At 41.5% G+C, this 116,809-nt stretch overlaps 8 protein-coding genes across 14 annotated transcripts; 5 read left to right on the top strand and 3 right to left on the bottom strand.

The window, feature by feature from the left end:
• The first annotated feature begins 9,903 nt into the window (after nucleotides 1-9,903).
• On the top strand, nucleotides 9,904-19,065 carry LOC125881871 (crystallin J1C-like). Of its 2 annotated transcripts, none has more exons than XM_049565288.1 (10): nucleotides 9,904-10,014; nucleotides 10,412-10,481; nucleotides 11,148-11,327; nucleotides 12,868-12,966; nucleotides 13,513-13,605; nucleotides 13,690-13,846; nucleotides 13,948-14,063; nucleotides 15,766-15,843; nucleotides 16,226-16,365; nucleotides 18,663-19,065. In XM_049565288.1, exons 2-10 carry the CDS (start codon nucleotides 10,415-10,417, stop codon nucleotides 18,765-18,767), a joined length of 1,035 nt encoding a protein of 344 aa, XP_049421245.1. In that variant the 5' UTR covers nucleotides 9,904-10,014; nucleotides 10,412-10,414; the 3' UTR covers nucleotides 18,768-19,065. The 2 variants fall into 2 exon arrangements, with proteins under 2 accessions (XP_049421245.1, XP_049421246.1); XM_049565289.1 differs by having other exon boundaries at nucleotides 9,964-10,014; nucleotides 10,415-10,481.
• Nucleotides 19,066-22,142: 3,077 nt separating this feature from the next.
• sh3glb1a (SH3-domain GRB2-like endophilin B1a) lies at nucleotides 22,143-35,574 on the top strand. The gene is made up of 9 exons (XM_049565286.1): nucleotides 22,143-22,359; nucleotides 22,783-22,924; nucleotides 23,580-23,708; nucleotides 23,986-24,119; nucleotides 27,409-27,501; nucleotides 32,772-32,861; nucleotides 33,114-33,214; nucleotides 33,750-33,984; nucleotides 34,349-35,574. The coding sequence occupies exons 1-9, from the start codon at nucleotides 22,297-22,299 to the stop codon at nucleotides 34,454-34,456; spliced, it is 1,095 nt and encodes a 364-aa protein (XP_049421243.1). The 5' UTR covers nucleotides 22,143-22,296; the 3' UTR covers nucleotides 34,457-35,574.
• A 5,706-nt stretch (nucleotides 35,575-41,280) lies between these two features.
• nrros (negative regulator of reactive oxygen species) lies at nucleotides 41,281-50,116 on the bottom strand. Its single transcript, XM_049565267.1, has 3 exons — nucleotides 49,941-50,116; nucleotides 48,272-48,386; nucleotides 41,281-45,539 (listed from the first exon to the last, which is right to left on the bottom strand). The coding sequence occupies exons 2-3, from the start codon at nucleotides 48,371-48,373 to the stop codon at nucleotides 43,581-43,583; spliced, it is 2,061 nt and encodes a 686-aa protein (XP_049421224.1). The 5' UTR covers nucleotides 48,374-48,386; nucleotides 49,941-50,116; the 3' UTR covers nucleotides 41,281-43,580.
• Nucleotides 50,117-60,420: 10,304 nt separating this feature from the next.
• On the bottom strand, nucleotides 60,421-63,207 carry fbxo45 (F-box protein 45). The gene is made up of 3 exons (XM_049565292.1): nucleotides 62,703-63,207; nucleotides 61,527-61,883; nucleotides 60,421-61,428 (listed from the first exon to the last, which is right to left on the bottom strand). Exons 1-3 carry the CDS (start codon nucleotides 63,027-63,029, stop codon nucleotides 61,243-61,245), a joined length of 870 nt encoding a protein of 289 aa, XP_049421249.1. The 5' UTR covers nucleotides 63,030-63,207; the 3' UTR covers nucleotides 60,421-61,242.
• Nucleotides 63,208-63,772: 565 nt separating this feature from the next.
• fam168b (family with sequence similarity 168 member B) lies at nucleotides 63,773-71,743 on the top strand. The gene is made up of 7 exons (XM_049565294.1): nucleotides 63,773-63,893; nucleotides 66,474-66,565; nucleotides 67,188-67,271; nucleotides 67,522-67,664; nucleotides 67,796-67,994; nucleotides 69,492-69,616; nucleotides 70,264-71,743. The coding sequence occupies exons 2-6, from the start codon at nucleotides 66,496-66,498 to the stop codon at nucleotides 69,602-69,604; spliced, it is 609 nt and encodes a 202-aa protein (XP_049421251.1). The 5' UTR covers nucleotides 63,773-63,893; nucleotides 66,474-66,495; the 3' UTR covers nucleotides 69,605-69,616; nucleotides 70,264-71,743.
• A 984-nt stretch (nucleotides 71,744-72,727) lies between these two features.
• Nucleotides 72,728-83,916, top strand: rbbp8 (retinoblastoma binding protein 8). Of its 5 annotated transcripts, none has more exons than XM_049565272.1 (20): nucleotides 72,728-72,858; nucleotides 73,074-73,149; nucleotides 75,134-75,286; nucleotides 75,392-75,434; nucleotides 75,570-75,665; nucleotides 75,745-75,836; nucleotides 77,097-77,169; nucleotides 77,351-77,532; nucleotides 77,627-77,722; nucleotides 77,946-78,019; nucleotides 78,174-78,241; nucleotides 78,995-79,274; nucleotides 80,290-80,455; nucleotides 80,586-80,671; nucleotides 80,912-81,062; nucleotides 82,433-82,573; nucleotides 82,707-82,752; nucleotides 82,874-82,961; nucleotides 83,042-83,183; nucleotides 83,328-83,916. In XM_049565272.1, the coding sequence occupies exons 3-20, from the start codon at nucleotides 75,187-75,189 to the stop codon at nucleotides 83,429-83,431; spliced, it is 2,028 nt and encodes a 675-aa protein (XP_049421229.1). In that variant the 5' UTR covers nucleotides 72,728-72,858; nucleotides 73,074-73,149; nucleotides 75,134-75,186; the 3' UTR covers nucleotides 83,432-83,916. The 5 variants fall into 5 exon arrangements, with proteins under 5 accessions (XP_049421229.1, XP_049421225.1, XP_049421227.1 ...); XM_049565268.1 differs by having other exon boundaries at nucleotides 80,583-80,671; XM_049565270.1 differs by having other exon boundaries at nucleotides 75,120-75,286; nucleotides 80,583-80,671.
• A 109-nt stretch (nucleotides 83,917-84,025) lies between these two features.
• LOC125881873 (transmembrane protein 241) lies at nucleotides 84,026-94,300 on the bottom strand. 2 transcript variants are annotated; one of them, XM_049565290.1, is made up of 15 exons: nucleotides 94,071-94,297; nucleotides 92,262-92,308; nucleotides 91,797-91,874; nucleotides 91,601-91,682; nucleotides 91,421-91,498; nucleotides 89,772-89,797; nucleotides 89,375-89,426; nucleotides 89,199-89,247; nucleotides 88,982-89,027; nucleotides 88,246-88,281; nucleotides 87,115-87,149; nucleotides 86,917-86,986; nucleotides 85,828-85,921; nucleotides 85,584-85,648; nucleotides 84,026-84,234 (listed from the first exon to the last, which is right to left on the bottom strand). In XM_049565290.1, the coding sequence occupies exons 1-15, from the start codon at nucleotides 94,140-94,142 to the stop codon at nucleotides 84,171-84,173; spliced, it is 894 nt and encodes a 297-aa protein (XP_049421247.1). In that variant the 5' UTR covers nucleotides 94,143-94,297; the 3' UTR covers nucleotides 84,026-84,170. The 2 variants fall into 2 exon arrangements, with proteins under 2 accessions (XP_049421247.1, XP_049421248.1); XM_049565291.1 differs by lacking the exon at nucleotides 84,026-84,234 and adding an exon at nucleotides 84,243-85,052 and having other exon boundaries at nucleotides 94,071-94,300.
• A 1,560-nt stretch (nucleotides 94,301-95,860) lies between these two features.
• Nucleotides 95,861-115,246, top strand: nsmaf (neutral sphingomyelinase (N-SMase) activation associated factor). The gene is made up of 31 exons (XM_049565262.1): nucleotides 95,861-96,018; nucleotides 98,380-98,466; nucleotides 100,533-100,611; nucleotides 101,118-101,179; nucleotides 101,570-101,606; nucleotides 101,795-101,845; nucleotides 103,182-103,253; nucleotides 103,443-103,490; nucleotides 103,697-103,749; nucleotides 103,855-103,984; nucleotides 104,076-104,147; nucleotides 104,251-104,359; nucleotides 104,685-104,861; nucleotides 105,096-105,175; nucleotides 105,718-105,808; nucleotides 106,225-106,288; nucleotides 106,572-106,623; nucleotides 106,917-107,037; nucleotides 107,526-107,657; nucleotides 107,738-107,780; nucleotides 107,864-108,030; nucleotides 108,465-108,576; nucleotides 108,872-108,930; nucleotides 110,560-110,627; nucleotides 110,716-110,783; nucleotides 110,865-110,988; nucleotides 111,183-111,266; nucleotides 111,648-111,801; nucleotides 112,316-112,418; nucleotides 112,827-112,936; nucleotides 114,363-115,246. The coding sequence occupies exons 1-31, from the start codon at nucleotides 95,981-95,983 to the stop codon at nucleotides 114,455-114,457; spliced, it is 2,742 nt and encodes a 913-aa protein (XP_049421219.1). The 5' UTR covers nucleotides 95,861-95,980; the 3' UTR covers nucleotides 114,458-115,246.
• Nucleotides 115,247-116,809: the final 1,563 nt, after the last annotated feature.

Genomic DNA, 116,809 nt, shown 5'->3' with positions numbered 1-116,809 from the left:
TCAAACTGGTTTCTTGAACATGACAATGTCTTCACTGTACTCCAATGGCCTCCACAGTCACCAGATCTCAGTCCAATAGAGTATCTTTGGGATGTGGTGGAACGGGAGATTCATTCATGTGTGATGTCATCATGTCAATATGGACCAAAATCCGTGATGAATGTTTCCAGCACTTTGTTGGATCTGTGACACCAAGAATTAAAAAGAGGGTCCAACCTGGCTCTAGCAAGGTGTGCCTAATAAAGTGGCAGGTGAGTGTATTTGCCTTGTATTTACATATAGTAATGAATGGTTGCATGTTCTTGCTCAGTGATGCATCTCAGATGTCTTAACCAGAAATCTGAACCTGTCGTTTGCATGAGTGCATCTTAAGGTGTGGCAAGAAAATTCTGTGGCTCCTGCAAAAGCAGATGAGTCTCATCTACTGATTTTTTAAATGCTGAACTTTTGGTAGAGCACAGTTTAATAGTGCTGTGGCTGTTTTGTAGAATGTGAGATCCTGTCATCCAGTCCTCTCTTTCTGATTAGTTTCTTTATTTAGTGTTCAAACTCGGCGAAACTGAATTTTGAGAGCACTGTGTTTCCTTATTTTGAGAAAAAGGGAGGCTGGGAAAGTTGTTTTTATTTTAATTAACCGGCTGGATTTTTACAGTTAACCTACACAATGATATTATTTCCTCTTTAACTGCTTCTTATTCCTCCCCTTCATCTGCGTCAGTGTACTACAGACTGTCCTGCTTTATCACCTTCTACAATGAAAGACCGATTAAGTGTGTTTCCTTCATAATAAAGCCGTTTCGAGTTTATTTCTACCATCTGTCAGTGTTTCCTCTGTTACAGAGAAAGTAAACAGAGCTACTTCTGTTTTTAATACTTCCATCATACATTTATAGACGTGACATTTAGATTTCTATCGAACACAAAGGTCTAATAAAGAAGCATACATCACTTTTCTTTCTACTGTAATAATGATAAAGATGCGTTTGCTTTTTTTTTGTTAATGTCAGTATTTTCACACAAATGTGACTGTAATGCCCCATAAAGAGCGTTCAAACATCATTTTTCTATTATGAATTAACATTTTCTACCACAACCATCGTGCCAATGCATAACCCTGCTTATCGTCTCCCTAAGAGCATGATTGCCGTGACTGAGCCAATATATGGTCGGACTGAAGCTGGGTTTATCTCTTATTGCTTCTGTGTGAATAAATGAGGAAACTCTGCTCAGATTCTGCTGCATGCTCACTGCCCTACATGGTGAGGCTTATGAGCATCAAATTAAATGTTTTAAATTGCTCAGTAATGGGAATGAAAAGGATGTCAGGTCATTGCAAGCTGCCTTTGCTGCATCTTTACCAGGTGCCAGAGTGTTACAGTGTGTGCACAAACACACAGAGTCACTGGGAGTATTATGGCCAAGAATGCGAAATAGTAGAAGTCAAGTCTCTCTTAAACCCCGACTGATCCAGTGGAGCTGCAAAGTAAGAGCAACAGACTGCAGTGAGAGTGCACCTGCAATGCAATTATAACTGATACAAGTTTTTATTGATCCCCGTTGGGCTATCAGCACAACACAAAGCAACGGGCTGCACACAGTGTGGAGTAAATGGGATTAAATAAACATCTGAATCAGGATGTGCGAAAAGGGGATTTGAGCATCGCAGCAAAACAACGTAACAGAGAGACACGATAAATTTAGAGCACTCTAAATTTGTTACAAAAATGTATGCATTACATAACAAAGACAGGAATGTGAGAGGATGAGAAATCCAATATGTGAAAACCCAACTCTCTATATAGCACAGGGTGCACTGGTAATCACATTAACAGTGCTACACAAGGCTGCTCTTAACGGTATGTGCAGAAAAGATGGAAGATAAGAAGAGAGGAACTGCGCACCTACTAGATTAATTTCCTTTTACAGATAGAGATGAGATTTGCAGAGATGTCAAGATTTGCAGGGGAAGAGCCCGCACAGAAAATGGTACAATGCAGAAGAAGAAGAAGAATGTATGAATCCTACAGAGTGCATTTACATACACAGGCTGAACACAAGCCTGTGCAAACAATGCTGTGAAGATTAGTCTCCGGCATTTGCAGTTGTAAACACATCTGTGATGTCGAATTCCTCATCACTTCTTCTCTGCATATTTGTGCAGATGATTTGGAACGAATGTCAGAAATGTCAGCGCTCCTATACTCTTTTGTTTGTCTGCATTGTATTCAAATCAAGACAGATCAGGGGTTGGAGGGGGGGGAGTTTGTGTGGCTGAGTTGTGAGCATCCAGCTTTGTCTTCCGCTGGCCTGCACACTGGATGCCATGGCTGGCATAGCGCGGATGACAGGAGAGGTGGCTAGCGGCCGGATGCTGGCATACCTCTCGGCACCCTTCTCCTGTTTCAGCTTCCTCTCCCAGGCAAGAAGGACAGCGATGCAGCCAGGCAATTATCAGCATTCCTCTGATTAATGCTGCACAAGGACTGAGAGGAAGCACACAGACACTGACATATAACACAATCATACATTTGGAAAATTGCGATACACTTACACAAAATTGCCATAACCCAATAACCTGAAAGTTTATGATGTTTTTGTAGCACCATTACATTTGCATCCAAACGTGCTATTATTGCTTTCAATCTCCCATCAAAGCACAGATGAATGATTTGCCTATTTCTGGGTTATTTCACCTGGAATATGACCAGATTTGCGAGGTAATGACTAACCATGTGAGCTTCCAAGGAACAGCATGATTATGTCTGGGCACATATGGCAGATGTGATCTGACTGCCAGGGCTTTTTTCACAGCACATAATTAAAGTGCTTCAATAATCAAATAAGACATGAAATGTTCATTGAGTCCCTGAAGATAAGCAAAGGCAAGAAGATGGCGCACGGAAGAAGGTTAGGTTGTGATAGAGGATACCAAAAAATAAAAGACTTCACAGTATAGTACATGAACTAGATTATAAGGAGTGTGCAGCCAGCTTTGTGCCATCCCTTGAGCCATGCGGCCAACATGGCTAAAAATTTTGAATTGAAGATTTGTGTCCCTGTCAAGTCCAGTTTAATCGTATCTAAACTTTGTAACGTCCCTATATACTGTAGGAGTTTGACCATTTCAGTCCCTGGCTAAACGACGTGTTTATGTCCTACAAGTACTTCCATCCAGAGGGAGCTCGAAAGGAGTTCGTTGAGGTGGTTCGGGCATCTGATCACGATGCCTCCTGGGCTCCTCCTGTTAGAGGTGTTCTGGGCATGTCCCACTGGTAGGAGGCCCCAAGGTGGACCCAGAACATGCTGGAGAGATTACATATCTCATCTGGCCTAGGAACACTTCAGGGTCCCCCAGGAGGAGCTGGAAAGCGTTGCTGGGGAGAGGGACGTCTGGAATACTTTGCTCAGCCTGCTGGCCCCATGACCTAGCTTCGGATAAGCAGTGAAAATGGATGGATGGAAGTACTTCCAAAGAATCTTTTGGTCAAGTTTTACTCCAGTTAAAGCATGTCAGAAACTTTATTAACTTCATGAATAACAACCAGTTGACGTGCCCATATTGTTTGAATCACCATAATATATACGAAGTTAGTTACTCTTTGTTAAGTTCTTGTGCTAGCCTCACTAAAACACAGAGAAAGAACGCTGGTGATCAGCTGGGATTGGTTAAGGACTGGACGGAGGCCATCATCAAAAATGCTCACATGTGCAGCGCACACTTCATATCAGGTTAGGGAAAAAGTATTTCCTGTTGTAGGGATGAATAACGTTATGTGTATGAAGGGTTATCATGTCCATCTCATCAGAAACTGGGGAGGGATTAAAAGGAATATTGGATTTCGCTACCTTTGTAGCGCATTAGCTAACGTTAGCTTCAATAGCAAAACAAACGGGAGGAAACTGTTCAAGTGTGGTCCTCCTTTGTAAGATTGGCTTCCTGTGACATCATCCATCCACTGAGTGAGAGCATACGGGTCGGCCAGTCTGGTCCCGTTGGTCAGTGTTTACTTTTTTAAGTGAAACTCGTGGTCCCAGAGAGTGAGTGACCTGACATGGTGCGTTTGTAAATTCAGTCTGATGTTCTGTTGGTCGAAGAAACGCAGTGTTATATTTCTTTATGAATTAACAAATGGTTAATTTAATCACACGTTGATTCTGTTCGTCACTCTGCTGCTCCGTCTCCCCAGACAGAATGCCTAGAGTGCGCTCTGCCACTCCGAGAGTGCGGTGCTCTGAATAACCGAACGGTACATTCTGACAGTGCTCCAAACTTATGAACAGTCCAGTTTGTGCCAGAGTGCGCTCCAGCACTTGGAATGAGTATTTCCGAGCATACCACTCGCATCATCTTCCTCCACTGTTGACAACAAGCCAACAGAGCTTGCCAGCTAGCGCTAACTAATGTCGGTTGAAGATTGTTTTGCCTCCAGCTAAGCCCCGCCCACCAAAAAACATCATACTGTTTACTAACAGTTAAAGGGTCTATACCTGCTTAGCATTAACATGTTATCATACTGACATTATAATTTATCTCTAAGCACCACTGTGCCTCAGAGCAGCCTCATAGAGCTGCCAACATGGCTGCAGAATCTCAGTCTTGTTAATCTAACATTAAAAGGGAACATAAGAGTATGACAGTACAGGCTCTGAGATTAACCACAGCATTGTGTCCAGGTCAACATACGTGTGTGCCCGCCTTGTTACACTTTGTCACTTTGCAAGTTTTGGCATCAAATAACAGAGTCGTATCCCCTCCACTCCCCAGCGTCCTGCCAGATGATCATAGCCGCCAAAGCTGAGCAGCCCCTCGAACATGCGGGCACTGCCACATTGTCCGCACTCCATCAGTATCTCCTTGCAAATTCTGCCAGGCTGTAATTTACAGAGCTTCACCCTGCTCATTGTGTCACTTGATCCGGTGACAGTGGCTGATCTATTTGTGCAGCTCTTTTATTCCCTCTGTGAAGGGCATGTTATCGCCCTGCCAGAGACGGCAAATGCTCTCTATTTCCTGCTGCATTAAGATTTATCTCTCAGCTGTACCTGAGACTTAATGTATTTACAATACATGCATTTAAATGTAATGTATGTGTTTTTACATTTTACATTTAAGCATAAATACCTTCAGTTTCCACAGCCATAACCAGGACGTAACAATGTAGGCGACCGTAGCAGCTTTTGTGCATTGTTTTCTAACTGCTATTGATTACCTGACCCTACCCGTAGCGCTCTATTTTGCCGGTTTAGGAGGCCAGAAGAGAAATCAATGGCCTGGGATACCCATGAGAGGCTGGGGATAAGTGGAGCCTAGCCAGGCCTTGCAGGGTTTCATCAGAGTTGGAACAGGGGGGGATCAGATGGGGAACTGCCAGAATGGACGCAATGGAGTGAAAGATATACAGAGAGAGCATGACAAATTAAAATGACAAAGAGAGTCTCTGAAAGCTATTTCAACATATAGTAATTTGCCCTCTGGTGCTGCAGTGGAGTTCGTCCGGAGCAAATTAACTGATAAATGAAGTGTTTAACCTTTGAGGAATTTAAAGAAAGCGTTAATTGTTTTATTAAAACCATCTCGAGCTTAGAGATGGGGTCAGACGCAGAAATGGTCCATGAGTGAGGGGAGTGACCCCCAGTGTTTTGTCTGTGGAGGGCCTCAAAACTCCAGCAGGGCAGAACTGCAGCTTCAGACAACATCTCCAAAAGCATTTGGATTGTACAGTCAGTGCAACAGCAAAATAAAACACAAGCTGGGTTAGACTGATAATGTTCTCCTCCTTTTAAAGTTTCCTTCAACGTCTTACTTCCTTTTATTTTTGGTACAGGCTGAAATATCTTCACAATTAATCCTAATGACTGTGATGATCCTTTGACTTTTAGGGTGCTTTTACAACTGCCCTGTTTGGTTTGCGTCAATCAAACTCAAGTTCATCTGCCCCCTCAGTGTGGTTCGTGTGGGCAGGTGTGAACACAGCAATCGCAACCTTCTTGAAGAGGTTGTCTCGGTCTGGTTACAAACGAACTCTGGTGCAGTTCATTTGTGGTGAGAACGTCATGACACATTGTTTGGGTTAAACATGAGCATGTTACAGTCCTGGAGGATTATTAATGTGCACCTCCTCCTGTACTGCCTTAATATGCACATTCAGCACATCCAATGCATCAAAACATTGTTTTCTAGTTGGAGCCGCGCCTCGTTTTCAAACTGTATGGTTTGACTAAAATGAACAATGACAGCAATATAGTCCACGATGAGCAGCGCTAAAATCAACCTGCGTAGTTGTCCCTCCATTGTGACATTAGAAAGTGTCACATTTATCTTGCAAGTGTACTCTTCTTCAACATTTGCTTTACTTCCTGGATTTTTCCCACATGGAAATTCTGACCAATCAAGAGCAGCTTTCTCACAGAAGGCATTTGATCTGGTCCGCTTGTAAATGCTGCCATGAGAACACAAACCAACTCTAGGCAGTTATACAACTTTGGAACAAAATTAGTCCCTGATTCAGACCAAAGCAAGACAACTCTAGGTCTGAAAGCACTGTTAATGTATCTCCACCAGCAGGTCAAACTTTTCTTTAAGCCTAACTAGGTGAAATAACTTAACAGATACTTAATGTATTGTCACAAAATGTGGTAGTCTGCTGACATGCAGGGTTTCAAGGGGATGAATTCAAATTTCTTTAGCGAGCTCCTTACCGTTCTTGTAGTCTCTATACAGACTCTACATTCAGTGAATGTAGAGTCTGTAGGCAAACCCTGGAGATCTTGCCTCCAGAAGAAGAGCAGAAGAGCCCTGGTTTCTGGTTGTAGGCTGTTTGTTGTCCGCGTGATATTGACCAATCACGTTTGAGCCAGCCACAGACGTTGCCAGGTTAAACGGTCCGTGCAGTGAACTAACGAGGCGGAACATAATTGGCATCACTGCAAACTCTGAATCCATCGCAATGGTTTAGCATATTTACTTATATATAAATGGAGATTGGAAACGGAAATTCGCCTCCTCCGCCCAAATCAAACTGGAATGCCAAAAAATCGGGGGTCTGCCCCCAGAGGCTGTATCGCTATCTGCCAGAAGTCAGACGCCGAATACAGCCGATGGGTTCTGAGAATGCCTTTCTTTAGGACCCACCATAAGGCTGACATTTATGGCTCTGACTAAAATATCTCCATCACTGCTTGATGGACTGTCAGGAAATTTTTTCAGACATTCATGGTCCCCTCAGGATGAATTGTGATAGTTTGGCACCAAAGGCTCATTCAGTGCCATCCTCAGGTTGAAAATGTAAGTTGTCAAATTCTTTAGTTTATGACATCAGCTGTAATTTCTGTTTAAGGCTAATTAGCACATTAACGCATTACATGCTACACTAAAATGGTGAACACAGCAGCAAATACTTACCTAGCATGTTAGCATCAGTATATGAACCAATATCGCTCGGTACTCAGATTTCACCAAGCTTCACTTAAATTGAATTAAATTAAATTTAAATTGCTTACATTGTATGATTCACAAATAAAACATGAGGTCAACAGATTCATCTGGTTTCCTCCCAGGCTACTTTCAATGCATAATTTCATTTCATTTAAAAAAAAAAAAAAAAAAAAAAAGCACACAATCCAGCTCAAGTCAAACATCCATTAGCATCTCTTTTTGAAGCTATTTTGGACATGCTTCAAACTCATGGTGGCGGTACTGCAGCAAAATTGGAGTGAGAGATAAGTGACACTTTAGTGTTTAAAACATCTGCTCTGCACTATCCAAAATCATTCCACTCTTACTCCCTGCTAGCTCAGACTCTGCTCACATGCCCTGACTGTAACTGCATATTAGCATACTGATGTAAGCATTTAGTGTGGGGAGTTATACAGTCTGGAGATCTTTTCTAGCTGTGGCCTTCAAACTGTATAGGCTAACTCCGCCCCCTTCTGTAGGGAGGAGAGCTGAAACAGCAATATTGACCTACAGTAAGTGCACTGTTACTTACCTTTCAATATCTTGTGCAACATTTTTTACATCATGTTCACTTGTCAATGTGGTGCAATGTAATTTTCTCATTAATGTGCAAAACTACTTCTCATTGCCATATTATATACAATATAACACTGATTATCAGTCATCAGTCTGTTTTTTCCACTATTTTAGTTCATGTTTAGTACTTATCGTACTCCTGTTGTTACTCTATTAGACACTGTGTTTTTTGCTTCTAATCATTGACAACACTTCTATCTTGTATATTTGTACATTTTTAGATACTTAAAACTCTATTGTTTCTAAGACTGGGCCCAGTGAATGACCCTGACCCAGGGAACACACTGGTTGTCTGGTTGGTACTGGTTGTGAATACTTGAAATTGTGGTTACCAAACTTAGTGTTACCTTAATTTGAAGCATTCACTGGCTCCAGAATTCCCTTCAGGATAAATAAAGGCAAGGCAAGGCAAGTTTATTTGTAGAGCACAATTCGTACACAAAGTAATTCAAAGTGCTTTACAGAACAAGAAAATCACAATACAAAATAAAAACATAAATAATCATTATAAAATGAACTTTAAAAGAGAAGAGTGCAGATAAGATCCTTTCAGTCATATGCACAGTGAAATAGAGCTGTTTTGAGCCTAGATTTGAACATTGTCAGAGTAGAGGCCTGTCTCACATCTTCAGAAAGACTGTTCCAGATTTTAGCTGCATAAAACTGGAATCCTGATTCCCCATGTTTAGTCCTGACTCTGGGCACCAGCAGGAGTCCGGTCCCTGAGGTCCTCAGAGTCCGAGATGGTTCATATGGCACTAACATGTCAGAGATGTACTTTGGTGCTAGGCCGTTGAGTGACTTGTACACAAGCAGAGCTGCTTTAAAGTCTATTCTCTGAGCCACAGGAAGCCAGTGTAGAGACCCGAGCACAGGACTAATGTGCTCGTACTTCCTGGTTCTGGTCAGGACCCAAGCAGCAGCATTCTGGATGTACTGCAGCTGTCTTACAGCCCGTTTGGAGAGGCCAGTGAGCAGGCCGTTAAAGTAGTCTAACCTACTAGAGACAAATGCATGGATAAGTCTCTCCAAATCAGGTTTAGACACTATACCTTTGATTTTGGCAATGTTTTTTAGATGGTAAAAAGCTACTGATGTTATTGATTTGATGTGGCTGTTAAAGTTCAAGTCTGAGTCCATTATTACCCCGAGATTTCTAGCCTGATTTGTAGGTTTTAGAGAGAGAGACTGGAGGTGACTGCTGACACTTTCTCTTTGTTTCTGTGGACCAAATACGATGACTTCGGTCTTGTCTGAATTTAGCTGGAGAAAGTTGTTTTGCATCCACACACTGACCTGTTGGATGCAGTGACAGAGTGAATCCACTGGTCCATATTCACCTGCTGTCAGTGAGACATAGATCTGAGTGTCGTCTGCATAATTGTGGTAGGACACATTATTACTTTGTATTAACTGGCCTAAAGGCAGCATGTAGAGATTGAACAGAAGGGGTCCCAGGACTGACCCTTGGGGCACCCCACAGGTCAAGGCCATGTGGTCTGAGACACAGTTACCAATTATAAAGTTCTATTGAATTGAATTGAATTTAGCTCAAAGCACTGTTACTCCTAAAGTAAAGGATACGTCAACTTCCTAAAACAGCCACTGTTGCATAAATACTGAGTTCCTAAAGTTAAAGTTAGAACAGCCCCAACACTGAGCTCACTGTGGCAACACAACAATGTAAAAATACCTACATGAAGTACATACACAGCAGGAGTATACAGCTCATGACAAACAAATCATTTCTACTGATAACTTCTGAACATGATGCTGCTTTCTGAATTTTAAAAGTAAAATTTTAAACCTCTAAATGACCACCTTCTTGGCCTCTTTCCAATGCAACAGTTTTTCTGGGGTTGCCATTGGTGAGTTCTTATCAGTGTTCTGATGGGACCCTCCCCTCGTCAGAAAACTGCTCAACATTCTTCAGCATTTCGAGTGGTAACCCTGTGCTGAAAAGGTGAAGACGAGGCTCTGAGGTAATACTAAACAAGTGTTTGTTATTGACCTAAAATATAATTTAGCACTTCAATTTGATGCAGCATATTGTTTCAAGGACTTCTGGGGCAGAGATACACGCATTAATATTCAAAGCATTTTACAAAATAACCAAACCAAGTGTGTTCTCTCCAAGGTTTTATAACTCTTGGATGCGTAAGAATAATCTTTAGACCAGATGTTATGTAATTAAATATAGTTAGTTCTGTGTTGTACATGGTAACTTTATTTTTCTACCAAAATAAATGTGTAAAAATGTTTTAGTTCCTGGCTGCATGAGATCATTTCCAACAACAATAGAGCATATTTCTCTTCCATTAAGTAACCATAAATCCCTCACATTATTTCATGTGTTTGTACTTGTGTTTGAAATTAAAGCAGATGGCCTCGACTTTGGCGGACCGAGCCATTGGGGCCATTATCGGGGCAGCAGTGGCAGATGCAGCAGGTAAGATAAACTGCGTGATACTGGTGCTGGGACTGAGATAATTACAGCAACAGGGCTTTCCATATTACAAACCAGAGCTTCCCTTCCCACACTACATCTCAATAATTAATACTCCTACTGCTTTCATAGAGCTTCTACTGGTTCATGTTATGTACATGTTTATTTCTCGCATTGCACTTGTTTGTTTGGGTCACACAGTTTGTGGTTAAAGCTTTCTAGTGTTTCGCTGTTTTCTCATGTGTTGCACTGAGGCATTATCAGTAGCATTGTCCATGAACAACATCTGTACATGCTGATAAAAACAGGGGCGGTTCCCTAACATATGCAAGACAAGTTGACCCCCAGTCAATGTTATGAAAGCACAGTTTCTGCAGCAACTCCACAGCTAAACCTACACTGGCCAAAATTATCATTTATGTCATTGTGAACTCATTGTATAATGATGCATACTAAAGGGAGAAATCCTAAATGTTAGTTCCTCATTGGTTACTGCTGAACATGTCGGCTTTAGGTTCAGGATCCTGTTGTTCCAATACAGCACGCATCTATTTCCCTTTCCATGCTATCTATTACCGACACACACCAGGTCAAAAACAAAACTATTGAATGTTCCATTATTTTTCTCCATGTTTCGTGCGTGTGTTTGTGTGTTACCCACCCACACAGCCCAGCCCATGCACTGGATCTACAGTCAAGACAGGCTCAAAGAAGTTCTCTCCGATCTGGAGCCCTGTCCTGAGTTTCGTCCTCAGTCAGCGAATCCTTTCTACCGCAGGACGACAGGCGAGCAGACCTGCTATGGAGACCAGGCGTACATCCTGCTGGAGTCACTGAGCCAGTGTGGAGGTACTCAAAGTCATTCAGACAAGCAGCAACTATAAGTCATATGTTAACACGATGATCGATTAGTTGGTTACCCTGTTAAGATTCTGATAATGTTGCTCTTTGTAAAATTAAGACTGTATTTCCCATGAATCCTGCTCTCTATGATGCAAGGTGGATGACTCAGCGATTTTAAAGATACCTCAAATTTGAAGATTTGCCATTACTGTCACTTTTTGGAAAAGACTGTGCAGTGGTTATACGTTAAATATAAAACAACAGCCTGGAGGTGATTAATTTATGGGCTGGACCTGACTTCCTGAGGCATCTGGGGTTACTTCCTGTCAACAAGACGCTATAAAGTCCTGCAACCCAACCCATGAGCCAGCACATGAATACTCCTCAAGGTCCAGTGTGTAGGATCAAGCACCATCTAGTGGTGAGGTTGCAAATTGCAATCGACTGAAACATCTCCTGTGCGCCTAGCATGCAGTTGAACATGGCTGACACTAAAACACGAAAACACAAAAATAAGAGTTATCCCATCTTGAGCCGGTGTTTGTTTTGTCTGCTCTGGGCTACTGTAGATCTGTGGAGGAGACCCACTCAGTATGTAGAAATAAAGAGCTTATTTTAAGGTAACAAATACGCAGCAATTCTTATTTTCAGCTGATTATAAACTAATAAAAACATTGTTATACCATTTCTGACAATAGATGTCCCTAAATCCTACTCACTGGACCTTTAAACTATCAGACATCATGTGTTAAATTGTGGTCTTTAGAGGTCATGGTTGACAGATTTTGTTGCTTTTTGTCAAAGCCAAGCTAGCTGTTTTCCCATTTCCAGTTTTTGTGCTGAACAGTTGCTTTGCTGTAGCTTCATATTTAATGGACACACATAAGAGTGGTATCTACTTACCTGACACGTGGCAACAATGCAAATAAGCTCTCTATGTTAAGCTAAGCTAACTAGCTGGCTCTAACTTTATATTTTGCTGACATTAGAGTTGTATCAATCTTCTCATGTAACTTTTGGCAAAATAAGTCAATGATAGCATTTACCAAAATGCTGAACTTTTTCTTTTTTAAGTGACACACCACCTTTAACAGTCACATCAGTGTCTTAAATCTTGAGCTGCAAACCCTTAGGGCTGCTGTGAAACTGTGCGTACCTGGGAAAACAAAAAAAGTTTGTCTTGGGTTCGTCAGTGCAACAGACAAACAAGAAAGGACGGCAGAGGAGATACCTGCACACCAATGTAACTGGACTAGAAAGCCACAAAAAGGTCCACAGGCTCAGATCAATGCAAGAATAGTTAAGTTATTTAAGACAGCTGTGCACAACAAGGTGCTCAAAGTGCAAAAAAGAGTGAGTAAAAACAGCAGCAAACGTTTCAGTCCTTGCTAATGACATGAATCTGTCTGTGTCTATACACGTTCCTTGAGGCACACCTTGAGCACATCTCAGCCTGTGGACCTTTTCGTGGCTTTCTAGTCCAGTTACACTGGTCTTGAACTATCATAACTGCTTTTTAAAGATTTATTATGTCATATGTTGGCAGATGTTAACGTGGACGACTTGACAAAGCGCATCTACAAGTTCTTTGGCCCAGGGACCGTATACGACCTGCCCCTTAATGATCCTTACAGGAAGAAAGGAGGTACCTGTTCTGTTTTTATATTAGTGTCAATATTAAGTATCAATCATCAACTTAACAGGCCTACAGGGATGAGAGACACTCTGTTTCTGTCTGATAACACTGCACACAATGTTTTCCTACCAGCTAGCGGGGAATTCCCTCTCCATGAAAATATTCCATACAGTCAGACTTCTCTGTTCTCGGTTGGTGTCCAGAGCTTTGAATATTTGGTGCTTTTTTACTGTTAGGGTATCATATAAACACAGTGCTGCTGTAAATCATCATAACAGTGCAGGGCACTTCTGGGTACAGTAAACTGCAGAGGGCTTTATGTCTTAGAGTAATATAAGAAGAGCTGTGTCATCATTATGGGCAGTGATAGCCATGACTGAGCAGACAAAGAAAAGAGCTCCACCTACAGAAACTTAAACTGCATTAACACAAAGATCAAGGAAATGTGTCTTTTCCTCTCTTGCTTGTTTTGTCCCTTAGTCATAGCTCTCTGCTCTATCTTTGTAATAAATTTTCTTTGACTTAATAATGGAACTGTTGTTGCATTTATAATAGGTCCCAAAGCCATCCTCCCCATAGATGGCCCCTGGAGAAATGGGAGCCTGAAAGCTTTCTTCAGAAATGTGGATGCAGGCAAAGAAGAAACTGGTAAAGATCACAGATCCTAACTGCATGACGGCCTCTCTATGCTTTTCTGTGGTTGCAATCTCTGCATGTGTGTGTTTTTTCAAGGCTCTGATGTGGATTGTCAGATGGACGGCGTCACTAAACTGGCTCCGGTGGTGGCCATGTATGCTGGCCGACCTGAGATGCTTGAGAAAGTGGAGAAAGCCATGCGGGTGACTCAGAATAATGACATGTGTGTGGCTGTGACTCTGGCTGCAGCGAGGTAAGAGACCGCTCTGATGACAATCAAAGGCTTTTAATCAAACACAGTAGTCATGAAGGGAGTTAAAGGAGGTTTAATCCTTGTTTGTCTAACTTTGTCAGGTTTTTGGAGCACTTCATTCTGAATGGTCCAGACTCCAACGCCCTGGACACAGTTCTGGCTCAGCTGAATGACCCAAAGAGACAGAACCCCCAGGAGCTGGACCGGGCTGTCATTGGTAAGGCTTCACGTCTCTTTAAAGCTTCAGTCCTTTTGAGATTCACAGGAATAATTTGACAATAAACAACATGTTTGTTGAAAAACATGCTTATTTGCTTTATTTTAAGCTAGATGAGAAGATGGTATATCAACTGTTTGTTAAAGGACAAGTGTGGGATTTAGTGGCACCTAGTGGTGAGGTTGCAAATTGCAATCAACTGGCTTGGCCCATCAACATAGAGCCTATGCTGTAGCCTGATGTGCACCTTCCCAGAAATGTAGCTACCGGTAACTACGCGTTGTGGCTATTTCTGTAAGTTGAAACCATTTCTCTCAGTGGAAACGAAGCTTGTATTTACTTGAATTTCACAGATAAGAAACAATAAATTCTGAAGACAGTAAAGCCTCCACAAAATAGCATTTTAAGTTGTGTGTGTGATTTATCCTTCTGGGATTTATACTTTGGGATTAATCCTGGCTTCATATGAGTAGAGGAAATCTCTGCTAGTTGCTAGGCTAATTTATACAATGTAAAATGCCATAGGCTTGTGCTAATAACGTTAGCATGTTATAATTGTTTAGAAAAAAATTATATTAGTATAAGATAATTGTTTTGTTGGTGAACCTTTTGAGTTGTAATGGAACTGAACTTTGTAGCGTTATCTTTGTTAAATGTTGCTGCGAGCTACAGTGAAGCCACCTTGCGTGCTTGAAATTGAGATTGTTGCTATTAAGCCATGTTTAATGTGTGTTTTGAATCAGCCATAACTGCAGAGTTACACAGACACACCACTGCACAAGTATAAATGCTCCTTTAAATGTGAGGCTATAGCTTAGCTTAGCATAAAGATTGATAGCAGAGGGAACAGTTAGCCTGGATAAAAAAAAAAAGAAAAAAATCAATCTACTAGCACCTCTAAACCCAAAGAATGGAGTTTTTCATTTAAGGCCCAACTATTTTATAATTTATATTAGTTTTAGTAAAGATAATCTGATGTGAGAATGTTTGAGGGCACAGCCTGGATAGCCATTTTTCCTGGCTTGATGTCTTCATACCACATTAAGCTAATAAACTTCTTGCTCTAGCTTCATATTTTATCTGACGGACAGATATTGGAGTGGTATCCCAAAATTTGGAAATAACTTTCAGCCTGATTAGCAAAACAAAAAATGGCAATAAAAGTTAGATTAAGCTAACTGAACTTTGGCCCAGCTATCAGAGTAGCGTACGTCTTGTCCTACAACTCAAAATGTTCAAAATGTTGGACTATGTAAGTGTAATTTCTATGCGCAAGGCATTTGTGAAAATCTGAAGCTGCTAGCAGTCTGCACACTACATTTTATAATATAGGCTAGGCGATTCCATCAAGATGGATTTGGTGTGAAATCTGCTGTACAGCCTGAGGGTTCAGTTAGGGGAAGATTTTTAGCATAAAGCAGGAACTATTTTTATTTTTGCTCCTCTGTCATCCTTCCTTAAAAACAAGCAGAGGGAAGGATAGGTAAAGCAGAAAGCAGAAACAAAGAGGTCTTGTGGGAAATGTGGTCAAAACTGTAAGAAACTCAAAAATTGCAACATGCAGAAACATGATCATCTTTATATAAATAATAGCTTTTATCCTTTTTTGTTATGACAATAGGCAGCCACAGTCAAAAACTGGACTCCAATGTTTAAACACTAAACAATGCACTTTATCTCTCTTCCCGCATCTCTGCTGAAGCACATATCCGCCAGGTGAAGGACAACCTCGCCAAGACGTCCCAACAGCTCATACCTGCTGTGTTCACAAACACATGAGGTAAGCCCTCAGTAGCAGCAGGATCCAGGTCTGTTGACTTGGCATGGCATGTGTACCCTCCCTGTCAGTATATCCGTTAGTTGGGTCCTCCAGCCTTTGATCTCCTGACTAATGGTCTCCCTCCTCCTTCCTTTTCATTTTCCCCTTCCCACTGAGCTGAGTGTCTCAGGTTTTACAGGGCTGAAAGGTTGAGATGCTTAATATACATGTGAAGCTCTGCAGGCCAGGTCTGTCCAATAATGACACTGCAAAAGTAAATCAGGCCCAGTGACTAACATAAAGAACAATGATGGTGTTGTAAGAACACTTAAAAAGACTGGATACTCTGTATTTGATAGCTGATATGTTACTGTATCATATACCAATCTGGCTTTGTGTCTAGCTTTGCCTGGTGCGTTCCAGGGAGCGCTTCACGGAGTCCTGACGCTGAAACAGCTGGATGAAGCAGTCAGGGACACCATGCGCTGCGGGGGATGCACCGCCAGCCGAGCCTCCTTCATAGGAGCCTGTTTTGGGGCGCAGGTACTGTCGGAGTGTTTCTCTCAGGCATATAACAGTCATTAGTCACTGATACAGTTTTAAAGTTTTATTGGTGGAAATCAGTAGAAGTTGGCAGGGGTGCCCCCAGAAACTTTTCATAGGGGCGACCAGATGGGGAAAATCTTGGGGCAGCACACCAAAATTAAAAACCATAACCAAATTTAAGGAACTCCCTTATGCTGCTTAAGTATATGATAGTTTAAAACTATGTCAAAAGGAGACTTAAGGAATCACATTCTGATATACTTAGTTTCTTATCTTACAGTTGCAGTTACTAATTATCTAATTTCCATAGACCAACAGCTGTACAGTTAACATTTTGAGCTCTACAATCCTGTTTCAATGTGTTATGTATTTATACATATTAGGAGTTTCATAGCTTTTCAAATAGGCTGGTGGTTCTTTTTAAAGGAGTACATTGATTTTACAAGACAACAAGATATTTAAAAAAGTTTTCTAATGTTAAGGGAGACTCATGGGTACACAAGGAACCCATTTTCATTCAGATATCTTGAGGTGAGGCCACCCTGCCCTCAGTATCTGACCAAAAGTCTTCCCTTCTGTTCCTGAGATATGACATTGATTAATATAAGTAATATAAGTAAGATGACCTTTGACCTTTTGGATATATCATCACTTCATCATTACAGCCTGTTATATATTTGTGTGATAATTAGCACACAAATTCATGAGTTTTGTCCTAAAAAATATTTAATAAAGTCACAGTGACCTTGACCTTTGCCCTTCAACCACCAAATTCAAATCAGTTCATTCTTGAGTCCAAGATGACGTTTGTGCCGAATTTGAGGAAACACCCTCAAGGCCTTCTTGAGATATCATTTTCATAAGAATGAGGCAGATGCAAGGTCACAGTGACCTTGACCTTTGACCACCAAATTCTAATTATTTAAGTCCAAGTGAATGTTGACACTAAATTTGAAGAAATTCCCTCAAGGTGTTTTTGAGATACTGCATTCACAATAGCGAGTCAGATACTAAAATTACTACTAAATTCATTCATCTTCTAACTGCTTCATCCTCTTGAGGGTCGCGGGGGGGCTGGAGCCTATCCCAGCTGACATTGGGCGAGAGGCAGGGTATACCCTGGACAGGTTGCTAGTCGCAGACACATAGAGACAAACAACCAGTCATGCTCACATTCACACCTACGGACAATTTAGAGTTACCAATTAACCTAGTCCCCAATCTGCATGTCTTTGGACTGTGGGAGGAAGCCGGAGTGCCCGGAGAGAACCCACGCTGACACAGGGAGAACATGCAAACTCCAGAAGGGCTCCCACACCCGGGATCGAACCGGCAACCCTCTTGCTGTGAGGCGACAGTGCTAACCACCACACCACCGTGCCGCCCCTACTAAATTCTAATCAATTAATTGTTGAGTCCGAGAGAACACTGGTGCTAAATTTGAAGAAACTCCCTCAAGGTGTTCTTGAGATATCTTGTTTACAATAGTGAGACAAATGAGGTCACAGTGACCTTGACCTTTGACAACCAAATTCTGATTTGTTAAGTCCAAGTGAACATCGACAGTAAAGTTGAAGAAACTCCCTCAAGGTGCTTTTGAGATATTGCGTTCACAATAGTGAGTCAGATGAGGTCACAGTGACCTTGACCTTTGACAACCAAATTCTAATTTGTTAAGTCCCAGCGAACATTGACACTAAATATGAAGAAATTCCCTGAAGGCCCTCTTGAGATATTGCGTTCCCAATAGTGAGTCACATGAGGTCACAGTGACCTTGATCTTTGACTAGTAAATTCTAATCAGTTAATTGTCCAAGAGTCCAAGAAAACGTTGGTGCTAAATTTGAAGAAATTACCTCAAGGTGTTCTTGAGATATCTTATTCACAATAGTGAGACAGATGAGGTCACTGTGACATTGACCTTTGACCATATTTGACCTAAATCCAAGCAACAGTTGAAAAATTACACACACGCACATACACAAATTTCAAGGGGGGGTTTATTTTGCACTATTTCGCCTGTGGTGTGTGTAAATATTTTTTCGATTTCATCACTTTTCGTTGTATTTTGCTTTATAAAATATCTTTGTTACGACCAGCCATTTCATGAGGGGAACATATCCAAGTCATGAAAAAACATGGCGGGTAGGAGTATCCTTAGAACTAGAACTAGATATATAATTTATCATATTGTTGTTGTCTGTAATCGTGATGGCTTTGACAGTGAGCTCAGATATTCTGAAAGCTCTGTAAAAGCTTTGATGCGTTCAACTGTCGTCTTGATGTGTTTTCAGACTGGTCTCCAGGGAATCCCGGAGTCTTGGAGGAAGAGGACCCTCAGATACCCTCTGCTACTGGAGCTGGCTGAAAACGTGGTCAAAAAAAGTCAGCAATCATAGTTCAGCTCTGATTTTGCCCTAAATACAGTTGTTTTATCACCTATCAAGTATTTATGGAGGGCGGATAATCAAAGCTACTTTAGAAGACTTTCTCAGCTTGCAGATGCACTTTGACACGACGATCCATGACAGTCACATTCGAAAGTCTTGTACTGAATGAAACTCGAATCCATTTGCTCTGTCAAAGCTGCATCATGTAAGACAGTGAAAGTCTGTGTGAGGGATTTATGTTGAGTTGAGGACATGAGATACATTTATCCTTGTAAGAAACAGTCTGAAATAAAGAGCCTTTATGTCATTAACATGTCTGAATCGTTCCTTTAGTTCTTTGCTGCGAAGTGGACGGTTGGGATTTCCTAATCTCAGGAAACATGATTTGCCTTGATGAGAAAGTGATTTTGCTGAAGTTAAGTTTCAGCAGGTTTCTGGTCGTCTCTTGCCCTTGAGTGCTTTCTGTTATTGTGAAGTGAAAGAGCAGATACACACAGATTTACAACTGGAACAACCAGACTGCAACTGATTCCTCCCTCAGAGGAGCTGTTCTGCCGTCCTGAAAGTGCTGACTTCCATATTCACGTGTTTAAAGCACCCGCCCCAACAGTTCTGAGAGTGAGCCAAGTGTAAAGCAAAGCCAAAGCCTTAATATCTTTGACATAGTGTGGGTATAAAAAAAATGAAACGCAGTGCGTAGGCTTCTGTTGGAGTCACTGTTTTACAGCTTATGTTAAAAAATGATAAAGCTCAAGTTTGCTCAAATCTGAAACATTTAAAGCCTAACATTGTAAATCAATACTTTTATGTAAACTGGTGTTACATGACGTCTTGGCAGTGCGACGTGTGGTGGGAAAAACCCTGAGAATTTTCAGTCGTGTAGCTGAAATGCAGGAACAAATGTGTGGACGAAGAAACCTTGGAGCCATCCTTTAACAGAGTATGAGCTGACGGTGCGTTGGTAGCCTACAGAGGGGAAGTCATTTGATTTCTCTCTCTGCCTGACTTCCTCCCACTCAGCAGGTAGCAGCCTCTGTCTGGCATAATTACATCCAGACCTGAAGAGTGTTTTTGTTTTTCCAAAATCTGCCAAACTCCACTTCCTCAAGACTTTTTCCATGACAGAGTCGAGGGTTGCTCAAGATATTAGCAGAACTATCCTATCATCCTCAGTACAGATTTCCAGCATGCACCACACCTGCATCATGTTGGTGTAAAACAGACCCTATCCTAAAGTCACAACAATCTCTCCCTGTCTCCAGTAATGGCCTCACTTGCACAGTAATTTGTCCTTTACTTTCATTAGAATTGCAGAGTCTGGAGTCCAGCCATCACTGCTGCTAATAAGAAAATGCATTACTTATGAGGACGGATGAGTCTCCCTCTCTCCCACTCCTCCTCTGTGTGGAAGTAATGCATAATGAAATTAAATCTTGTGATGTTCCTGTTTATGGTGGGAGGGAGCAGCGGCCAGGCTGCAGGCTTCAGGGTGATATCCAGGAAAAATATTCATTGTTCTAATATATCTGATAGACTGGAGGTTTTGTATTCGGACCTTTTACCAACTGCGTGATCAAAAGTAGATTCTCATTCAGACGTGACAGTCGTAAATACATGAAGAAATCAATAGTAAAGGGTCAATGAGGGGTGACATGCGAAGGGTGTGAGCTCCAGGATTCAGATGATAAAATGGGTTCAGCCCCTGCTGTAAGGTGCTTTATTTTCCATGGTTGAATGTGTTTCATGTAGAAACCACAGTTAAGAGAACACCAGTGTTTCTATTTTTGTACAAGGCCGTAATTAGAATATATATTGGTGGGGACACCAGCACATTCTCACTCCGACCTCGTCACATATTGATGCTTCGTCATGGACCTTCACATCCAGATATGACGTGCAAGGTACCCTGGGTGTGTTGGTTGCTGACGTTATGGGACACCGTGTCAAGTTCTGCCTGTTACATGAATTGTCTTCTTTCAAGATACACTTCAGTTTTCTCAGGAAAATTACTGTTTAAATACAGTCTCTTTCAAAATAAACGCACTATGTCAGTACAAGAATGCGATTTGACCTTTTTTTTCCTCCAACAACAAATGCTCATGGTTGGGTTTAGGAAAAAAGAACAGGGTTTGGCTCCATAATCTTACGCGACATGAACACCAGATAAAAGTCGGTGTCATGGACAGCTACTACAGTGACCGCAAACTTGCTTGACGACTTAGCTAAATGCAAGTATGACGCCGAAAATATTAAACTGTGTGGACTTTGAACAAATGACTGAGGAGAAATCTGGACCTTGTGGCTGGACCTATGACATTTACAATTAAAGATAAGATAGCCTAAAGCCCTGTTGGACAGGATTAATTTAACATGGAGACGTGGGGTAAAATAATTATTACCATGAATTTTAGTCCTGTCCGAACTCGCCATGTCTGTTATCATTACGTATAATGTCAGTAAAAATTATGGCGACTTTTACCTTCTGTAAAATGGTCTGGAGAAAACCCCCCGGGTAATATTAATCCCGTGCGAACGCGATCCTCTGAAAAAATGTATGTAAATATTTCGTCACGTCCTGTTTACAACCATTTTTCCACGGTTACGTCTAGTTTTGCGCGTTTTTTCGATGATGGAGGCGCTAGAAGAAGCAGTCAGTGTTAGTGGACATTCTTCTAATGATCGCATAGCACTTCCTGGGAGACCAGTCAAAAAGGTCGTTGCGTACACACAATCCTGATCATGGGCAATATTTCATATTGGGCTAATCATTATTTATTATTATCCTTCAGCTGATGCTTACAGGAAGCAACGTAGCACGCACATGCTGACAGGAAGGTGACGCCAGGGCGCAAACCGTGTGACCTTAGTCCACATTCCTATGTAAAACTAACTAACTGGTGTGTGTGTTTACTGTTGTTTTAGTGTTGTAAGGGCAGAAAGTTTCTAAAAGGTGTAACCATTAAAAATTGGAGCAAAAATGTTGCCACACACCAGTTTTAACTGTCTCTATGTCCCCATTCAGCACACCTCAATTTTCTTATTTAATTTCACTACTTCTTGTTGTTTTATTTTATTCTATTTTATTTCATTTTGTTTTATTTTGTTTTTAATAAGGACAAAATCCGCTTACTATACACTCCTATAAAACATTAAATTGTAGGCTATTTGTGTTGCATGCTGATAAAAGTCGTTTCTTATAAGTCCAAAATAAAAACACCAGCCGTTTACAGGGTAGGTAACCGAAATAACTTCAAACAGACTTCATAATAACTTATAAAACTTTTGCTCTTTATTTTTTAATTGTCTACTTCCTGTTTTGACATTTTTTGTCGATATGCGCATGCGCAGTATTTCCGCTCTGCTGTCAGTCTGCTGGAGACGTGAACCATCTTGTCCGCATATGATCTTTGTCAGGATCAACAGCTGGGTGGAACTCCGACAAAAAGTTGCCTCAATGACATTTTCCATAGGGATGGCAGTTTGACTGAGAGACAAGCTAGCCGTTGTATTAACTGTGTGTGTTTTACCCCGCGGTGCCATGGATTTTAACGTGAAACGGTTAGCTGCAGACGCCGGTACTTTCCTGAGCCGAGCGGTACAAGTAAGTTTCACCGTCTAGTTCATGGAAGTTGATGCTAACCAACGTTAGCTGCTAGCTAACAGTCAGTTAGCGTTAGCTCGTATGCTAAACAGCTAACGCCTCTTATTGTGTTGCTAAGTGGCCTGTTATCATGAGAGAGAAAACTGTATCCTGTAAAGTCAGCTACACTTTAGAGTGCACTTTGAAAAGTAAAGCTACTTCTTAATATTAGAGCCGACACTTAACTCAATGTAATCAAATTAAAGCAGGCCTCGGAAAGCATTAAATAGAGCTAACAACATTAGCTTTACAGATAACGTTTACTTTGTCCAGCTTGGCACCTTCCGTTAAACCTGCCTCAGCCACTCACTCTTACTACTTCAGTGTTTCACTTTCCAGGGGACAGTTTGTGTGCACACTTTAACACGATATTTTGTCTTTCAGTTCACAGAGGAGAAACTTGGCCAGGCTGAGAAGACAGAGTTGGATGCTCATCTGGAGAACCTCTTGGTCAGAGCTGAGAACACCAAGCAATGGACGGAGAGGATTATGAAGCAGACAGAAGTCTTACTACAGCCCAACCCAAGTAAGACCACTCAGGAGTCTGTGATGGACTGTCACACACAATGCACACACACACTGGACCCCCTTTTAGACCAATGTAGGGGGTTACCCACAGGTGCTTTACCTGTGAACCCAGCAACTATTCAGTCATGATAATCCGAGTAATATCTGTCGTGAAAGTTTATATCTGATGTAGATGTGTCGACAAATCATATAGGAATGTTTGCCAGTAAGAAAGCCAGGGGTTACACAAAAAATCCTGAGCATCTCTGAGATGTTGTCTGACATACATCAGTAGGTAGGGTGCCTGTGAAGTCTGTAAGCTCAGCTGTGCATCCTCCTCACTTCACACCATGATGCACAACCACAGCAGAGGCACAACAAACACAGACAGACCAGCTGCTGCTCACAGTCTTGTGTAACGGTCCCGCACACTGTAAACTGGATTTGTTCTACTTTTTCTATGTATCCATACAACATACCAAGCACACACGTGCCGACCGTGACTGTCAGTGTCCATCCGCGTGATGTGGTAACATTTTCTTCACGGTTGTCATGAAAGCTTCTATTTTAGTTAATAGACGTAAGGCAGGCTGTCCCAGAGTCACTGCCTATGTTTGGCTCCCCTGCTGTAGTCTTATGACTTTGTAATTAAGTTTTCTCATGGCGATCTGCAGATGTCCGGCTAGAAGAATTCGTGTACGAGAAACTGGAGAAGAAAGCCCCTACGCGAATGAACAACCATGAGCTGCTGGGCCAGTCCATGATTGAATCAGGGAATGAGTTTGGCCCTGGCACTGCCTATGGTGAGTGATACACTGAGCTGCCTGACATACTGGGATTTACTTGAACATTACCCCCTGCTGTGTCCTGGTTAAAGTTGTCTGTGGCTCATACCAGTGTTATATGTGACTTCTTGCTGCCTCTTTCAACTACAGCACACTGTACACATCCACAGGCCTTTATGTCCCCTGAAGACGGAAGTATTAAGGCCTTTGTTGAGACTGTGGTGCCACATTGTACAGCCTCCTGTCCAGTGTTGAGTTGTGAGTGAAACGGTGTTTGTGCTGCTGACCATTACAGGAAACGCTCTGATAAAATGTGGGGAGACGGAGAAGCAGATTGGCGGAGCAGAGCGGGAGTTAATCCAAAGTGCTGCCATCAACTTCCTGACACCTTTCAGAAATTTTCTAGAGGGTGACTTCAAAACCATCCTGGTGAGTTGGACTGCGGGAGACTGGTCTGGATTCACTTTCACTTTTCACTGAACTTTGCACTTTTATCTTGAACTGACTCTCAGCACTAGTGGCCGTAGAGTATACACAGGAAAGTGGCTTTCCCTTTCTGTTTTACAACCAAGTTGAGATGTCACACACACTTAAATAAAAACAGACTGTGATCAAAATAAAAAACAAAGACAGATTTTTTCCCCCCTGTTTTAGATAAACAGCTGCACAACATGGAAATGAAAAAATGATATAAAATAAATAGCAGGGCTGTACGTTAACTTTTTGTACACAGCACTGGAGCTACAGAGGTTTAAAGGTTTGCAGTACAGGACACTAAACAATAACATGGCTATAAAGGTATCAAGTAGGTCTAAATCCATTGTAGGAACAATTACGAATCTTTGTGGATGGAGTTAAAAAGTTGTTTTCCCTCTGTTGGCCTTTTAAAATGAATCTAGTGCTGGAAAATGATATAAATCTTTTTATGTATTTAGGCTATTAATCTTATTTATGCACAGAGCATCAACAGAGAGGCTGAGGGAGGGAAGGAGCGAGACACTATATGAAACATCTGTGTTGTCGCCTGCATCCAGGCGCTGTCTTCATGTCACACATTAGACTACAACTACCAAGAAGAACGGCGACGCGCTGTATCGCACGTGTTACTTTAATAATCTCGCCGACTGATTTAGCGTAGCATGTGCAACATACAGACCGATGTCACACTGTAGACTAATGAACAGAGATTAAACAGAGGAGCAGCTCTGTGTCTCTGAGTGTTGATGGAGAACTAGTGAGTGAGTGAGTGAGTGAGTGAGTGAGTGGTGCGGAGCTGTGTGGAGAGCGTGAGAGAGGAGAAATGAACACTGGTGTTTGTTATGTAACGCAACTTGACCCTATCTCTTATATCTTGCCTGAAAATACATAGTTGTTATAACCCCTAGATGTGGCATCTATTTGAATTAAAACACAGAAACTGGCCCAAACATTACTATGATAGGATTTCCTTCCACATGTGATCGACTTGTAAGTTGAGCTCAGCAATATGATGCTGACCATGGGGATGAGGTCATTACAGTCGTCACTGTTTGTTTTCTTTGATCAGGTTTCAGTGTTTCCTCTAGGATTTTTTTCAGCAGCGGGGGTGGCGGGGGGAGGGGGTGAGAGACATCCCTTGGCTGAATACCAAGTACCAAATACGGAATGCTGTTTTTTAGTTTTTCATTAGTTTTTGCAAGGCGAGGCAAGGCAAGGCAATTTTATTTATATAGCACCATTCATAACGCAAGGCAATTCAGTGTGCTTTACAAGGGAAATACGTTAAGATAAAACATTAAAGGAACAATAGATCATTAAAAACAAAAGCTAAAAGCAAGAAAAACAGTGCAGAAAATGCATTTAAAAAGCAAACATAAAGCAAAAGCAACAGCAGACAAATATAAAAACAATAGCTACAGATTATCCTAACAATAAGTTACATATGTAGTTCACTGGTAAGCTGCAGTAAATAGTAATGTTTTAAGCCCTGATTTAAATGAGTTGACAGTTTCAGCCGACCTCAGATATTCTGGAAGTTTGTTCCACAGGCGGGGAGCATAGAAACTAAAGGCTGCTTCACCTTGTTTGGTTTTGATCCTGGGAACACTGAGTAAACCTGTTCCAGATGATCTGAGGGGTCTGGATGCTTCATAACGTACAAGAATATCAGAGATGTATTTAGGCCCGAGACCATTTAGTGCTTTATAGACAAGTAACAAGATTTTAAAATCTATCCTTTGATACACAGGAAGCCAGTGCAGTGACTTAAGCACTGGTGTAATATGCTCCACTCTCTTGGTGATGGTGAGGACTCTGGCAGCAGCGTTCTGGACAAGCTGTAGTTGTCTGATTTGCAGATGAACCCCCTCCAGATTAGTGTTGTCACGGTACCAAAATTGGATCCCACGGTACGATACCAGTGAAAGTATCACGGTTCTGAGTAGTATCAGGATACCACAGCGAAAATGAGGCAGATGTGCCTTTTGTCATTTATAAAAAGATAAATCACTTTTCTATAATACATCAATGATATTTCAATGGAATAAATTACTTATTGACTTATTCATACTTCAAAAACAGCATCAATAAGTGATTAACATAGGGGGGATCAAAATAAAATAAATAAATGAAATAAAAATCAACCAGCCACCCTCCTCCCCTGACAAGTAAAGAACAGTCCCTAAAGTGTGGTGAGGTTTGTGGGCCGTTATCTGCCACAGAGAAATGTGAACGGCTCATTTCTCCTCTGATACGCCACATACTGTGTGCCGCCATGGCTCGGCTGTTCAGGTACTTTTGGGCAGTCATGACAACAAGTTATTCTTCTGTTCTGTTGGGTTTGATTGAATGTTGAAAATGGGTTGTTCAAAAGAAAAAATGTTTTAGGAGAACTGGGAAAACCTGTGATCTAGAAAGTCAAGATTATCCTGATCCCAGCAGGAAGGTGGATCCAGGGTGGAGATCAATAACAAAATGTAATAAAAACCTAAACAGGAATAGGCTGAAGTCCCAGGCTGATTTTTTGCCTTTCCTATATTAACCACAGGAAAACCCAGAAAATCAACAATACCAAAGAAAGGTCGATCATTTTACATTTTAAGGCTTCAGATTTGATGAGTCCTTGGGCTCTGGCATTCATGTGGATGCTTCTTGACACACTCCACCCACCCAAACACCGTTGCAGACTGAGTAAACCCCCCTCATGACAACAGCACTTGTCGATGGCAGTGGCCCCCCAGCAGCACAAAAACTGCTCAGGAATGACACAAGGAACAGGAATCTGATCAAACATTTGTGGGACCGTCTCGTACCCCAGAGGTACCCCTGATCCACAATGGATCCTCTTTGGACCGGACTTCTCTCTGACCTGTTAAGGCATGGACACAGGATCTCTGGAGGGTGTCCTTTGGTGCCTGGCACCAGGGTGTTAGCTTCAGATGTTTGGACTCCTGTAAGTTGGAGGTGGGGTGCCAGCACATCCCACAAATGTTTGATCAGTTTGGGATTTGGGGAATCTGGAGGCCAGGTTACCGCCTTAAGGTCTTTGTCACGTCCTGAGCAGTCTTTGTGGCAGGGTGTTGTGTACTGTCCTGCTGGGGGGCCACTGTCACTGAGCAGTGCGTATTGTGTATTCGTAAATGCAGCCCACTAATCTCATCTGCAAGAAAACAGTGACGGTAAGTAGCACACAATCCTATAAATTCAGTTTTTTGAGAGTTTGCTTGTGTTTTGTCCGCAGAAAGAACGGAAGCTGCTGCAGGTCAAACGCTTGGATCTGGATGCAGCCAAAACCCGGCTAAAGAAAGCCAGGATGACTGATGCCAGAGCTGCGGTAAGCACACACAAACACACACACACACACCCATATCTGTCAGTGCAACACTTTCATGTATTTAGGTCATTATAATGCTGATTAATAAACAGCGATATTGAATTCTGCTTCTCTAAAATCATGAGCCAGTCGTCTTTAAGAGGAAGAGGAGCTGTCTGGGCGTATCCTACCATCCGTCTGTCTGAAGTCACACAAGTCATGACTGCCACACCAAGTTACACAACATGAAGCCAAACATTTTATCTGTTGTGACTTGCATACAGTCACATGAACAGTTATGGGAAGTTTAGACTTCCTTTTTTTTCAGGACAGTTTTCTTGCGATGGTGACTCCTTCTTCTTCTTCTGACATCTGGGCTGAATTCTCTTTTAATTTGTCGAACCGTGGCTCCACACTTACAGTTATTGTCAGGGGGCACTGGGGTCCTTGAATTAAAAGATGTAGGGGCGCAGAGGAAAACTCAGCCACAAAGATTAGAACTAGAACTTGATAATGATTGTGCCTCTCTCAAGATGCTCACTGTATGTTGTAAAATGAACATTTACATAGCAGCATATGATATTAAATGTTGATTTAATATGCATAATATTGCAGTAGCCTTCTGACTTTGGCACACTGTATTCTCCAAAAGATACAAATACTCCAAATACCTAAGGCTGTTATGCAGAACTAAAGGTTGATCTGCATCATTTTATTGATGTGAAATGATTTAAATCTTTACCGGGAGTAGGTGTGGGAGATGTGGCCAAAATATTCTGCCATTGTATATTTGATTTTATATCACAGTAATTGTTCTGTAAATTCTGTTAAGAAATCATTTAAAATAATCATACCGTACTTCATCACATTGAAATATTTCCTTCTTTTATTTGGAACTTCCATACAAACAAATAAAAAACAACTGCCCACATGAGACAACACCTCTCCTACATGTCTGGCCAAATCATGTTATCTTTGAGGCAGCTTTTTTTTTCAAGATCATGTGAGAATCCAGATTTGCTTCATAGACTGCATTGAATAGCACCCGTAGTACAAAGAGTATATCCAAATCTCTACCAGTGGACACATTTCAGTCGCACAAAGTATACTCTCGTAGTGCCCAACCCTAACTGGGAGATTCTGTTTCCTGAAATTCGAGGTGACGCGATCAGCTGTTTTAGAGAGAAAGCTCCTCAGTGTGTTGGAGTTTTAGCTAAAAAAAACTTTTAGATTGTACAGAGGTGTTATAGAGTGATACCTCAAACAATCTTGGGCTGAGGACAGACAGTACACATTTTGGTCTGTCATAAAGTTAGTCAGGGAATTAAGGTTAGCTCCTGACAGCTGTTATGGCCTGCCTTTTTACATTTAACTGGCCAAACTGACAATCAGTGCCAGCTATAAATGAGAATGGGCTGCCAATGTTTTGTATGCTGAGCTTTGCTAATAAGAGCAAATGCTTGTACTGTAGAGCCCTGTGTACATGAAGTGTCTTTGGATTTGAGCCAGGTGGTGTATCAGTCATCACCCAGTTGACCCTATAGAGCAGTGGCTCTCAAATGGTTTGCCACCGTGAGGTCAGTCCAGGTGTGCTGTGGGATTTTGTGATAACCACACATTATTACTGCAGTATTCAGTTGGGCCTATACAGAAAGTTCTGAATTCATTTTTAATTGACTGTATCAGTATGTCGTGTGCAACTCTAGCTAAAAATTGTAATTTGATTTAATTTGATTAAAAAAACCTTCACAGGGAACCTGTTCGTTGCTGTTTGCGCAGGGGAATTTCAAGTATGTGACATATCAGACGCCCTGATTGGCAGCCAGTGTGAGGGATGATAATGTTTAAAAAGAGAAAGCTGCGAGTGGGACAATGGATTGATTTATTGTACAAAGCATCAGAGAGGACAAACTACCATCGAAGGACAAGAGTCAGTAGACAGCATCACGAAAGCTACCTGTCTTATTTTTTCTTATTTTTATTGTCTTACGTTGTGATGAGAGTGATAACACACGTTAAAGACGCTACAGATATAAATACAGGTGTGCCTTGAGATTCCAGCTTGCCCTTTGGTGTGCCTTGGACACATAAAGTTTGGAAACCACTGCTATAGATCATGATTATTAGGATCAGTATTAAAGGGATAGTGCACCCAAAAATGAAAATTCAGCCATTATCTACTCACCCTCATGCCGAGGAAGGCCCTGGTGAAGTGTTAGAGTCCTCACATCCCTTGTGGAGATCAGCGGGGGGAGCGGCTAGCACACCTAATGGCTGACGGCGCCCCAGACTAACGTCCAAGAACACAAAATTGAATCCACAAAGTATCTCTATACTGCTCATCCGTAGTGATCCAAGTGTGCTGCAGCCCCGACATAAAAAGTTGTTTCGAAAAACGTCATATGAACTCTGTTTTTAGCCTGAGTACTGATGTCCAGATTCTCACATGCAGGCATCGCCAATTCCCAGTCTGAGCAGCAAAGACTTCCCTCATCCGTTGGCGTTGCTTTGCATTTGAAACAACTACACCACCAGGTTTCCAGTGCTCAACTCCGGTATTCTGCAGCTGGCTGAGGGTTAGGCTCATGAGCTGCGGCGGCTGCTTCGTCCAGTAGCCTGAGTTCCATGTCTGTATACTCGGGCTCAAAGAAATACGGCTCAACAAAGAAATGCTGTTCTTAGCCTCACTGTAGCCTGTAGCTCTGACTGCTTCTCTGTGCTCTGCGTTCACGTGTGTGCACTTGCGCAAGACCAGCGAAAGCATGAACTTTGCTCACCCATGTTTACATCACGTGACACGTGCACCGCAGGGAGAGACAACGTAACCACAGTAGCTAAAAGATAATTTGCACTACGATCTTTTAGCAAAGGACAGCCCAACATGTCTGAAGACTTTGAAATTGAGGAGGAACAGCATTTCTTTGTTGAGCCGTTTTTCTTTGAGCCCGAGTACACGGACGGAACTCAGGCTACTGGGCACGCAGCCGCGCAGCTCATGAGCCTAACCTCAGCCAGCCGCAGAATACCGGAGTCGAGCACTGGAAACCTGGTGGTGTAGTTGTTTCAAATGCAAAGCAATGCCAACGGATGAGGAAAGTCTTTGCTGCTCAGACTGGGAATTGGTGATGCCTGCACTTGAGAATCTGGACATCAGTACTGAGGAGACTGCTGCTCTTCAGAGACCGTGCATCACCGATCACCCTGAGCGCGCACACGTGAGCGCGGAGCACAGAGAAGCAGTCAGAGCTACAGGCTACAGTGAGGCTAAGAACAGAGTTTATATGACGTTTTTCGAAACAACATTTTATGTCGTGGCTGCAGCACACTTGGATCACTGCGGATGAGCATGTTGGAGATAATTTGTGGATTCAATTTTGTGTTCTTGGACGTTAGTCTGGGGCGTCGTCTACCATTAGGTGTGCTAGCCGCTCCCCCCGCCAATCTCCGCAAGGGATGTGAGGACACTAACACTTCACCAGGGCCTCCGTCGGCATATGGGTGAGTAGATAATGGCTGAATTTTCATTTTTGGGTGCACTATCCCTTTAAGTTTGTTACCATGTTGGAGCTTGAGGCTTTTAAACATCACATATATACAGTTGAGATATTTTATGTATGTGCTGATCAAGGCTGTTCTAGTGTTGGAATGTCGTGGTGCAGTTTTGTAGTGAAAAATCAGCGTAGAGCTGACCTGCACATTGTCATCTGCATACAAACCCTACATTTCATTCTAACTGGCACTTTAACAATCTGTTGTTGCTCAAAGTTGCAGCTTGTCTCTCCAGGCGAGAGTGTCTCCCACTTAACAATGTCTCAACATGATATCTCTAATGGCCTCAGTGTTTATCAACTGAGCCAAGACTCAAGAGTGGAGCACGATGGATGTGCCAGTTAGAAAGTAGACGAGACAGATACTGAACTAAGCTGCTGATATTCTAAAACTACTAGAAACAATATCACTAATGAGTGCGGTGTGATGTCAGAGCCTTGGATGGACATTACAACACTGGGCAGTGTCCCAGTGAAGCTATTTGGCTGCAGTCTTCAGAGCATTCAGAGTAAATGAGTGGCTTTAGAGCACATTTTTCCACCAATGCTTCAAGAAACAATCTGAGACTCAGTGAGCTTCATCTCAATCACTCTGTAAGGAACTATTGTTTTAGTCCTACGTTATCCCTGTGGTTAGCAACGGGGTTGTCTAATAGTGTGTTTAATCTACACAAACAAACATGTGTCCTGTCAACAGTATCTGTGTTTTCTCATGAAGAGGAGAGTAACCATAAAAACAGGAGGTGTAAACAGTGGTTAACCCCAGCACCAGGTCTCCTTTAATCTCTGTTGGCAGATGGTGCTCTGCTACACGGAGACGATGTCACACAGATCACAGAGCGCCCGAGGTGGTTGGGGTGTGTGAAAGCTCAGGGATGAGAAACATTTCTGCGCTACCTTCTACAGAGTGTGGTTTCGTTAAAGCATGCCCATTTCTCGCCCTCACACACATACACAGAGTGTAAGGATGTGTTGCGTTGGCTGCGGCCGTGCAGCAGCTGTAGCTCTAACTACTGTGTCACTGTTTTCACAAACGCAAAGCAGCAGATGTGAGCAGAGGAAGTGACAGAGGTGAGTGGAATGTTGGAGCCATCTTTGAATTGAACACACACACACACACACACACACACACACACACACACACACACACAGAGCAAAACCCCCTGGTAGCAGTGTCAACAGCTGCTGTCTATCCCTCTCCCCATCTCCTCCATGACACACACTGTCGTACCTCACGGAAAACCTTGAATCCTTTAAACGAGTCCTTAAAGATCCAAACACAAACGTGCTCTCTGTGGCTCTGATGTGAGCTGCGGAGAGTTCAGGACAGTGAGGCCATTGTCCCCGTCCATCTCAGCTCCGGACCATATGTTTATTGCACTTTTTTAGCGAGTCTCAACAAGCCATTGTTCAGCAGGTCTCATATTGAATCCTTTGGCTCAGTATGAGGAAAGGGAAACATTTCCCTCAGGACAGAAACATCACGTGCAGTTGTGTCCTTTCCCCCTGTCTCTCCCTGATGTGCGTCTGACTTCCCTCCTCATGTCATTTCACAAGAACATGTACAGATACTGGCATCAGTTTGTTAGTCTGAGACATGTTCATCCACTCTCATTCTTAAACCATACGTGCTTTATGTCCTTTGGTATTTAAGGCGTCATCATTTCTCCCTCTCGTGTGTGTGTGTGTATGGTGGTGTTATTGTGTAAATATCAAGTCATTGTTTTGGGTCTTCATCCTCAGGCAGAGCAGGAGCTGAGGATGACCCAGAGTGAGTTTGACCGGCAGGCAGAGATCACCCGACTGCTGCTGGAGGGCGTCAGCAGCACCCATGTATGTAGCCCGGCTCAGTCTGCCGCACCCTCCAGGTTCACACATGGTTGTTTAAGGCCTTCACTCTCTCAAGCTTCCACTTTAATCATCACATAACCATTAATTAAATAATATAAAGGGGTATCATCGTAGTGCTGCTGGGTTTTTTTTGGTGCTGTTTATCAAATTGTGTGGATTTAAAATTGAGTTTAACAGGTGCAAAGTTTCACTACAAACAACTTTGACTTGCAGTTTTATTCTCTCACTCTTCAGGCACACCACCTACGCTGCTTGAACGACTTTGTCGAGGCCCAGACTACTTACTACGCACAGTGTTACCAGTACATGGTGGATCTGCAGAAGCAGCTGGGCAGGTGAAACACCACTGTTACCTTTTATTCCTTGTGTCCTGAACAGCTCCACACACCTCACTCACTTCTTAACTCTGCTATCACACTGCAGTATCTGGCATTTTTCTCCAGGCAGGTCACAAAACAAGTCATGTGACACACCAGCTCCACTGGAGCAGCTGGGGAGATGAGGGATAAGAGCAGCACTCATCTCAGTTTTCTCAGAACCTGTGTTAGTCATTTCTGAAGTAACAGTGTTTATATTCTCTCTTGCTTTCTGATTCTGCCAGTTTCTCTATGAATGGGTAAATAACCGTCTTGGTTTGAGAGTGTTGATGTTGAATAATCTTCTCCTCCTTTTGTGTGATAAAATCAAACTGTTCTGTTAATGTAGGGCGGTGTAAACTTTTTACCTTTCAGTAAGGCGAACAAATTAAACCCAATCAGCAGGGAGGTCACAGAGAAGCTTTATCTATTCTAACAGAGAGAAATAAACAGTTGGACTGGTGAATAATATTCTGTATCAGTGAGGAACACCCATCTCCCCCTCCTCCACCAGTTTCCCCTCGTCCTTCTCCAACAACAACCAGTCGTCAGTGTCGGGCGGGGCCAGCATCTCGGTGCCCACCATCCCGGTGTCGGCCTCCCTGCCCAGCGTGTCCGCGGGCCGCAACAGCTCAACAGCATCGGGCGGCTTCAATGAACTGCGGAGCTCCAACGGCAGCCGCAAAGCCCGCGTGCTTTACGACTACGATGCCGCCAGCAGCAGCGAGCTGTCCCTGCTGGCTGATGAGGTGAGACTGAAACAATAATTGCGTCATTATTATTTTGCTTTTTCTAACCTAACATCTTACTAAAAAAAGGAGCCTAGTCTGACACTGTACAGTAGCGGAACATTAGCCACGCCCTTTCCTGGAAAGGCACTGTCTATTACAAGCATGTGGTTGACTAACAGTGGGCCAGCATTACCTCATTCGTTGTAATACTCACATTCAACTTTTTCCACTCTGCTTTTGCTTTTGGGAGCCAACTGTGGCCTGAGCAGGATGTAACCAAGCGTTTCATAAATGTGGAAAACGGTCTGTAAACTTGCTTCATTATGGACATAGACTTTATTACATCACACAGTAACGTCTGCGTGTACATTGTGCTGTGCAGGTGATCACAGTCAGCAGCGTCCCAGGCATGGATTCAGACTGGCTGATGGGCGAGCGCGGCACCCAGAAGGGCAAAGTGCCAATCACTTACCTGGAGCTGCTTAACTGAGAGCCTCCTCCTCTTCCTCCACTTCCTCCTCCTCCTCTGTAACCAGCTGTGATCTCATATTTATATTGTGTTGCAGGGTCAGGCCTCACTTTCTCTTCCATTCACTTGTAGAAAGAGTTGTGTTTCTATGAAAAGGAGTCTCGGTTTTAGTGACTCGAGCTGGAATGAAAACATTTTGAGTGAAGCTGAAGGAAATGGACCCCGATCCCTGACGTGTTCGTATGCAACTGCAGTACATTTCTAAAAAACAAAAACAAAAAAAACCCTGCTTCTATGCCTTTTGTGTTTGATGCCATGCAATCTGCAATATGTGCCAGAACATCTCCCAAACGTTATATTGTTCTTTGTTTACAGTATATATCTCAGATGGTGACCTGAATGCTTTTAATACGTTTTCTCAAGTAGCGAAACAGCAGACACATTTTTTAAAAATACAAAAATGCACAATTGCACAATTGTTTAAAGTGCAGACTGATGCTGATTATATTAAGTCTTATTTTATAACTGGTAATCTGGTTGCCTAAAATACCTTCTTTTTTTTAACATTATCGAAAGTATTGCACGTCAGCTTTATTCACCTGGACAGCGAGTTAAACGATTCGTTCCAGTGCGTTTGATCGATGCAGACGCAGAATTAGAGAAGTTGTAACCTGCTGATAACCAGACAGTTACAACACCTACATGCCAGTCATCATTAAGTGCCTGTCACAGTTTATCAGCCTTATAAAACCAATTGCCTTTCTCGCAGCTACACCAGCAGTATTGAGACAACTCAGTGTCTTCTCTCAGTGTTGAACCTGACTTTTATTTAAGTTATTGACAATTGGAAACCGGAATTTTGAATTTTTGATATGTTTATCATCTCAAGTCTCGGTCGACTTGTTGACTTTGAAGAAAATGCCTTAAAGTAAAACCCTTTACTTTTTTTTAACATTACTAACGAAAGTTTCCCCCAAACCTGCATTTCAATTCTGCATTTGAAAAGAAAATCTTGTTACATCCTGGGAGATTTAAGTATATTATTTCATGGCTGCTTTTTGTTTTGTGTGTAACTGACAAGATAGCATCAACTGTAAAATAAATATACAATATGATACATTAAAATAAGGAAAATATCACCTCTCTGTTTTTGGGATTTTATTTATATATGTGAGTGCACATTTTCAGAAGTTGAGCAAATAGTTGCCTTGCTGTTGAGTTCATGTGATTCATGGTGAAACCACTAGAGGGCAGGACAGCAACATGATCAGTCTGCTGTGTGGTCTATGTTATGTGACTGGCTGCACTGTTGGTACAAGTGAGGAAATGTTTTGGCCGTGTCATTTGGTAGAATCATGTGAGACTGAGACACTTTACCGAATTAGAGAAACTGAGCTCTTCACCTGAAACACCCATCCAATGCTTCCCCAAAGTAAATAGAAAGCTGTTGTTCCATTTTTCATACATTGTCTCATTTAAAAGGGAATACCAATGTTTTTTCCCCAGCAGTCAAAATCACTGTAAGTGTGTCTGTCATTAGGTTATATAAGTTTTAACACAGTGAAACACATTTTCTTTAATCTTCACCTGAATATTACCTTGAACAGTGATGCAGCAGATGATTAAAACTGGGACGTATTAGCTGGAAAACACAATGAGACCATAGCATGAAGCCTCACACTGTCCAAATTAAAAAAGTAAAGTAGTAAATTTGTAAATGAAAATGTTATACATGTGTATCTAAGGTTTTGTGTTGATGCCTTACTTCAATAAAAGAAGCATTAGCACAGTGTAAATCCTGCATTGAAAACCTGACTTAAGTATAAGTACATAAGTATAAAAATAGTAGTAGCTCAAGCCATAATAATACATTATAATTTATAAATTGATCATTATTTTGTATTGTATACATCAGATCTTGTTGAACAAATTAATCAAGTTGAAAATCTTTACTGGTGTACATTGTTCAATTTGTTGAGAACAAAATCATGTACCAATGGTCAGTGGAAACAAAAATCATAACCTGCTGAGGGCTGGATTCAAAATCACACCGAAAACCAAGGTAAATAACTGAACTCTCGGGCTGATCCAACTTGGCCCCCACATACCTGTATGCCCTCCTCACAACGTCTGGGCGTGCTCCTGATGAGTCGGTGGATGGCATCCTGGGTGATCTCCTCCCAGACCTGGATCAGGGCATCAGTGAGCTCCTGGACAGTCTGTGGGGATACTCGTTGGATGCACCGATACATAACGTCCCATAGGTGCTCAGTTGAATGGATGGTTGGATTTAGGTCAGGGGAACGAGAGGGCCAGTCAATGACATCAATGCCTTCATCATCCAAGAACTGTCTACACACTCTGGCCATGTGAGGCCAGGCATTGTCCTGCCCCAGGAGGAACCCAGGGCCCGCCAATTCTGGTGTTCTCTAGTGAATGATCAAGCTGCACAGTGCTGGGCTGCGAGCACAGGTCCCACTACAGGACATGGAGCCATCCTCATGGAGTCTGTTTCTGACAGTGTGGTCAGAAACATGCACACCAGTAGCCTGCTGGAGGTCATGTTGTAGGGCTCTGGCAGTGCTCCTCCTGCTCCTCCTCACACAAAGGAGCAGATACCGGTCCTGCTGCTGGGTTGATGCCCTTCTACGGCCCTGTCCAGCTCTCCATGTGTAACAGCCGGTCTCCTGGTATCTCCTCTACGCTGAAACTGTGCTGGGAGACACTGCAAACCTTCTTCGTGCCATCCTGGAGGAGCTGGACTACCTGTGCAACCTGACTGGGCTGCAGGTACGGCCTCATGCTACCAGTAGTGACAAGGACACTAGCAGAACACAACACTAGAGAAGAATCAGTCAGGAAGGATAAGGAGAGAGCAGCTGTCTGTGGACACCACATGTAAAACCATTCCCTTTTTGGGGCTTGTCTTGCTTTTGCCTCTCCATTGCACCTGTTGTCACTTTGATTTGCACCAAAGCAGCTGAAACTGATTCACAATTATTATTATTAAGTACAGTAGTTGAGTAAGTGTATTTAGTTACATTCCACCACTGAATTGTCAATGATGCTTGAACACCTTTGAAAGCTGCTACACAAAAAGGACACACTGACACACACACTCAAATACAGTCAAAAAACTACAGAAAACTTGTAATAAATGTCTCCAGAAACAAACCATTTTCTCCTCAATAGCTCTCAGTAAAGCCAAAGCTTCATAAATGTGTTGTAGAGCTACAAAAAAATGTTGATATAAAAACTAACGCTTTTAGATTTTGACACCGTTAAAGAGTTGCCACAGCGGCAGAGTGACACAGTTCCTGTGAAAGAGGTCAAACGAGTTGAAAAACAGTTCTTGGAAAATAGAAGCACTTCAACTGAAATCATGCCCACACTGGTCCATGGGTAAATTATTCTGATATGGACGACACCTCTCAATGAAAGCTCACTCCTCTGCTTGTGGATGAATCCTTTTTCTTTTATTCACTTTACTTTAATGCAAATCCTAATATATCTTCATAACCCTGACACATTCAAAGAGAATGTGGTGAGCTCAGGTGGGGAGTAGATCCTCTCCTCCCTGCTGTTATTTTAGGCTCTCTCCTGACCCTTTCCCCAGTGTCCTCCACAACTCCCATTGGATCTTTACGCTGCAGTGCTGGCAGCTGTTAACCAGAAACATATGAATCCCCAGAATATACGAATACGCTGACCCAGTTTAGTATTTCTTCATTTGTAGATTTAAAGGGCACAGTTAACCGGCCTTATGTGACCTCACTAATGAGCGCTCCTCTCTGACCACAGCTTCGGTGAAACATTATTTCTTTGCACTCACATCTGTCATTAGCAGTTTGAAAGCAGCCACATAATTAACTGACACTAAACGCTTCCTGGCTGAACAATATGTCCAGTGCAAAGCGCCTCGTCCTCCCTTGTTTTAAGAGCAGGAAGGGTTAAGAGGAAGTGGAGTTTTGCAAACTGCCTGTTGACTTCCTGCACATCAGCAGGACAATATTTTCTTTTTCCAGCACGCGCCCATCAACCACTAACCTTTAACCTCAGTAGCCTGTGTTACCTTTTAGCAAAAGAGATTTTATATAGTGTGGTATTAAAAGCTAAAGCAGCCAGACAAATCCTAAAGTGTGTGTTTAAATACACATGGATGCCAAATTTAAACATAAAGACTGAGAAGTCCAATATTTGAGGTTAATTGATCCTAATGAAAGCTCAGCTGTGAGCAAAACTTTTCAGCTCTCCAATTCCGAAACTTGACTGACTTGTTCTAATCTTTCACATCTTCATCGCTCTAAAAATAACCCCGCCCGGCGAGATAAAGTAAGCCTTAACCAGTTGGCAGATCAGATGAGTGATCCTGAGAAAAAACACTTCCTCTTTCATCAGTCCTATATTTTCTTTCACGCGTTGCACAGAAAATACAAGATGACATCTGCCACTTCAGGCCTCCTTACGGTTCACTCCGTGTGATGTGAGAAACAGCAAAATGTCAGTTTTTTGCTTAGTCTCTTCGGCTCTCTTGAAGAAAGCTTTCATGTGGCAGCTACAGAGGATGCTGATACAAAATACTGCTGTGTAAACAACTTCACATCAGGCGGCTCCACATTCCTTTTGACTGCTACAGAGAAAGTCTGAGTGTGAAATGAGTTTGTCTGGATGTAGCAGAAAGTTTCTGACAAAGTGAAGTGAGGGGATAAACTGCTGCTTATCTGATGTGTTTGCTGAAGAGGCTGCCTCACACTGTAACAGGTAGACCCCATTTTCACTGTCAAACACATTTTGTCACTACTGAGAGGCCTGTTTAGTTTTTTAGCCATGCTAGCAGCTAGGCTATGTGTCAGTGGCAATGCCCGTGGGATGTTAGCATTTAGCAGTGGTGGACTCAGGCTGTTTGAGGTTCAGGGGCGTAAAAATAAATAAAAAGGGCACCAGGTGCATGCCGTGGGGAATCTTTATAAGTAGTTTCAACTCGGGCATTTTTGATGTTTTTGACATTTTTCATATTAGGCTGATATCGGCTGATTGACAGATCAGCTGATAAAGACACATCACAACCACCACCAAGTGACACTTCTGAGGAAGGCGGAAGTTTCCACTGAAACATGTCAAGGTATGTAACATCCTAAACAATAACTAAAGTCATTATTCTATTCAATATCCCAATTTTATGTTATACATTAATATTATTATTTTATTTTGTGCATGTGTATATCTAATAGTTTGTATGTTAAGTATATTATGGTATAATAATAAACAAATAAAAATATTATTTTATTCAAGATATCCTAACTTTATTATTTTAATTCCATCCTCCAAAAAAAAGTCAAAAATGTTTTTGATTTTGACCAGCCTCTTAAAATAAGTTGTCAACTGACTAAAACTAATGTAATTTTCTTACGCTGAAAACTTCTTTATTTTAAGTGCTATCTACTAACCCTATGAATCCAACCAGTCTCACTCTGAAGTGAGAAAAAAGCCGTCCTTTGACGCCGGCATGATATGCCAGTGGTCGCCATTTTAGTTTAATGGCGCTCTGCGGCATCAGGGGGAAATGCGGCGGGACAAGAACAAAAGTTAAGGAAGCAAAAGTCCGAGTAGGGCGGGCGAGTAGGTGGTGGATGGGTCCAACAAACACCGACTTTCACCAGAGAGAGCAGTGTTTGTGTCCTTTAAGATTTTAAAGCCAAACCCTGTTCTTTTGCACTGAACCTAACCACGTAATTTTGTTGCCCAAACCCAACCACATGTGTTAGTTGTTGGAGGAAAAAACAACAACATCAATTTGCATTGTTGTACTGACGCAGTGTGTTTATTTAGAAAAGAACTGTATGTAAATGGTGAATTTCCTGTTTAAACAGAGGTGTATTATGAAAGAAGACAATGCATGTAACAGGCAGAACATGACACAGCGTCCCAGAACGTCAACAACCAACACACCCACGGTACCTTTTACATCGTATCGGGACTTGGAAAGTCCATGACCAAAATGTCAGTAGCTATGTGACGAGGTCAGAGGGAGAACGTGTTGGTTGAATTGTTTTATAGAGTGTAAGTGTGGTGGTTGTCAGCCTGTAAGAACTTCAGGATGCTTGTGTAATTATATTGTGTATTGAAGATGACAGCTATCTACTTCTTTTTGAATATGTGTTAATTTCTTTATAAGAGTGTTAATTGACAACAAAAATAAGGCACAATCTTTTGTTTATTCTGCCCTGACGAGTAAAGACAGAACAAAACAGTTGGCTTTGGTCGGCTGAACCTGAGTACAATTGGGAGCTGCCCATTGGTCCGACATCCCATTGGTCCGACATCCCATTGTTCCGACCATATTAAACTCATTGTTCCGAAGTCCGTTCCGAAATCATCATGACGCCCTGTGGTTAAGGTCTGGTTAGGTTTAGGCACAAAAACGACTTGGTTAGGGTCAGGAAAAGATCATGGTGTGGGTTAAAATGAAAAAGAAAGTGACAAACTCATAAGCTGTGAGCCTGCTTCGCCTCAAGCCGGTCGCGGTGCACCATACGCCCGCCGCGAGCCGTTCAGCACCGCGGACAGTCGGACTAATGGGATGTCGAACCAATGGGCTGTCGAACCAACGACATGGACCCGTACGAGCAATCTCTAGGAGCAATCTCTAGTTGGCCTTGCTCCGTTTAACCCAGCCGAGTGCTTACCATAAACATTTACTCCCTCTAGAAAATGATTTATGATTTCTTATGACTTAAAATAGACACTAACTCATACTGCAAAATTTCACATAATTCCGTAATTATTTATATAGCTCCATGTTAAGTAAATAATCGTAATGTTTCCCAGATGCTCGCCTGCCTTGACAACGCTGTATACACATTTTTTAACCACTGATTTATTAAATGGGACTTCTACTGAGTAAAATATGACACCAAATTTAGTGGTGGACCTGTGTAATATTAGTCATATAAGTGGAAGTAATGTACCTAACTTTAGACATTAATTGTATATGGTAAGAAAGAAGTACGATATTTGTGTTTGTGTTTCTCCAGATTGACAGTTTAATAGGTTGGATAACTTACTTATTTGTGTTGTTTACTGTACCAGTCACTGTAGCTACACCTCCAAAATGGCACCTCAATGACATCACAGATAAGACCAATTACATACATACATACACCTTTTCTACGGTTTACACTCAACCCGGTGAACCCACGCTAGATGTTTCCCAGAATCATATTCAGAAGATACAGTTCATAATCAACAGTAGAATTGGTTGTCATGGCTCCCCTCAGTGCAACCAGGAACGCATTTACAGTCACCCTGACCACTTCTGGTATAATGTACCCGGATATGCTGTATCTAGATTGTACATAGATCTAGCTCAAAGTTACCACAGTGCTCACCTGCTGTCAGAATGCACCTAAAAAGAACCTCATTTGATCATTTCAGGTCACATTTCACTTCTCCGTTCACATGTGTATTTATCTGTGAGAAACTGTGACCACTACTTGAAAGAAAAAAAAGAAGCCCGTTTCACTTTTGCCACATCACTTGCTCAGAGTGTTGTGGTGTATATTTGGTAATGTAGTTCAAGTACGGAGCAAATAACCACAGCCGAACTGTTTTGCAAATTCAAAAAAGCTTCCAAGTTCGTTGTGCTATGTGCACGCCGCAAACTTAGCTGGGCGGTCCTATCATGTGTATAGTTTGTCTGTGGTCGCGCTTGCTTCCCTGACCACCACTGAATGTGGCTTGTGCAATCACATCGAATGCATTTATACACCATGTTAAGTTTGTCCGCCATGTTGTGCGAATGCCCCGTAGTTGTCTTCTAACTTTTGACCTAATATAGCTGAGTAATCAAATAAAATTCCTCTTGGTCAACAATCTGTGACCGGATGCAAAGCGCCTTCCGCAAATGATGATTTCTTGGCAGCAAGTCTTTCCCAATGTGATCGGACTCTTGAGCCATTTCGTCAGAAGCATTTTGTCGCTCCAGGTCAACCTTTTGAGTTCACATCTTTATTTTATATCGGCTGCTGTTTCCTATTAGAAACTGAAAACCTCAATTTGCACCCTTAAGCACAGTAGCTGCCGGCACTCTTTCTTCAACGACGGCTTACATTGGTGTCAAGTTGCTTCAAAATGAACCCAGAAGTGCAGGATGAGTTATTGTTCACACTGCTTATTAATGAATTGAAGGTGTTTAAAGGTACTCAAGCAGAAACCTTCAAGTCACAGACCTGTTCCTGTATCTGTAGTCAGCTGGTGCCCTGAGTTGAATCCAAGTACATGCTCATAACTGATCCTCCCTGCTCTGCAGATGAACACCAGAAAACATGTTTTGGCTCTCTGACTGATAACCTAATGTCCTCAAAGATGGGTAAAAATTAGAGTGTTTCTAGGCTTTGACACAGCTTCGCTCCGGTTTCTCTTTTTATGTTCCAACCACCATGACCCTGAGCATCACCACAGCGGTATTCTGGTTACTTTCTGGTTAGGCCTCCAGCACACTGCACAGCTACACACTGATCTACCAGCCTTCCCACTCCCGAGCAACTACCCACATACACACACAGGTAGAGAAATGCATTGCTGTTGCCCTCCATGCTAGACGACGCTGTTGCTTTGCAATGTTTCTGATAATATCTGTAAAAAAATGCTTGAACTTAACAGTGTTTTATTGCATTGCTGCTGAGTGCACGGCAAAATAGATGAGCAAGTATCAATAGAAAGGTCCAAACCAGCTCCTCAGGAGCACTGACACACTGGAATTTGATGTCTATGTTGCATCTGTGCTTCTCTGATGGGAAGGAAACCTCAGAGCCCTCCTCTTTGAGATACAGAACTGGGCAGTTGCTGCACATCTTAGCAAAACAGGAAATTTCATGTTTCCTCTGCTGCTTATAGCAACAGCTTGCATCGAACTACTTCTGCATATGTTCACACACACACACACACACACACTCTCACACACACAAGTCCCACAAGACTGCAGCCACATTTTTACATCAGGTTATCAGGATTGTTGTCTGGTTTTTAACCGCACTTCACTTCATCGTCAACACTTTTACAGTGACTTTATTTCCAACATACATTCAGTTACATTTCTCAACAGCATACGGTACACAGTGTGGTTTTGTTTGGAGTTTATAAAGTATCAGTAAGACGTCGGCTTCAAGCACTTCTTTTTGATTGACTTTTGTATTATTGAGGGCTTAAATGTGAGGAGAACAATAACCGAAATGCCCACGAATGAAAGACAGATGGGTAAAAAAAGCAGAATGTACCAGAGTACAGATTCCCCGCCCATCTCCAAACACAAAAATGACTGAGAGTGCTCTATTCTGTGTGTCGTTTGGATGAGATCCTCACACTTGATGTCTGATTGTCCGACTATATTGATTGTCTTTGTTGATTCAAATGTCCTGAACCACTCGGTTTGGCAGCAGTTGAACGGATTTCCTGTGAGGAAGACAGTGTGCAGTTTCGGGGCTAATGCGTTGGCGTGACCTGAGGGAATAGTGGATAGTCTGTTGTCCCTCAAATCCAGCACTTTCAGTTCAAGTTTTAGAAGTGAAGGGGGGAGGTGGGCAAGAGAGTTATGTGAAATGTTTAAATACTTCAAATTTTGGAAATGGGAGAAGTCAAAGTCTTGTATGTGAGTGTTTCCTAAACCTAGATGCTGTAACGTTCTGCTGAGACTTTGTATTGATTCATCGACAATGAGTCCAGGGTTGTCGGACAGTTCCAAGTGCGTTAAAGACAACCCAGCAAATGCAGACGATGGAATTCTTTGAAGGTTGCAGCCCTTAAGATAAAGCTGCGTTAGAGATACAATGTTTGTCCAATCTGCGCAACCAGAGCTAGTGTCTGTACTGGTTTCAGCCTCCTCAGCAGGACAAATGTCAATGATGTTGTAACTGAGATCCGCTGACCTGAGGCTTGGCAACGAGGAAAAAAATCCCAAGGGTAACTCCTCGAGAGCGTTAAGACTAAGGTTAAGGTACGTCAGATTACCAAGAGTGATCAGCGTACCCCTATCTGCTACAATCTGGTTCAGCCTGTTGTTGCTAATGTCCAACTCATACAAGCTGCCAGGGAACTGCTCCGATGTGAGATCTAAGGTTTCCAGACAGTTCGTGCACATTTGAAGTCTGGACAGGACAGGCATTTTCTGGATGAATCCTTGAGGAAAGTACTCCACCTGGTTTCCTCTTAGATCCAAAATCTCCAAAGAGGAGATGTCACCATGAAGGCTGTCGTCCCACAGCTGAGCCGTCACGTTGCCTGTGTACTTCTTCATATTGTAGAACTCAACAGTTGTAGTCAAGTTCGGGTATGTGTTGTTGTCTGCCAAGTGTTCGTAAAACCTAATGCTGTTGTGGGATAGGTAAAGATTGCGCAAGTGGTTGTCATTAGGCAGGAAAGGGAAGAAAAGCAGTTTGTTATGTGATAGATCAAGTGTCTCTAGCTGGAAAGTGTCGTTAAGGTCTGGCCTGGAGATGAACCACTCAATGTAGTTGTGGCTGGCGTTGAGGACCACAAGCTGGGCCATGTGGAAGTCTATTAGGCAAAGCAGAGAGTTGAAGGCCAGGTTTAGTCTCTGGAGCTTGGGGTTGCTGTCGAAGGCACCATCGATCTCATACATGCTGTTTCTCTGTAGGTCGAGCTCTTTGAGTTGATGAAGATCCCTGAACGACGTCTCATCTAGTCTCATCAAGAAGTTTCCAGAAAGATTAAGGTACTCCAGGGAGGTCAGATTTTGGAGGAGAGTGGCGGCCATTTCATCAGTGAGCTCATTCTCAGAGAGATCCAGAGCTCTGAGCCTGGGCAGAGTCCTGAGCGCGAGGCTGGTTTCTTGGTAGCCAATATGAAGATTGTTATTTGCTAAATTAAGGCTTTCTATCAACTTTGAGTCTTGAAAAGTGTTTGGTTCTAACTTCTCCAAACTATTACATGCTAAGCTCAGGGTGGTTAGTGCAGGGTAACGGAGGAGAGAGCTGTTCTGTAGTGTTTGAATGTGATTGTAGTTGAGCTGAAGCTCCTCTAGGCTGTCTGGCAGTCCTGCAGGCACAAAGGAAAGCTTGCCATTGTTGCAGAGAGCCGTTCTTTGTATCTGCGGAGAAAAGGAGAGCACATACTTTTAAGTTTGTGTGTTTGTGTATTGAATGTGTCTTTGTGGGAGAGAATTGTTTGCCCTTTTTAGACATTATACAAGGTTCAGGCACAAAAATCACAAGGCTGAATCTTCTGTTTGTGTTTTATTGGCTAGCTTTCTTTTGGGAATGACTGTTTAACTCTCTCGTATCACATCAGAAATTTGTCATGGGCCTATTTTTAGTTTACAGCCACACTTGCAGCATGGCTCAAGAGATGTCAGTCTGTCGGTCAGTGGGTCCACCACTTTGGTCCAGAGCAAAATAAATCAAGGTTGGATGGATTGCAGTAGAATTAGCTATACATACTCAAGGTCCCTAGAGGCTGAATTGTAATGACTTTGGTGCCCAATACTTTCCTTTATGACTAAATACCTGCTAAACTAATGACATTCCCCTCAGATTCACTTGTTTGACTGTCTTTGACTTTAGTGTTGATTATCATCAGGCAAAACTAAGATGGTGAACTGGTAGATACTACCTTCTAAACATTAGCATGTTAGCATTGTTACTGTGAGCATTTTAGCATGTTAGCATTTAGCTCAAAGCACCACAGCTTCACAGAGCTGTCAGCATGGCTATAGACTCTTGATGTGTTCACTTTGAATACAGACGTGTTTTTTGGAGGCAAATATTCTCCCCTAACAGCAGCTGGCTAACTAACTGGGGAAGGCAGCTAACGGCTAACTTGGTTCATAGTAAAGTAGGCATAAAACTGAGAGCTGGATTCACATGAACACGATAAACACAGACGTTCTGTGCTCTGAACCAGCGTGAGCCGAGATGAAAGCACTCTTTAATTTTCATATTGTCCACGGCAGTGCATAAATACTTCACTTCTTTCAACTGTTACCTTTCACATTGAATTTTAAAATTTTGTTAAGTAGCAACTCAACAAAATAGCTTACACAAATCCCAAATAGGCTACATGTTACCTAGCCTCGTGTCACCAGGCTCTTCACAAACGGTGAAGAGCCTGGTTTCCATTCACTCTGAATTTTGTCTGGATTCTGGTTCCGGTCGGAGCGGATCCGAAATTCACCAAATTCACCAAAGTAAAAGTGTTCACCAAAGTAAAACTTTAAATTCTGGCGCACCATTGATTTACAATAAAAGAAAAAGGTTAACTTAATGGCTTGGGGCTTTTCTTGTAAGTTATATTCTTTAAATTAAAAAGTTTCACCACATTTTTATTAGCTTGGTGCTTTTATTTTGACAGAAAGGCGCATCCATAGAATTCCGGATCCTGTCTCTCTTGCCCTGGTTCCGGTTCTTTACCAAAGCGGCCACTAAACGGCCCCAGACTACATATTACCAGGCCTACCATGTAGTCCTATGGCTTTGCTCACTTTTCTTCAACCCCTCTTCTTTTTTTATTCTCTCTCGGTACAGTACAGTACTGACATTGAGTCATAAAGCTCCGGGTCACAAAATGACAACAATGAATTTGTCCTTTATTTCTCATTCTTAGTAACATCAAAAGAATCTCAACTAGGTCTCAACACTGATAGGCTTTCGGGACACAGTGCGAGTTGAACAAATGTACCCTCGGGCAGACGATACTGGTTAATTAAGACTTTAAATAATGTTGCTTGTTTTGCTTATGCTGCTCTGTTGTGTGCTGATGTTATGTATAGTATATGTTTTTATGTTTTCATGGTGTATGCTTTTCATTTCTTCTGGACTTTTATGTGAGGCAGCAATACTTGTGCAGCACCTGAGTCCAAGGCAAATTTCCCTATGGTGTCAATATATCATACTTTCATATCGCATCGTATCATATCGTATTGTATCTTATCATATTGTATCGTATCGTAACAAATTTTGTTTTCGTGCCTATTTCTTGGTTGATTGTGTAGGGCAGGCTACCACTTTTCAATACAGTATTTTTTATAAAGGTTTTGTAAGTTGGAAAAACTGTCTTTATTAGTATTTAGTAAATGACTAATTACTGATTAATATATTAGTAATAAATGTTGGCGTTGCCTGGTTGTGAAAACTTTTTACTAGCTACTTAATTCATCAGAAATGCTATTGACCACTTACAACCAGTTATCTTAAGGGAAACAATCAGCCTCCAGACTGAACCCAAATGATTAAGAGCTGATAAAATCTTGCTAATGCAAAGTTCATGGCTTTTTAGAAGTTGCGCAAGTCAATAATAAAGGGTTCTTCCACTGCAACAGACAAAGAAATCCACTGTTGTATATGTGAAATTGTGTTGTGAGTGATAAACCCCACTGTATAGACATTATGGTTTATTAGAAAGTGAATAGTTTTAGCGTGAAAATGACTCATAATTCAAATACTCAATGAAGTGGCGAACCAACTTTGATGGATTATGGATAACCCACTTTGTGTTTCCGTGCCCACAAAATAATATCTTTAATCTCAGTCTAAGTGTCGTGTTTACAGAAGATCTGATAAGCACTGAACGCAGCTTCAGACTAAATGAGTGTTGTCATGGTGCCTTAAAAAAACAAAAGTGTATCTTTTATCAAAGTTATACGTGTGACTTGGTCTAGCAGAAGGCAGTTATCTCCGTATGCTTTAAGATTACCACAAAGTGCAGTGTTTTCTTCAGAATAACAGAAACTGTTTTGCCCTTTACATCAGACACTCCCTCTGACAGCTCAGTTTATTTCGAGATGTGCTTTTAATAAGTAAGACTGAGACAAAACAGACGTCTTACCAGCTGGCATCGGCTGTGCTGTGGATGACTCGAGCCCGGCGTCAGGATTCCCCACATGGGTAACAAGCACAGCAGGATGGGAGTGAGTCTGTGGACTGGCATCTTAACATCCTCACTGTTGACAGGGTGATAAAAGGGTGCTGATTGAGCCAAATGGGCATGTGCTGACCATAGATGATTCAGTGTACTGAATGCAAGCGTTGGCCTCGCTCTTCCTCAGGTTAAAACATAGTCATTATGATTTCCTGATAATATGGTAGCATGACATTTTGAAATGATGTCTTAAAATGCAAATATGTGCTTTATGCATGCAACAGGCAGGAAATCAATCTGTCCACTCTAAACTGGACTAGCAGACGAACGAGGCGGCAGCTTGGCGTTAGAGTGCTAAAGCAGAATAGAGGTCATGGATGTAGACAGTCATGTCAAAACCATAGTTGCAGATGTTTTTGGGGGGGCGGTGGGGGAGGGGAATGCAGGGGACGTGTCATCCTCAATATCTAGAACATGAAAGTTGCAGAGGAGTTTTATTTTGACAAAATTAAATACATTTACAGTGTTTAGAATTTCACCTGAATGCAGGAAATTAAGTGTCTTTTTTTTAATTTTTAGTCATAATTGTTCTTATAGTTCTTAGAAATATTCAATATGTGTGTCCTGTTCATTTGTCTCTCATGCTTTAGGAACATAATCCTCACACTATTCATGTCCGTAGCATGTAATCTGCGTTTTCTGTTGTGACCCTACGCAATGATAGAACTCAGTAAAGTTGGCAGTGGAGTTAAATAACATGATGTAAATCTATGATATGGTATTTTTCCAAAGAACAGCAGCTGGACATTTTAAAGAAATTTCCCATATTTCAAGTCAAACCACTGCGTGACGCACACTGAATATGACCTTTTGTTCCCTTTTGGCGAAGACACATTTTAATCTTTGCATTTTAGTGGACGTGTGCGTTGTTTTGGCGGCGTCATTAAAACCCCTCACTGTTTTTCACACATCTTTTTTTATATAATAACATTTTCTCACTTTTTATTCACTTTATTGTTGTTTAAGTGTATAAAATAAACGGTGTATCCTCACCAATCTACTGACAGTAGTTTCTAAACTTTATAAAGTGTCCTGGAGGAGGGTCAGCCACTGGAGAAAAGACATTTTTCGGAGTGTTACTGGCGTGATAATGTAATATAAACATGCTTACATTGTGTATGGATTGCACAGAATTACAGCATATCATCCATCCATCATAATAATGATAGAATATGTGATATGTTATTTTAACACATAAACTGAAACTGAAAATCTGCATTAACTTGAGGTGACATTTGTTATTTGAACTTATTTAAACTCCATAACTCAAGGAGCATTTCTCGCACTACCAACAAATTTGGAAACATTAATAATGACTCTATGCAACACTGATAAATATACTGAAAACTGTTGTTTCATGCTGATGCTCTAACAAGACTCTTTATGACTGATCCTACATGGTACTAGCAGGATTTCTAGTTTGCACAACAGCAGGTGATCAATAAGATACCTCCTTCAAACGCCAAAGACAAAATATGTCTGAATTCAAAGGCAAAGCATGCAGTTTGCGTCTCTTAGCAGTTGTTGCATTAGTGCATACTGCAGTACTAGATTAGTGCACAGTGCATTTACTTACTCTGGTGGTTAGGTGTGGATTTCCCAAGCCACTGACGGTTGATCCCCTGACCATATCGCTAGTTGACTCGCTGTTGCAGTGTGTGTGTTCTCGTGCGTGAGGTTCAGCTGCCTTCCTCTGCTCTGACTGAAGCACTGCTGCCTCTTTTTACTATTCACGGAAGCAGGCAAGCAACGGAAACCAAAGTCACATGGACAAGCTGCAATCAGAAAGAGGTTCTCAAGCCCGGGGCCACAGGAAGGCGAGTGCAGGCTCAACAGCTCTCAGCCAGCTAAGCACATGTTTAATCTTTTTTTTTTTTTTACCCCCGTCACACAAACACGGTGACAGTAGTGATGTTGTGCAGGCAACTAAGGTTGGTAGCACAACTGCAACCACAAAAACCTAACGAGAGCACACCCTTAACACTCTCGGCTTGCTCTGATCAGCCAAGCTCCAGGAGAGGAAACCACTCAACGCACACACCCTTCCTGCCTGATATTCGGCCTGTTACTGCAACAACCATTACAAAACACACATACATACATACAGTCAGGTGTCTGAATGTGAAGCAGTGTATTGAAGGATCACAATTCCGTATAACTCAGAGCAAGATGATTAACAGATAACACTGCAGCATACTCTGAGTAATGGAGCAGTCCTCTCATGCTTTACTTTCAGTATTTCTTTGTTTGCAGCATGGCTACTTCAAGCAACATGTACCCTCCCTAAACACTGCATGGGTCTTTAAGTCCAGTTACTAATTGCACCAGCTCTCTTTTGTTTCTCTGACTTTATTAACTCCACTTGTAACTTGTTTCTTCTCTGCAGTCACCCATGGGTGAGAGAATAGGGAATTAGGAATCAGGAAGTGATGATGCCGTCCTTAAAGAGTTGATTTGTTAGTGATTCCTTCCTGTTTTCACACAGGACATCTTTAGCTCTCACTTCTGACTCTGTTGTAAGTTTGGGTGGCAACAAGATTTTCCAATCCATGATTCCCATGTCAGGGTGTGACGCTCTGCACACAAGACATATCAACTGGTTATACAAAGTGAAGAATAAACTGATTGTATGCTCATATTCAGCAAATTGTTCTGAGACGTAAAGTATTGCAAACATGAGGCTCACCGTGGGCCGACTGGAAAATCTGCATACAAAGTTTTAAACACACACACTTTTTGTACTCGTCAGCAGTGTCAGCACCATGGCAGAACAGTGGCATCTTCTGTGCGGAGTTTGCATGTTCTCCCCGTGTCAGCGTGGGTTCTCTCCGGGCACTCCAGCTTCCTCCCACAGTCCAAAGACATGCAGATTGGGGACTAGATTAATTGGTGACTCTAAATTGTCCATAGGTGTGAATGTGAGCGTGAATAGTTGTTTGTCTCTATGTGTCAGCCCTGCGATAGTCTGGCGACCTGTCCAGGGTGTACCCTGCCTCTCGCCCGATGTCAGCTGGGATAGGCTCCAGCCCCCCCGCGACCCTCAAGAGGATGAAGTGGGTAGAAAATGAATGAATGTATATATATATATATATATATACACACACACATCACCACTGTATCACTGTGTAGACTAATCCGATGTTTGTAAAGTCTATAAACACAACGACTGAACAAACTATTCAAACTACTAACAAAACAAACTATTTTTTAGCCGTTAGCGGTGTCTGTAATAGATAATAACTCATTACACGGTCCGTGAAAAAAATATCTTTTCCAGCGGATATCTTAGTTACAACATGATTGAGCTAGCAAAGCAGTTTTGTGTTGCTATGTGTGGTATTTATTCAGTTATGGGAAATCACAATGTCTAGAAAGCATCAGTGGCTGCAGCTGACAGGGACAGCTAACACTAGCAGCAAAGCTAACATCAGGACGTCATCTGTTAAAAGCCTCCCGTTGTCGGATACGACATGAAACTACCAGTTTGCTCAATCATGATGTAACTAAGACATCCGCTGGAAAAAATATTTTTTTCACGGATGAGCACACGTTTGATAAAACGGGGTTAAATCTCTCGGCATCCATTTTCAAGCTCTCTGTGTGTTTGTTTCCTTGCGGACGAGAAAAGGGGGAGCGCACATTTCTGACAAGGCGTGTCCTTTTCAAAAATGCAAGAGGCGTTGCTTTGTTGCCGGCCGTTTTCGCCGGTGTGTTAAACACACTTTAGAAAGGAGTGTCCCCAGACTATCAGAAGGCGGAGATCTCTGATTGTCTGGTGGCGAGACTGTTCGCCTCCTTAACCTTCATCCTTGTCCTGCTGTGTTTCCCCCTGATGCCGCCAAGCATCATTAAACTATAACAGGATACCTTTTTTGTTGGTTTCTATCGCCGCAAGTCACTGCCCAAGCGCCAGATTTCGGCGACTTCGAAGTGAGACCGGGCACCCATGGAATAACCCCGGATTCACAGAGTGTAGGCACAGACGTAGCTGTCAGTATTTCAGTGTTTTTTCAAGTTAATTAATGTCTTGTCCAGTGTTTGGTTGTACTAAAAGACCCTCCAAGACATCGGAAGTTCAGTTTTTCTAAGTGGGCGACATTTTATTTGCATGGTTTTAAGTCTGTTTTTTGCTACCCAAAATTAGCATTAGCATAAGTATTATCACAGTCAGACCATCTGTTCGGAAAGATGGGTAGGGGAGAACATTTTCAAAAGTGGGCATGGGATTTGGGGTGTTGGGGGTGAAATCACTATAAAAAATACATTTATACATAACGTAAATACATATAACTTGTACTGTCAGTGTTAAGAGTCAGTCATTTAAGGGTCAGCCAGAGACCTTTTCATTGACCCCCCCTTTGTCTTGGGCCGGGTCCATCTGTACCCTTTGACCACCCCTGACCTCAGGCCTGATCACAGCTAAACATGCTAACGTGCTAAGTAAGCTAGCAACTAGCGTTACGGTTAGCTCCACCCTCTCATCCAAATATTTTAACTTCTGGCTTCAAAAAACCAAGAAGGCGACCAAAATGCGAAACTCAAGGCTTTAAAATGACAGTCCGCAAACCAGTGGGTGACATCACTGAGGCTACGTTCATCAAGTCAAACGTGCCAACCAGGGACCTCAGTGTCTGTGGTTTGTGGCTGGTCGGGGACCATTGTTGCATGCATGTCGTCTGTCGACTGAAATTTTGACCTCTTGTCGTGCTTTGGAGCTTTTTTTTTTTTTTTTTTTTTCTTGCTGTTGCACATTGTGAGAGAAAGTTTCAGTTCTGGTATGTGCTCTCTTTTGCTACTTGTGACCTTGCTCTTATTGTCACCCTGAACTCAGCAGCTGAGACACAAACCCTGGTGCCCTCTCTCCAGGTGCTTGTATTAATAAACTCATATTTTGATTAATGACCACACCAGACTTCTGTCTGTCCATTTTAATGTCACACTATTAATAATTTCTTCAACAGTGGGGCATCACAAATATGACCAGTATATATTGAAGATTCAATCATTTTGAGCCTTTGAATTACTGTTGAGGGTAATTTGGTAAAGTGACTGATGCATTAAAGGCACATACGAGTATGTTTTGCCTTTAATATTTTGTTGAAGATGTGAGTTTATTTGTAGGACTTGATTAAATCACACAAGAATTCCCTGGTAGTATTACCAGAGAGTTTGTAGAGCTGCTGGCAGTGAAAATGCAGTCAAGAGTTGTACTTAGCATCTGGTGTCCAAAAGTCAATACACATACTACAAACAGCAGCTGTGGTGTCTGGTTTTGTTGTCCGGTATAAACAGTATAATTTCAGTATGATTTCACCAGTAAATATTGGGTTTAGATGGGTGTCCAAACAATTAGATTATATGGACAAACCAGTTCCAATCAGCTCTCTCAAGGTCTGATCTCTTCAAAGTGAGGTTACTGTTTTTGAAATAACAATCTTATTACAGGTGAAGAGTCGAACCACACCACGGTGGAAATGGATTCATTTTGTGGAAAGTGAGGAGTTTCAAGATATAAACCAAGATGAAAGCACTAAAAAAAGATGTTAGATGGTAAGAGACTGATGCAGGAGTGTTGGATGTTCCAGGGGTGTAACGATACATCAATGTGGATCAATAAATCAACGATCCGATATCATGGATGCAAAGTGAAAACGCTGACACATATTGTCATCGTTAAGATACGCCTTTATTTTGAAATACCCAGGGCACAGGGCTGCCCCTGACCAAATTGGGGCCCTAAGCGAAATTTTATTTGGAGGCCCCCATCCCAAATGTATCATAGGTACAAAATGACCGTACAACAACTTGCCATTTAACTTGACAACCTTTACTGGCAATAACAAATGTACTGTAGATGCAGTAGTTTGGCTGTGTGAGTCAAATAAAATAAAAAATTTAACCTGAAATAAATAAATAAATATTTAATAAAAATAACTTCAACCTGAAATAAATAAGGGCGGCACGGTGGTGTGTTGGTTAGCACTCTCGCCTCACAGCAAGAGGGTTGCCGGTTTGAACCCGGGCGTGGGAGCCCTTCTGTGCGGAGTTTGCATGTTCTCCCCGTGTCAGCGTAGGTTCTCTCCGGGCACTCCAGCTTCCTCCCACAGTCCAAAGACATGCAGATTGGGGACTAGGTTAACTGGTAACTCTAAATTGTCCATAGGTGTGAATGTGAGCGTGAATAGTTGTTTGTCTCTATGTGTCAGCCCTGCGATAGTCTGGCGACCTGTCCAGGGTGTACCCTGCCTCTCGCCCGATGTCAGCTGGGATAGGCTCCAGCCCCCCCGCGACCCTCAAGAGGATGAAGCGGTTAGAAGATGAATGAATTAAATAAATAAATAAATAAATAAATATTAAATAAAAATAACTTCAAACTGAAATAAATAAATAAACAAATCTGAGTCACAAATAGCCATCAATTACTCATCAAAAGAAAGTAACTTCCACCACCTCAATCCCCCACCCTTGATTAAACACTGAAAATAAAATAAAAGAGGGAGACAGGTTTTTCCTATTTAATCTTATTTTGTTATATTTCTCCCTCTCCCCTCTCTGGAGGCGTCCGATCTCCCTCAGCCCTCCCCCTCTCTCACCTTAATTAAACACTGAAAACAGAAATAAAATACAGAGACATTCTTTTCTATTTTCATCTTATTTAGCTATATTTCTCCCTCTCCCCTCTCTGGGAGCATCCGACCTCCCGGCCCCGCACACACCCCCGCGGCTCGGGTCTCCCCCTCTGTGGAGCCCGCCCGCCCTCCCGTCCCGGCACATACTCCTGAGGCTCTTTTGGACAACATGTCGACAACTCTTCACCTGCTGCAGTTCTGCAAGTGCCTGCTGGCGCACCCCTCTGATTGTTCAGATGTCGAGTGCTGTCTATCATTGCAGCGACGCATGGGCAGTCAGGTCTGAGAACAGGGTCTAGGTAGACCACTAAAAGTTAAACCTCAACAAAAGTTTCACACTATTTCACTGAGTGACAGGTAGTGGTAACATGCTACGAAACACAGCACAAACAGAAACACAGTTAATTCTCACCCACGCTGCATGAATGATGAAATTGAAAAACCTTTTAAGCAGCTAAATTACCGTAAATCCCTAACCTTACACCTCAGGTTGTTTCTTGACTTGTTAATAACAAACAAATTCACTGTGGAGATACAGTGCTTCATATTTCAGCTGTATAAGTGACCTGTTCTCCAGCGTTACCCCAGCGAGGTCACTGTTAGTGGCTTTGGGTGTAACTTGACACGTGTGACATAGCTGTATAAATCATCATGTTCACTTCCAGTTGCAGCTCAGCACGCACTGTCGCTTGTGTTATTCTTATTCTCTGACAGATGGAAAACAGCTCACATACTGGACTTGTGGTGACAACATGTGTGGGCACAAGTGTGGAATCTATTTATCTGTTAGTTTCGGTACATATTAAGACACGCTGTCATATGAAAATTGGTAGCCTATTTTTGAAAGCTGAGGAGGTGATGTGGCAGTTGGGGTGTAAAGTCCCATGGGCGAAGGGGGATGTGGGCATTCACACCCTGCAGTATAAAAGAAACACCACAGCAGCAAATGCTAACACTTGTGAAATACGAAGATATAAGAATATTGAGGATTGTCAGTGTCTCGAGTTAATTTTTTTGCTGTAAAAACTATGTCTTTACCTGTATTCTCAACAGTAGTCTCCTCAGCAGATCATTTCTATCTTCCCTTCCTGAATATCTTTCAAGCATACATAATTTGTTTTAAATATTTCAAGCTGTTGTTTAACCACAGATTTCACTTCACTGCTGAAGGTTAATGATAGACTTACAAAAACCTGCTTGATTCGTGGTAAAAAATGAGATAAAGATGCTTTGAGATATTTGCAAGCACAAGAGGATTACTGCACTCTTGTGGAAACAGGATATATTGCACATTTAAAACTAGGACTGCAAGTGTAGCCCATGAGATCATAGTCATCTCGGGGTGGTATTAAAAAGGCGTGTTCTTGTCATATGGAAGTACAGATAAAAAATTAAATGGTGGATTATCCCTTCTGGGTTGGGAGAGAGTTACTGCCTCGAGCGAAGGAGTTCAAGTATCTCGGGGTCTTGTTCACGAATGAGGGTAGAATGGAGCATGAGATGGATCGGTGGATGGTGCTACCTCTGCAGTGATGCAGGCACTGCAGCAGACTGTTGTGGTGAAGAGGGAGCTGAGCTAGAAGGCGAAGCTTTCAATGTACTGGTCCATCTACGTCCCAACCCTCACCTATGGTGATGGGCTCTGGGTAGTGACCGAAAGAATGAGATCGGGGATACAAGCAGCCGAAATGAGTTTCCTCTGTGGGGTGGCTGGGCTCAGCCTTAGAGATAGGGTGAGGAGCTCGGACATCCGGAGGGAGCTTGGAGTAGAGCCGTTGCTCCTTCTTGTTGAAAGGGGTCAGGTTGAGGTGGTTTGGGCAGCTGATCAGGATGCGTTCTGGGCACCTCTTGTTAGAGGTGTTCTGGGTACGTCCACTGGTAGGAGGCCCCGGGGCAGACCCAGAACATGCTGGAGGGATTACATATCTTATCTGGCCTGGAAATGCCCTGGGGTCCCCCAGGAGGAGCTGGAAAGTGTTGCTGGGGAAAGGGACGTCTGGGGTGCTTTGCTTGGCCTGCTGCCCCCACGACCAGGCCTGGATAAGCAGATGAAAATGGATGGATGGATGGATGGATATTAAAATACAACAACTGCAGGAATTTCAGATAATACCCAGCCATGGTGTCTGTAATTAGAGGTGCCAAACTTCGCATTTACTTTGTTAGATAGGTATGCAAGTCAACAGACACTGCAGCCAGGAGGAGAGGAAGAGTGACAGACAGGCAGTTAAAGTGTTTACCGATGGACCGAATGACATTGATAGACAGACAGTCTGGCTGACAGACATCCAGGGTCAGAACAGGACAGAGTGACAGGAAACCAGAGAGACTGCTCTGCATCAGGAGACGCTCACACTCAGGGAGATTCAAAGTGAAAGGGACAAACAGACATACCACAGCAGCCAAGCTCTCAGCATTGGCAGCACAAATTCAATCAATCATTTATTGAAGTGGTAATCCTGCGAGAACACACCGCTGCAGAACAGTATGTCCACTTCTGTGATGTCTTTTCCTTTTATATCCTGTTGATGAAGGTTGAGCGTCTGTGGGTGGTGGTGCACATTTAATCCACATTTGTGAGTCATAATGATTTGGCTCTGTACATTTCAAAACAAAGTGTTGCATGAAATCTCTTCCTGTGCACTGAGGGATTCTTCGCAGAACAGACGTACCAGATGTTCAACAGTCAACAACGGCAAAAGTAAAAAGCTGATTTATGTGAATATACATAACATTGAATCTCTGTTGCACTACCTTTATAAAACATTCACATGAGGGCTGAGCTGAACGTGTTGTCTGAATCCTCGGTGTCAGAGGTGTTGATTCAGATTATTTTTAGGCCATACTTCGTAAAGGAAATGTCCTGATGCAACCTTTCAGTTAGTCTTGTTCCTGACTTTTGGCATATATTGTTATCATTTTGGAAGCCTTTTCCTGTAATTGTACACAGTTTCGTAGCATTCAGGATCCTCCAGCAGCAGTTCAGGCAGCGATAATCAGGCCTCTCACTCACTCATTCAAATGGTGATAGTCAGATCAAAGCTGTTAGACATTGCTAATTGGTATTCAGTTCAATGTGACTCACTGCTGTTTCTGGCCTCATGTGATCTACTCGAGATAAACAGGACTGAGTCACAGCTATGCCAGCGGCTCTGTGAGGTTGGATTTAGGCACATGCTCACAGTGACATGACATGCTGATGCTCAGCAAGTATGTTTACCATGTTCGCCATCTATTGGTTAGCGTGCTGACAGTTGCTATTAAGTGCTTAACAGAAAGTACAGCTGAGGCTGATGGGAATGGCGGAGGTTTTGAAAGTATTTGGTCATAAACTAGAGTACTAGGCACATTTTGACCTGTTGATAGTGCCATGGGGTCACATGTGTACCAACGGTCATGGAAATCTTTCCAACAACTGTCATATCTTTTGCTGAAAAGTAAAAATTTCAACCTCATGATGGCGCCAGCAGAATGTCAGGGGCTCACCAAAGTTGCTACTCCTTTAGCCACGCTGCTAACCGTGTGCATTTACAGTAGACTACAATCAAACCTGTGCACAACAAAAAAACAGAACTCAGATTACAAAACACATGGAGGAAGTATGACTTCATTCTCTGCTCAGGACGCCTTCACTGCGCTGTATCTTTACATAGCAAAAAGCCACTGCTTCATTAATGTTCTTAATATCATGCACAGAACCTTTGAAAACACTTAGAGACTAATATGTGGTAGACCAGAATATTAATCTAGTGATTCAAAATGACTGCAGAGTCAAACCTTATGTGTAGCCTTTTAACTTCCTGTTCTCTAATTTCTAAAATAGAAATGCCATCAGTCTCAGAGTGGTTTTATTGTGCCCCTTAATAGCTGATGTTTGAAGCTGTAACTGAAATATACTTCCATTTCTACACTTTTATTGATCCAGGAAGAGATGACTGCTGAACACTGATTCTTTTTAAGTAGTACAGCTCTGATCCTCACGTAGTGAATACACACAGCTCAGCTATTTAAAGCTGAAAGGAAAGCCTTGATTTGCTTTGCTTTTCATGCAGTCACTTTATGTGGAGTACACTATGAACTGCGTATGTTATTGTTCACTTCATTTACACCTCATTAAAAATAACAGTTTATATAATGCATGGTTACTCTTGTATTTTGGATGTGTCTTTTGCATTCTTAACTTTCTACACAGACCAATAGCTTACAACCGCTACTGCATTTATACACAAGTATCTGCTGTCCTGTGATATAACAGGTACTGGATCTCCCAAACTAAGAAAAACAGCCCTGTTTCCAGCTTGAGGAACCATTTATACATCAGCTCATGTTCATCCATCCGTTTTCATCTGCTTCTCTGGGCCAGGTCGTGGGGGCAGCAGGCCAAGCAAAGCACCCCAGACATCTCTCTCCCCAGCAACGCTTTCCAGCTCCTCCTGGGGGACCCCAAGGTGTTCCCAGGCCAGATGAGATATGCAATCCTTCCAGCATGTTCTGGGTCTGGCCCGGGGCCTCCTACCAGTGGGACGTGCCCGAAACACCTCAAACAGGAGGCGCCCAGGAGGTATCCCGATCAGATGCCTGAACAACCTCAACTGACCTCTTTCGACGCTAAGGCGCAGTGGCTCTACTCAGAGCTCCCTCTAGATGTCTGAACTCCTCACCTATCTCTAAGGCTGAGCCCAGCCACCCCACAGAGGAAACTCATTTCGGCCGCTTGTATCTGCAATCTCATTCTTTTGGTCACTACCCAGAGCTCATGACCATAGGTGAGGGTTGGGACGCAGATGGACCAGTAAATCGAAAGCTTCGCCTTCTGGCTCAGCTCCCTCTTCACCACAATGGTCCAGCGCAGCACCCGCATCACTGCAGACACCGAACCAAACTGCCGATCCATCTCACGCTCCATTCTACCTTCACTCGTGAACAAGACTCCGAGATACCCCAAGAATTCCTTCGCTTAGGGCAGTAACTCACTCCCAACCCAGAGGGGGCAATCCACCACTTTCCAGCAGAGAACCATGGCCTCAGACTTGGAGGTGCTGACTCTCATCCTGACCTCTTCACACTTGGCTGCAAACAGCCACAGTGCCGACTGAAGGTCATGGTGTGATGAAGCTAACAGAACCACATCATCTGCAAAAAAGCAGATGCAATTCTGAGGTCCACAAACTAGACCCCTTCCTCCCCCCGGCTGCACCTCGAGATCCTGTCCATGAATATAACAAACAGGATCGGTGACAAGGGACAACTCCAGCTCATGTGATAAATTCAAAATCATACATTTTAGAGATCTAGATTTGGGTTCAAGCATCTACGTGATCCAGAGCTTTACTTAAAATCATCTTGCAGCATTCTGGCTGGAAACACATGGTGTTATTGGACCGCTGTGCATGAGGCAAACATCAAACCATATTTACTGTAAGAGTGGCACCATGTAGACTTTATTTTCAGGCCTTATACAGAATCTCTAGTACCATAGATAAAACAAAAAATAAATAGTGTGTAATACTACGGTAGCACATTAACGAGGACACACATTAACATGATACAGGTATAGTTTCCACCATTACTGGACAGGTATATTAAAAGGTCAGGTGTTACGGTCCATACCCCAGTATCCATGCACATGCATGCGCCTGGTCCGCACGTCCTCTGTGTTTGCCTAAAGCAAAATATTAACATCAGCTCACATTGATTTGGCATATAACCATAATAATAATCCAGTCGTTGATCATAGTTAAACTGTGCTAATTCACAATGAGCTGTTTCAGTTAATTCAAACAGTACAACAGATAACTATCGATGACAACTACTGTTTCACTTGTTAAATTACGTCTTAAAGTATTTGCCACAGTTAAGAACAGTTTTGGCCTCGTTTAAGCAGACATAAAATCTCAAGTGAACGTTCGGCGCTGTGAGCCTGAATCCCATGACATTAAATAACGTTCCCCTATCCTGTAAATAAAACAGTCCAGCAGCTAAATTGTAAAAGTGGACACTTCCACGATGATACAGAAACGGACTGGGCACATTCCTTTTCCCTGTAGTTTGTCCAGTCTAAAAACTGACTCCTTATGATGGGCTGTAGTAGAAATGCGAACAGTTCTGTTTGTGTGTGTGAACAGTTATTCGGCTTGGAAGGAACATGAACCCCTGGACTCCGAACAGAGTTGGCAGTCTGTTGACAGAAAAAGTCCTGAACATTCCACTAGCCTGTTGGATTTAATGGTGGCACGAGTAACTTTGTTTCTAGCCATCTAGAGGTTTCCCCAGGTACACCATGGTGACTTCAGTGTTGCCGTACACTGCGGAGACAGCGGGGAACAGGCAAGCTTTGGGCAGTCCACGAAACGCTATTCCAAGAAACTCAAAACCCCTTTCAAATGCTAACGTCTTGTCATCCATGTCTAGAATCACACGTATTCTCTCCCCGATCTGTGGACACACAAACGTACATTCATTAACTCCACACATTATTTTTGGATTGCTCAAAATCTGATGAAGGTACACACACGTGTGGCTCCAGCTCCTACCTGATATTTTGGCGCATTGTTACACTGTGGGAAATTCCCACTGACCTCCCCGTTATGAAGCAGGTTGTTGTCGACCAGGTTCCAGCCCCAACTCTGGTCATCGCTACCCAGCAGGGCCACGTAGCCCTGGCACTGCATGGACGCCCGCTTTGTGGCGAGGCCTATTACCGCCACGGTGCCCAGAGGGCCTTCCCACCAGATCTCCCAGGCATGCCTCCCTTCCGAAAAGCCGATCTTTCCACGTGCCCCGTCCGTGCTCTGGGCGATGGGGTTGCGGTGCAGGGTGAAGCCGTTCTTCTTCACGTAAACGTTGCGGGAGCAGTCGTGGGAGCTCAGAGCGTGTTGAAAGGCCTTGAGCTGCAGAGGGAGATCGGACAGGGACAGTGAACAGACATTTGGGTATGAAAGATGCTGCTGTTAAATTATATATAACAGTGCAAAAACATAAAATAAAATCATATTTTGGTAGTGCTGGGTGCTGCTGTCGAGTTAAAAGGAAAGCCCTCCAACTGTAGTTGTTGGTGAACTCTAAAGATCTGGGAAACATATCCTATATATAGATGTGTAAACAAGGTGAGAAAGGGTCATGAACTTTGGCTTTTCTACCATGCAGGACTGAATGTGTTGCACCAATCAGGTCTCTGGAGCTCAGAGCTTCTATAAGGTCTTTCAGAAGTAGTTTTGTAAGTATATGATTATGGCTTCTTGAGATAAATGATTTAAGATCTTCCTACAGGCAGTTCCATTCATTCCCCCAGTTATGCAATAATAAACACTAATAGTAACCTCTGTAATAAAGTTGACTTCCATGACGTAGTGTGAATTAATGGCAATTAAACAACACCTTTCACCCTGCTAAATCCTTACACCAAACCCCATTTCAAAATCTACCAATTTAATTTGGGCTTCAGCAAACATGCGCATTTACTTTGTACATGACTTGTTTTTTGTTTGCAAATGATATTCTATGCATCTCTGAGCTATTCTGGCATGTAGCACTGCAGCTTATGGATTCACCCTGAAGACAGTGAGCTGTTTACCACACTATCAGTCACGTCACGCGAAGGTGATTGCAGAACAAAGGTAGCACTGTAACAGCCAGATTTTTCAAGGGGGTTCGTCATTAATCACAGTTCTCCCAACCCCGAGACAACATCGGTATGTTGATAGACCTACTTTTCCTCTGTAGGTGGGCAGGTTGCACAGGATGTCAGAACGCAGAGCTTCATCGCTCAAAGTCCGGCTGCAGAGGCTGCGCCACACCTCGCTGTTTTCATCCGCCAGGATATTGTTCCAGTGCCAGCACACCAATGCACAACGCATTAAGTCGGAGAGCTCCAAATATGAAAAAACATGCTCCAGGACCCGAGCTGGCAGCCTCCCGGCCACTCCTACGCCTCCCCCGGCTGCAGCAGCGTAGGGTGAGCCGGCGGAGCTGCAACTGGCTGCCGCTGCTGCACCCTGACAGGAGGAGCCTCCTCCTCCACCGGCCGCTCCAGACATTATGCCCCTACACCTCACCAACGACACCAGTCGAGCGAATAGTTTCACCTTACACCGCAGAATGGTTCCTAATATAAGTTCAATAGCGACATTTTACCTGTAAAGTCAACATATAGGTCGCAGTAAAACCACAACAGTATGGACCCTACTCTTCCCAGTTCAATGGCTGAATGGAAACGATGCGTCAAGGTCCTGGAAGAGCAAAGACACTTATTGTATTGCTGTTGAATTAACTCAGAAACTAATTTGCATAAGCATTGTTTAAATTAGGTGTAAAGCTACATTAGCTGAATTACGTATTTATACGTTGTTAGATAAACGGAAGCCCTTGCTAAATTTAAATATTTTTTTTTGCCTGCAAGGACCGCAGGCCAGACATAATAATGAGCTCACGGATGTTGCAGTGTAGGATATTTAACCTTACATTGTTGTAATGTCAAACTGTAGCAACTCTGTGGTGAAGAAAAACAGCCTAAAAATAAATATATAATACATTATGAAATAATAATGGCAGTGTTTACGAGTAAATAATTTTATCTGACAATTTTTGTTATTTCAGTTTCATTTTTTAATCGTGTTAGAAATCGTTCTTGTGTTTAAAAAATCAGGGAAAATTCTTTGATGTGTTCAGACGAAAAAAAATACTCGTTACCGTATATTTTTCAGGAAAAAGTAGCCATTAAAGAAAAAAATATTTTATTTTATTTTTTTTTTTACACGCGATCACGTGACGCTACCCGGAAGTGACGCGGTTGCTCAAAAGAGTTCAGCAAAGCATCTGGGAGCAAAACACCAGCTAGCTTAAATACATTTTCCACCAGAAGACCAGCGGAGGGGACTAAGACACGGTCAGGACAGTGAACAGTAAGTTGTCGTCGCTTGTTACTGAGCTAAGGAGACGTGTGTGTTGTGTTCAGTGTCGGGACAGGCGTCACTGCAGAGCACAGCTGTCTGGCTGTCTGCCTCCTGTGCTATGCGGCCTGTTGACAAGCTGCCCCCATCTGGCTGCTGTCCGGGGACAGTCCGGTGGTTTCACTCGGTCAGACAGGTGATTAGCAGGTCAGTCTGCATCGGGACCGACCTGCAAATGGAAAACATGCTCAGCTAGCGGCGGGGTGTGCAGCTGGTGATGCTCGGGAGCTATGCTAGCTGACTATAACAAAGCACCCGCTGCGTTCACCTTTCGGAATTCTTCTACTTTAAGGTTGCCATCTTTATTTTTGCAGGCAACATGTCTAACGTCACCTGGAAATGTGCGAATACCTATTTATAGTGAAGGCCTACTGGAAACAAGCTGACATGCAAACCCCTGAGCAAACATGACATATTGTGTAAACTGGATGTTTTAGTGTAAGAAGAAAATCATTTAATAAATCTTTTAATAAAGCTGAATTATTGCTGCTTACAGTTTTGGTGCATTTCTAATTCAAAAAACGAGATAATGACGATTTATTAAAGACAGTCAGGAGATATTTTACTGTGTGGTTTCCATAAAAACACACAATAATATATATTTATGTTTGTAGTAACGTTACTTCCTCTTTAACAGCATGAGATGCAAACACTCTGCTCTCTAGAAATAGTGGTGCCCTTGTTTTAGCTTCACTTCAATACCAAATGACGTAGGCTGTTAGAGTAGTGCCTTTGCTTCAATGTTTAAATTGTCCTTGAATCAGCACTTGTGTAGTGATGTAATGGTTTTGGGACCGCCGCTAGAGGGCAGCACAGAGACATGGCTGTGCCCGAAAAGAAAACACTGCTAATGAGCATCATGAGGAGCAGAAACCAAGGCTGCCTCTGCTGCAACACAAAATGTTTAGGACACTTTTTTAATGATCCACTTTAAAGAACATTTAGAAATACATTTTTTTTTTTTAGAATTGCACTCCTATAAGGCCGAATGTGAAGTGTCTGTATGTGTTTTGTGCATGTGTGTGCTAAAGCTTGTGCACAGAGCATGTGTGCATATGGGTGTATTGATGTATCTGCCCATTTGTGTGGATGCATGCACATATTTATACACATTTATTTGTTTTTATCACCTTGTTTTACCTCTTTACTATTTGCAGATATCTCATTTATCATCTTGTGAAGCACTTTGTAACATCTGTTTTGAAAAGTGCGGTATCCTTCTGCGACCTGAGCTTTTGTTTGGTGTGCATTTTTAATTTCCCCTAGCTGTTTGAGATCAGTAGGACCTGATAAGTATAAAAAACTAAAGATTGTCAATCATAATAAAGTCATAACAGTGTCTTATCTTGTTACTGTTGCTAGAATTGGTCAAATTTGTTGCCATGTCAAACTACAAACATTATTCATCATGAATAAACAAGTTTCAACCATTAAATGTGATCAGGTTTTGTCCACTTTTGTGTCAGGATCAGCTGCAGACTGACTTGATAAAGATGGCTACCATCTTGTTTTTACATGGATTAGTGTAGTGTGCTCTTACTACCACTAGATGGCACAAAAAGTGTCCATGAACGAGGACAACAGATCTAAGTTAAGTAGAATGAAGTATAAGGTCAAGTAAACCCAAAATGTGACGTTGTCATATGAGGACACATGGCCTTAGGAGGACATAGGCTACAGAAGCCCTGCAGGGACACTCATATCAGCTGTACATGACTATTCTTACTGTGTCAGGTCAGAAATGGCCGCCTGAGGGTTTACTTTAAGGTTATAGGAAGTCATACAGTGCTTTAAAATATGTTTTTACATATATAAGATATTTTCCTACAGGTCTAAGTGAAGCAGAATGAAGTATAAGGTCAAGTAAACCCAAAATGTGATGTCCTCATATGAGGGTCTCAGGAGGATATAAATACATGTATTATTATTATTTTTACAAGAAATGTCTACACTGAGTATATTACAGCTTTTCTATATGTCGCACAGAGCAGGATTACAGATAAATTACAATGAAAGGTGAGTGGAAACACACACAGAAAAACAGTGAGTGCTCATACTCACTTGAGACATGGAGAGAAATTTAAAACTAAAACTGAAAGTGGTGCAGAGGTCTCGGCTCATGTTAAGTTATGCATATTAACCGCTTCCACAACATGTTGTAATGCAAGTTATGAGTGTGTGTGGACAGCACTAGAGAGATGAAGAAATCTGTTGTGAGGTGGTTCTGTTGTCATTCTGGTTACTGAAATGTCAGTGATGCATTATTTGTCACTGTCCTTATATGTACCAGTCATTTTAAGTGTTGTTTTGTATTTTTGTCTTTATGTGTCTTTATAAAGTAAAATTAAATCAAAATTTTTAGCCATTAGCAGCATCAGGGGAACATCTAGGCCTACATCTCAGCATGCTTTGTTTGTGGACAGGTGTCTGTTGACTCATGAATCTGTCCCAGACGATCTTGCTTAAATTTCATTTGTTGTTTTGTCATTTAAATGCTCTTAAATTCACACAGTCTGTGCTTTCTCATTGCAGAATAAGTGAATAGACGTCCATTATGAATCCCGTGTACAGCCCTGCACCAACAGGGGTCCCCTTTACCAACACTAAGGGTATAGGCTACCCAGGTAATTTCATGTGATGATGTGTAGTGGGTTAAGCCAGTGGTTCTCAAGTGGTGGGATTTTGTGATAACCCCACATTATTATTGCAGTATTCAACTGAAATGTGTTTTTAATTGACTGTATCAGTATGTTGTGTGCACCCATTTCCTAATAAAGGGGCAAGCCGTAGGTAAAAACTAATTTAATTCAATTTAATTAAAAAAAAATCTTCACGGGGAACCCATTTGTTTCCATTTGCATGTGAGAATTTTAAGTGTGCGACACATCAAAAGCCTGATTGACAGCCAGTGTGAAGGAGGAGAACATTTAAAAGGAGAAAGCCATGAGTGGGACAATGAATCGATTTATTGTACAGAGCAAATTACGACAAAGCACCAGAGAAGACGACCTACCGCTGAAAGAAAAGAAAGAAAACCTGTCTTATTTTAGTTTCTTATTATGCTGTGATAAGGATAACACACGTTATAAAAGCTGTTGTGCACCGATATAAACACAGGTGTGCCTTGGCCACAAAAAGTTTGAAAACCACTGGTTTAGGCAAATATCCAAACTGCAAAAATGACCCTGAAATCAAGATAATTGAAAATTAATTGAAATTTTTTTGTCCCCTTTTCTGTCATGGCAGCTGGATTCCCTGTTGGCTACGCAGCAGCTGCTCCAGCATACACTCCTAACATCTATGCAGGAGCGAACGCAGCCTTCTCCAGTGGTAAGGATGTTTCACTGTGTTTGACTGTGCATGACATTAGGTAGCAGAGAGTTTAGTGCCGTAGCAAGGGTTTCAACACCTCTACAGGTTGTATGTAGGTCAGTGTTTCAGTCTGCACATCTTTCCTAACATGCAGTTAGTAACCGCTGATATGCAACACTGCTTATTTCTTCATCCACACCCACTGACTGAAAGTGACTGGACGTTGAATAATCAGCACAACTAACATCAGGGTTCTTCCTCCCACCAGGCTATGCTCCAGGGACTCCTTTCAAAATGTCCTGCTCTCCCAACACTGGGACTGTCCCGCCGTACTCCTCCTCACCCAGCCCCTACCCTGCTGCTGTGTACCCGGTCAGGAGCACCTACCCCCAACAGAACCCCTATGCACAGGTAGTTATTTAAGTTGGCCAGAGGATGGCGCTCTAATCAAAGGTCCAGATTTCAGACTCGTGATATCTGTGTCGATCAAGTGTCACTGCATTTTAATAAAGTCCTGTTTAATGTGTTCCTGTGTGATCCAGGCACTAATACCTTCACAACAACAAGGCACTTACTACACACAGCCGCTGTATGCTGCACCGCCTCATGTTATCCATCACACTACAGTGGTCCAGCCCAATGGGATGCCTGCAGCCATGTATGCCCCGCCTATGCCTCCTCCCCGCCACAACAGTGTCGCCATGGGGATGGTAGCCGGCACCACTATGGCCATGTCAGCTGGTGAGCATCGTATTGTATTATTCATCAGCATCTATATTTTGTAGAGATGCTTAATCTGAGGTTGTGTCTCCATGTGTTGAAGGTTTAAATCCCCAGTTTGTGTTTACAGTCTCAGTAAATCTGGGCCCCATTCTTCCTGTCATACATTAGGTCTCATTCAGGAAGTGACACACAAACCTGTTGTTAATTTATTTTTGCTCGTCTCTTAGGTTAGAGAAAATCTCACCAGTGGTCGAGGCCATGATTACCAAGAAAATACTAACGTCTTGGTTTCAGTCCGCACGTTGTTTCTTCAGTGCAGGAAAACATACATTTTAAATTTGAGGAACTTAAAAAAGCAGAAGTAACATATAATCACATGTAGATTATTCTGTTTCAGTTCAGTTTAGGACCAGATGTCACAACTCCTTGATGCACCTACTTGAGACTATGAGTGGGAGTGATAGTGCCATCTGGGGGTTTCTGAGTGGGGCTAAAGAGTTAAGGTTAGATAGATGGAAAAATAAGAAAGAGGCACAGATAGACGGACTGAACTCTCCCCCGCCCGACCAGGCCGTACACTCTACCTCCCCCTGCCCCCTCATTTTGATGAGGGAAGAGAGAATAAACTAACAGGAGACATTTTAAAGTAGTTTTAATGATTGCCTTATTAAATTTGGTCCACTGATCCCAATTAAGACAATAGAAATCAACCACATGAACCCGACCTGTGAACTGTTTTATTCACTATAGTGACACAACTGTCAGGACAGAGTCACAAGGACTGAGCGCCACATCATGTGTGTGTTTGCGTGTATGTGTTTGAGGAAGAGATTGACAGAGAGAGGAGAGGGGAAGGTGGACTATTGCATGCAATGTTTCTGTGCGTTATTAATAACTTACTCAGGACGCTGCTCTGTCACTTCATAAACTGTCGGCCGGAACCCATGATATTTATACACCAGGGAATTAGAAACAACCAAAAGTCAGTCCACAGGACGTTAGCAGATATTCATCAGTGACTGCACGATAGCAGTGTCAGACTTGATCGCTATGAAAGGTACCACTCCGCCAATCTGGCATCCTGCAGTTCATCTGTTAGAGAAGTCAGAATTGGGACTTTTTTAAGCACACAATGAATGCCGTTAGCACCCCCGCACACCTGCGCCCTCATGTTTGTGTGGAAGGATGGACGGGCGGCTTTTAAATGAAGATAGTGGGCTTAGTGGTTAATGACTGACTGCCATCGTCCATTTACCCAGCCCTAATCACACTAATTGTAAGGCATGTGTCGGAGTATTTACACATGACACAACACCTGCACTTATATCATGTTTAGCAGGCATTAAGTTAATAACAATCGGCCACATGCCTCCAATTTCTGATCAGGTTGGATTCCTTATTTAGCACACCTGCGTGAGAGGAGAGTCTTATGGTTCAGAACATTTGGTGCATCAGGAGTAGACTGTTGTATCATACGTGTGCACTTGTTCACTCTGTGGTCACTTTGCTTCTCAGGAACTTTGTTGACGACTCCATCACCAGCGTCTGTTGCCCCCCACCAAGTCACGATGCCCACATATCGACCTCCTGGCACACCCAGCTACAGCTATGTCCCCCCACAGTGGTGAAGAGAGGGAAGCGTGAGTATGAGGCTTTGATATTTGCAGAGTCAGATTGTGTCTCAAATTGCATACTTCGTTAGTACACTGTGCACTACGTACTTCTTGTGTGGGGCACTAATATCAGCAGGGTTGTGTAGTTGAGAAGTGCACACTGCTGTTTTGCACATACAGTAAGTGACGACTGCTTTTTTTTAACCGCCTCTTCTTCTTCGCCGTCTTCTTTTTAAACAGTAAACTGACAGTGGAGCATTATCGCTAACATTTGGCCGCTATCTCCGCCCACACATAAACTAAACTTGCGCCACAGCGTAGCTAGCAAGCGAACGCTAATGTTATACGCATTATGGATTGCGGTACCAAATCATTACAGACCCAACAAACATCACTGACAGCTTCTATTCAACAACAGTATTGGCTCTTAGTGCAAAAAGTGTAACATGTATAGCGCCCTCTGTTGTAGCACACTGCCTTGCATGCTTAGCGCACTTAAAAATATGAAGTGTTCAGTACAGAGGTTTGCGATTTGAGACACACGGTCAGTCTGAAGATGGTTAAGGACTTTTACCACTTAACATGTCACCTCTCTCGCTTTATATTCTTCCATCTGAAACCTTCCCTTAAACCAGATTTAGAGTTCACACTCCTCCGTGTCGTTCTCCCTGCAGGTCAGAGGATGGTAGATATGCATTCACACTCTACTCCAGTGTTTATTGCTCTTGGTGAAGACCTGCCCCGCCAGCGTCTGCAACCAGTTACTCTTCTTCCAGCATAATGTGAATCTAAAACCCAACTACATAGAAAGAGGCCCATTTTCGGAATAGGAGGGGGTGAAGAATAGGCCCATCCCCCATGACCCCTCTCAATGGAATAAGGCTGCATTCCATGTCACACACCCGCCAGCGCCAGCACCTCTACAACCTGCTGCATATCTCACATCAAACAGCAATGCCTCCATGCAAACTTTTCTTTGTGGACTGTCATGCAGGTTTTTATAGCTTCAAATTAAGTGGTGAAAAGGGAGTTAGGGACTGTTTTTTCGTTGTTCATTTTAATCCGGGGGATACATATGATGTTGAATGCATGTGTATATATAGATATATGAAGTAATGCTAGCGCAATCTACCTGCTGTGACAGATGCAAACTCAACTAAAGGCACACATCCAAAGGAACTTAAAAAAAAAAAAACAAAGTAATAATCTGCAATGCTGAATCACCAGTGACCATGTCTTACATGTGAAAGAAGAAAAGACAAGAAATGTTATCCATGCAAAAACATGCCTGCACACACACACGTGCAGACCAAACTGTACTCTCTTCACTGCTTTGTGTTTTTGGTAATCGGAGCTAGGTTTGAATTCTTTCTCTCAGTGATGCAGTGTTTGCATTTCGTCTTACCATTTTTGTATTTTAGGAGAGATGGGACTTATGAGTTTGTGCCTCTGACTGACGGCCATTCCAACACTTAATCATTCTCAGTGTTTTTATTTTTCCTGCTCTGTCAGACCTTTTAGGAAAAGAGTATCAGCTTTCCCAAAAGTGTCACGCAGCCTTTTGTTTCCTGCTTTTTTAGGCGATATCAATGTTAAAACTATTCAGTAATTCCAGATTCATTCTTGGAGGAAGTTGTTGGAAATCATTTACACCCATTTAAGAGTTAGGAGCGTGCATGAGCAGGACCAGTGTCGTGTGTGTGTGTGTGAGTGTGTGTGAGTGTGTGTGTGGAAGAGGATTGAAATAGAAACCATTAAGAATGGTGCCATATAGTGCGACACGCCTCGAGTATTCGACCTACATCTCACAATAATGAACTTGTCCTTAGGTAGGTCTAAAGCACTACGTCATGAACTCACTGCTAACTGTGGACATGTTAGGAAAACATGATATTGTTAAACTCCATTTGTGTATAGCACTACTGAAGAAAGGCACTAATTCAAAAGCAGTAAAGATATCTGACCTTCTACATCGCTCGCTGTTTTACTTCGAGGTTCCAGGCTAACACACCAGTATCACTGTTTCTGACATGCTTTTCTATGTTGCCTCAGTCACCTCAGTTAAATAATCTGTTTTGTAAATGTTATTTTTGTGATTTTGGTTCTTGTTTTGTATTCTAAAGAAAGACCAAAAATAAAACAAATATAAGAAGAGTCTGTGTTTCCATTTTATTGTTGTCATTTTGTACTTCCTGTCCCTGAACACTGGCTGATGGTTGTCAAGTGTTAAGAGCCTGATGACCACAAAAGATTGGGCATTGAAGAAAACTGATTTTCACACAAGTAATTACACCTCTTTCTTCAAACCAAGGAAGATGTAATAAAGATTTTTACTTTCTTGGATCATAGAAATAACATCATTTCTGATCATGGCCGTAGTTCCCCTTCAAAATATATTGTCCCACAGGACACCTTAGGAATTAAACAGGCACGGGTAGACGAACTGAATAAAGAACTAACAGATGAAGTCTGGGATGAATGTTAAAACCTTTACACAGACTCTATTCCTGATGTTCTCTGAGGCTTTTGGGAAATCTTGGAAACCTGATCCATTCCTATTTATCCTTGGAGCAACTAGTTCCTTATCCTCTGCTAGCAGAAGTCAAAAAATGGCTGTGTTATTTGCAGTGGTGATTGCAAAGAAGTTAATTTTACAAGTGTGGAAGATGGACGCTGTTCCTACAAATGATTTATGGTTACATGAGGATGGAGGTGTTGTGTTTGATAAGATTTGGAATCCTATGCTTAAATTATTTCAGGGCAAAGATTAATGTCATAATATTTTTTAGATGAAGCACCTTGCTGTGTATATTTTATGTTATTTTATGTTATTTTCACTGCTACTTTGTACTGATCACCCTGTGGCCAGTTACAGTTAATGTGCTCTACCTGTTGGCTTTGATTTTCCTATGTTTTTCTGAGCTCTAAAAACGCAATGAACATATTAAGAAATTAAAAGTAAATCCAAATATGTCATCAAACGGCCTCCATACTCAGCTCTACCTACTTAATAATATAAAAAATATATAATTATGGCCAAATTCTTTAGAAATGTTATTTCCAGTCGTAACAGTATTTGAACAGCAGAGGGCGCTGAAGGTTCCAGATCAGCGGCAGCAGTAGAAGAAGAAGACCGGAAGAAGACTTCCCATCATGCAACCCGGCGCGCGAGTTTGGATTTTGTTTTGCAGTTACTAACATGACATACTGCACATTAACATGTTAGCTTAACAGTATTATACTATCAAGTTTATCTCGGACACTCTTGTGTAAGTCTTTTTCATTTTAAACGGCGGCTGCTGTAAATGTGTAGTTTAATGTTATCTAAAGAACGTTGGTGCTGTTATGTTAATTGGTTTACAGTAATATAAAGTAATTAACGTTGGTGTTTAAATGCGCATGACGTAAAAGCAGTGCTTCTTTAATAACATTGAAATATAAAGAGCTCAGTGTTTGGTGCTGTGTGGTATGAATGTGTTTACAGGTTTAAAATACCTCAGTAATGTTAGCAAGTGTCGAGAGTGAAGTGTCGCGAGCCGACTGGACGTTTAGCTCTGAAGGTAAAGCTACATTTAATGCTAACGTTAGCTAGTTAGCTATGAGTTGTACTTTATTTCTTTACATAATGGGATTGTAGTTAACTTTGGTTTTTAATAAAAGAGATCAGTTTGAGAGATCAAACAGCAACATCACTGGTATTAATAGATACAGTTGAGGAAATCACAAATTCACCAGACCCAAAACTGTATACAGGTGGAACATTCATACACATAAAGAAAGGCTTTTGACACAATAAACCATGTTCAATAAACTAGAACAGTGTGGCATCAGAGGTAAAGCGTTATATTGGGCGAAGAGTTATTTATCTGACAGAATGCAGTGTGTGAAGCTGAGTGATCAGTGTTCAACGTGTTTGGACATTACTGGTGGTGTCCCCCAGGGGTCAGTGTTGGGCCCTAAATTGTTTATTCTTTATATCTACGATTTATACCAAGTATCAAAATGTTATTTGCTGATGATACAAATATGTTTTAATCTGGCAGTGGTTTGCAATTTTTCAATTCAGAACTGAGTAAATTAAAAGTATGGTTTGATAGAAATAAATTATCATATCATCATTAAACCTTGGCAAAACGAGAATGATATTTTTTGGGAACTGCCGAACTAATACATGGATAAAGATTCATTTGGATGGGTTAAATATTGATAGAGTTAATGAAATCAAATTTCTTACATATCACATAATCACATATTAAGCATGTACAAACTGAAGTATCAAAAAGTATTGCGGTATTAAATAAAGCAGAGGTCCTGGATCACAAGTCACTCCACATACTATAGTGTTCACTAGTTCTTCCATATCTAAATTACTGTGCAGAGGTTTGGGGCAACAACTATGTAAGTGTAATTCATCCATTACTTAATTTGCAAAAGAAAGCAATTTGGATCATTCTGGGCAGGGTATAGGGATCATACAAACTCATTATTCTTACAGTCAAAACCAAAAGATGTCAAGTCATTTAGAACACCCGTGCAAAAAAAGAATGGTTCTCAAAGTGCAAAAAATAATAAGTGAATAAAAACGGTAGCAAACATTTCAGTCCTTGACTCTCGTCAGTGCTCAGAGCTACTGTTTTTCTATACTTTCAACACCCTTCTTTTTGTGCACAGATGTTCTAAATAAACTGACATTTCTGTGCATTGATCTCAGCCTGTGGGCCTTTTTTGTGGCTGTCCGACTCCAGCCCAGTTGCATTGATGTGCAGGTATCTCCTCAGCCGTCCTTTCTTGGTCGTCCATTTTACTGACACACTTAAGATAAACTTTTTTAGGTAGGTAGGTGCAGTTTCACAGCAGCCCTAATATTTTGCAATCTGATTCAATCTACCCATCTTTTAATTTCTTTTTGTTAAAATATGTCGACCTCTCCTATGTGAAAGTCCACATTTCTGATGTAACAAATCTTAAAACTTCCACTGAGCCTAATACTGGCTTTTTACTTTATGCTTGCACTTACATGTTGGCAAAATGTCGATTAACCTTACTCACTCTGATAACTATATTCCTACATAAAACCTACCTCTGCACAGGATCGTATATATAGTGCTTACCTTTACTTCCTTACCTTCAGTGCTTGAATAAGAAGAGAGGATTTGTCCAAAAATCAGTTTAATATTTGATTAAAAATTATCTTGAAAATGTCTTAAAAAGCATTAGATTTAAGTGTCTGATATCTGTAGACCCCCGTGTAACTGTAATCTGTTACTGAGGAAAATATGTAATTAAAGTTACAAATCAAACTGGTGGTGACTACAAAGGAGTTACGTTATGAGTTAAGTTATTCTTTTAGGTAAAACGTATGTAGATTGTGGCATTCATTCTGTTGCTTTGCATCTTTTCACCATGTAGAAATACTTCCTTTAATCAAATGTAATATATTACGTTACTTTGAAGTTATTAAAACAGTCACATAGCAATCTATAACCTATTACCTTTGAAAAATGACCCCTGAACACTGTATGTGATGAAGATTTTTCTCTCCAGGTGGTGTTGGCAGTTAGTGGAAGAGCGGGCGTGGTTTCAGCAGTGAATGGAGGATGAGCAGCCCGGGACAGAGCCGAGGAACACCCAACCCTCCTGACCTCTTTGAGGACTTGTTGAGACAGCTCAGAGAGTGTCATCAAGCTGCACTTCAAGGTAACTGACCTTTGGTTGGTTAAACTAAAATCAGACACTAAAAATTACATCTTTTTTGGCAGTGTGTTTTACACTCTTCAACATTACATTTGTTGCTGTTTTCAGAGCTGGAGGCAAAAGTGAGCAAGTTGAAAAATGAGCGCTGTCTGTGAGTACAATGTTTCCCTAACTCTGAACTATATTGACAGTGATGATAGCGAGTATATTTGACCCTGGCTTTAGAAAATCATTTCAGTCTTGTCTCCATTAGCGACCAACCTGTCATTACATCTGTTTTCTACAGAGATGCAAAGAGACTCGAGGTGTTTTACAATCGCACTCAGCAGCTGAAGCAGCAAAACAAAACCCTGCAGGATGCCAACACTCACCTGGAGGGAAGGTAACTTCCTCCACACCATGGTTAACTTTGTTCAAAACAATATGCAACTTTTATAAGCAGCATTTTTTCACTGTTCCAGGCTCCATGCAGGAGAGTGTGAGCGATGTGCCGCCTTAGAGGAGAACCTAAAAAATAACCAGGATCAGAATTTAAGCCTCATCGCCAAACTGAGTGAGTTTACTTATTATTCTTGTTGTTCTACTCACATGGAGATGTGATGAGCTGCAGCTTAGCAGCCTCCCTGTTGCAAAAAAAGAGAAGGTGTTGTAATGTTCTGCTTACAGACTTCGTCGTCGGTTTGAAGGACTTTGAGAATAATAGATGAACCAAAAAAAAGACAAAAGAAAACACCTATTTTAGCACCAACTACAGATTCCGCATCCACTGTACCACTTTGCTAATGACAATATTCCCGCTGTTGAAGTGGAGTACTCCTCAATATCCCAACAGCTTGCTAAGAATGAATATCTAAAGCATTTAACTTTAACGGGGGCTAAGAATTTTCATTACTTTCAGCATATTTCCAGGCCAAACATGAGCATGTTACAGTCCTGGAGGATTATTAATGTGCACCTCCTCCTGTACTGCCTTAATATGCACATTCAGTACATCCAATGCATCAAAACATTGTTTTCTAGTTGGAGCCGCGCCTCGTTTTCAAACTGTATGGTTTGACTAAAATGAACAATGACAGCAATATAGTCCACGATGAGCAGCGCTAAAATCAACCTGCGTAGTTGTCCCTCCATTGTGACATTAGAGAGTGTCACATTTATCTTGCAAGTGTACTCTTCTTCAACGTTTGCTTTACTTCCTGGATTTTTCCCACATGGAAATTCTGACCAATCAAGAGCAGCTTTCTCACACAAGGCATTTGATCTGGTCTGCTTGTAAATGCTGCCGTGAGAACATGAACCAACTCTAGGCGATTATACAACTTTGGAACAAAATCAGTCCCTGATTCAGACCAAAGCAAGACAACTCTAGGACTGAGAGCACCTTAACACTCTCTCATATCAGTTGACATGTAGGAAATAATTTGTTCAAATTAGAAAAGGGTGAGATCAGAAAGTGAGAACGCCCTTTGAGTACATTCTTTTCTTTTCAGTGTGTAGCCCAGAGTCTGGGCAGAGATGACAGTGTCGTTTAGTCTACCATTTTGGTCCAGATTGAAACATCTCAACATCTATTAAATAGGTTGCCACGAAATTGTGTAATGACTTTGGTGATCTCTTAACACGTCCAGTCTCGTTTGCATAAAAACAAGCCTGTTTTCATGAGAGTGCATGACATGTGTAACAGTGTATCATGGGTTTATGATGACAATTGCAGTGTACCACAGGATATGGCTGCCAGCATGTTGAAAAGCACAATGTAATTAATTGAAATGTAGTGTGTGTGATACTTTTTTGTGTGTTGTTTGTCCCCCAGAGACTGAAAGAAACAGCCTTCAGGATGAAAACAGGAAACTACAGGCTGAGCTGCAAAAATTAAAGATGTCTCGGTGGGTTCTTCAGTGTGTTACAGTCATGTTTTATCAACATGTTCTTTCTGACATTGTAAAAATGTTAAAATAAATGCAATCATTTAGAGTGTTTTTGAAGCTGTGGTGTTCTGTGCAGGAATAAGCATTTACAGCAAAGTTTCAGTTCCTAGTTTAACATCGCAGGTGTTGTTTTCATCAGCTCGGAGCCCCAGCAGACCTCATCCTCAGAACAAGAGGAAGGCATCATCCCAGACTCACCAGTTCTGCCGAGCTCGCTGCCTGTGGCGAGCAGACTGAAGAAACGAAAAGATGTTGACAAAAATAAGCATGTTCGCTACGCAGAGATGCCTCTGCCGCAGTCTAACAAGTCGCTCTTCAGCGGTCAGTCAGCTTTAAAGTTCAGAGTTTTAAATGCACATGTCTGTCATCTGAATCACCTGTCTGAAGTTTTATAACGTATGTCTTTTTTTTAAAGCACTGGATAAGGAGCCTGTTGACGCTACAAAGAATCCTGGACGAACGCAAGTGCTTGTACCCAACACCTGTGAACTGGACACATCCCACATCATAGGTAAGCACTGTACTCCTGTCACATCGTTAATTTAAGATTAGGAATTATAAAAACAGTAAGACTACTTGTGGTTTCTAAGAGGACAGGAAGTGGAAGCCTTTCCAGGGATGGAACACATAATCAGTTTTTTTTTAAATCTTGTCCGACATGATTTTCTGGAAATTTAAGTTTAAGAAGACTGAACATTTAAGTTGCTGATGGCAGTTGTTGGGTCTCATTTCAGAGGATTCAAATCTAAAACTGGAGGAGGCGATAGCAGAAACCTGTGGCCTTGAACTTCTTGACAAGCCTCACACGGTAGGTCGGTTTAATACTGATGTAAAGTCTGTATGAAAGAGATTTGGCAGAAAATTTACTTCGTGAACTGAATAATTAATCTTAGCACAGACATTCAAACTAGTTCAGCTGTTTGGATTGTGTCTGTAACTTCTTTCTTTGTTGCCTTTCCTAGAGCACTGAGACGACTGCAGGCCAGCAGGGCAGCTCAAAATCTCAGTGGAGGCATGGCGTTCGCTTGGGGTAAGAATGGCAACAGTTTGGTCCCTGTCTTCTTCCTGTCAGCTGCTGCATCATTAAACATTACAAAAGCACATACCTTTGGACCCATTTAGAATGTAAATGTTGTCAGTTTGAAACAGTCTATGTCTCAGTCTTTAGAAATCTCGATGGTATGATTTTAAATGTCATCAAAAATACAGACATTCCTCTTTCTTTTAAAGTCATACGGAGATGCTGTATTGAGGATGTATTGCATGTAGTGCACATCACATGCCACCAGAGGTCAGTCTCCGGTGGAACAGGGGAGTTGGCGGACATCGGGACTGCTGGTAGTGGGGATAACACTACAGGGCTGTAAACAGCTGAGAGAGACCGCAGGGGATAAACAGCATATTTTAGAATCAAAGTCTCGGTGAAACAGTTCTTGACTTCTTGATTATTGTAACAGTGGACGAACTAACTCGACGACTAACAAGACTGATGTAGACTATTGTATACATCGGCGAAATCTGAGGAAAGTTTGAAAAAATAGATACCATCCGAGCCTAATTCAGACTTTGCCAACTTTGGCTTGTCAGAAAAAGACACAGTGGCAGACAGGGATGCATGCTGCCAACCTCCACACCTCAACCCCCATGAATTCAGACTGTGTTTAGTCCAGTTTCAAAACTACAGGACTATACCACCATGCTTTGTAGGAATTTTGTTCTTTATTTGTGTAGTCAAGTTAAAAACATCCCAGTAACACGACCATGTTTGTTTTCCCGCCTTTAGACCTTACCACTCCCCCGGTCCATCCACACTGCTCCACAGTCCAGACTCGACCACAGAAACGTCCCCGTCACTTCTCCCACGTGTCAAAAGGTTTGCAGAGGCTAGCTTCACTAACAAGGTGAAACGGAAGAAGGAGGAAAGTGAGCAGGAGCTGCAAGAGGAGGACAAACAAGGAATCCAGGAACAGGTGGAAGGCAAACATAAGCAACCAGACCTGAGCAAACACACCTCCACACCTTTAAGCAATCAAAGCTTCAACAAAGAGCTGCTGGACAGTAAGGTAATGCCTCATTTTCACTGCATGGTTTGACTCAAATCACTTTGGTACCATGTCCTTTTCTTTATTTTGTTTTCTGCCGTGGATAGAGCCCCCTCAGTGAAGACAGGATTCTCAGCTGATCAGCATAGAGAAGCTGCGTGAAGCTATCGTGAGGTCACTCACTGAGTCCTTTCATCCTCAACTGAATGTCAGGACTTTGTCAATTGTACAGGATAGTGTACTCTGTGGTTCTGCAGACTGCATGTGACCTTTCTCTCTGACCAGTGACTGGTCTGCAGTGTTTGAACTTCTCCTTTTAGTATCCGCTCAGCTTGCTTGGAACCTCAATGGAGGTGGCACCAAAAAAAGTACCAAGTGATATCCACAAGTTTTGATAATGGAAAATCAAATAGGGCGAGTCGAGTCAGGCCTCCATATGTATGTACTTACGTACTTTTTTACACTCTTTGAAACATCTCTTTTCTTGTGCTGCTTTCAGATGCCTTTCACGAGTATTGAAAGCTTTGAACTCTGAGCATATTGGTGCAGTTTCTTTCAAAAACATGGGGAAAAAGGCAATGAGGCAGACGTTTGGCCGATGCTTCTCTTCTTCTGTCGTTTTCTTGTTCTCTCTGTACCCTGGCTTCCCTTTAGAAGCCCCTCATTTCTGGCGAGGCATTCTGACTTAGCTTGTGTGTGTTTGGCATATCCGACCGATAGATTTTAATCGGCTCCGACCCCCTCTGGCACATGGGCCGCACCATTTCACAATACCTGCAGGGGGTGGGAGTATCAGATGGCACACTGAAATGTTTTTCAGTGACAACGATACATTTGTTTATCATGTAAATACATATAACTTGTACTGTCAGTGATATAAGTCAGTAAGTAAATGTTGTACTTGATCCCATTTAGGGGTTAATCATAGACCTTTTCATAACCCTTTGACCCCACCCTGACAACGGCCCTTTATATAACTAGAACAATTCTTCCATATGGCTTTAAAATGTCATGTGATTCCTTTAACATTTCACAGGTTTGTCCAGCACTAACTGGGACTTCCAGCCAAAGGCCGAATGTGCCCAGTACAAGTCCTGTTTTCAAGAGACCAGAAGTTAGAGAAGCAAACAAGGACAGTGAGAAGAAAGAGCCCCCTCGGCTGGGTCTGAATGCCTCACATGACCAACGTGAAGGAAAAGATGGTGAGTTTGTGTGTTTGACAATGACATTTGAAGAACAGTCTGTTTTTCTGACAGTTGGCTAAATGATGTACAGTTTAAAGTATTTCTTTATAATCTGTTGAACTGAATGTGACCATGGCTTTCCCAGCAGAAAGGAAGCACAGAGTGGAGTCCTCGTGGAGCATTGACCCTGCGCTCGCACTGTCCATGTATGACAGCGAGTGGAGAGGAGACAAGGTACAGTCACATGACCGGATATAAACATCATGGCAGAACTCGTAGTGTCATTTAGTTAAATATCTGGCCAGGTGAAGAGTGTCGACCTGTGACCACTGTTTCTGTTTGCTAAGATTTTCTGTGATTGTCATGATTTTTTATGACTACTAAAAACATTGCATCTGAACATTTTCATCTGGATATATTGCAGAGAAGTGTCTTTTACACCAGGCTGCTCATCTGTGTCTCTTCATATTTTAGCAAAAGGAGGAAGAAGAAGAAGAAGAAGAAGAAGAAGAAGAAGAAGAAGAGGGTCATGGAGAACTGGTAGATACAGACTGTACTTGGGTCAGTCACAGCTTACTTCAGGGTCGGGCAGAAAATGCACAGGACAGAAAGACCAGCGTGTCTGGTGAATATTAACCACAACTTATTAAGTAATTGATTACTGACATGCTTTGATTGACGATCTAAAGTGCTGTGTTATATCCAAGAGGCTTCTTTAGGTCTAACAGATTGGTGTGGAGTCACAGGCTTTAAACTCTGTGTGGGTGTGAACCCCTAAGCGGGATTTACACTTGTGCAGCAGAGCTTATGCCATTGTGAACATTTATACTTGTGGTGGTGTGTCTGTGTCACTCTGCAGTTACACCTCCAAAACACTAGTTGGCGACAGGGTTTCTGTGAATCGCTGTAAAGTTTAGTTTAGAGACAATTTCAAACTCGCAGCATTCACAGACAAACACTTATCTTTATCTGGACACATTTTCCCCACAAATACAACATGCTAATGTTTTTAGCACAAGCCTGTGGCATTTTACATTGTATAAATTAGCCTAGCAGCTAGCAGACTTTTCCTCTACTCATATGAAGCCAGGGACAACAGCAACATTTAACAAAGGTAACGGTACATAATTTTGCACCATTATAACGCACAGGGTTCACCAACAAAACTGTCTTATACGAAACACGTTTTCCAAAGAAATATAAACATGCTAACGTTATTAGCACAAGCCTATGGCATTTTACATTGTATAGATTAGCCTAGCAGCTAGTGGACTTTTCCTCTACTCATATGAAGCCAGGGACAACAGCAACATTTAACAAAGGTAACGATATATAATTTGGCTCCATTACAATTCACAAGGGTCACTGACAAAACTGTCTGATTTCCTCTGCTCATATGAAGCCAGGATAAATCACACACAAGATTGAAATGCTATTTTTATGGAGGCTTTATTGTCCTCACAATTTATTGTTTCTCATCTGTGAAATTAAAGTAAATAAAAGCTTCGTTTCCACTGAGGGAAATGGTTTCAGCTTACAAAAAAAGGCAGGAGGTCTGCGTTGCAACATGTAGTTACATTTCTGGGGAGGTGCACGTCAGGCTACAGCATAGGTTAGGTCGACACAGAGCCTACGCCATAGGTACAGCATCAATTCAATGCAGAAGTATAAATTTCGCCTTATATTTGACCTCAGCGACTCTGAAACTGTTTACACCCACACAGAATTTAAAGCCTGCATCTCTGCCCCAGTCTGTTAGAACTAATGAAACCTCTTGGGTGAGAAGTGAAACATCCTCATGAAACTCAAGTCCAGTTGCCTATGATATAGCACTTTAGATAACCATGACTTGGATGACTGAGAATCTTCACTCACACGTTTTGATGGACGCTGATGTCATACAAAAGCTGATTGGTCTCATATGCAGTAATTAATAGCATATTGTGAAATGTGTTGTAATGAAAATTTGAACAGCATATCTGTGTGCTTTTCCAGGAGTGGGTAAGAAGGCAAATGACAGTTTGGATCTGATGTTCGACACAACAGCTTACGGGGAGTACAAGTCTTACAACAGTTCACACTTGGGCCAGAGCCAGCCCTGTGGTGAAGAGGATGATGATGAAGAGAAGGATGATGGTAGGCTTTTAGATGCAGAGAAACTGTGTTTGTCATCGTGTAATTTGACCAGTATTTCTCTGTTTAACATTAGATGTCAGTTCTTTAATATAACTTGTGTTACGTGTTTGTTTAAATCTCTACGATCAACAAGATCCTCATGAAAACACTATGAGCCAATATAACAGGCACAAAGCAGGGTAAGAAACACATCAGCCTCACAACCAGTAGGTTCTTTTTTCAAATCAATGCTGTCGTCTTTTGGGGTAGTGTGCAGACAGAAAAAAAGATTACAGTCTCATGTTTTCTCTCTTTGGATAGGCGTCCAGCGTTTGCACACATGGCTGTAATTCGCAAGAAAGATGAGAGACGGAAACTGAAGGGCACCACCTGCAAAGAATGTGAAATTGTAAGTATTTTGACAACAGAGCCGAGCAACAGACACGTTTTATCACAGATCCTGTTTTAAAGGATGTGTATTTCCAACAGTATTATGCACATCTGCCAGAGGAGGAGAAGCAGAAGAAGCTGACTTCCTGCTCGAGACACAGATTCCTCTACATTCCTCCTTGTACACCTGAACATTTCTGGGAAGTTGGATTCCCATCAACTCAAACCTGCATTGAAAGAGGTAATTAGGTGGTTTTTACCTTTGTAGTCACTGCAGGGATCAATAAACTGTTTTTCTTACAGTATCGTCAGTGTCACAGAATCTCGTGATGGCTTAAAATTCATTAAAACTACTTATAGATACTGAGATGTGATTTCCTTGTAGGCTATATCAAAGAAGAGAAGGATCCCCAGGCACGTATGCGGAGAAGACAACCATTCAACGCTTTGTTCTCACCAAACCCAAAGCAAAACCAGCAGGAGAGCTAAGAAATGTTTGCTCATATAAGAACTGTTCGATTTGATTAAGTCACAGAAAACTATTACAGTATATGAAGAGCAGGCTCGTCACTGCGTTGCACTGAGTACCACCAAGTTCTGTATTATATAGTGACCTTATGCTGTCTTTTTTTTCGGTTTCAAGTCGTTAATGTCAGTGTGCTGTCTGTGTAGAGCTGGGGAAGCCAACCTGTGTCTCCAGGGCTGCATGCAGCTCTTTAACTCCTCTCCTGTGGCTCGTTTATTTTTGTGGGCATAAGGTTACTCTTACATTCCTCAACTGTAAATAAGTATAGCTCATACATCAATTTAAAAAAATGTTTTAACTATACCGTGGCGTGGCGCCTTTTTGTCTATCTGTTAGAAATGTTTCGACTTAAAAGGCTGTGTTACCTTTCTTTTTTTTTTTTTTTTTTTTTGGCCAAAAATGGCTCTTATGATAGTAAAGGTTGCCACCCCACGTGTTTTTGGATAATAAAGTTGACTTTATGTCGATGAAGTGTTGTTTTACCTCATCAAATGCTGCAGTGCTTCATTCTGATTTAACAAGATCACAATGTCACCGAGTACACAGAAAGCACAATATGTAAACAAAATAACTTTATTTGGTCGGCAGATTGTCAGCGCAGAGATGAGAAATTACAAAAATAATGTGAAAAAATACGTTTCCAAAAGAATTTCTTTACGGCGTTCAAGTCGTGGGTTTCTCTGGAGAGCTGCAATTTTCTCGTCACAACTGCGAGTCCCTCTGAGAATACACCAGCAAGGCCTCTCCAACATGGCTGATGACCACACTGCAGTCAAACAGAAGAAACCCCCCCCCCACAGAATTCATTAATGGTTTATGGACAGAGACCCATTTAGTCCCAGTGTAAAATAATGATAGACAAATGTAACCAAGGACAGCTGATGTGAAAAACATTTAGTAATTATTATTCACGTTTTTATTCACTTAACCTAAAATAGTGCAGCGACAGCTTGTACATGAACCAATTGGTCTGGTTCCATGTGGTATGAGACTGTAATCCATTACCTGGAGGACAACGGGCAAGAACAGACTAACAAACCAAATCCACAACACACCAGAAATGGTGGAAGGTTGGGTTTGAGGTTAGCAAATCCAACCTGTAAAAACATTTGCTACAGAAACATAAATGAAAACCAAAAATCTTAGAAAGGAGGACTAGTTTACCAGCTTAAGTAAATATGACAATGTACATGAAAAACCGCAAGGACAGACACCTTGACAACCAACCAGCATTGCAACATGAACTTTAATAGACTTAAAGTATAACTTCAACATTTTTCAACCTGGACTCTATTTTCCTGTGTAAACTGGACTAGTACCAAGTAACCAACAACCGCAAAACCAGCATACATAGAAGCCTGGTCAAACAGCTAGGGGATCTGGATTTGCTGATGATATAGCACTACTTACAAACACTCACCAACAGACAAAGCACACAAACTAACAAGAACTGCTGCTACACTTGGACTCAAGATCAGCACATCAAAAGCAAAAGTCACGAGAATCAACAACAAGAGCGATGCACCAATAATCTAAGCCAACTACAGGAGGTAGACAGCTTTACATACCTTGAGAGCATAATTACTGTGGACAGAGGAGCAGAGGAAGATGTCAAAATCAGGATAGGAAAAGAAAGAACAGCATTTTTCACCCCAGCACGTACAACCAAACTAAAATTTTACGAAAGTCAAATCAATTTGTTATACAGATCTGAAACACGGAAATTACCACCAACATCCTCAACAAACTACAGACATTCATCAGCTGCTGCCTTCAACACCACCGGGGAATCTATTGGCTAGACACCATCTCCAACAACATCCTGTGGGAACGCACCAAACAAAAACCCAAACAACTTCAAATGACAGGAAGGAAGTGGAGCAAGACAGACCACACACTCAGAAAACAAGTTAATCACGCAGGCATCAACATGGAACCCACAAGGCAGGAGAAAGAGAGAAGGGCCTAGATCCACCTGGAGAAGAGGCACAGAACAAGAGATTAAGGCTGTCATGGAGGCAACTGGACCCACAGGCACGAGAGCGCAGAGGATGGAGGACCTTCGTCAACAGCCTACCTAAGTACATACCAAACACAGAAGGGTGAGGCACTTACCAAATTAGAGATGGAGCATTAATGTCCATGTGGAAGATAAATGGGGAGAGGCACATGGCAGTAACCTGGAAGGAAAGAGTAGCAAGCGTCTTGTTACACAGGTCAAAACAATTTTGAATTATCTCATCACTACAGGTCATGACTGTGTGAATTATGATGCTGCGTTTCATGGTACCAGTTCCACCATAAATTACTATTAAATTTAATTTTTGTAAAAGATTGTGAAAATATGAAAAACCATCACCTTTGCAAGAAAAATCCAGACTCCAAAGTGCTCGAGGGACAATCCACTTTTTAGTTTGACTGTGGCCAACAGCAACAAAAAACCCAGCAGTGCACTGTGAAATGACACACACACAATAAACTGCTAAGTATCATGCTGCAAACACAATTAAATTTTGTTTCTGAAATAAAAATTAAAACTTTTAAAGGATAATGGCTGATAGATATACTTGTTAATACTGAAACATGTTACTAGGACTTTCTAACACAGATCCTCTTTAACCATGTATCTGTCGGCCTCCATGGGTCCAATAATTAACCGCTGATGTTCTGCACTTCTCTAATATTCCATCCCATATAGCATGTTCTAATTTGATTCTGGTAAATGGCCCGTACATAATTTCTGCCGCTCTCAATCAGAACAAGAACAAAAGATGGACTTTGTTGATGTCGTGAAGTAGCATGGGATCATGGGAGTTGTTGTCTTCATTGTTCAACAACCACCATTACATCTATCTGACACGGCTTAAGCAGAAATCATCAGGGTGTCTGCAGATGTAACCAAGTCAAATTTAAGATGTTTTAAGACCTTTTTAATACCACCTTATGACATTTAAGACCAAACCTGCAATATATATAGATATATGTATATAATCTGTGTATGTATGAGACACACGTGTAAGTATTTTTCCAAGTAACACACTGATGTCAGTTCAACATGAACAGTGAGGAAAAATTAAGTTTAAGTTTAATGTGCTGAAAGTAAAAAGAAAACAAAATCTCATTGCCATCATAAATGCTTTTTATTATTACAATTCTTCGGTCTGTCCTATGACTGTAAACAGTTGTTGGGTCTGACAGGCTGGAGAAAATTTTGCCGTAATGTGACTAAAAATATTGAAGACCTATCGAATTTGAATTGAAGACAACTTAAGACTTTTCAAGCACCTGTATACACCCTGTATAACTGTTGTAAATGGTTTTTTTTTTTATCCATAAATGTTACATGTATGAAAATTTGCCTCAGCCAATGTTCCCAAACTATCCAGGTAGCTGTATTGAATATACAGTAGTTACGAAAGAAAAGTGTCCATGGACTGGAAAGTCTCACCTGGCACAGCAGCCACAGTGAAATGTGTAGGACTGAAGGGAGGGGAACTCCAAGGCACCCATGAGGTCACCTGTAGAGGGACAAAGATCTGTTTGTGAGGCACAAATGTTCATTGTAGAATCTAAATTAGGCTGTTGTTGCTTTTATCAAGTCAGCATTCACCGAGAAATATATGACATTGTTCAGGGTCATTCATACCTGTTGGGTGAGCGGCAATGGCCAGCAGCAGTACACTGTTATGTTAAGGCAGGAAAAACTGAAATTAGTAACTGATAATACCCAATATCTAATGTAAGAATCACAGGTCAGTGCATTACTACAACCTTTCTGGATGCACAAGCAAATAACTTCGCCTTTTACAAATGTTTTTTAGAAGACTTTATAAGTATTTAAGTTACTCACAATACTGTGAGTAAGCCATAACTTATATATAATTGAAAATTATTCATTTCTGCAAAGTCGCTTGCAAAGACCCTTTAACTCCACTCCTAACTTGAATAATTGGCTTTTCCTCCCGCCTATCATTTGCTGATTTTTCTTACTATCTTTGACTCTTCATGCTACTTCTAGAGCTCCAGGAAGGGCAGTTATCATGAATGGACTATCTGCATGATGCATCAAGTTGTTTAGAGATGACTGAGTTGTCTTAACCTCTCTGAAAGACAGTTAGTTTCTCAAATGTATTTTTATTTATTTAACCCATATTTAAACAGGCAAGTCCCCAGTCTCTTGTACAAGGGAGACCTTACCAAGACAGCAGCACACAATAAAAAACACAAGACATACACTAACATGTAGAAATATTAGAACACCTACACACAATGACAAGACCAAACCGACTCATTCATCCATGTACTTATGAGAGCTTTAAAATCAGACAGAGGGACCAGTTCACATAGTTTCAGCTCTTTTTGAAGGTTATTCCAAGTGAGAGGAGCAGGGCACATAAAAGCTTTCATTCCCAGCTCAGACAACAAACATGATCTTGAGATCTCAGACTATAGCTACAATCAGATCTTTGTCCAATCCAAGTTCAAATGTACGCAGAGAGTTGACACAGTACGGCTTTATAAACGAACAAATACCAGTGACAGAGACTATGAAAGGTCAAAGAAGACAGACTAGCCCTGGAATAAAGCGTACAGTGATGAGTCAGGGCTCAATGCACTATGACTTACAGTAAATAACGTAAATATAGGTCTATAGCTATTCAGTAAAAGTTTGAGAGTTTAAATAATTTGAGACATTGCAGAACATTTCATCCTTAAATGAAACTAACTTGTGCTTATTATGTGTCCCATCCAGTTATTTAGAAGGATTTATTCTTACCTGAACAAATAGTTAATGCACTGTTGTTCAAGGTCACTGCAATGAAAACATCACAAAAGTTTAATTCAAAAGTCTTTGGTGAACTGTTTTAAATTAATTGTGTAAATAGTACAACATTTCTTCTTAGGGCTGGGCATTATGAAGATATATCATTACTGAGATATGAGACTATACATCGTCTTAGATTTTGGGTATCATATCATGATATGGCATAAATAGTGTTTTTCCCTTATTTTAAAGGCTGCATTTCAGTAAGGTGATGTAAATCTACCAACTAATCAGACTTTTCTGTTTGTTTTAACGCTTGCCTTAACCCCCTTAGTCATTATTATTGATGATTATTTATCAAAAATCTCACTGTGTTAATATTTTCTGGAAAAAAAAAACCCAAACAACAACAACAGTCATTCCTGCAACTCTGTGGCATCAGAGAGGGTATTTGGTCAGAATAATCGTTATGTTCGATTTGTCACTCAGTCCTAGCATTAATAAAATGCTTTTAGGGAGATCTAAAAAATATCAAACTATATATCAGGTATAGAGTTAGAGCTGTAAAATACGATAATATCATTTTTAGGACATATAGCTCAGCCCTATTCAATCAGCAGAGTTTTCAGCTAGATTTGTTAATCTAGGCTGAAAAATGGCACGTTGTGTTAGATGAGAAATAAGAAACACACTGTCAAGCAAAGTGTTTGTGTTTTCTATTATTATGAATCTCTGTGCTTCCACTTACCTCAAATTACTGGATTTGTAGTGAACTTGAAACACCCTGTATGCACCTGAAAAATGACATGACATTCTTACTCTCATGCTCTACTGATTTTTTATATTCCTTCAGGTATCTGTGGTGTCCCTCAAGGCTCAAACCTCGGGCCACTGTTTTTCTCTGTATATAACTCCTGAGCTTTTACAGTTAACAGTGTAACATCTCTGTGTATTCTTAGACTTACCGACACAGAGCAGATGACCGACAGCCCAAACATAGCCACTGTAGTCAAACTGCAAAACATGCAAACATGTAAACAAGTAAAGATTTGTTGTAGCGAATAAACCCAAAACTCTTTCAGTTTTCCTCCCTAGTAGCAGTTGGAATTGTAATAAGAAATTCACCATCATGAATTCTTACCTGAGGATCATAGACGGGGAGATTGATGGATGAGAGCAGCATGAAGCTTATACTACAAGAGAAAATAGCACATTTAAAGATGTAGTCACGTATAATGGAAAATTTCATCCTTGAGCTTTGTATTTCATTTATTACTGTTCCTGATCCAGACCCAGAAAAGTGCGTAACAAATTAAAGTATTAGCGTTATCAACATCAACGGCATTATTATTACTACTAAGTAATTAAGCTTGTTCCATGGGAGCACAAAAATAAGGAAATGTATTTCCTTGTGTTACCCCATCTCCTGCAACCTTGGCCGCAAAATGGGCCAAAAAAGATTCAATATCTTTGCATTCCATATAGATACAACTTATTGGGCTACTCTTGGGTGAAGTGAAAAATGAAAAAGCACAAACCCGATCAGTTTCAGCCATTGTGTTTTCTGTCAATTAAAAAGAGAGACAAAGGCACATTTTAAAGATAGAAATACATCATAGTGGTGCGAAAAACAGAGCGTATAGGTCTGCACATGGTTCTCAACACAGGGGTGGCTAACTCCACAAACAGTGCTAAACAACAGCAACAGTGCTGAAGGAGCTACCTGTGTTACAGTGGTATGCAAAAGTTAGGCCAACCCTGGTCAAAAGTAAGTAGAGGATAAAATGATCTCTAAAAGTCATGAAGTTAAAGATGAAACATGCTTTTCAACTCATTTCAAAATCAGTGAATTATTTTGTTTTGTACAATTTTAGAGGGGAAAAAGGAAAGGAGCACAATGCAAAAGTTTGGGCACCCCAAGACATTTGAGCTCTCAGACAACTTTTAACAGGGTCTTGCACCTTAATTAGCTTGTTGTGGCTCTGACTTGTTCACAATCATTGTTCGGAAAGGTGAGGAGATGCGAATTTCAAAGCTTTATAAATACTCTGACCCCTGAAACCTTGTCCTAATAATCAGCAGCCAGGGGCTCCTCTAAGCAGCTGCCTAGCACTCTATTTTAAAACTAAAATAACTGCCCACAAAGCAGGAGACTATAAGAAGATAGCAAAGTGTTTTCAGATAGCTGTTTATTTAGTTTGTAATGTCATTAAGAAATGGCAGTTAACAGGAACTGTGGAGATCAAGTCAACCCCCATTAGACTGCAAAAGACCTGCAGGAAGATTTATCAGACTCTGGAGTGGTGGTGCACTATTCTACTGTGCAGCCGCACCTGTACAAATATAAAATCTGTGGATAGACCTTAAAAGAGCAGTGTGTGCAAAAAGGCCCAAGAATCTCACAGAGCTAGAAGCCTTTTGCAGGAAGAATGAAAATCCCAGAGACAAGAATTGATAGCATCTCAGCTGGTTACAACAAGTGTTTAGAAGCTGTGATACTTGCCATAAACGTCTGCTTCAAACCCTTTTCCTTTTTCTTTATTTTGAAACTGTAAAAGGTTGAACTAAAAAAGTAATCTTGCTTAAAATATTGAAGAAATGTTTAATCTTTAACGTCATGCCTTTTGGAGATCAGTTCATCTTCTACTTACTGAACTACTCACAGTAAACACATTTTTGACCAGGGGTGCCCAAACTTTTGCATGCCACTGTAACTTGTAAGAACCAAAAGGTGGACGCAACGCTTGCACGATAACACCATCCCAAAATCAGCTATGACCACTTTGAGCTCACTGCAAAGCAGCAGTGATGAGCTAGCAAGTGGGATATACACATGCACTTACCACCACAACAAGCCACAGAGAAGCTCAGATTACAGCACACACACACACACACACAGGGAGCATGACATCATTCTCTGCTCAGGCGCCATTAGTCCACTATATCCTTTCATAGCAAATAGTGGTTTGCTGCAATATTAATGCTCTGAATGTCGCATGCTGCCCCTTTAAAACTTGTACAATACAGAGAGTGAGGCCAAGGTCATAAAGCGGTGATGGTTCTGCCTCCTTTGTGCTTCACTTCCCTCCATTTGCTTCCAATCAATAAGATGGAGGAGTACAAAGGGAGGGTGTGTACTGCACATAATCGTACATGTTCACATACAGCAGGCAGAGCAGGCACTTACCTCTCTGTGGACGACCTTTAAGATGATGTAACTAACAACATGAGAGGAATTCTGAAGGGTGAAGAAAAAAGGAATGTCCTGGACAGAGAAAAAGAAAAACAAGGATTTCAAGGATATATATGCTGAGCAATGTAACTGAAAAGATACCACATCTCAGGGTTGGTAGGTTATGTGACGTACTATACGTGATAAGGCCCTCGAACCAGCATATATGTTCCCTACAAACAGGAAGGAGCCTGGAATCCAGGAAAGAGCAGCTGATCTGTAACACAACATCACCACGTATCAAACAAGGCTCTGAATAATACATGTGCTTATTGGCAGCTACTGAAAACACTCAAGTATGAATCCTAAAACAGTATAAAAACAAAAGTACCTGGTGATGTGGCTCATTTCCACCCATCCAAACTTCCCAGAGAGAAGCAGCAGAGCAGCGCCGATAAATGTCTGCCATCTGGAAATATTAATTATAGTGGTTGTGAACAAAAACAGCAGGTTGTTGGGTGTGTAGTTTGTATTTCATCACTCATTATGGGGTGCGCACAAAAGGCTGTTTTAACTAAGGGTGCTTTCACACCTGCCCTGTTTGGCTCGGTTGAATCTAACTCAACTTCGTTTGCCCCCTAAGGGCGGTTATTTGGGCAGGTGTGGACACAGCATTTGCACTCAGATGCGAGCCAAAACAACCGGACAGATGGTGTTGCAGGCCAGCGTTTGCCCTTTAAGACGATCCCAAGTGTTGGATTTACATTATTTGTTTAACCTTTTAAGTTCCAACACAAAGCCTGTAATAACCAGGACAGGATAGACACACATAAGGTATTTACCTTCAGCTACTCACCCTTGAAATAAAGTTGGGTAGGTGAAATTTAACACCGACAGGACAAACTGAAAACAGAGAAGATTCAGGGGTTTATTATAAGCAAACCAACGTTACACCTTTAACTTATCAGTCTGACAGAAGGAGAATGAGATCACACTGGCACCAAACGTCTTTCAAATTTTCCAATTCAGCGAGTCTATAAATATCTGCAACAGCACTTACCGCAAAACTTCAATTCAACGCCCAATCCCCTTTACTAGCCCGGTGTAGCTACGCATTTAACACAAATAAAGGCCTGTCTCAATTAGACGCCTGGTCTGGTTGCCAAGCAGTTCATTTTGTTACTAGAAGTTCTTCAGATGTATAAAATCAGGTTGTTTTGGTTGTTGGCTACCTCAAATTATGCGTCCGTTATGTGTCCAGATATCATAATGTAATTTTTAGGACATATCGCCCAGCCCTAATATCCTCCTGAGACCCGAACTTTTGTTTGGTATGCATTTTTAATTTCTCCTAGCTATTTATAAGTAAGTATAAAAACATTGTTAATGATAATGTCCTCAAACGAGACGATAATAAAGTCCAAATGTCCTCAAACGAGTACTTCCTAATAACGGATTGCGTCACATTGGCGCCAACCAAGGCTGTCCCATTTCGAAGGCCCAAAATGCACTGCGTGCCGGTGACCATTATATATTAAGTTAACTAACAGTTGTTAACTACCTAGGGGTTAGCTGTTGTTAACATTACTATTAGCTAAAAGCACACAGTTTAAACAATCTTAATTTGAATAAGTTTACGTGAAAACGATCCATCAGCCCAAAATATATCAAACAGCGGTGTCTGGAATCAACATCTGGGTCCATGATTTAGGGCGAGCTAACCTACTAGCTTACTCATTCTTTCGTCAAGTGCGACTGGTTGCTAGGTAACAGGAACACCAAGGGGTCAGGGTGAGAGCAACTGGTGATGCAACCAGGAAATCCTCCGCAGACCAGACCGTTCCATTTCAGAGAATGTTCGGTTTGGCTTATACAGTCTTAAAAGGACGTGGGCGACGTCGATCGCAAAGGCCTCGTCCGTCAAAGACTGCAGCCCCTGAATTGAGACACAGCTAGTGTCTTAGCTCGTTACTGTTGCTAAAATTGGTCAACTTTGATGCCATATCAAACAACAAATATTATCAATCATAAATACACAAGTTTCGATTATAATTTTTTTTTGTGTCGGGATCAGCTGCAGACTGACTTGGCAGAGATGGCTGCCATCTTGTTTGTACATGGATTAGTGTAGTGTGCTCTTACTACCACTAGATGGCACAAAAAGTGTCCACGAACGAGGACAACAGGTCTAAGTTAAGTAGAATGAAGTGCTAGGTCAGGTAAACCCAAAATGGGACGTCCTCTTAAGGACACAGGGTCTCAGGAGGATATATATCGTGACAATATCGTATCATAGAGCCTCTGAAGATTCCCACCCCTGATTTCCTGCTGCTGTTCCCACCAAAATAAAAGCTGAGTGTGTTAGTAGTGCAGCTCTGATGGGTCATGTTCATGCCTGCCCAGTTACAGTGATTCGTGAAGCCTCTTTTATCATGTTCACTTCATGGTGTGATGATGAGGGTTACATTTCAATGCCCTGCAGTTTACACGGAAATAAATCACGCTCTCCAACATTACACGGTGAATAATCAGGAACAGAGGTGCTGCTGTCGCTTCTCATTATTCAAATAAACCGCTGGATACAAGTCAGATTGTATTTCTTCACTCGGCCGAGAGATAACTTAGTTTGTACTTCAGGGAAAACACCACATCCTCTCACACTCACCTTATTAGTGAAATATGACACAACGAACACGAGACTGAAGGCGAGCCCAGTGACGTGTCTCCTCCACTGCATGTTGACCTGCACACAGCCTGCAGCGGGGACATGGCTTTAGACCAGGCTGACTTTCATACATGCACCGTGAGCCTGTTTCAAACTAGAGACATTTTTCAGATCGGAAACTTCCCTCACTGTCCCCCGATGACACGTCAAGACGTTGTCAGACCAAGATCGTCTATGTGCGGGGTGACCAGTCACTGTGCTGCTTCCTGCAGGCGCTTCTCCACATCTCTGCAGGACATGTTGGCATGAACCCTGCTGGAGTCAGATCTACCTCTTTACCTCATACTTAATTCGCATGGAAAAAAAAATCTTCTCTGTTTTTCTGGATTAATGAGATTTCATAGCTCAGAATTATGAGAAATGTTTACATGTAAAAAAAATCTGCTCAAGTATCTTTGAATTATAGATAATGTCTTGATTATTCAGAAAAAGAAGAATTTATAAGATAATAATATTGTTAATTCAGAAAAGCAGAGCAGTTTTTTTTACGAAAAGCTTTTCTGACATTCTTTATCACAGAATTTTTGAAATTTAACTACTGTAATTAATTCACAAAAATGGCCTGTGTTTTTTGAATTAATGAGATTATCATCTCAGAATTATGAGAAAAATGTGTAACTGCTTACATTTTTGTGGTAAAATGATTCAGTGATAAATCTAAAAGTAGAATGTCAGAAAAGTTTTCATGGAAATAAAATCTACTCTGTTTTTCTGGATTAACAAGATCATCATCTCAGAATTCTGAAAAATATATATATATAAAAAATGTGCTCGTATTCTAAATGATCAAGATCATCATCTTATAAATTCTAGTATTTCTGAATAATCAAGATTATTATCTCATTAATTCAAAAGTACAAGAGCAGATTTGAAAGATAATTATAATAATAACAACAACAATAATAATAATAATTCAGAAAAACAGGGCAATTTTCTTTCTCAAGTGAATACATTATGGTGGTAAAATCTTAACATTTTGGTGGTAATATGGTGAGGCAATTAATCAGAAAGTAGAATGACAGAAACATTGCCGCCAGCTAGTTTGAGTAATTTTTCAGACAAAAATGCAAAAAAAAAAGTTGTACACATTGTTAAATGTGAGAAGTTATTAATTTATTATTGTTATTATTACTTTTATATCAATTTCAATGTATTAATAATAATTAACTTTATTTGTATAGCACTTTCCAAACACAAAATGCAGCACAAAGTCAATGCACAAGCTAAAAAAGTAAAGAGTAGCCAATCTAAATAAGTTAAAGTAACCTCATAAAACATATTCTAAAATAGGAAGAAAATTAAATTAAAAAAAAAAATAAAAACAAATTAAATTGGAAAAAGTAATTGAAGTAAAACCTGTAATGAATATATAAGTATTTATATAATTTATTTGAATTCTGGACTGTTGGCTGGTAAAACAAGTTGTAAGATCTGGACTCTGGAAAGTGGTTATAAACATTGTCCAGTATTTTGTGACATTTTAAAGAAGAAACGATCAACTGAAGACGAACTCTTCATGGTGCAAAACTAAAATAGAAATATTATTACGTCATTTTGTTACTGATAAAATTGGTCTTGTGCACACAGCTTTAAAAAAAATAAATAAATAAATAAAAAAAATCACCTTCCAGGACCTCAGGGACACCATACATGAAACCTCAGCCTGGGCTAAATGTTGTTAGTTCGTCACGGTCTCCTGAAACAGCGTCAGAGTGATACCTCCCTCCTTCCTTTGTCAGGGGATCGTCTGTCTAAGGGTCAGTCACGTGGTGTCCTGCAAGTTTCCGTGTTTACAGAGATGTGAGCAGAGACGGCGGCAGGTCGGTGTTTCTGGAGGATGGTGTACAGTCATGGCTTTTTTAAAGACGCAGGAGCGGACTAAAGAAAGGTTGGTGCTGCTGCTGGTGTTAACGCGACATTATTTCACTCGGTATTGTTGAGGGCTCAGTCTCGGCTCTGCGGCGGGTTGTTTGTGTCGGGCTGCAGACAGGAGTCCTGCTCCTCCTCAGGCCGGGACACTCACATAATGAGAGCTTCACTGTTAGCTGTCTGATGCACTCCTGCTATTAAAGGCACAATGAGACGCGTCTGTGAGGAGCAGGAAATTAGAGTCTGTAACCCAACACAGTCCAGTCTGCTCACTGTAACTTGTCAGGACATGTCTTATATATGTAAAAACATATTTTAAAGCACTGTATGACTTTCTGTAACCTTAAATAAACCCCCAGGCGGCCATTTCTGACCTGACACGGTAACAATAGTCATGTACAGCTGATATGAGTGTCCCTGCAGAGCTTCTGTAGCCTTTGTCCCCCTAAGACCATGTGTCCTCATATGACAACGTCACATTTTGGGTTTACTTGACCTTATACTTCATTCTACTTAACTTAGACCTGTTGTCCTCGTTCATGGACACTTTTTGTGCCATCTAGTGGTAGTAAGAGCACACTACACTAATCCATGTAAAAACAAGATGGCAGCCATCTCTGTCAAGTCAGTCTGCAGCTGATCCTGACACAAAAGTGGACAAGGTCCAAAACCTGATCATATTTAATGATTGAAACTGGTTTATTTGTAGATTGATATGGCAACAAATTTGACCAATGTTAGCAACAGTAACGAGCGAAGACAGTGTTAATCAAGAAGTAGTCGTTTGAGGACATTTAGACTCTATTGTTGTCTCAGTTGAAGACACTGAGACTTTGTCGTCTTGTTTGAGGACATTGAGACTTAGGGCCTGTCCCAATACCCACACTTCCCCTAGAAATACCCACTTGCACTTGGTTGTGCGCGTTCACGTTTAGGCTAGTGGTGTCCCAAAACAGAATTGAGGTAGTGTAGGTGGTTTCCAACACTTAAAACCTGCCCTGGATTCCAAGGGAACCCCGACCCACACTTTCAACGAAGTGGAAGATGGAATTTCCCAGAACACCTTGCGAAGTCAGCAATTTTGACAAGTTTCGGTGGAAAACAATTTGTTACTCTACGATCGGAATGTAGGCTATACAAACAACAGATGGTTGCACTAGCATAAAGTCATCAGCAACTCGGTTGAACACAGCGTCAAAATATTTAAACAAATCGACTTACCCGAACAAAATCAATCAGAACTAGAAGACGTCGTAGGCACCTCCTGTTTTCAGCATTTCTTCTCCGTTGATTCATCAGGCGCAGAAGAATAAACATAGCACACGCCACAGCACAAGCGCTGGAGCCGGCATTTTCAAACCTGAATGACTACCGGTATCTTGCATCGTTGCTACGTGTGACGTATGACTGCACGTCGGCCACGCCGATTTGTATAAAGTGGTGTCTCTTTTCTTAGGGAAAGATCTCTATCCTAATATTTCTCACTTCCCTCATCGAGAGTTATGTCGCAAACGAGGGCATTGTCGTCTCGTTTGAGGACATTGAGACTTTATTGTCGTCTCGTTTGAGGACATTGAGACTTTATTATCGTCTCGTTTGAAGACATTGAGACTTTATTATCATCTCATTTGAAGACATTGAGACTTTTTTGTCATCTTGTTTGAGGACATTGAGACTTTATTGTCGTCTCGTTTGAGGACATTGAGACTTTATTATCGTCTCGTTTGAAGACATTGAGACTTTTTTGTCGTCTCGTTTGAGGACATTGAGACTTTATTATCATCTAGTTTGAGAACATTGAGACTTTATTGTCGTCTCATTTGAAGACATTGAGACTTTATCGTCACGTTTGAGGACATTGAGACTTAATTATCGTCTCGTTTGAAGACATTGAGACTTTGTTGTCCCATTTGAGGTCATTGAGACTTAATTATTGTCTCGTTTGAAGACATTGAGACTTTGTTGTCCTGTTTGAGGACATTTAGACTTTATTATCGTCTTGTTTGAGGACATTGAGATTTTGTCGTCTCGTTTGAGGACATTGAGACTTTATTATTGTTTACAATGTTTGTTTATTTATACTTATCGGGTCCTACTGATCCCAAACAGCTTGGAGAAATTAAAAATGCACACCAAACAAAAGTTCAGGTCTCAGGAGGATATTAGGGCTGGGTGATATGTCCTAAAAATCATGTCACGATATTTCACAGCTATGTCTCAATATTTCCTAAAAGCATTTCATTAATGCTCGGACTGCAAGATAAAATTGAACATAACAATATTTCTGACCAAATACCCTCTGTAATGTGACAAAGTTGTAGGAATGACTAATGTTGTTGTTGATGATGTCATCTCACACTCCTCTGTTGTCTTTCCTCAGATTTTCTCTGCTGTTGCTGGATCTGGAGGAGTATTACTTTGAGCAGCACACTGCGTACCATGTGACCACCAGCTCAAAGAAGGAGAGGTAATTCAGAGTAACATCGTCAACTTCATCAGTCACTTCACCATATGTGACTGTGTGAATGTGGTTTCTCTGTGAATCTTTAACATAGTGGCCGTCCCCTCTGTTACTTAGTTTGTGAGGTGTCTCGGCTCTGACTCGTGTTTCTGTTCCTTTCTTGGAGATCCACAGTACTCACATTGACAATAGTCCTTCCAAAATTACATCTTGTACAGTCCACTACAGTCTCTATGTCCTTTTTCTACAGATATAATATAGGATTCTATGATATGTGATAATCCTGACCACCATGATGCCAAACCTCAATAATGTCTAAAAACCAGAATAAGTTGTTAACTGTGCAGATATGCCCGCAGGACTTTGTTGTACTTATCAGGTGTTTGCAGTTTGCAGGTACTGATATGTGGACAAAGTCTTAAAAGCTTGAGGCGGTTGTGTCAGCCTGTGAGAAGCAGCTGTTCAAACATCGATACTTGCTATGGAGGTCTGAGCAAACCAGAGAACAGTAACAAGCCTCTCAGAACAACAGTAGTCAGACAGTTTTTTTATTGTCATGGTCAGTCTTATAAAGTGTATTTCACACATCATACAGATGGTGTCTGATCATCTACAAGGTCCCTGTTTAACCTTCAGGCATCCTGGAGCCTCCTCACATGCATGCAGACAGTGAAGGACTCTGAGGCCTCCGAAAGTATCTCAGCCATGACCGTGGATGAATCATACACCCTCATACAGTTACTATTATTCATGATGACATTCACATATTTTCATATATAGTTCATCATTTTTCCACAGCACAAAGCGAATGGATTATGTGTCCAATATGGAGAAGGGACAGGGGTGACTGGGCTCAGCCTTAGAGATAGGGTGAGGAGCTCGGACATCAGGAGGGAGCTCGGAGTAGAGCCACTGCTTCTTTGCTTTGGAAGGGGTCGGTTGAGGTGGTTCGGGCATCTGATCAGGATGCCTCTTGGGCGCCTCCTGTCAGAGGGAACACACTGGAGGGATTACCTCATCTGGCCTGGGAACACATCAGTCCCCAAGAAATGGCTGGAAAGTGTCACTGGGGAGAGGGACTTCTGGGGTGCTTTGCTTGGCCTGTTGCTTCCGTGTCTCATCCCGGATAAGCCAGTGAAGATGGATGGATGGATTGATTGATTGATGCCAGAAGACGTGTTCTCACACTGACATGTGATATGAACTTTACACTGAACTTTACACTACATGTCAGAGTCATCTTGAACGGTGGTTCCCAACTGGACCAGCCTTGGGGTCCAGATTTCTCCTTAGTCTTTCGTTCAAGGTCCACACAGTCTAATATAATCAGTGTCATACTTGTGTTTGACCACGTCCTCGAACTAGTTTGCTGTCTCTGTCAAGTAGCTGTCCATTAGTCACTCACTCTACAGCAGGAAACAGCACTTCGAAAATAAAATCTGTGTGCCACAAAGTCACTGTACTTCAAAATAAAGTGTGTTTTATACAAACGTGACGGGCTCGTGAGTAGGGCTGGACGGTATGGCCTAAAATCAATATCACGGTATTATTTTGGGGGGATGCGGCGACGGTATGATATCGCGGTATCGTCTTCTGTCTTTTTTTTGTTTACACCTTAAATAAAACAATTTAAAAAGCCATACAAGTCTAGGATGGAAACTAATCCATCTATTGTTGTGTATGAAACGTTTTACAGTATGTTAGAGGGAAGAGGGAGGGCCGGCGGCTCCCGGGCCCCCTTCTCCCGTGAGCCTGGGTTTGGGGCGGTTGGCCAGGCCACCTCCATCACATACACGTACGAGGTGCAGGCAGAGGTGCAGTCTGAATTCATTCTGGCTCAGGAGAAAATATATATTTTTAGCAAGCTAGCATTTAATTAGCATTTGTTTCCCTGACTTTTCTAAAAGGACTGCTAATAATGTCTTTTTACTATACCGGTTTCTTTGTTATGCAGCATATTCATTCATGTATCAGGTTATATTTGTGTTATTCTTTACTGCAGTTAATGTGGATATATTTAAGTCTTGTGTCTAAGAGTGCTAACATGCTAACGTTAGCTGTTTTCCTAACAGAAAAGTCCGAGGCTCGTTCAAGATCTGCTCCAGATCTGTCATATTTGATCCAGATGATCTTGGAGAGCCAATTTTAAAGGTTTGTTGTAATAATATTTTATGTATAGTATGTCTTTTAACTCTTGCCACCAGATGTTTTTTTTCCAACCCAAAAATGAGGGAAGGGAAGAGAAGAGAAGAGAGAGAGAAGTTTCCATAAATTTATAACCAAGTACCTGGATACTGATATTGCAGCAATATTATTAATGTTGGTGCTTTTGGAGGAAGAAGAATCAGTAATGTGGATATAATGAGTGTATGAAGGAAAATAATAAAATAGCTAGAACATTAGAAAATAAGTTCAGAAAATTACATTACTGTAATTCAGCCTTTAAAGCCAGGAAAAGACAACAGTTCAGATTTTATGTATCGAAAACCTAAGACAAAATCTAGTCTCATGTCATGAAATCAAATATTGCCCATCCCTTTTCTACTGTGCATGTTTTGCATGGACGTGTTATTGTACTTTGTGTGTCTGTTTTCCTGTAGAAAACAGGAAAAAAACAGTAAATCATGGTTCATAATAATTCGTTGCTGTTTCTGCAGATTCCTCTTCGAGACTGTAAGAAGATCGAGTTCATTGACAGAGAGAACAACCCCTTCAACGAGTGAGTTGGTTTCATCTTCGGCGGACACGTTCAGCTCACACACTGTTGTTTACTCAGACTGTCGAACTGGTCTGGTGACTTTGAAATGTTGTGCAAATGTTAACTAGACCTGGATGCCAATATTGAAACCAACATCTACAAATGATTGAGTGTACTGCATCGAATTACTTAGACTTAACATAGACTGTGATACTGCTTTCAGGTGACATCGCCAGGTAGTTCAGTTTGGAGCAGATTTGATGTTGGTTATTGTATGTTTTTCAGAAGAATCGCTAAAGTCATTAGCAGATTTTTTCATTTTTGATTTAGTTTAGGTTGAAACTTTTGCTTTAAATCTTACCAAGTGATGAATTACTGTGATGTTTTAACTTTTTTGTGTTTTACTCATAGGCCAAGACCATCTGCCCTCTCTATTCAGTGTGTTCAGGTGAGTCATCTTCAGAATCTCTTCTTTTATTTGACATGTTGATCTTCAGAGTCCTCTTGATCTGTCGAACTATAATTAATGGTGATAGTTTGTCCAGATTTATTATCTTTAATGGTTTCAGCAGTGTGTTATTTGTCATGATGGCTTTTCAAAGTAAAACCCAACTTTCACTTCCTCTTTAATTTCAGGTTATTTACATCAAAGAGAGCAATGTCATAGCACCTTACAGAAATGAAAGGGTGAGTCAACTGAAGCTCGACGGGGGTTTTCCTCTGATGTTTTTTATATCCCAGGAGCTGTTTCCAGAGAATGGACTGTGCTCTTTATGTTTCTGTTTGTCCGTAGCATAATTTTCTCTACTTGTAAACATGTGGAGGGTGATGGTCCTGTTGAGAGTAAAGCGGGATTTGTACTTATGCATCAAATACCTATGTACCTATGGTGTAGGCTCTGCGTCGATGTAGAGCCTACACCTTACCCTAAAGTGCACCTCCCCAGATATGTAACTACACGTCGCGGTGAAGCAGACCACCTGTCTATTTTTGTAAGCTGAAACCATTTCCCTCAGTGGAAAGAAAGCTATTTTACTTTACTCACTGATAAGAAACAATAAATTGTGAGGACAATAAAGCCTCCACAAAAATAGCATTTTAAGTCTTGTGTGTGATTTATCCTGGCTTCATATGAACAGAGGAAATCTCAGCTAGTCACTAGGCTAATTTATACAATGTAAAACACCATAGGCTTGTGCTAATAACGTTAGCATATTATATTTGTTTTTAAAACTTGTTTAGTATAAGACAGTTGTTTTGTTGGTGAACTTTGTGAGTTGTAATGGAGCCGAATTTTGTAACGTTACCTTTGTTAAATGTTGCTATTGTCCCTGGTTTTATATGAGAAGAGGAAAAGTCCACTAGCCACTAGGCTAATTTATACAATGTAAAATGCCATAGGCTTGTGCTAAAAACATTAGCATGTTGTATTTGTGGGAAAAATGTGTCCAGCAGAAGACAAATGCTTTGTCTGTGAATGCTGCGAGTTATAGTGAAGCTGATTTGTGTACTTGTGTGTGAAATTGTCTCTATTAAGCCATGTTTAATGTGTGTTTAATGTGTGTTTTGAATCAACTAAACTTTACAGCACTTCACAGAAACCCAACTGCTGACTAGTGTTTTGGAGGTGTAACTGCAGAGTGACACAGACACACCACGCAAATATAAATGCTCACAACGGTGTGTGTAGGCTCTGCTTAGAGCTGACGCACAAGTATAAATCCTGCTTAAATAGTGTGTGAAAAACAATTAGTCACACTTGACTTCTTGCAGCCTCTCACAGAATGTGGATTTTAGCTATTTGGAAACTTTGCTCTTCCAGGCATCACACTAGGCTTCAAGTCTTGTTTTCATGCGAATGCTCACACTACAACTCAACTTCTCACCCATTATGTCAAAATTAAGATCTATAATGAGTTGGTCGAATACATTTCAAGAAAAAAAATGAGTGCTGAGAGCTCGGAAAAGGCTCCAGATTTGCTCATCTGTTCAACTTCTTAAACTTCTCTCATCACTTTGACAGGGGTCGAAGAAAGTGACTTTTCAGTTGGAGGGTTGGAGTAAAACAGAAGATGTCGTTCAGACATTACTTCAGGTATGTCAGCTACTTCAAAACAATAGTTGCTGCAGCAGTGGGAGATAAATTTACTCCCACTGAGTGTGTTTGTTTGAATAAACTGAGCTGTTAGATGGAGCTTGACTCAGGAGTGCATGAATTTGGATACTTGCAGCTCTGGTATGTGTTGGTGTTGCTCCACTTATTTTTGACTGGTGAAATTTGCAGCTCCACAGGGCGTCCTGTCTGGAGAAACTTGGAGACCAGACTGCAATGGTGAGTCAGTTGGTGTTAAAGTTCAAACACACAGTGGGCATCTAAAGCCTGGGATATTATGAGTGATGATAATCACAAGTGTTAAAGATCCACTCAACTCCTTGTACTTTATTCTGCTTAATCGTACTTCCTTAAGTGCATTAATATTTTTTAAACTGTTGATATAATCATCTGTGATCAAACATACAGTTCTTGTGTTTTTCCAGATTGCAGCCAATTTACAGTCACGGCTGGCGAGGACGTCCTTCGACAAAAACTGGCATGTTGACTTAAAAAGAAGTGCTTTAAAACATTTATAGTTTTAGTATTAATAATTTGTTGGAGTATGCAGCTGGTAAAGATAACACTGGGACTCTGTGTGAAGCTTTCAGAGTGTTGCTGAGAAGCCTCACATGGAGTGCGCGGTGGAGATGGTCACGCCTCTCGTGTCCAATCCCGGCCACGTCTGCATAACAGATGAAAGCCTCTACTTCCAGCCTCTCAATGGATATCCGGTGAGCCGCCACATCTGAGTGGACATGCTGAGCTTTGTTATTGAGCTTCGGTAATAAAATAACATCATGTTTCTATGGCTTGTCATTTCAGGAGCAGGTGATTCAAATCAAACTCCACAGAGTGAGGAGAATCTACAAGAGACGGCATGGACTCAGACCTCTAGTGAGTACAGCTAGTCAGTGTGAGTCAATATATAATAATGTAGGCAGGAAGGGTCTAATAATTTCAAATCCTCATGTTTGCGCTCATGTTTCTCCTCACCCAGGGTCTGGAGGTGTTCTGTACTGAGAACGATTTCTGCTCTGACATCTACCTGAAGTTTTACAACACGGCCGACAGAGATGAAATCTACTATTACATTGCCACTTTCCTGGGTGAGAAAACTTCAGGCTGTTTGTGAATCTGTTTCAGAGAGTCTAGACTTCCAAAATGATCTTGAGTCTTAAAAACAAGGTCAACAGTATTGACGATCAGGTCTCATGGATGTAAGTTAGTTTCTCTGTGTGCTGCTTTTCCTTTTTTGCAGACTTCTGATATGAAAGTTTTGTATTGATTGAATCTGTCTTTCATTTGAACACTACTGGCCTTCAAAGACAGTTTCAGCTCCTAGCATTGATCCAAATATTGGCGTTCACCTTTGGAAACCATTACTGATAAAACCACCTAAGACATGACTGATAGAACCCTGCTGTCTTTCAGAGAACCACATGACGGAGCACACAGCAGAGAGTTATATGCTGCAGTGGCAGCGCGGCCACCTGAGCAACTACCAGTACCTCCTTCACCTCAACAACCTGGCTGACCGCAGCTGCAACGACCTCTCCCAGTATCCTGTCTTCCCCTGGGTCATCGCTGACTATGCCAGCGCGCAGCTGGGTGAGTTAATAGCAAAGATTAATTTACATAACATGTTACAGCAGAGGCCCAGTGTGATCAGGATCAGAGCCCAGCTACCTTACAATTGTTCTCATATCTGATATTATTTGTTTGAAGTGTTTGACATTATAAAACATAGTGAGAGGAGCAGTAATGGTTTCACTCTCACTGTTGCAGCTCATATTAGACATGCATCAGTAGTCAACTGTGAGAACTGCTTTCTCTGTTTCACAGATATGACAAATGCTGCCACGTTCAGGGACCTGGGCAAACCTGTGGGAGCCCTAAACAAGGAGCGACTAGACCGGCTGCTGGTGAGACTCTGCTGCTCCTGTGTATTATTTTTTATATGTAACCCAGTGACTGGATGGACAGCAGCAAACCACTATTTACTATGTAAAGATATTGTGGAGTAATGTGGTAGACGGTCCAACTGCATGTGCTTGTTAGTGCATGTGGGTCTCGGTGAGTGTGTCCCTCTGGCTTGCTATTTGCCGTCTCTCTGCGCTGCGCTCATGTGGCAGTTACAGTTGATAATGCTGTCCTGACCTGAAAAAACGGACTCGTGTGCAAAGGCCTTTACTCAAGGTAGCGGTGTGTTTCATTTGGTCGCCTGTCAATGCCGTCAAATGCCTTTTACCCACTCAAGTTGCTCTGAATAGAGTGAAACACAGGAAACACCAGGTTTACGTAATTGTTTACGTTACGTGACAAACTTTCTTGGGGCTATGTTAGAATGAAATTACATGATCATTGTTTTATTATGGATATATATCTGTAGTTAATATTTGCTACATATTGTTTCTTTGCTGTGAGTGTCAGTAAACATCAGTAAAGAGAGTTGTTGTGTCCACAGGCTCGCTACAGAGGCATGCCTGAACCTCGCTTCATGTACGGCAGTCACTACTCATCTCCAGGCTACGTCCTCTTCTACCTGGTCAGAGTCGGTATGTCACACACAATATCACACAAGCAACAGTGTGTATGGAAGCACAGAACACACAGTGTACATTCAGTGTGTCAGACACTTTCTCTTTTCATTTGCATGCTTGTCTGTGCTGCAAGAACACTGTCTCAGTCTCTCTGACACACTGGAGACAGACCATTAAAAATGATTTAAAAAAAATATATCAAATGCACTTTTCTGGGTTTCTTTTTTAATCTCTGTGGAGCAACTGTCAGAACAGCTGTTTATGTGTTACACTACAGCAGTCTAAAGAGAAATCACACAAATGTGAGGGTAGATGATTTCTAATATAAATGTATTCGGGGACCCAGAGCCTGTTTATGTGAAGCTGCCATCTTTGCTTCTGCTGAAAAATGGAGCTAATATTGTGCTAATGCTCTGTCCTCTCCCCTGCAGCTCCAGAGCACATGCTGTGTCTCCAGAACGGACGCTACGACCACGCAGATCGCATGTTTAATAGGTACGTTATTTCTGTCGAATCAAACACTCAGAAAAACCTTAAATGAGTTCATTTATGTAACGTGCTGAATTTCTGTTCTCTTATCTTGTCTGTCACGACACATTTAATAAACCTTGAATTTTTAGGATGACATGTCAATGATAAGAATATTTATTGATCCCATACTGTGTTAGATGTTTATTTTTGACACAGTTTATGAATATTATCAGGGGAGAAAACTAATTAATACATGAAAAATGATTTCACATGTTGGTATTAACAACCCTGTTTTGATTTCTTACAGCATAGCTGATACATGGAAAAACTGCTTAGAGGGGGCAACTGACTTCAAAGAGGTAAAATATGACTCAGCTGTGTATTATGTCAGTGAGACACTACTGCTGTCTTCACCAGATATTTTCCTGCAAGTGAAGAGTTTGTGCTGTCAGTACAGACATATCAGAGTTGCACACCAACATGAACATAGTCATCGGTGTAAAATGATCCTTATACAGTATCCATGCTGCCATCTTCACTTTTATGTACTGTGTCTCCCTGACAAAGCAGTATCTAGAGTGTCTTCATATGTTTTCTGTGGAAGTGTTTCATGACTTGTCTGCTTTGTGTGAATGTCTTTGCACTAACGCAGCTGATTCCAGAGTTTTATGGGAACGACTGCAGCTTCCTGGAAAACAAACTGAATCTAAGTTTGGGCAGAAGGCAGAACGGAAGCTTAGTCAGTGACGTTGTTCTCCCACCGTGGGCCTCAGGTAACTTTCTGATCATGGTATGCATGTACAGACTGTATTAAAGAAGTGGACGTAGCTGCCGTGACGTCACTTTGTGGACTATAGTTTGGAAGCAGGAGTTCGGCATTTTGGCCATAGCCCTAAAGCATCCCCGGCTTTACCGTCTCTTTTACTTTAAATGGGACCATAATTTACAAAATGAGCATCATGCTGTGTTGAAGAAGACTTGAACCTAGCGACTGGGACCATAAACTCATCAGGAAAATGTTTACTGAGTAAATAAATTAAGTGAGAAGTCGGGTCATTTTCTTACTGACGCCAGTGGAGTCGCCCCCTGCTGGCCATTAGAAGGACTACCATGTTAAAGCACTTCATCTTTGGCTTTATTTTTCAGACCCCAAAGCTACATCCACTATTTCATGCAGTCTGTGTCTGCATGTGAACTCTGTTGGATCCAGGTGTCATTTCCTCTCCTTCATCTTACTCTGTCCTGTTTGTCTTGACTCCAGATACCAGTGATTTTCTTCAGAAGCACAGGACAGCTCTGGAGAGTCAGTTCGTGTCGGAGCACCTTCATGAGTGGATCGACCTGGTGTTTGGCTTCAAACAGAGAGGCAGTGAATCTGTCGCGGCCCACAATGGTAAAATAACCGCCATCTGTTGTCAACATGACACCAGCCAAAACTGGGCAAAGACTAATATTTATCTCTTTGCCTTTCAGTGTTTCACCCACTGACTTATGAAGGAGGCATCGACTGCGACAGGTACCCAAGAACAACACTCGCAAATCACTATTAAAGATGTTTAACATTACACTGTAGAGCTGACTTTCCATTTCTCTGCGAAGCATCGAGGACCCCGACCAGAGGATCGCCATGCTGACGCAGATCCTGGAGTTCGGCCAGACGCCCAAACAGCTGTTCACCACCCCCCACCCTCAGAGGATCACACCCAGGTTTCACAACATAACTCGGAGCCCCAGCAGCAACTCCACAGTCAGTGAAGTGTCTCCAGGTAGGACTGCAGAAACACACACACAGTTAAAAAGAATCAAAGCAGCTTGTGAACAAGGCTGCTCTTTCAAATTTAAGGTCGTGTTATGATATTTGTAAACCGACTAATGGTGCCGACGATGATTCACACCTCAAAGTGCAGGTTTCTTTGAATAATGCAGCACTTGACTCGTGCAGGTTGGGAGGGAATTTGTATTTCAGTGAATCCTCCCTGTTCAAGTAGTGTGGTCATAAATTTCTGTGTCGCATCATGACTTTTTTTTTTTTACCAATAAAGTCACAAACAGTATCATAATCTGCTGATTTATTTTATTTCCAGTGATTAATATCATCATAGTAAATGTGCATAAGAGCATCCAGCACCATGTAACACATAAAAGTGTCAATTTCGTCTCCATATACCCGTACTGCAGTTATCCTTGTGTGTCTTTGCAGCCTCTCCGAGCGAGGACTCGTCCTTCGAGGACCTGACCGAGGAGAGCAGGAAGTTAGCCTGGGCAAACATGGGAAATCTGAAACCCATCTCCAGCCACAAGATCCATAAAGAGTAAGTCAGGATGGCTGCAGTAATGACAAAGCACGAACATAATTGCAGTGCCGGTCCACTTACAGCTGAAATGAAAGCTCTGTTGAAAATATGAGGAAGTGCATGCAAAGCTCGAAGGCGGCAGGCAGCTGCAGGAAGGAAAATAGAAACCTATTAACATGTATTGTGAGGTCACTGTCTGTTCCGTCTTCAGTAATTGTAGTGTGACTGCTACATTAAGCTAAGCACATCCTCCCCTCTGCATTTGTCCTGTAGATATTTATACATGTGTTCTGTCTGTGTGTTGAATGTGCAGGGCTGTGACGGGCATCGCCGTGACTCGAGATGGAGCAGCTATTTTCTCCACATCTCAAGGTCTGGAAAATATCATAACATCTTAAATCTGAGACAAATATTGATCATTGTAGAGGTCCGAACAGGATCAAAAGACAGACCTGCAGTGAAGTGTCACCTGATCAACTCTAATCCAGTGGATCCCAACTGGTCCAGATTCCTCCTTAGTCACTAGATCAAGGTCCACAGTTTAATGTACTCTGTGTCATAGTTGTGTTTGGCCATGTCATCAAAGTTTACCGTCTCAGTCAAGTAGCTGTCAGTTAGTCACTCACTCTACAGCAGGAAATGCACTTCAAAATAAAAGCTCTGTGGCAGAAATTCACTGTACTTCAAAATAAAGTGTGTTTCTTATGGTCCATTCAGAATAGACCTGTGACCCAGAGTCAGACTTGTTTTGTAATGTATTATGGTTAAAAGCACAGTTGAGATGACTGTAACATGTGGCATGGGCACATGAGGCATGAATATAAAATATACTTTAAAATTACTCTTTGTTAAAACCATGCTTGATTCATAGATTAAAAATAAAACCTCTACAGTTCCAACAGCTCAGGAGGGGCAGACAAAATATGTCCTGTTTACACAGCTCCTCCTCAAAATGGTTTACTGATATTGAGCACTGTTAAATTGACAGTCACCCCGTACAATATTGACAAAATTGAAATTATGTTAGTATGAGTTAATATGCCTGTAGAAAACTGCAGGTTCCCATGTCTTGTTAGATATATAAGAAAGTATTATCAACTTGTATGTTTGTAATAAGTGCATAAACAAGTAAAAAAACAAAAAAACAAACAGTAAATACTTTTATAAATAGTGCTATAAAATATTAGTGATTAAAAAACTGTTAAAAACACACCCACACAGGAATCAGTTGCCTCGAACACGTTGATGTGTTTCTTCTATATACCTGTGATTTGTCAGCATCAAAATGGTTGTCTAAATAAAAAACACCAATAATGAAATAATGATATAATTGAATTGTTAAAATTATTTTGATTTTATTTTAATAGCTCATAGGTTTGGCTTTTTTTTTTTTAATTAATAAAGCTTCAGACTTTGGGGCCTGTCCTGCAGGTGGATCCTCAGTCCTAATTTATATAATTTTTTGGGCTTGTTTTATAATTTATTATATTTAGTGACATAGTGTAATTTAACTTTGTGGGCTTGACAGTATGGTAACTTTCTCTTTAAAAAAAAAAAAAAAAAAGTTTTAAGATTTATTTATTTTATTTTAATTTTTTTATTAACATTTCATGTTAATAAATGTCATGTTTGTATTTTTCTTTTATTTTTCTGTGTTTCTTTTGTCTTGTTTTTAGGGTGCTTTAAATTTAGTGTCTTCTTTTTTCTTTTTAGGTTTTTTTTTTTATAAATTAATTCAATCAATTTTATTTATAAAGCCCAATATCACAAATCACAGTTTGCCTCAGAGGGCTTTACAGCATACGACATCCCTCTGGCCTTAGGACCCTTGCAGCGGATAAGGAAAAACTCCCCAAAAAAACTTTTTAACGGGGGGAAAAAAATAAAATAAAATAAAATATATTTATCTTTTATTATTATTATTATTATTATTATTAATTGATTCATCTTTCTTGTTCCTGTTGTGCTGTACTTACTCAGCTGTATCACTCTTTATTCCAGACTCCACACTTAAGATGTTTTCCAAAGAGCTGAAGGACTTCCAGAGGAGCATGTCCTTCTCTAACATGGTACAAAGCTGTATTTACTGTTTACCTCACTTCCTCTCTGATAATGTCAGACTCACTCTGAGCAGTAAATCACTCTGCTCTTTTTCAGGCATTATCTTCGTGTTTGATGTTGGCAGACGGTAAAACTGTGGTGTGTTCTTCCTGGGACAACAACGTGTATGTATATCATATATGAACATAATGATTTTCAAAACTATCTCCATGACGTCACACTGACCTGCGTGTTTCTCCCCTCAGTTATTTCTACTCCATCCCGTACGGCAGGCGGCAGGACACACTGATGGGTCATGATGATGCCGTCAGTCAAATGTGTTGGTTTGATGACCGGCTGTACACGGCGTCCTGGGACTCCACCGTCAAGGTAAAAACTAAAACTCTGCTGTTATTAAGCTATGACATTATCAGGCATTTTGATATCTGGACAAGTTGAGAGTCTGTAAAAATGCCAATAACACAACATGACGTCATTGTTGACAGATGTGGTGCAGATATTAGTTTTTATGTTTTTCCTGGGGTGTGTTGGTGTCTGATTGAGATGATGTTGTTATTCCACAGGTGTGGCAGTGTGCCTCTGACAGCTCCTCCAGTCACAAGAGATCCCAGTTTCAGTTACTGGCTGAGTTGGAACATGATGCTGGGGTGAGGGCACAGATGTTAGCTTTGTATTTAAACATCCCATATTCTAAAAAAATGTTTGATTTCCATGTCCTTTGTAAAATATGTTAATAGTATGAAAAGGGTCAGTCCACAGAGAAATGCTCACAGACTGTATCAGAAACGGTGGCTTTAAACGAGCTGACGGGACTTCTGTGAAGTTGTGATGTCACAACTAACGGCCAGTCTCAAGCTTAAACATAAACTGAATGATTTGGTCCCTTTGACAGGAAGTAAACATGGACCCAAGCTGTTGCCTAGCAATGCAATTACAGTGAAACAGTCTTGACTTTAATAACACGGAGGAAATAAAATGTGGTGAAGCCTGAGTCTGAACACTGAAATGTCTCTTACGTGCATGTACAGGTGAACACCATCGGTCTGAATCCAGCGGGGACTCTGCTGGTGTCCGGCTGTAAAGATGGGACCGTCACCATCTGGGACACCGGCAGCTACGGGACGCTGCAGCAGGTCCACTGCTGCCACACTGGAACCATCCATCACATGGCCTTTAGCCCTGGTATGTGTCAAAGAACCTGACCTCATGTGAAACTGGTGTGTGTTATGAGTTATCTGAGGGAGCTTCTTGATTGGTTTATCAGAGCAGCCTTTCAGTTGGTGCAGTATAAATGTTGCCTTCAAGGGTCAGTGCTGAGAACAGTAATTGGCTCTGCCTTGCTGTTTATTGTTTTGCACCTACAGACTAACTTTATCACACTGCAGCCAAGTGGCCGGCTGCGCTTTTATTTGTTGCTGTGAGTCATTACTGCAGGAGAGAGAACGGCAACAATACATCTCCAGCAGCGCTCTTTGCTCCATTATACCTCATTATAAAGTCCTGGAAATCTGTGTTGTAGAACTTTGTCTCTAGGCCCTATAAAAACCTGGTTATATGACCGTCTGCTAGTCGGCCATTTTCTCTTGCATTACTAGTTTTCAGAGCTGAACTTGAGAAATTACATCACGACATTTCAAAGATCCGAGTGACCCAGACACCATGACTAAAGCGATGATTCTGGTTTGTACATCCTCAGATAGCCGACACGTCCTCAGTGTTGGTGCCGACTCCTGCATGAAGGTTATTGACGTCCAGACGGGAATGGTGATCTCATCTGTGAAAGCTGAGGAGGAGCAGAGGTGAGGTCGCTCAGTCACAGTTATAAAGCTCACAGCATTTGAAGCTCCTTATAAAGCCAGAGAGTCACATATATAATTGAGAATGTATGTTATAAATCTTATTTTCATAAGTAGGTTTCTTTGAGCTACACTGTACATGTAAGGGATTAGACTGCACTGCAGTACAGGTATTTAGGTCAGATAGTTTCTACATAGTTTGGGCCAGAGGTGGGAGTAAGTCACACATTAACAAGCTTCCTAGAGGAACAGCAATGGAGAGCCACTAACTTAACTATACGTTAGCTACACAGACACTGATGTGATGTGGCTTGTGTTTGAGCTCTCACACCTCAGCTCTTGGCTGTTTAAAATAAAAACTGATTCACTTTGCTGACTGATGCTACAAATCAAACGTGTGTGTGGGTCCAGGTGTTTCTGCTGGGACGGGCACTCGGTGCTGTGCGGGGGAAAGTCAGGTGACCTCCTACTGTGGGACCTGCTCAGCAATACAGTCATCCAGAGGATCCCTGCACACTCAGGTACACCTCATCTTCTCACATTCAACAGCTCACCTGGTTAAACACCTGAAGTAAATGTTCTGTTTGTTTCTTATATTGAGTCACAACAATAGTACAACTTTTTAAAGCTACAGTACTACTTACTTTTTTAAAAAAAAAAAAACCCAAATATGATATAGGTTTTTTTTATAACTCTCACTGTATCCTGACAGCAGTACATGAGGCCGATAATCTGTGCAAACAATCATGCTCCTTTGCCTCCTCATAGTGCTCCTCATGGCATTTGCTAGAATCACAGAAACAACCAATCAGAGTAGTGTCAGTCACTGCTTGTGAACTGCAGTCAAACTGTCAAGCTAGGCAGCGCTGATCAAATATGAATCAACATTCTGTTACTGAATTGCCTGAATTGACATTTCAGAAACATATTTTAGTGTACTGTTTAGCTGTAAAATGAGCATGTTTACTCCAGCCGGTAGGCAGTGCTTTGTTTCAGCTTGACTGATTCCAACATGGCAGCAGGGTCTCAAATGTTCTCATTTTACACCTAAAGAGTACACTAAAATATGTTTCTGAAAACATCTGAGGCGAGAAAAAGGCAGTGTAGTAACACAATCTTGACTCATACTTGAATCAAGTTTGACAGTGTGACTGCAGTTAATGAGCAGCGATTGAGTCACAGCCCACCTGAGCTTTAACTGAACCTTTGTACCATTTCCTCTAGGTATTAATCAGGGCTGCCCCCTGAATAAGAATTTTCCGAGTCGACCAGTAGTCATCATTTAGGACCATTAGTCGACTAGTCACCCGCATGTTTATGATATTAATTTAATGATTAAATGATATATTTTGGTGGTTTGAGTTGAAGGTGTGAGAAAGAATAGTATCAGTAACATTGTTAACACTGTGCTACATTACAGAGAAATACAAAACCATACTAATGAACCTTCATTAATATAGGCCTATATTTTATCTCCAAGTGCACGTCACACACTGAGCGAGCCGCCTGTTAATGACGCTGTGGGCTAATGGGCATGTAGCTACTTCCATGTTTCAGATGATACGTCATGTTTGTAGTCGACCAATGAAGATGAGTTTACATATCACCTTGGGTTCGTCCTTCACCTTCTCAAAATGATCCCACACTTTGGATTTCCTGTCTGACACTAGAGGCTGTACCCATGGTGCGTCTTTAACCGCCTGTAATATGTGATTTATTTTGACAAGGCGCAGCTCCTTATAGAGTTTCACGATCGTTTCTTTTTTTTTAAAAAAAAAAAATTTGTCTGCGACTAAGCGACAAATGAAATCTTGCCAATTAACATTTGGGCAGCCCTAGCATTTATGCTGCTTGCCAGTACCTGTAAATAAAGATCCTTGCAGTATGAGTAAGTGAGAGAAGTATGTATTTGTAAATGTCCACTGTAAACATGTTGTCTTTGCACAGGTGCTGTCACCGCCATGTGGATGAGTGAGCTGTGCTCCACAGTGATCACAGGCGGAGAGGACAGACAGATCATCCTCTGGAAGCTGCAAAGTTAAAGGACCGTTTCTGCATGACCCATCTGCTGGGGAGACTTCCAGTGCAGTTTACAATACCGGCCAAGTATCCTGGAGACCACATGACCCAACCGCAGTATCTGACTTTGAACAGAGACTCATGAAAGACTTGTGAGGAGCTGAAAACAAACTTTAAACGTACAGTATCGCAGAGCAGTTAGAGGGAGAAGAGGACTTAAATCTCTCTCAGCTGTTCTCTAATGAAAAACCAACCAAAAGCTCACATACAGTCATGTTAGTTCATAGCTATCTGCATATTGAGAGAAAATGTCCAGTTGCAGTTTGTGCATGGGAGCAATTCAATTTGATTTAATTTATTTTATTAAGCCCTCAGAGGGCGTCGCAGCATACATATGACATCACTCTGTCTGTCTTTGGCAGATAAAGAAACAATAATGGTAGAAAGCTCAGGAGGAGCAACTGAGGAGGGACCCCTCGTCCAGGACTGACAGATGTGCAATAGATGTCGTGTATCAGCGTAATAAATGTTCAGTGATCCATATGACAAAACGATGCATTGAGACAGAAATAGAGAGGAAGAGGAGCAGGAAGCTGAAACCATGTAAACGCCTTATATTTCACTTCAGTTTTCTTATTTTAAATGTGTGTGGATTTTTTTGTTTTCTGTTATGCATCATGTTACATTACCTTTTTTAATTAGTGATCATGTCCCTGTAGATTTATGTGCATTTTATTCTGCGAAGTGGACTTAAAAGCTTCAGGCTGCTCAGGTGTTATCATTATCCAAATAACACGCATCTCTAAAAGTAATCGTTCCTGTCTCGTGTTTGTTACCTTTTTTAAGGCCTCAGATTTCTAGAAAGCTAGTTATCAGCTTCACAGGCTGCAACCAGTTGTGGGAAGTGGAAGTGGAAAAAAGTAGTGACCATAAACTTGTGTTGAAAACATAAACCATTTCTCTGATGTCATAGGCAGTGTCATATGTTTCGAACACTAAATTCAACACGTTCTCCAGCTCATCTGTGCGTTGTCGAGTGTTGCAGATATCGGCCGTAGAGATGTCTGCCCTCTCTTGAATATAATGGAACTAGATGGCACTCAGTTTGTGGAAGGAAGCGTACATCTACTCATGGACGAGAGTTTTGTGCTTATGACAGCGCGAGATTTAATGGCCTCTGCTGAGCTGCGGCTTTAGCTAGTCCAGCGGTGCTAGGTGAGCTAGCAGTAGATACATGCTTCCCTCTGCACTGTGAAAATAGGTGTTGTGCAAATTTGCAGGAAAGCCCAGTCAGTCGTCTTTCAGCATTGGCAGTATAAAAACAAAATTGGGGAGTGCAGCAAAATGCCGCCTACCTACTTCTGTTTATACAGAATGCGCCTTTTTCAGGGCAATGGGGGGCGTGAGCAAGTAACAAAACGTGTAGCTCGGCGTGTGACATAAACAGTGGCGTGGGAGGGAAGCCGTGGCTGGTCAGTCCTTCAGCGATTCTCTCATAAGTTGGTCCTTCACCGTCCTCATCACTTGGCAATTAATGGCCTCTTCATTTGTGAGGACAAGGAGGGCGCACAATAGTGTCTGCCATTTTTGTGTTTCCCTCTTGCTACTAGCTGTTCGCTAATTCCTGCTATCAGCTGTTTCCTGTTTATCCACCGCCAGTGGCTCGCACATGCGTCGTCGTCAACAGCCCCTCCTGTTGTGGAAGGCCGCCTCGGCCTTTTTAAACTAAAAGCATCCTGCCAATATGTCTACCCTACGAGGTGGAAAATTGGGCACCTCAGATCAACTCGCCAATTGGGCTGTGTGTGTCTACGGCCCAACATTCATGGAAAATCTGGCAGTGTAAAAGGGGCGACAGTTGGTGGGTGTAGTTTGGTACAAAGAAAATAGTTCCTGTTTAAAAACTGCTCACAACAAGGTCTGTGGATTATCTTGAGTAACTGGGTCATGATTTCTAGAGACATTGCTGTAGAGTTTCTCTAATTCATTTTTTTGGCTCTTTGAGCACCACAAGCTGAGTGCAAACTAGTCCCATCATATTCAAGAGACATCTCTACAGCTGATATCTCCAACACTCTGCAACTCACACCAAAACAATCTAGATTGATTAATAGCACCACAGATAACAGGAAGAATATCTCATTTTATTTTTTAGGGAAAGTCTCCCTTTAATTTTCTATTCACATAAGTTCAAATTCAAATATCAAACAGTAGGTGGTGCTCTTTACCTGTATAGCTATGGGAGCTGTTGCTGCACATACTAACTTTCCAGTTTGTCCAATTTTAAAATAAAAACTAACTGACTAAAAATTGGAAACCAGTCTGCGGTGTGGAGGAGCTCATCCTCTAGGTATTAAACCAGGACACATTTTGTA

Source organism: Epinephelus fuscoguttatus, linkage group LG21, assembly GCF_011397635.1.
Source record: "Epinephelus fuscoguttatus linkage group LG21, E.fuscoguttatus.final_Chr_v1".
NCBI classification, from domain to species: domain Eukaryota; kingdom Metazoa; phylum Chordata; class Actinopteri; order Perciformes; family Serranidae; genus Epinephelus; species Epinephelus fuscoguttatus.
Note: the sequence above shows the minus strand (reverse complement) of the source record. Positions and strands in the feature narration are given on the sequence as shown.

Excerpts from the sequence above, each read along its gene's own strand:
- sh3glb1a (XM_049565286.1), top strand. The coding sequence starts at position 22,297 with ATGGATTTTAACGTGAAACGGTTAGCTGCAGACGCCGGTACTTTCCTG. Across the intron at positions 24,120-27,408 it reads GTGACTTCAAAACCATCCTG|AAAGAACGGAAGCTGCTGCA; the intron begins GTGAGTTGGACT and ends TTTTGTCCGCAG. Across the intron at positions 27,502-32,771 it reads TGACTGATGCCAGAGCTGCG|GCAGAGCAGGAGCTGAGGAT; the intron begins GTAAGCACACAC and ends CTTCATCCTCAG.
- nrros (XM_049565267.1), bottom strand. The coding sequence starts at position 48,373 with ATGCCAGTCCACAGACTCACTCCCATCCTGCTGTGCTTGTTACCCATG. Across the intron at positions 45,540-48,271 it reads AGCACAGCCGATGCCAGCTG|ATACAAAGAACGGCTCTCTG; the intron begins GTAAGACGTCTG and ends TTTTCTCCGCAG.
- fbxo45 (XM_049565292.1), bottom strand. The coding sequence starts at position 63,029 with ATGTCTGGAGCGGCCGGTGGAGGAGGAGGCTCCTCCTGTCAGGGTGCA. Across the intron at positions 61,884-62,702 it reads TGCCCACCTACAGAGGAAAA|CTCAAGGCCTTTCAACACGC; the intron begins GTAGGTCTATCA and ends CTCCCTCTGCAG. Across the intron at positions 61,429-61,526 it reads ACAATGCGCCAAAATATCAG|ATCGGGGAGAGAATACGTGT; the intron begins GTAGGAGCTGGA and ends GTGTGTCCACAG.
- fam168b (XM_049565294.1), top strand. The coding sequence starts at position 66,496 with ATGAATCCCGTGTACAGCCCTGCACCAACAGGGGTCCCCTTTACCAAC. Across the intron at positions 66,566-67,187 it reads TAAGGGTATAGGCTACCCAG|CTGGATTCCCTGTTGGCTAC; the intron begins GTAATTTCATGT and ends CTGTCATGGCAG. Across the intron at positions 67,272-67,521 it reads GAACGCAGCCTTCTCCAGTG|GCTATGCTCCAGGGACTCCT; the intron begins GTAAGGATGTTT and ends TCCTCCCACCAG.
- rbbp8 (XM_049565268.1), top strand. The coding sequence starts at position 75,187 with ATGAGCAGCCCGGGACAGAGCCGAGGAACACCCAACCCTCCTGACCTC. Across the intron at positions 78,242-78,994 it reads AGGCATGGCGTTCGCTTGGG|ACCTTACCACTCCCCCGGTC; the intron begins GTAAGAATGGCA and ends TCCCGCCTTTAG. Across the intron at positions 81,063-82,432 it reads CAGAAAGACCAGCGTGTCTG|GAGTGGGTAAGAAGGCAAAT; the intron begins GTGAATATTAAC and ends GTGCTTTTCCAG.
- LOC125881873 (XM_049565290.1), bottom strand. The coding sequence starts at position 94,142 with ATGCAGTGGAGGAGACACGTCACTGGGCTCGCCTTCAGTCTCGTGTTC. Across the intron at positions 89,028-89,198 it reads CGGTCATCTGCTCTGTGTCG|GTGCATACAGGGTGTTTCAA; the intron begins GTAAGTCTAAGA and ends GTCATTTTTCAG. Across the intron at positions 85,922-86,916 it reads CACTGTGGCTGCTGTGCCAG|TGCACTGCTGGGTTTTTTGT; the intron begins GTGAGACTTTCC and ends GTCATTTCACAG.
- nsmaf (XM_049565262.1), top strand. The coding sequence starts at position 95,981 with ATGGCTTTTTTAAAGACGCAGGAGCGGACTAAAGAAAG. Across the intron at positions 104,360-104,684 it reads TTACATTGCCACTTTCCTGG|AGAACCACATGACGGAGCAC; the intron begins GTGAGAAAACTT and ends GCTGTCTTTCAG. Across the intron at positions 105,176-105,717 it reads AGCGACTAGACCGGCTGCTG|GCTCGCTACAGAGGCATGCC; the intron begins GTGAGACTCTGC and ends TTGTGTCCACAG.